Raw genomic sequence first — 110,637 nt, forward strand, 5'->3', positions numbered from 1 at the left:
GAAAGTATGAGGATCATTATGTCATATTGCTTGAACACTGCTTCCTAACACAGTTCTGTTGGCTGTGTCCCCTGCTAGAAGAATTGAAACCAGTATTCTCTGCTCTCCTGAAGGATGTGCTCAGATAGGGACCATCTCAGAGAATGCCTCTAGCTGCCACTTTTGTGAAGGTCACGCTGTGTTTTGAATGATCTGTTGTTGTTTTGTGTCTAAATAAGAGGCAGCATGGTCTCATGTAGAGGGTAGGTGAGGAAGTTGTTGGAGTTCTTGTGTTCTTCTCTTAGCTTTGTCAGGCAGCATGTAACACTAGAAAAGTGTCTCATATTCAATATTAAAATACATGCATTGGTTTCTGTCTGCTTGTGGAGATCCCATCTAAGCGTCTTCCTAATGCCCCACAGGCTGGTAATAAGAATTTATTGCATTTTTTTTTTGAAACATCAGGAAGGAGGTGGAAGCACTGCACTGAGATTTTAACAATGTCTCTTTTAAACTGGGTGTTAGAGAAAGGAAGATGCAGGGCTGCCTGGAATTGCTGTCTAGCAGTCCAGCACACAGATCTGTAATGCAATTAAAGTTGTGGTTTTGTTTGGGCAGCAAACAGGAGCTGTCATTCTTTCTGTTGGTAAAGTTCCCAGTGGAACATGGCAGGCAAGGTCGGCGTCTTGGATTCAGGAGGGTACCATGCCTGTTTTAGACTTGAAGGTCTTTCTTCAGGTGCCTGAGTCTTAGTAGAAAAGTAAGCAAGACCTGTTTGTGTACTGCTATGGCCGTGTCCTGCTGTGCCTCCTGCATGTTCCACTGAAGCAGTGTTGGAGTTGTTAGGTGATTGCTGCATTAGGAAGCTTCAGTTGCCTCTGGACCTGGTACAGCAATAAGGCACATGGTATAGGATTGATAAACTGGACTCTTCTGGATAAATGGGAATGGTGTTACAGACCAAGCCCAAGGGGGAAAAGAAAGTGAGGTACCATTTCAGGCTTAGTATGTTCCTTCCATTGTGAACTCTTGAAAGGCTTTGGGCTGAAGCTGTGAGCTCTCAGTGATCTGAGGGCTGTTAAGTTCTCCCATCAGCTGGACTGGCTGCCTGGCCAGAAACATGTGCTGGTTTTGTAACCACTGTCCCCATTCAGAAGTGCTTCTTGGAAGCCATCATGCCAGCAAAGAGGTTGTTCCTTTCACTGCCTTGCTGAGAAAGATTTACATCATTTTCTAGTACCCAGCTACTTGCAAAGAAAACAGTGCAGTGCTTGGGAGCAAGCTGGAGACCACACAAAGCCCATTGTCTTGGGCTTTGGTTTGAGACTTGAGCCTATGCAGAAGCTGAAAAAACCCTAAAGTTGGGCAGTGATCTGGAGTCTTTATGCCAGATTTTGAAATGGTGGATACCAGGGTGACAGAAGGATATGTGGAGCTTTTGTCAAACCACTGGACCAGACTCCAGTTTTTGTGTACATGGCATAAAGCTTTTAGAAATTTAAGTAAAATGAAAAACTGGTTACTATTGCTGCTCTGAAGTGTTGCTTTTGAAGTGGTGTTTTGCATATTTTTATTTGAGCTGGCACTTTACCAGCTCGATGAGTCCAAATAGTTTTATTTCCAAAACTGGGAGAGGTACCTGTCAGTTCTGTTCACAAAGTGCACTCAGAGGAGTGTTGAAAGGGTGATATTTTTGAGATGCACAGTTTTAAGCTTTGCCATCACCAAGCATACATCACAAACCTGGAATGCACGTTCTCCTTTTTGGTATCATTTAGTACATCCATGACCACAGGCATGTAATTGGGCAAGATTTTGGTTTGGTTCCCACCTGTGTGCCTGCTGGTGTGGCAAAGAACCAGAATTGTCATGGAAAATCTGTTCACTTACCTGCAGTAAAATTAAATATGGCTTGCACTGAGTGCTAATTAAGTGGACAAATCTGTGCAGTCCTGCTCTACCTGACTGACAGTGTCCTTCTGATCCTTTCCAGCCAGAGAATCTGATGACAGGTCATTGTATCACCTGAAGGTTGTGACTTCTGTGATGGGATTGACTACACAGCTTTTCTGATAGGTTACATCTCACTGTGGTACTCAGAAATGCAATTCATAGATGGAATTGCAGCAGCTAGTGAAGATTTACCCTGCATTTTTGTAGGGCTTTTAATTATTCAGCAATGCTGCTAATTTTTAGGGGTGCAACAAAATAATCTCCCTCTCACTCTGAGAAAGTTCACAAACTAATTTTGTTAAGCTGATGTGTCTCTTTTGGTTTTGGAGTCCCCAGGGCCAGTCAGCAGGGCAGTGCTGGGCAGTAACATTTTGAGCAGTCCTGACACTTCCAATCTACATTTCCTTCAAGATGAAGGTAAAAGAGGAAGGAAAATACTTCCCTTGGTTGCTGTGGGCTCTTCAACATGAATAGTGTGTGGCTGGGCTCAATGCCAGAAATAGCACTCTTGAGGCAGGTGATCTCTAAGTGGGCCTAGTATGATGAAAGCACAAATAACAATTTTAAAGAGCAAAAGAGCAAAATACATATAGATCTAAATGAGATTCATAAAGAAAGAGCGTAGTAGAGAGCAAGAATGCCTGATTGACTTTCTCATACTCATGTGCCTCTAAATAGTAAATCTGACAAGAGGTTGAAGCAGTTGTTCAGTATTCCTCAAAACAGTCATCTCTGTTTCTCATCTCATTGCCAGCTCTGCTGAGACCACTTTTAGGTGTCAGCTGCCACACTGTGGTTCTCTGGAATGCTGTTTCACTCTTCATCTCCTTCCTCATTTTCTTGAAGACAGACAGCTCTTCACAGGAAGTTACCCCTCACTTAAACAAATGCAGGCAGAATAACAGGACCTAGACCAAGGAATTAGGCTTTTTAATACCTTAGGATCATTTTGCTGATGTTAATGCAGGTCAGACAGTAAGTTTTGGCTCAAGGGCTCCCTTAATAATTGTTCTGTCTTGCACAAAGAGGAACATGTGGATTATTTGAAGTAGCCAGTACCATTACAGCATAAATACAGTTCCATTCTTGCTGAGGAAACCTGAAATAGTCAGTGATAGTGGATGGCTGGCTAGTGAAGGTATCTTGTTTGTGAAAGTGGAAATCAAATGGACCCTTCTTTTGTGTTAGTTAGGTAAGAACATGAGACTTGCTGCAGGGGATTGGTACCCAGAATGCAGGCACAGGTCCTGCAGTACTTTAAAAGATGCTCTGGTGCACAGCACGTGGGGAAACAATGACATTGCTTATCCACTGTGCTCATGTGTCCTGTCCCACTAACCATGAAGAAAAGAGTTTGGAAGAAAGGGGCAGTTATAAGGAAAAGCAAATAGGCATTTCTGGTTTTATTGACTACAGGAGAGCATATTCATTCTTTCTTGGACATGGGTGTACAGAACTAACATACAGGACAGATGTGATGGTATCCTCCCATCAGTGCTGAAAGGGACTTGGCTTTTCTACCCCAGTCCTTGATCTCCTCATTTCCTCCTCTATGGTTTAGCAGATGCACCTTCTTCTCTCAACTTGGCTTTCTTCTCCAGGTTTATGTTTAAAAGAGTTTCTTGTCTTTTCACAGCCTACAATGTAATAACATCATCAGTTACAACCTGAAGGACTACAGAGTTGAAACTTGAATCAATAACTTACCTGACCTATCCTTACCAAGGCACGATTCTGTCAGCTTTAATGCCAGGAAGCCAAGAGGGTTAAAGTAAAATATTGAGAGATTATTTTGGCTGAAAGTAATTACTTCTCTGGGTATAAATTAAGCCCTTTTTTCAAGGCACTAGCAGATACATTCTGTGCTTCTGGTCAGTATTTAATGCTGATCGGATTTTCATGAGACAGAGAAACAAATAAAAAGTTAAACATAATCACAGACACAGAATATTTTGATATGGAAGGGACCACATAGATCATCAATTCCAGCTCTTCACTGAATGGCCCACTGGGGGATCAAACTTCTAATCTTGGCGTTATTAGCACCATTCTCTGGCCAGCTGAGCTCATCTCAGGAAACATAAATAATTCCAGCTGCTTTGAAAACAAGGATTCCAAAGTAGCTGTCCCCTCTTCCTGGTACTTGCATTCATACTTCTCCAGTACAGAGGAAAATGCTCTGGGAATCATCAGTGTTTGATCTCTGCTGTTAAAGCCAGGAAAAATCCTTCCACTGTTTCATTTCAGAGTGCTGCATCCTTTTCATTGTAATAGACAAATTCTGATACAAAATGTCAGGTGACACTCAGTAGCTCACAGTGCTGGGGTAAGACTGTCACTACTTGCAAGGTTTCTCTAGAACACAGCAGTCCACAGAAACCAGACCTGAGCATTGGCATCAGAAGAGAGGCAGCATAACAAGTAAAGCTCTTCTGCCACGCAGAGGCTTTAGGCTCAGGGGGTTTTGTTTAAAGGAAGCATCTTAATGGTGACATCATCCTTTTCTGATGAGAATTAGTCAATGAGGGTCACTTCTGGGGAACCAGGAGGACTTGTTAAAATTTTGTTCAATGATAAAATGACAAAGAACCCCAAAACAAACAAAAACCCCCAAACCCCCAAAGCAAGACAGTATTAAAAATCCATAGAGGAACTAAGATGTTTAAATGAAGGTTTATTTGCCCTCATCAGCCCAAATTCTGTGCTTACCTGCTTCCCACTGATCACCATGGTGATGCATCCCACTATTGTCAAGGCAATCATGACATAGCTGAACCTCACACGCAGGGTGGACTGTGCTGCTCTCACTGCCTCAAGCCTCAGGAAAGAACAAAAGAACACATTTGTTATCAGAGACCCAAATAATTCACTTGGCTAATTATTTAATTTCTCCTAGTGTGCTGTCTTGGTAGTTTTTGCAATGCTAACAGCACTTGGCTCTTTTGTGCAAAGAGTTTTACAACAGGAAAGGCTGATCTCTAAGTACCTTGGGAGATAGATGGTAACAGAGGCATTCCTCTCAAAGCTGCAAACAAACCCAACTTTTTAATCTTAGCTTTTTCTGTTGTTAAATACTGCCTTTGCAGACCACTTGACTGCAATGCAAAGGAGGAAGGCTGCAGGATTTAAGTGTGTTTGTTCATTGTGGAAAGAACAGGGAAAAGAGAGGAATGGTTTAACCAATACTGTATTTTTCTTACTGTCAGCTCCCTCTGTGCTCACTACCACCTTCCAATATCTGCAAAGCCAGGGAGAACTCATCTGTATTACAATTGTGATGTATTTAACAGAGTAAAACATGCATTTTTCTCTCAATAGCAGAAGTCTGCTAAAACCCCAAATATGGTGTTTTAACAGTTGAGAGTTCATTGGGCAGAGGGAAGCATTAGCACAGCTTTGCAATTTCTTCTGCCTGAACTTCACAGTGGTTTCATTTATGATGCAGTCTTATTTCCCAGCAGGTGCTTCCTCTGCTACAGGACTTGAAAGTGCAATAAGTGACACACAGGCTGCTGAATGCAGCACTCAGAAATTCTGAACAGGACTTGGTAAAAGACTGGTGGTCCCCACTCATGCTGGAGTGAACAGTCCTAAAGGGATCTGCTTCCCTGAGAAACTAAGGAGGTGTGGAGGATTGTAAGCTTTCCTACATCAGCTCCAGACAGAGGAGCTCTTTAATTTTTTTTTTTTTTTTAAATTTTAGGGGACTTAACTAGCCACACCAGTACCTACACCATCCTTTTGGGAAACCCGTTGCCTACTCTGCTGTTATCTTTGAAAAATCAGAAGTCTTCCACCAGAAGAGTAGCAGTTATTGACACCTTCCAGCTATGTAGAGAGTAAAACCAAAAGATCGTATTTTCTTGAGTTAACTCTGAAGATCATTCTACCCAAATGGCATCTTGGTTACAGCAGGTTTTCAGTCTGTATTAGAACGATGCAAGAAGGGTTACAAGTGCTTTCCATAATAACCAAAGACATACACCCTGTATATTTAACTCTCCTTGCAGAATTTAGGGCAGATAACTCCCTTCTCAAGGAGGGCTGGTACTCTCACTGATTATATTTGGCACATGACAAAATTCCAGAAGACTGGAGAAGCACCAACACTGTGTAATGAAAAGAATAAATGCATCAAACTAGGTTAATTATACCCCAAAACTAATGTGGAGAATGGATTTAATGGAACTGGGAAGTTACATGGAATCTGTTACTACATTTTGACCCTTACATTTGGAAGAAAAAAAAGGTACTTCAGGATCCATGGTAGTTCAGCATGGTAAATCACACAGGACCTGAGAGCTGGGAAGTTTTGTTCTTGTTTTTGTCAGAGCATTGATTTGAGTACAAGATTTCTGATCATAGGGAACAAACACATCCATCTACAATGAAACTAATGTTAATTTTAGCGTCCAGGTTATTTGCTTCTGCTAATAATCTGCAGTGAAAGCAGAGTGCAGGCTGCAATTAAGCTGAAATGCACAGCAGTAGGATTTTAAAAGGTTTGGTAGTTAATTTTGGAAATACCTTAGATGTGTTAAGAATTTACAAGAGCAAAAGGTAGATATCTAAACACAACTTGCATTTTAAATCAGTTCAGTGGCTAAGTTTAACATTTGTTTAATAAATGGGTTGCTTTACCACATTTTACAAGATTACTGAGTTATAGCACAAGCCCTTACAACACATAATTAATCTCAGAACAGGAAAACAAGTTTTTGTGCTTTTATAGTTCTCAATTGTCTTCTCAGATTTGGCTGAATTATTTGTCTAAATAAAAAGAATTCCCTATGCACTTGCAGAAATGGTCAGCTTTTATCAGAAGTTGGTTTGTCCTTTCAATAAACTACTGAAATCAATCACTTTGCTAACTCTGTTTTCTTAAAAACACTCATAACAAGTGTTTGGTATGCAAAAAATATATGAAGTGATACTAAGTTTTAATAATTTACTCCTGTATGTATTTCAAATGTAGTTTTAAGAAAAATGATTCAATACAAAATGGAAGGCTTCCACTTCTAACAAAATTCATTCTTGTGATACATTTAGATACAGGGGTGGATTTTCAATTCCTACGTGGTGCATCCAAACAAACAAAAAATATGTAAGAGGGCAGCTACATAACTTTCTTACTCAAGTAGTGCAAGATTTACTGTTTCTTTTTAATTAAAATAAATACATGTACTTAAAAGCATTATGAGCATGTTTTAAAAGATAACTATACTAGGAATGTTTTTTAAACTAAAAGTTGTCTACTGTTGATAAGTTTGATCTTTATTTGTGGTGTGCAAACCAGAACATTTTATTTTCTACTTTTCACACGGGACAAAGCTTTTGACATTTGGACTCAGCAGCAACAGGGAAATTTTGACTATATATAGTTAGGGAGCCTTAACACTGTTTGTTAGTTTAAATTCCAACAGTAAAGGAAGTTGGCCCATGCCCTTTAGGTATTCATTAATAAATACTTAAATGAGTTTCAGTTATTTTATAGCCATATATGAAAGACTCCCACCGCAAGAGACTGACATATAATGAAAAACACTAGAAAAAGCTCACCCTAATGTTTGAAAAAAGCTTTCGAATTGTGAGAGAAGAGTAAAAATGAAATGATGTGACATGGTTTTCTAATGAAACAACTGATGAACGCTGGTCAAGCCTTTGCAAAAAAGGAAAAAAAAATCAAGAGGGATACATTATCTTAGCACAAGAGAATTGCTGAGGTAATTTAATCTACAAGGATGATAAACCATACACAGCAGGGTCAGGTTTTTCAGCCGTGAAGCCCATTCTTTTTTAGAAAAGTTACTCTGGAGTTGCATGCAAGTAACTTATTTCTGCACAAAGTCTTTTTCAGAGTTTCAAAAGCAACACTTACGAGACAGTGTCTGGAATATCCTCTGGCTTTTTGTAATGGCCTGCCCACAACAAAAACCTTCTCTCCCAGGGTGTAGGTCTGTATCCAGGCACTCCTGAAGCAGATCGACCTAAAAAATCCCCAGCAAAACACACAAAGACAAAACAACACCAAAAACAGCAGTCAGAGAGGCTGGATGGGCAGAGCTGTAACAAAACCAGTTAGGGTGAGCATGGCAGAACTCTAAATGTGATTGCTAGAAGTGGTTAATGGAAACTCTATCACAGATTAACAAATGTGTGAATATGGATGAAACTGAAGCCCTGTAAGGAAAGCCAAATCCTTCTCAAAACCTCTGTATCTGCAGGTCTAAATATGCAGAAGCTGCTCCAGCATCTAAGGTTCCTAAGGTACTGTTTTTCTATTTCATTTAAATAAGGTTAAAAAAAGAAATCAAATGGAACAGCTATAGAAAAGTCAACATGCTGCACAATAACAATAAAAGCCAATATAGCATCATAGAATGTTTACTTTTTCAGGCAGTGCAAGATTTTATCTGAAGGTATAAATAAACAGATGGCCATAGGCAAAGACTGGACACATAATTTTCAGGTCAGTCTTTCAAAGGCCACAAACAAAATATTCATAATGTAACAGGGGAAGCCTTTCATATATAAAACACCATTAAAATCTAAGAAACAAAGTGCAAAGATAGACAGCTTCTTCCTTTAAAACAATAGGCAGTATCCTGTATGGCCATGTTCTCCCTCATGGATTCATGAATTACCTAGGAAGTGGGGTGGATACGGTGTGCTGACAACACCAGCTTATTCAAAAACATAAAGAAGAGGGCTGAGCCCAAAATGCCACAGGGCTTTAGAACCCGGAGTCAGTGAATTGGCCTGGGAACTCCCTTGTCCATAAGCAGGAAGCAATTCCAGTTCACACACAAGTGACACACTCTGCCCTCACTTATAAATCATTACCCAGGCCTGGGCAAGGCCTAGCGGTGCCACGGTGGTTTTGGCAAGTGACAGAAAGGAAAACAGCACGACTGTCAATGATCAGGAACTCAGACCAACACAACAGCATTACTGTGCCTCTGTGTAAAACTGGGACTCCAGCTTTTTGAAAGGCACAGGTATGGAATGGTCACCATGTGAGAAACTGTGTCACAGACTGAGACCCCTCGGCCTGGAAAGCAGTGACTGAAGGACTGAAGCTCTCTTCAGCCCAGCAGAGCATTACAAGAGACACTGGAAGTGTGGATTATAATGAGGTCTTGGTTTGGAAGGGGTAGTGAATAAAGGAAAATCAGATTATAAAACAGTGCCCATTGGGTTAAAAAATAAACGCAAGTCTGTAGCTGAGGAATTTCTTAGAGAAGAAATTCTTAGGGAATTTTAGTATCCACATTCTTAGAAAATGTGGATGCTAAAAATACATCCAATCCAGCTTCAGGAAACTGGGCAAATTTGGATTTGGGGGGGGGGGGGGGGGGCCGGGAATCCAGTGAGGATTATTAAACACCAAGATGCCACCTCTGGGGCAGTGGTATAGAGGAACTCTCTTCCTACTCTTCCTATTCTCTTCCTTAGGTTCTTGCTGTAGGTCACCATTCCCACTTCACAAAAGCATAAGGGACTTCCTTTGCTGGCCCTGCTGGAGACATCACACTTTTAAGGAGACCTTTTGTCCTACCCAGAGCAGCTGATCCACGTTTTTAACACAGAGTCCTGCCAAATGCTTCACATCTGTGTGCTCCTTCTCTCCTGTATGGGTGTGCCATAAGGAACCTGTGGTACAGGGAGCACAGAAACTGTCCCAAATACAGTGAAAAAACGTTTCATGGCCTGAGCTTTCCCTGACCAGCTCCACCCTTGAACGTGAACAATTCAGACTCTTCCCTGCAGGGCACGTTCAGTTTTTGGAACAGCTGGAGCTGGCTGCACTCCGAAAAACTGCAAAAATCTTTTAGCTCACACAGCATTCCTAAACATGAACAGTTTACAGTGGGGCTGAACAGGCAGTTCCAGAGCAGAGCTGAGGAGCCTCAGTGTAGGAGTGTGCACCAGATAAGGCTCTGGTGATCTGCTACAAAGTGAATGCAGTGTGACCCTCACAAGTGGAAACATTGACCCCTGGCTTTTTGTTAGAAAACAAGACTTCACCAAATTTAATGCTCCATTTTTCAGTCTAGGGACCAGAACTCTCACAAAATCAGGGATATGACCACCTGTGTCAGCCTAATTCCTGTTCAGATGATTGCAGCATGGGTATGCGAGTATTCCATAGCATGAAACATTGCATGACTTTTATCAAAGACTCTTACTCTTTGTCTGAAGGTCTTGCTGGGGTTTAACGCACAGCCTTCTGCTTATCTTCGGGTCCACTCCCTCGGTCATCCTCAGAACCGAGGGAATATTTCTTCCCAGCAGTTTAACAGCCCTATCTGGAAGAGAAAACAGAGGAAGCAAAGAGGCCAAATTTAACTCAGAGCAGTAGAAACCAGCTTTGCAATGGAAGCATTTCAGTTTTTTTTTAACACAAGAGGAAAAAAAGAAAGAAAACCAATAGGTACAAATGAACCCAAAAAGTACCAGTTTTAGTTGTAACAGCCCACCAAAGAAATAAAAGCTTGTTTATAAGGTATGCCTTGAGCTTGCTCAGTAATCTTATGTAGAAAAATGTGAATGCAGTTAAACTAATTTAGGAAAAAAAACCCAAAAGCAAGATACTGTCCTGCCAGCAATTTCTAAAACACATTACAATTTCCAGAAACTAATCTATACATATGCTTTAGATACACTTAGGATGGTGCTATTTCGAGGACTGCACACCAGCATTCTACCAACACTGTCACATCCCAAAAGCATTGACAGAGTCAAGTCAAAAAGGCAGAATATTTACACTGAGAGGTAACTACTTTGTAGTGCATTAGAAAACGCCAGGGCACCTTATATACGAACACATACTCCAAAGAAGGCGCTTCTAATGCATTAATTAATATAATAAAAAAGTTCGGGGAAAAAACCTCAACCATACTAACTCAGAAAGGCAAAAGGGGCACTTTAAAAAATAAAAAAAAAATAGTTCTTTTTTTACTTTGTTATACTGTCGGAAGGTGTCTCTCCTACGGCCCTTTACTTTCGAGGAATAACACGCTCCCGCTCTGAAAAACCAGGAATTTACATTTAGGGGCGACACCCCCACCGGAGCCGGCCCCTCTTCAAGCTCTTTGGAGCACCCGGGCACGGCCCCACTCCCGTCCCTGTTTCTGACACCAGTCCCTCACGCACGGCCCCTCACGCTCGGCTCCGCTCCCGCCGCAGCGCCGGCCGGGGCCGCCCCTCCGCGCTCCGGGCCCGGCCGCTCGGGCTCCCGGGGAGGCGGCGAAGCGGCGGCAGCCCCGGCCCGGCCGCGGGCTCGGTCTCTCCCCGCCTCCCTCCCTCCCTCGCTGCCCGCCTCACTCACCGGCGCGGCCCCACATGGCGCTGCCTCGGCCCGCTGGGCGCCGCTCAATGTCACCGCTGGGCCCCGCCCCGGGCCCGCGATTGGAGGGAGCCGCGCCGCGGGGCGCCGGGGGCCGCCGGGGCCGGCGCCGCCTCCGGTGGGGGCGGCCGGAGCTCTGGCAGCGGCTGCGGGAGGCGAAGGGGCCGCGAGGCCGCTGCCGGTGGAGATGCCCGACTGGGGGCCGCTGCGCCGGGGGCCGCGCTCCGGCGGGTCCCGCCCCGCTCCGCCCCGCGCGTCATCCCGGCTCCCCGCCGGATTGGGCGCCGCGGCTCCCTCGGCCGATCCAGGATGGCGGCGCCCAGCGGAGCCGCGATCTGCGAGGACTTCGCCGAGTTCCAGGTGAGCCGCGCGGGGCGGGCGGGGCCGAGCCGGGCCGGGCTGGGCCGGGCCGGGCCGGGCGCTGCCGCCGCCGCCGCCGCCTCCCCCTCCCGCGCCCCGCGCGCTCCCGCCGCCTCCCGGCGAACGGCCCCGCGGGAGCACGCGCCCCGTGCGCGAGGTCACCCCGCTGCTGGCGGCCGGCGGGATGCGGCGGGAAGGGAGCAGCGTCCGCCTTCCCCCTTCCCTTCCTTCCCTCCGGCAGCAGCGGCGCCGCGCGCCTCCCCCTCCCCGCAGGTCCCGTTCCCGGGACAGCGCTCGCGGCGCGGGAGCCACGCGGGCGGCGGGAGCTCCGCGGGCGCCTCCGCGGCGTTCGAGGGAGCGGGGCTGCCACCCGTGTCCTCGGCGCTGCGAGCGGGGCCCAGGCCGGCCTGTGCCTTGAACACGGACTCTCAGAATATCCTGAGTAGCTCGGGACCCTCAGGAATACCGAGTCCGGCTCCTGGCCCTGCCCAGGACACCCCAAGGGTCGCACCATGATCCTGAGGGTGTTGCCCAAACACATCTTGAACTCTGTCGGGCTTGGTGCTGTGACCTCTGCCCTGAGGAGCTGTTCCAGTGCCCAAACACCCTCTGGATGAAAAACTTTTTCCCGAGACCCCACCTAAACCTCGCCCAGCTCAGCCTCACGCCCCCCGGAATGGTGGAGGTTTTATTCAAGTTTGCCGTTTTGGTGCAGGTTGTGCCCGGTTTCCTGTGTGGAAGTGGGGACGGGGACTTTTGCAGAGGCTCCTCAGCCTGTTCCTGCTGCCTGCAGGGCCAGGGGACTTCAGGGGGCATCAGTAACTCACCCCTGCTCTGGCCTTTGCTGCCAAGGATGCTGTGGTTTGCATCACATACTCCTGCATGTGGGATTGCTCCTTTGGTGTGCTTCTAACTCTTTGTAAGGAATCCTACTTAGTTTCTATTAAAATGCTCGACTATGCTAATTTTTTGTAATAGGCTTTTCTGAGGGATATAACCCAGTATCTCTCTCTTTCTTTTAATACAGGAGCTGCTCAGGGTGATGAGGACAATCGATGATAGAATTGTTCATGAGTTAAACACTACGATTCCAACAGCTTCCTTTGTGGGGAAAGTTGATCCTGGCCAGACGTGTAAAGAGCTGTACGAGTCTGTGAGTGTGCTCACCTTCACTTTCAGCTCCCTTCCCGCTGCTTTGTCGTGTGCAGTGGCCACTAAAACATCCTCAGTGTCTGAGGAAACACTGCCTTGGTAGACCCTGCTTTGTGCATCCCTAACTGTCCCGCTCAACATCTCCACACACTGCTTCAGTTTAAAACCATGCAGGGAAGTTCTTTGTTCTGCACTACTGATCCTTCAAGGATCTTTGAAAAAGGGTTCTTGCTTTTCCTGCTGCTCTGCAAGACTCCTCATGTTTGCCTTTGACTTTTGATCAACTTGGTAAGAGCAAGAATGATAGGATAGTCTAAGCTGAGAGTAGTTGCTGCTCCAAGCAGTGTTGTTTCCCACAATGTGGATTATGAATTCAAAGGCATTTCTGTAGACACAGCAATACCATGACTTTAGAAAGTGTCTCTTTAAAGTTACAACTAGGAAGTTTTTATTCTCTGATGAGTCACTGTGACTTTCCTTTTCTCCCCACTTAGTTGATGGATGCTCACACCAAGAGAGAAAGAATCATCAAAGACTGCATCTCTCAGACTTCCGCTGTAGTGAAAACCCTCAAAGAAGAGAGGGAAAAGGCCCATGAAGATGCAACATTATTAAAGCAACTCAGGAAAGAGCAGACAAAGGTGAGTGGTGGGTGCAGCCTTTGAGAGATCACTTATAGAGGAAGAAGTGGATATCTTTCCCAAATAGAAGGACCAGTGTGATGGAGAGAACCTGAAGTGGATCCTGAGTCAAGCAGTTTTTTCCAAGGTTCTCGTTGGCTCTTGTTGGGTCTTGTCAGAATTATTTTCCCAAGGTCTCCCCAAAGGCAGAGAGCTGCTTTTATCCTGCAACTGGAGCATTTCTGAGATTCTTTTACATGAATGCTGTAGAAAAGCACACATTCTTTCCCATGGTGGATTCTAACCTTCACTGACTGACACCACTGAGGCACAGCTTAACTTTTCCTACAAAATGCTTGTTCTCTACAAGATGCTCCCAGGCAACCTTGAATTCCACTTACACAACCTTTTTGCTGTTTGGTATTTCCAAATACTGGATTCTGGATATTGGATTAATATTTGGAGTACCTTGTCATGGTGTATGAGAGAGACTTCTGGGTTTGCATATGGAATTCTAATGTGCAAATGCCCTCTCAACCTTCTGGCCTGTGGATGGGAAGTACTTTAGCAGAGTGACCAGGGGGGATTGAGTATCACAAGTGGAGAAGGGAACCCCACTGAAGTTCTCACCTCACTTCCAGGGCCCCTTTTGTAAGGAAAAGGATACTGAGAGAACCATGTGGCAGACAAGCAGTTTTATTATTAAAGCCTCACTTACTGAACTGCTAACAAGCATGGATATTAGTTTGGAAAACTGGAGTGGTTGCTTAGTATTTTCTACAAATTTTGTTAGCAGAGCCAGTTCTTTAAGTCATTTAGTTACTGAGCCTGAAATCTCCCACTGAAAACACTGGGAGGATCACAATTAAAATGTGTAATGATTGGAGGTGGCTTCAACTGTTAAAAGCATTCCATGACTTAGAAACATTTCAGAATTTTTTTATGAGATCACCTCAGATTTGTACTTGGATCATATGAGGTGTGATCCCCCTGCTTTTTTTTTTTTTTTTTTTTGGCTTTCCAAAACACAGAGAGTTGTGTTTTTTCTACAAGTCAGAAAAGCTATCTTGACAGAACACATCCTAGTTTTAAGAGTGGGAATTTCAAATATCTCTTCACTTGCTTGCACTACAGATCTCTTTTTCCTTGTTCTGTGTTTCTCTCGTCCTTCTAGTTGTAAAACTTGGAGGAGTTTGTGCAAAATTATTACTTCTAGGTCCCTGAATGAGAAAACATGGAGTAGTAGTTTCTTTGAACTACTTAAGATCTTCTGAGTGTTTATTTTATAGACTTATCCATTTTATGGATAAGTCACTCTGGATGCTGGATTGTTATTTCAAACAGATTGAAGTCCTGTTGATTTGGGAGAAGTATATCCAACAGCTGTAGCTGTAGCAACTCTGTGTCCCTGGATATCTTACTTACTTGGAAGGTTTTTAGTGGGATTGTTGTCTTGGCTTGCACCTGTTCACCAGGCCTCTAATTGGAACCATGTATTGGAAATGGATAATCTCTGACTCTTTGTCTGTTGTGTTAAAGACTCCAACAAGAATGCATCTTAAATTTGGGCAAAATGGCAGATGGTTCTTAAATCCCCTAATATTGCCTCAGGACCAAATTACCCAAACACAATTGTCACACCTCGGGGTTAATAATCGGTGTGAAACAAAGAGATTCTTGACCTTCTCACAGGTCAAGTGAGTGGTGAAGAACTGTGTATTGGTGGTAGTTCTTGCCAGAGCTTTTGCATCTGTGTAGACCTGGTCTGTCCTGCCGTGATGACATGAAATATTAAGTGGTTCAGACAGCATAAACAACACGTGATCACTGCAGACCCTTTTTGGTCACTGCACTGAGTAGGTAGCAAATGAAGCAGAGAGGATCTGTTCATAACCTTACTTTTAAATCCAGAATCCTAGCTGGATTCCTGGCTTTGATGCCAGCTTCATATATGACTCTAATAATGCAAGAGTGGCAACTCAAGGCTGCAGAGCTAACCCCAGCCCTGGCATTCCCTGTGCTCAGTGCTTGCATTAGGTGCAGTTATTTGTGCCTGTGAAGCCACCAGTGTTAATCAGTTAATTGCTAGCAAATCTGGATGGGCATTATTTAGGAATAGAGCATAAGTAATGAGGATCTACTGCCAGGCTTGCTTTGTGAGTCTGCCTTCCCTGTGCCCTTGCAGACCTGTGTGTGCCCTGAGCACTGGCTGGATGGAAGGGCCGGGCTCCCAGGGTGATTACACATCGTGCCCTTTGGTTTGCACCATCACAGGAGGTGTGCACCTGCTGCTGGGGTTGGGTGCTGGAAAGTTGCACTTGTAATAAATACTGAAGGCTGCAGGGAGACCTGTTTGACAATAACCCTTGTGTCTGTTATTTTCTGCAGTTGAAATTGATGCAGTCGGAGCTCAATGTTGAAGAAGTGGTAAACGACAGAAGCTGGAAGGTACTCAGTCATTTAATAGTGATGATGTTCTATCCCAACAGACAGTCCTGCACTGGAGGGTGGGACTGGTGCCTTGTGAAGAAACTTAACTAGAAATAGATGAGGGCACTGCTGGGGGAAATGCTTCAAGTCAGTCATTTTCCCAGTTCTGGATGCAGAGATCAAAGCTTTTCAGTTGCACTGCCGGGGAAAGAAAAGCATCTGATTTAGCATGGACTGTGGATTATTCCCTGCGTCCCTTTTTCCTCCTTGCCAGCGACTGAGCACTTTGTAGGCTTTTCTGTGGTGACTTCTCTGAAAAGCTTTTTAGAGCCTCTAACAATGTCAGAGAGAAGGGTCTTTCACATTTACCTGTATCTGGCGCTGATCACAACTCAGCAGAGCCCAGGGAGGGTGAGGCTGTAGAAGCTGAACCTTTTCCTGGTGGAGTTTCTTCAGGCCTGAACAGACACTCCCTGGTGCAAAGGGCAGCCTTGCCGTTGCTCTCCTGTGTCAGCAGAGGGTGCAGATCACCCTCTGGACTGATGGCCCCGAAGTCTGTCTGGTGATTTTAACGCTGAGCTTCAGTTCTGAGGTGGCTGTATTGTGTCACTGCAGCATTTCACATCTGGCATCACCAGATGCTTTTCTGGTTTGATGAAGTTTTTCAGAGCTTTCAATACTGCAGAGAACCTCTCTCCCCCTCTAAATGCAAAAAGGAATTTTGCAAATAGCCAGTACTAGCTGCACCTTCCTTTGTAATCCCTACTTGATGATTTTAGCCCCTAGATTACACCAGTGTAAAACCAATGCAGCTTTATGTCCAGGGTGTTCATCAGTAACCTCAGTGCAGGCTGATGAAATGAGCATTTACACAGTTTCCTGCGTATGCTTTGCCATCAGCACACCTCTGTACTGTCCCAAAAAAGCAAAGCATGCACTTCAGTTTAATTTTAAACCCACTCAGATCTGACTAATCAATGCCACAGCCTTAGCAGCAACAGTCTGCAGGTCACCAGGGGCAAATATTTTACAGCTACTCTGCTGTAGGAGAACAGCCCCCACCCTACTCTTCATTCTGAAGCGCCAAATTTAGTAATGATCCCAGAGGTTTCTTGTAGCTGCATTAAGCTTTTACTGGTGGCAGAACTGTCTAATTTTTCCTGAAGATGGAGAGTTTATAAACAGTGAGGTATGCATGGTGCAGGGGTACTTTAGCCTGCTAGTGTATTCCTCAGCCAGTGTTCACAGTGGAGCTTGAAGAGATAAATATTTCTGGGTTTTATCTCCAGCTCTGCTGTACTGTGCTCTGAATATACACATAGATGTCTCCTTTAGCTGCCTGTTAAAATGTCAATTAGAGCCAGTCATGGTTGCAGACTGAATGCAATTTGTTAATTTGTTACATGGGAGTGAATATTGGTGTGCAGGCTGGTGTTTTACTGTTGTAGATTTTTGTTGGGAAGTACATTTGTGTATTTCCATTAATCCTGAACAACCGAAAACTATTTGGAAAAATCTGATTAGGAAACAGATTTTTAAACACTGGCTGACTGTAGCATAGTGGCATACAGACGGATGCTACTTTAGAGAAATGCACATGCAATTTCAACGATACCAAACAAGGAATTGACTTTCAAACAAGACACTTGCATTAGTCTCTGTCCAGCACTTCCAGATTGGACTTTATTGCTGGAGTGGTTTGTACAAATATGTAAAAGCCAGCAAAATTAAACTTTTGCCTAGTAACATGAATTTAACATTTCTCAGCCATTGCTTTTCCTGAAAAATGTCTGAAAATGAGAACAGCACTTCACAGGTAGACCAGTGGATTTAAGTGGCCCGAGTAACACCCTGAGATCTGTGAGCCAATGATGCTAAAAGTAGGAGGCAGTGTTAGTAAGACTGCAGTGTTGATCTTCCTGCCACAGGTTGTGGAGTTACTGTTGAAGATACTTTGAAAGTTAACATGATAGAAAGCAAGCTGGTGTGTTGTTTGATGCTATAGACCCTTGCAGTGCTTTAGAGAGTATTTCCAGCACTCTTTTAGACATACATGCCATTAAAATGTCATTAACAGACAATAGACAAAAAACGGTTTGATTTGTTTAGTGTAAAATGTTTCTGAATAGGACTTGATGCTCTTGCTCTTAATTTCTACAGTTTCCTCCTATCACTGATCTCAAACCTTTACCTCATCTGAACTCTTCCAGAGGTGTCCATTCCATGTGGTAACATAATGGCTGCACATTTCTGTGTGTGAAAGAAACTATATTACAGCTTTTGTCTTCTGCAGCATGAGGCAGTTTGAAATCCATGTCTATTTTTTTAAATAAAATTTGAAAGGTAGTTGAAAATTGCTTCAAAATTGTTGAGAAGCAATGCTGTAACTAATGTGTGCTCCAGGCTTCACTTTTGCTGAAGTTGCCATAGGTTCTGAACTGTGAGTAAGATCTGCTGTTGTAAATTCTAGGAAGATAGAGCTTGAAACTGTGTATTTATATAAAGTGTTGGATAACTTCCCCAAAATTACAAGATCACTCACTTTGCACATAACTTCCCCAAAATTACAAGATCCCTCACTTTGCACATAAAGCCCATGGGAGAGTCCATGAAACTTCATATCCTGATGATCACAGACACTTGGATCTGCCAAATCCCTGGACAGCAAAATATGCTCTTGTGGGAATGCTGGTGGGACAACCAACACCTGCCAGAGCCTCAGCTTGGTGTCAGGTGATGCTTGTGTTGCTTTCAGGACTTGTGCTGGACAAGTTGGGATAAAAACTGATAAATAACTAAATGGCTTGTGAAGAGCACTTGCAGCCTTGGTGGGAGCCTGTGTGTTTTGCTTTGCATTCAAGCTGCCTTTCTTTAAATAGTCACATTTCCTGGCCCTCCTTAGGGCAGGCTGGCAGTAGTTCAAGCTAAATATACACGATCCTCAGTATCCAGTTCTGGTGGCTAAATTTTACCCAGAGAAGGTGCCAGAGGTGAGTGAGGCAGGAGTGCTGTGCCCTTTGCAGGAAGTGCTGGCAGCGTTGGCACAGGCAGGCAGAGCACTGGAAGTGTGCATGTGGCTTTCAGGAGCCCTTGCCCCTCTTCTTGGCTGTCATGCCAATGTAAAATGTGCCTGCTCAGGAAAGACAGGAATACAGCACCCAAATTTGAATGCCAGAATGAACCCAACAGAACACAACCATTCAGGAGCCTTCCCATGATTATTTCCCTCTCTTTTAAAAACAAAAAGGCATCAGCATTTTTGATGATAACAGCCTACCAGGATTAAGAGTCTGCATTTTCTGAGGGAGAACATTTAGTGCTGTGCAGTCTCCCAACATCAGGCTGCAAACTTTGGATTTACTAAAGCCAGGAGTGAAGGTGAATGGAGATGGATGTCTTGGTAAGTATTATTTATTGATACCTCAGAGCTGGGCAGCTTGAGATGGGTGCCCAGGTAGTTGAGGTAATTGCCTGAACTGTCTGTGAAGTTCTGCTCATTTCCTGGATGGGGTTGATTCACTTTTGCTCTTCTGTTTTGGTGTCTCAGGTATTTAATGAGCGGTGCCGAATTCACTACAAGCCTCCAAAGAGTCAATGATGATGTGGGGCATTTTCCATCAAGGTGGTCCATAACTGTGAGAGCCAAACTGGAAAGAGACCTTGGGTGAGCTGAATTGGGACCCTCCAGAACCAGTAGAACCCAGTCTTGTTTTGTTTTGGACCTACTTAGCTGAATTCTCAAGCTTGAAATGATCCTCCTGTAATTAAGAGAAAACAACTAATCTTTTGTACAAAATATGTGAACAAATGAGTTTTATAGTATTAAAACAATTTTCAATTGGAATGCAAAACTGGCATCTTTCTTGAACTTCCACAGCTTCAGTGATCCCAGAGGGGAAGAAAGAGTAAAACCTATCCTGAGCAGGGAGGAGAAGGCTCTCCCTGAGCTGGTGCCTGCTAAAATATCAGTGAACATGGTCTTTTTGTGGAAATAATCTGCTGAAGTCTGAAAGGAAATAAAGATTGCAGACTGATCAGCAAGTGTAGTAGGTTCAGCATCTCTGAAAGTAAGAAGTTACCAGCCTTGTTCTGAACTGCTCAACACAAGCAGCAGTGGCTCAGAGCTGTGTGTGGGTACAGCTTTGCCATTGCTGCTGCAATGCAACAGGCAGCAGCTGTTGCTTTCTGCCCTTTGGTCTGTGTTTCCAAGTTCTGGAGTTTTCCTTGATATAGGGGATATGGTCGATTTAAACCACTTTGTGTTGGAGCTGAAGATGTGTCTCATTTGGGAATGAGACTGTGCAGGGACCTTTTTTTGTGCCTCCCTCTGAATATTGAAGAGTAGTTCTAAAGGTGAATTGTGTTTGAGCTGAGGAAACAGCTGTGCATACGTGATCCTGCTGATCCTGGCCATGGTGTTGTGTTTAGAAAGCTTGAATGCAGCACCCCAGCAGTAACACAGCATTTAAAGGCAGATGAGCAGGAGGAAAGCTGAATTGCTGCAATTACACCTGTATATTTTACTATTTACTTTTTATTTTGTATTTATCTCAGATAGGCTAACAAGTCTGTCAAGTGATGTCTGTGTGGTTGCCAGCTGATATGATCTTAAGAACCACTGAACTTAAACAGAGCACTAAAAATACAGTCCCTGTCTTGCAAACACTTTGGAATTCAGCAACAGCAGTGAAATTACTGGATATACTCTCACATCCCTAAAGCTTTGAATATATAGGGAATGGGAAATAAATGAAGGAATGTACCTGTGTTACTGAGAGCTGGCAAAGATCTGTGCAGCAGCATCTGTTTTATAGTTGTTTGTGCAGTAAAGACTCAAACTGCTTGGAGGCCTTTTATTTTTAGGCACCAGGGTCATTTCATCTCACCTTTTTTTGAGAATGAGGTAGAAATATATTTTAAGTCTTTGATGATATAAATCCTAATGTTCAAACTTCATTTTTCCCCCTCTTGTTTTCTCAAGGTACTGCAACTGCCTTATGCAGAACTTTGAGTTGGAGCGCTCATTCTTGAAGATTTCTCATTGTTTTTCTGCAATTCTGAAAGCAGAAAATGTGTTTGTTCTTCAGTTGTTAAATTCTTGTAATTGTTTATCATCAAAGTGTAAATCAAATACTTCTCATCAATCTGGTCTTGATTGGCACTAATGAAATTTCAACAGGAGATGATGGTCAATTAATGAGATGTTGAGAACAGTAAGTTTTGATTTCAAACTTGGCACTTTATTATTGACCTCTAGTATAGGTGTCTAAAATATTTGTTCTCTCCTGGGCTTGGATCAACTGCAAGGACAAATTCTCCTTTTAAGCCATTTGTACAATAGAAACTGATACGATTATGTATAGACTTGGATCAATAGTCTTAAAATATAATTTTTTATTTCTGTATAAACTAGAGACTGTAATGAGAATTAATAATTTTCTTCCTTTATCCATCCAGATGTTTGCTCAGCTGTTGTGGAAAGCTTCTTCACTTAAGCAGATGCTGTGATAAATGACCTGTGAAATGGATGTCATATGCAGATTTTTTTTTTTTGCATTACTTATGAGGAAACTATGTTAAAAAAGCCCAAAACCCACAATCCCAAAAAATCAGCCCTACGTAGAATTGTTTTCCGTTTGAATATAAGGCCAAACAAGTAGTCCTATACAAACCTGAGTATGGAAAATGGACACCTTAAGAAGACTCCTAAATCCCCAGCATCCCTTCTTGGGGTGTTTGCATACAGAGGGTTGCAGTAAGATGTTGAGTTGCTTGATTTGGTTTGCTCTGAGCACAGAGGGTGTCTCTCCCAGTACCCCAGCCAGTCAGGTGGCTCACAGGCCGTTCAGGTTGCTGTTGAACTCGCTGGAGCACACGGTGAGTAAATGGAATTGCATGCCAGGCTTGGGGCGTGGGGCAGGAGCACACGGCTCTGCTGTTCCTGGGAGCCTCAGACTGTGTGTGGAGTGGGGTGTGCAAATGGCATCAGTGTGAACTGTGTGCCACACTGGACACAGGCAGGTAAATTCTCTGTCTAGGCCCCCCTGAGGATTCCAGGATGGTGTTCAGTCAGGGATTGAACCTTGCTTCAACGTTACCATTGAAGTAGTTACAAAATTACTGGGCTGTTTGCTGTGATATGGGGGTCAAATAGCAGACCCTACAAACTGCAGGATTTCATCCTTTCCTTGGTTTTCACTTCTATTTCTGCAAGTCAGGGCATTTGAGCACAGCTGATGGCTGTGTCCAGAGTCCTGTGGGTGCCTTGCCTCCTCTCCTGGGGCTTTCCCATTGCTTGCAAGTGGTGAATAGATGTGGGCAGATCCTGCATGCTTGGAAAGTCCTCTCAAGCTTGTGCATCTTTCCTTCTGTGAAATGGAAAGAGGCATTTGAACTTTTTCTAGCATTCAGTGCTGTTGTCTTCTGCAGCCTGTAGGCGTGAAAGACTGATGAAACAGGTAGTTTCTTTATAGAATATTTTTAACAGTAGGTTTCAGTTGTCTTGAAGCAGACTGAGAGGAAGAGGCTCAGCATAGGCTGGACCATGATAACTTTGTGCTGCTGAAGGTCAGATTTCTGATGATCTTTTTTCATGTACAATGTCGGAAATCTTTCAAAATCAGGATGAGTAGCAGGAGGGGAAACCTTTTTTGCAGACCAGCACGTTGAAAATCAAGGCTGTTCCTGTGACAATGAAAACAGATCTTCAGCTGGTACATGGAGGGCTGCTTTCCTCTAGAAGCTCTTAAAGACATTCAGACCATGTGTCATGTCCAGCCACAGTTCCATGTCACTGTGAAACCAGAAGACTGACCTTACTGACTTGGCTTTCACAATAATTTCTACAGAGCTGACTTAATCCTGGTTTAAAAATGACTTGTAAATACATAACCCTGGGGTTTGGATTTTGGTGGAGGTTATTATGTTTGCTTTTTTTGTACTGGTGTTTTTATCAACAATAACTTGACACTCTTAAAATTGCTTAAACAGGACCAGGGAGTAGTGGCCTGCAAGTGGCAAAGATCTGTTTCTTCTGTGTTGGAATAGTACACGGTGCAAGGTGTTACTCAGCTTCAAACCTGTACAGAATGCCAGTGGTGGTGTCCCAGCAGATTCTCCAAGAAAACAGCAGCACAGTGACGTGAGGGGAAGCTGCCAGTTGTGCTGATGGAAAGTGTGAACTGGCCTGGGACGTGATAGCAGCCACGTCTCAATCACCACAGGGGGCACACTCACCTTGTTGTGCAAGAGACAGTGTGGGGGTGGCTGTTCTAGTCAAGGCAGTGTTCCAAATCCTGGTTCATTACATCCAAAACTTAGTGTAGAGAGGGGTGGGTGGAGGTGGGGATTGCCCCAGATAAGGTTGATCAATTGCCTCTGGTCATCTTTGATCACAGGTCTGTGAAATGTCAGCACTTCAAAGTGGTTTCATGAAATACTTGTGCAGGATGAGTACTGCATCCCAGACTTAGAAATATCACTGGATTTTGGGCTGTTGAGTGTAGGGCCCCTGCAGCCCCAGTTTCTCAGTCTCAGGGGCTGTGTACCAAAACCAGGCCTTGAAGTCAGATCTGAAGTACTTTTTACAGTGCCTTGCATAATTTGTTATCTGTGAGGAGGAGGTTCAGTAGTATGGGTAGGACACAGATAAGTTTGTTGCTATGGCCATAAACCCACCTCTTCCTAGCAAATTCCCTAATGCTGATCCCAGCAGGAATGCCCATTGCCTGTGTGCAGAATATATTCTCATTTCACCTGCTCCCATGTACCTGCCCCTACAGACTAAAAACTGTCTGGTCTGTTTCTGCTTCTCTGGTCCTTGCTCTGGAACAACATGCCTCTTATTTCCTGGAGAGGGGAGTGGCAGAAATATTGACAGGGACTAATTTTTTTCTGTGGTCTTGAAGTGTTAGTTCTCCCTTACCAGGGAGGCTGCTAGCAGTTTTTAGCCTTCCCCCAGTAGGATTTGAGCTTTGTACACTCACATTTGTGAGTGTGACTGTGCCATGTGACTGTAACTGCAGAATCAATACTTCTGACTATATATTCTCAGGTGATCTGTTTAAACAGCATACGTTGAAACTGGGACAGCTTTTGTGTTTTTTCATTGTACTTTGTCTTCCAGGAAATTGGCACTGGAGCTAAAAAGTAGATTTTATTGCACATTCAGTTGCTATTATGATTGCTTGAATGCAGCTCTTGGTTTGATGGGAAAGAAGCAGAAATGCCTTATTTGCAGTACTTACCTGAATCTGGGATTGAATTATTTTCTACTTCTGATGCTGGTGTTTACCTTGGCACCTTTTTGGTCAGGCAGAGGAAAGCCAAGTCACTGAGTGTAAGATGCCATCTGCTCTGGTTTCCCCACTTAGAAGGATATTGAGAGAATAAAATTTCAAGTTAAACGGGACCTGCGCTAAGGGAAGTGCTGCATCCTTTCTACTGATCAGTAAAGGTGTTGGGAAATACTGGGTGTGTCTTTGATCTGTTTCCCAAGAGCTCAGCCTAGTCATCTGCACATGGGTGGGGAGACAAGAGGTTCCAGCTGCAGCCCAAACTAACTCTCTTTAGGCTGAGGGTGACTGGAGGCTGATGTTTGCTTTTCTTTTGGATATGAAGACCATAAGCACTACTTTAAGTGCTTTTTACATTTATTAATAATACTGCCAGTGCTTTACATTGCTTTTTCCCCCCTTTTCCCTGTTAGTCTCCTCCAGTTCAGTAATGGTAGGCTCCGTGTGTTGCAGGTCACATGGTTCCATGACACATGTGTGTGTGTATATATGTGAGATGCCTGGGGACTCTGCTCAGACTGTGCTGAACTTCCCTCTTCAGAGCCACTCATCATTTCACAGAAGTCACCTGCCACCATGATGCCTGGGGGCTTATCTGACACCAAGCCAGCTACTCCAGAAGTTCAGCAGCTTGTTAACCAGGTGAGCTGCACCCTCTCTCTACATTAAGTTACTTGTGTGCAAAGAGGCCATTCCTGAAGCTTGTGTAAAGCCTGGGAGACTGAGCTAGGTTTTAAACTGCAGAGGCTAATGCTAAAAGTGGGAATCCCCTTGACTGGCAGTGTTTTCTCAGCATTCTATGTAGGAAATGCCTTGGTAAGACTGAGAAAAGCCACTTCTGTGTCTCCTCTTTGTCCATGGCCAGGCATGGTGCTGGCTACCTTCAGTTAATGTCTGTGTGAAGTTCCAAGCCCAGCTCTGCTATGCCAGCAGTGAGGTCACTTGTTTGAAATGAGAGGTGGCATATTGGAAGGGAAGAGGTTGTACCTGGTGGAGTTTATTCCTCAGTGAAGGACTGCATAGGACAAACCACATGCTAGTATGCAGTAAAGAATTGTGTACTCGGGACAAAGCTTTTAAATTGTGTGTTCCCTGCTGGCATTAGGTGTTTTCTAGAGTCACAGCTGTGATACAGGGGCTGCTGGTGGGGCAAGATGAGCTTGGCACAAGGCAGGCCACTAAGTGAGCCCAGTTGCCAGGCGGTTGGCTACAGGCAGTGGTCCTGAACTGGAGCAGCTGCGTGAGCAGCACTTCTGCAGATCCTCTAATGCCCTGCAGTGCAGCAGCTCTTTTTAAAGAAAGTATAAAATGCATCCTGAGGAATGAAAGGGATTCCCACCCATCCAGTCATCTCCACCCTTCTGCCTCTGAAAGATGAGCTCTTGTCCCTTTGGCAATTGCACTCGGGCACTCTTTGAGGAAGCAAAAATAGGAAGTAGCAGGGCTGAATGCATTGGCCAATACTGCAGCACACTTGCTATACCTGATGTGCAGGGTATCTCCTTTGCTGTGCCACTGAGGACAGAGTTTGCACCACCATCCTTCCCTCCTTCCACATCTTCTGCGACCTTGCAACTGAGACCAGGCAGCCCAGTACTCTGACAGGGCTCTTTTCTGTAGCGCACTGGGGGAGGGGATAACTTTAACATTCTGTTTACTGATTAGAAGACACTCCATGTTACAGGAGGTGTCTGATTTAGCAGAGTGATACAAATATGCTGGTAAATTGATACAGGTCTAAGTTACTCTTAGCAAAATGTAGCGACTGCAATCCCGATTCTCTGAGGATGCCAGGGTGTTCTGCACTCCTCTGTGTCACCACACTGGGCATCCTCAATGACTAGGAAGGGGGATGTGAGTTGAAGTCACCTCTAGCTAGCAGTTTTCTTCAAAATTCTTTTGCCCAACCATTTAGTTTTTATACTCAGGGTTGGGCAGAGCCATGTGCTCACTCCCACCCCGGGCTGGTCTGGCTAACTCAGGCGTTTGTCACTTTCTTTTACTGAACTCGGGGAGTTACACCATCACATGACCCCCTCCACTGACAGAGTATTTATCAAAAGCACCCTGTGGTCAGCCTCTGTGTTGAGATAAGTCACTTATTTGCAAAGGCTGTGGTCAGTCACACCCTGCATTGTTCTCCAGGTGGAATGTCAGGCTCTGCAGCTCCTCTGAGCCTTCTTCCACGATAGGGCTTTATTGGTCATTCACAGCTGGGCTCACCAGAGCTGGGGACATGTACATGAGGGAGGGCTGGAGTTCGGGGTAACAGGTTAGTCAGAGATGATTTACTGCAGAGCAGAAAGAGAAATGGATGATTTACAGTTGTTTGGGTGGCACTGACTGAGTTACTTGGAAGCAGTACCACTGTTTGTTCTATTTTGGCAGGAACGTTTGAAGGAGCAGCACTTGCAGAGATCAGAAATTCCCTTTTACCTATGGAGGGGAGACCCTAGCAAGGGACTTGCTGCACCTTTGTGTATTTGCCATTTTTGTTTCCTCATGTTTAAGATGGGGCCAGCTGAGGGCTGTGAAATTTAATTAATGAGTCTGTGAAATGCCTCAAGCACTATACCAGATACTGAGTTTCATTTTCAGTGCTGGGCTGTGTTATTTATGGGTCACCAGAAGTCCTGCAGTGTGTATTGGAGGTGAAACCACAGCACTTGAGTGTCTGTGAGCGAACAGGCACTTGAAAATGTGAATGCTGGTTACAGGCAATGCTAATGCTCCCAGAGTACAGGGCACACAGGGAATCTGAAATGTGGATAGTGCAAAGTTTCTGTTTGATTCCAGAAAAGGACTGATTCTAATTTTAGTGTTCTTTTGTTCTCAGTAGCTTCAGGAAAATGAAAACAGATTGTTCTTTGCTCTTTATTTTCTGCAAGGTGAAATTTCTGCCCTGTGCTGAGAGCAGGAGAGGGAAAGCTTCCTGATGCTTTCCCCTTTTGCAGAGGCTTTGGTATAGTTCTCTAAGGAAAATATTTTTATGGAAACCTTATGTTGGAGAAATCTGCTACCCTTCCAGCATAAGTATCACCTTTTCATGAAGCAATTTGGGGGGCTTTTATGCTCTGCTGAGCAGAGAAATAATTCCTATGATTTCAGTGAAGCTGTGAAGAGTGTTTGCAAAACTTGGGATGCTCAAGGTCTGTCTGCTTATGGGATTACATAATTGTTTACTTATACCTGTGCCTTGTCTCTAGCCATCATTAATGAGCTGAGGAATGTTATTTATTTGGTCTCCCTGTTTTACAGCTGTTGCCCAAAACTGAGGAATGTTTTGGGTTTAGGATGCTGTTAGATAAGAGCTTAGGAATGTTAATTTTTTCACCTGAGGATTAAGTAGCTGTTTGCCTTCTTGATTTTACTGAAGGCTCAGTCTGTAAATGAGAAATGGGGGATATATTGGCCAGTGGAGAGAGAGCAAAACTGGAGAGAAGTGGCTTTGTTTTGTTCTGAGAGAGGACTATCCTGCACCAAAAGTTGCCACTTAGGAGCATTCTAGGAGGCCCCTGCCCTGGTCAGCTGGAAGGTTGTTGGGAATTAAAATTTCCCTGGTTTGCCAGAGTTAGCAGCTCCTCAGCTGAAAGAATAGTTGTCTGTTCCTGGGGATAGAAACCCTGTGGAAGCTACTCAGCAGAAGAGCAGGGTCAGAGATCATGAGGAAGCTGAACAGGATGATTATTTCTGGCTCTTTGGAAATGATTTGGATGTTCCTTGGGTGCTTTCTGTGACCTTCCTGCTAGGAAGGAATGTCATGGGAGTGGCAGCCAGCTGCAGATGCTTATACTGGGAAAGTTAATGAATTCAGTGGGTTGCTGTGAAACAGGTGGGTGGTGAGAAGTGCTGAGGTGCTGCTGGCTTGGCCCAGGGCAGCCTGAGCAGGCTGGCACTGACACTGACACTGCTTCTCTGCCCAAACTCAGAAAAGCAGCCGGTCATCAGCGTGCCTGTCATGTGCAGAGGGGCACCATGTCACCCAGCTTCTGCTGGTCTCTGCTTTCTGTGTGGTGGTCATGCAGCCATCATGAATGGGAGAGTTATTATTTCTTGGAGAAGTAAGGAAGGGCAACAGCAAAACCAGTGCCTTGGACTTCTGGAGGGAAGACTTTGGCCTGTCTGGCAGACTGGTTGAAAGAGTCCCTTGGGAGGCAGTCCTGAAGGGCAAAGAGATCCAGAAGGCTGGGCATTCTTCAAGAAAAAAATCCTAAAGGTGCAAGAGCAGGGTGTCCCCATGTGCCAAAAGACAAGCTGGTGAGGAAGAAGACTGGCTGAACAGAGGGTTTTGGTTGGGAACCCAGGGTAAAAAATAGAGTTTATAAGCTTTGGGGAGAAGATGGGGCAGGCAATTCAGGAGGATTACAAAGGTATTGTGAGGTTATGCAGAAAGTCAGACAGGCAAAAGCCCTGTTAGAACTTAACCTGGTCACTGCCAAAAGCAATGACAAAAAGTGTTCTTATGGTTACATAAGCAACAAAATGAGGGCTAAGGAGAATCTCCATCATTTGCTGCATGTTGAGGAAATCATTGCTACAAAAAAATACAGAAAAGGATGAGGTACTTAAAGCCTTTTTAATCTCAATCATTAATAGTCAGACCAGTTTTCTTACCAGCTCCCTGAGCTGTAAGACAGAGACAAGGAACACAATGAAGCTCCCACAATCCAGCAGGAAACAGTGACCTGCTTCTCCACTTAAACTTGTGTAAATCTGTGGGGGTGGATGGAATCCACCTGAGGCTATTGAGGAAGCTCATGGAAGAGCTCTCCAAGCCACTGTCCGTGATTTACCAGTGGTCCTGGTGAACCAGGGAGGTCTCACACAACTGGAGTTTGGCTGATTTGATGCCCCTCTAAAAGAACATCTACAAGAATGGTAGGAAGGAGGATCCAGGGAACTACAGAGCTGTCAGGCTGACCTCAGTGCTAGGGAAGGTCATGGAACAGCTCATCCTGAGTGCCATCACACAGCATGTGCAGGGCAACCAGGGATTCGAGCCCAGCCAGGATGGGTTCATGCAAGGCAGGTTCTGCTTGACCAACCTGATCTCTTTCCATGACCTGCCTAGTGGATGAGGGAAAGGCTGTGGATGTTGTCTCCCTGCACCTCAGCAAAGCCTCTGACTCCAGTTCCTGCAGCATTCCACTGAAGAAACCTGGACAGGTGCACTGCTCACTGGGTGAAAAAACTGGCTGGATGGCTGGGCCCAGGGAGAGGTGGTTACATCAGGCTGCTCAGAGGTGGTGCACCTAGGGCTCAGTGTTGGGGCCAGTTCTGATTAATATCTTTATTGATGATTTGGACAAAGGGTTTGAGGGCACCCTCAGTCACTTTGTGGAGTTTCATTAAGGGAGTATGTGTGGAAGGATGAAAATTGGAGTGGTATATGTGAAAGAAATCCCTAAGTATCTACCTGCCAATCATTTTTCCCTTTCTTTTTACAGGTGAAGCCACAGTTTGAAAGCCGGGCAGGCATGAACTGTGGTGTCTTTACAGCCATAGTATATAGGACTCAAGTGGTTGCTGGGACAATGTACTTTATTAAGGTTTGTATATATTGTAGGAGGGAGTGTTTTGGAATTAAATGATACAGGTGACTTGCAGAGTGGCTTACAGCCAGAAAGAGAAGCAAATATCATAGAAAACTGTCTGATGTGAGTAACAGAAGTGGGGACTACCTCCAAATGCTTATAAAATTCCTCTGTTTGGCACTACTGTAAGCAGGAATATAAATATTATAAAGCAGGAATATAAAACATGCTCTATACTTATTCAGATGTGATTGGTAAGCTTCTTGGGATTATCCCCCTCAAGGACTATAGATTGCCTTCCCAACTCAAATTATTTCAACAAGTCATAACTGGTTTCCTGTTTCCTTTCAAGGCAAAATGGTATCTGAGTCCTTCAGTTGTGTTTGTTGGGTGAAATTGAAGTCAGCTTGAGGAACTGATGGAAAGATAGAGTCAATTTTGAAATGCAGTGCACACGTCTGCTGGCTAGTTTTGCATGCAGGCAGGTGTGTTGATGTTTTGGTTTTTGATGTGTCAGGTGCTGCAGAGGTACACAGCCTGCCTGCTGGTTCTTTGTATATTTTCAAAAGCACCCCTGCTGCTGCAGAGGAAAAATGGGTAATGCTTAATTTGGAGCCCTGTGATAGCACCATTCCTCCTCTACTGGAAGCCCTGCCCGATGGATGTGAGCAGCTTTCTGTGAAGTAGCACAGCAGAAATGTCTGGGGGTATTTTTCATCTGAAGGCCAGCAAGCACTGCTGAGCAGCAGGCTGCCCTTGTGGAGCAGAGCAGGCATGGCCTGTGACTGCTGAAACCCCACGTGTGTGTGGGCACATGCCTCACAGGGCATGCCATATTCCAAGGGAACTGGAATAATTCTTTTATTAGAGGAATTGGCCTGTAACGTTTGGGGGAGAGTAGTTCTGCAGAGAGACACTTTGAGCATTAGCTCCACACTTCTCATATTTAGTTGATCCCAGGAAGGACAGATCCTGCCAAACCTTCTTCTTTCCCAGGTGCTTCCTTAAAATAACTCTTAACTCAGAAACGAAGATTCATGTATTACTGAACTTGGAAGAAATCCATTTGTAACACTGGACATGGATGATTTGTCTCTTCTTTCCCAATTTTACCAGTGATGGAAAACATCACTGTTGGAATACACCCTCATTTTAGCATTAACTGGAACAAATTCATTCTTTTGTATTTCTGAATCTTCCACTTCACTGATGTTTTACCAGCAGACTTACAGCTGACATGCAACCCAGGCCAAGCATAGTGCCCCACTATGCATCTAAAAACCTCTTGGAGCCTAAGGCATTAAAGTTTCCATGTGCCTCACCAAGGGATAGTTTAGCACCCGTTGTGCTTGGCTCTTTAAGAATGAAATTTTACAGCTTCCTGCCAAGTCATTATGTGAGAACTTTCTAGGGGGAAAGGTGAATTTCTCTGGAAGAATATTTATTCCAGGCATTCCCATGCACTCCCAAAAGCACCAGGATATGTCAGGTTCCCTGATCAGGCACTGATGTGTTTGGAGTAACTCTGCAGACCAGGGATCCTGGCTTTCAGGTTGTCATTGCTTCTCAGGACCCTGTGCTGGTCTTTCTGTATTAGATCTTTCTGTACCTTTGGGAGCTGACATGGTGTCTGCACTGTGTCCCACCCCCAAGTCATGGAGGTGTCCTCATTGTCTCTTGTCTCCTACGAGCATGTCAGGAAGCTGTGGGCAAATATGCTGGCATCCTGGTGACTGAAACACTATCAAAACCTTTCACCTGTTGCATCTTCTGGTGCTTCCACACCCAAGCAGTTCTGCTCATTTTCCCTTCACCTGAGGTTGAGAGTTTTTAATACAGTTTTCTACAGGCGTAGACAGTTTCTGCCACCACTTACTATCCAGACTTGGATAAGAGCTGTTGAAGTAAAAATGAAGATGCATCTAAAATTAAGATCCTGAGAAAAGATGTTCTTTCAAGAATGTAAAGAACAGCCTTTTGTTTGAATCTGCTTTGAGCCCATGATCCTTACTTACCTGCTCTTTTGGTTTCCAGGTCCAAGTTTCCGATGCCGTATATGTCCACTTAAAGGTGTTTCAGAGTCTTCCTCATGAGAACCTGGGTCCCAGCCTTGTCAGCTTTGAGACTGGCAAAACCAGAGATGACCCTCTGACCTACTTCTAAGACACGATGTGTTGCAGTGCCTCACCTCTGCAAATCCTAAGGCCATTCTGCCCACGACAGTGAATAAAATAAGTTTGGAAAGCTATTGTCCATACTTTCCTTTTGCTGCTGATATACCTGCAGAGGTCGTTCTTGTTACCTTTCATGTCTGCCACAAGACTAAAATATTTTTAATTAAGATATAGAATAAACATAAAGTTATCTGGAATATTAAAAAAAATTAAGGAAAAAAAGCTGAGCAAGATAATAATCAGTTGTGAAAACCAGTGAAGAGAACACTAACACACAGTCAAAGATGCCATCTCAAGTCAAAAGAAATGTTTATTGTTATAAATGCATTTGTCCAGCTCAAGTTCCTTTCCAGGACTTTTCCATAGGACTGAGAACCCAAGCAAGCTGGTTTGGTATTTTAAACTCACACACCCTCTACGGGACATTGCACGCTACTGCTGCAAGAGGATGAGCATGATTACCAAGGGAATGTTTGTTTCAAGCTACTGTAAGCCTCTTTCTCTTCCTTGCAAAACTGCTTCAGCTCGTCTCTCATCAGGTCATTGCCCATAAAATACAAAGTACAATTCGAATCCACACATATATTTACAGTTGCAAAACAGCACAGAAAAGACTGAGGCTTTCCTCTTGTTCCTTGCTGCAAATATATGAATGCTGGTGTCATTCCCCTTCTGATTTCCAGACCAAGGAAGTCCACAAACAGGACTCAGCCACAGTATTCTTGTTAAGTTGCACTAAAGCCTAAGTTAAGTTGCAATAAAAGTAGGGTTTACATTAGTGCAGGTAAGAGGAGAGCCCTGTGACTCTCAGGTTTGGAGATTGCACAGGAAGGGAATGGCATAAAAGAAATTGATTTTTTACACCATGACTTTAAAAAAAAAGACACTTTTTTCTGCCTTTGTTGGTGCAGGAATCAACATTTGCAGCCTGTAGAAAATGCACATAAGAACCAGCCAGGGGAACACAGCAGAGAAGGTTGCTAGAAATAAGCCAGTTCATCGTGCTTAGTCTTGCTGCCCTGGTAACTGTGGAGGCTCAGCTGCTCATTCTCGTGGGGGAGGCTCTTGAACACCCTCAGGTGCACGAACTCCTCATTCCCAACATGGACCTGCAAAGCATGAGACCCAGTGAGATCCCTGCAGGAGGAGCACGCTGCAGCAGGAGGGGTGGCAGAGGTTGGGCTGGTTTGAGGATGGAGCAGCAGACAGGCAGTAAGAATAACCATTGATTTGTTTTAAACCAGACTAGGAGCTGTGACTTTCCAGAAATACCACCTAATTTCCCATGAAAATGAAGATAGGGAGGGGGCTGGGAGGTGGATATTTGTGGTTTTTTAATGCAGAATTCTTTTTCTTGTTAAGGTTAAATCATAAGCATTCTCCTCTAGTTAAGAAAGGAAAAAAACCCACCATTCCAAAGATTATGCACATTCACATAAAAGAAACAACCCAGTGTCCTCTACCTTGATGAAGTAGTTTGTTCCAGCAACCAGCTGAGTTTTAAACTCCACTGCAGTGAAGACATCAAAGGTTTTTCCTTCTTTTTCTTCTATCTGAGCTTTTACCTTAAGGAAACAATAGGTTCTTTAGGAATCATGCAAGATTCAAGTATTTAGGACTTCAGGATTACAGTTCACTGCTGCTGAATTCCCCAACAGAGTTCCTGCTTTTCCAAGACATTAAAAGATCCAAATGAATCATGTTAAGTTTTGTGTGAAAGCAGGACCAGGAATCTAGAGAGGTGGCAAAGCTGAGTCAGAGGTGGGAGTCAGTCACTACAGGCTGACACCAAGTCTGGAAAACACTTGGCAGTTCTTTCAGCATGTCTGCTGGAATCTGTGTTTTCAAACTGCAAAACAGTGTTCAAAAAATCAAAATAACCTGTCCAGTACCCAAGAGGGAGCCATGAACTCCTGAGATGCAGCTCTTCTCTCCTGCACTGGGCACTCTAGCACATTATGGCTATATGGAAAATTCTTGGTCAAGAAAGCAGAAAATTTCAGCCTTTGTTTTGCAGGGCAAGATGAGTTAGTCCTGGAGTCCTTGCTTGCAAAGTCCTTGCCTGCTCCAGGCTGCACCTCCTGCACTGCATCATTGCACAGCCCTCCCTTCACTCCCAAGGCAGTAGTACCAGCAGTGAATAGATCCTCCAGCTATATGGTGCACTTCTCCTTCTTCCTGAATTCAAGGAAAATAGATAGATCTGCACTCCTGCCTAAATCCCACAGGCTTCCTTGGCAAAAGACAAGTGTCAGCTTTCCACTGGTCAGGTGCACTAGGTGAAACAGGAACAGAACCATTCCTGCAACAGAGTTATGCTCTCCCACCTCTCCAACTACCAGAACTCTGGTGCCTTTTCAGTGACCATCCTGTCCCTGTGTCCATGCTTTTTACCTTCTCTCAGAGGCCATACCTCTACACTCCTTCCAGGTTATCATCAGTATGTCACAAGCAAGATAATGATGTTTGGACACTCTCCTGTTTGTTTTTTGCCATAGGGAAATCCAAGCTGCATTCTGAGATGCACTGAAGGGCACAGCCCCAGAAAGCGCCATGATTCAGTCCTGCCTCCTCCCCTTCTCCTGAGTCAGAGGCTGGAGCAAGTGGCTTCAGTTTTCATCACACTTTTACAAATTTTAAGCAGCAGGGCAGACATAAGTCTCCCACTGACCCTATCCTGTCCTGTGCTCCGTCAGCAATCCTAGGCACTGGGCAGCTTTGGTTTCTGAGGTCAATAAATCAGCCCAGCTCAGCACATTTTGTATTTCCAGCAGCGAGCTGAACACGGGGCCCTGGGTGCAGAGAGCTCAGAGTCCTGCAGCTGCAGGCCTGTCAGGGTGTTTGTGGCAGTGAGTCACCACAGCATGTGACAAACCAGCACCCTGACTCAGTGTGGAGAGGGAGATCCCAGACAGAAATACTCTCCCAAAGACCTGATCTCAGTCTGGATTTGGGAGTCCTGGAGGACAGGAGCCAGCACGGTGTCCTGCTGGTACCAAAGTTAATGGCATACTGGGCTGCATCAGCAGGAGCCTAGCCAGAAGACAGGCGAGTGATTATTGCCCTTTACTTGGCCTTTGTTAGACAATGTGGAATCCTGTGCCCAGTTCTGGGCCCCCAGTGCAAGCCAGACACCAATAAACTGCAGTGAGCGCAGTGAAGGGTGACCAGGAGCACTCCATGAGCACACCAGGATGTCTGGAGCACTTGTGCTGTGAGGAGAGGAAGAAAATGAGCTTGCTCAGCCCAGAGAAGAGACGAAGGCTTTGAAGAAAACTTTCCAGTACCTACAAGAAGCCAGGGTCTTTCCAGGGATGAAACTTTCCAGATGCCAGAAGAATGAGACACAATGGTCATAAACTAAAACTGGAGGCTTAGACTGGATATAAAGAGAAACATTTCCCCTGAGGACATCCCTGCAGTACAGCAGGAGTGTTCAGAGAAGCTGTGCAGTTTCCATCCTTGGAAGTTTTCAAGACCCGACAGGAGAAAGCTCTGAGCAGCCTGAGGATGCTGATCCTGGGCTCAGGCAAGAAGTGCAGTCCCTTCCCACCCAAGCAATCCATGATTCAGTCACAGGGCTGGAAATGATCATGCTCTGAAGGCTCTCCACTGCCCTGCACGGCCTGTTTGCCCTGCACTCCCAGAGCAGTTAAAAGCAGATGGTTCACAATCACCCTGGATGAGCTCTGCCACAGTTACCAGTGAGGAGCCAAGGCTGAACAGGCCTGGGTGGAAATCCTGGCTGTGAGGAGGCTGTTCCTACGGGATTCCTAAGCCAGACACTGCCAAAGGAAGCCTTCCTGCCCCGTGTGACACTACACCCACTGTGGGTCACAAAACTGAGCAACATTCGGCCATCACAAGGATTCTTACGAAACTGTAAAATGAAGGCAAGAACTGGAAAAGCAGGAACAGGGAATATGTTTATGGCAAGCAAACTGGCAGGCTGTAATAAATCTCCACAAAGACCTCCCTTTAAGCAAACAAAATGATTTGAGAAGGCTACCTTGTTTAACAAAATTAATGTTTTCTCCAGCAGTGTCCAGGTGAGGATATGAGTGCATGGCTAAGTTTCAAGTTTGGGTTTTCCCACCTGTTTTTAATTTAAAGAAGTAATCTAAACTGGCAGTCAAAACTCTAAAGTGTTTAGGTTATTTAAATGAAAACATGAGATATTTGGTTAATTCTGGTAACTTCTTAATCCAACAGATTCAGGACTTCAAACCTAATTTTAAGCCATGTTAATTGTATATCTGCATCACCTTTAACAAGACATGTAGGCCTCAAAGCAATAATTATGACTCTCAATCATGTGCTCATTACCGCAAACTCAGGCTGGTGCTTAGGAGATGCACATATCTCCCCCTTTTCCTAAAACACAGAATCCTCAGACTGTACAGGCTAAATGTTAATTTCAGTGGCTGCTGTGCCTTTGGGTGCTCTGTATGTGTTTGGGAACTCCTCCTGCCTGGGGAACAGGCCCAGGCAATGACAAAGAGTGTCAGAAGCTGGAGCGCATCCTTCATCTTTGCTCTCCAGCTTACCACATCCTACGCGACAAAGGCAAAAAGCAGAAGGAACTTGAGTTTCCATAACAAAAAGAAGAACATGTGCTTTGAGAAGACTTCGTTGCACGACAGCATTTTTAGAATAAAAGCGTGTGGTCCAATAACATGAGCGGTAATCTCAGGTACTGTAAGTAGCATCAGGATTTGGAACTAGCTGTGGTTGGAGCTGAATTCTGTGTTGGGGAAAAGCAGAACCAGCAAAGATGCTATCTTGCTTTATTCCACGTTTCACTCCCTCAAAAAATCAAACAATCCCCCCCCTCCCAGACAAACAACAAAGAACCAAAATCCCACGCGTAAGCACAAGGTTCGGATTCTGTAGGAAGCACGGGAGCTCGCTCCCCGAGCTCAAGGCAATGGCTCTGTGAGGTTTCCCCGCGCACCGCGGTCCCTCTGGAGTCAACAGGGCCACGCCAGGCGGGCACAGGGAAGGAGAGCTCCGGGAGCCGGCGACTGCTCCGTGCATTCCCCATTCCTCCCACCTTTTACACTGGGGGCGGTGTCTCGGCTCAGCCGCGCAGGGCAATGGCCAAGCCCACGCTGGGCCCCGCATAGGCCCCGCACGGGCCCTTCCCCGCCGGCGGGACCCGCCCGGCCCCTCACCTGCTCCGCGATCCGCTGCGTCTCCTCGGTGGCGGGCCGGGCCGCCGAGGCACCCCCGCACAACATGGTGGCACCGCTCCGCTCCGGGCCGCTCCTGCCCCTCGGCAGGGCCGGGGCGGTGTCGGGGGCGGCGCCGGGCCCGGGGCTGGAGCCCGCGGGCGGGGGCTCGGCGGCGGCAGCGGGCGGGAGCGGCCGGGCCTGGCTCCGGCTCCGCCCAGCCGGGGCGGGATAAGCGCGGCCCAGCGGGACCAGCCCTGCCCGCGCTCGGCGGGAGCATCGCGGCCCGATCGGAGACAAAACCAGCGACACTTGCAGTGCAAGCTGCCGGCAGGATTTATTCTGTGCCCGGGACTGAAGGGCTGCGGCCGCTCCTCAGCGAGCGGCGCCTCCGTGGCAGCCCCGCGGGAGGACAGGGCCGCCCTCAGCCGCCGTTTTCCCTTCCCCTGTGGCACCTCCCCCAGCAGCGGCCCCTTCCCTTAGCCGCATGGAAAGGTCCATCTCCAGGCTCCTGTCGGAACACAAGAAATTCCTCTGGCTGCCCTGGAGGACTCGAGCCCCTGCCCAGGGGGCTCAGAGACCTTGGCACAGAGCCCAAGACCCCTGTGCCTTTGATTTAGCCCTTAGAAAAAACAATTACCAACCTTACATGTAGAATTACAAGCCCCGAAAGTTTAAGTAGAATGATAGCGAATTTATCACAGGGTGAAAAATAGATTTTTGGAGTTTTTAGAATGGGAGTTCAGGGGGCAAGATGGAGGAATCTGGGCATGTCCAGCCTTTCTCCTTCTTCTCCTTGGCCTCCATCTTCTATTGTGATGTTGGTACTTTTAGATTGGTTTAGAGTAGAAGTTCACTGTCTAACATAGGTGATAGGTATTGGAAAGTTATTGTAAACATTGTACATGTAGTTTTTAGTATAAAAAGATAACACCGCCCTGGGGGCAGGCAGAGTGCCTCTGACTGTCCTACAGAGCAGACCTCAGCAGGTCAGGAGAAAGAATTTTATAGATAAGGTACAATAAACAACCTTGAGACCGAGAACTGAAGAGTTCTGACTCCTTCTTCGACCCCCGGGCTGGGAAAAGAGACTTTCTAACGCATCTCGGGGTCACTCTGACCAGCTAGAGTCCCAAGAGGCGCCCTTGTACACCACGTTCACCATTCCCTCTCCCAGGCTGATTTTGCCACTCCTCAGCCAGCAAGCTGAAGGCGGTGGTGAATTATACTGCCTCTGGGAAATCCCTGACGAGATTTCAGTCTGAATGTTTAGGTCTTTACCTAAACATCCCCACAATTTAAACATCCAGACTCTTGCAAAACCAACAACAAACACCTACCTTCCTCCTCTTGCTTTGCAGCACCCCTTGGTAAAGTTGGTCAATAAAAATCTAAATTTAACAATAGCGGGTATTGCAAACTGAACAGAGCACATGGACTGACAAGGAGGACACGGTGACCAGCATGAAACATAATGGGGGAATTTTCTTTCCTCTGCTATAATCTATAAATAAATTCTTTCCTGGGGCTTTGGGTAGGCAGAGTTCTGCCAGGTTTGTCTGGGGATGAAGGGTTGGGCTCTTCATTGGGCTCCTTCCCAAGTTTTCCAGTGGAAATCCCACCAGAGAGCTGATACACTGCTGTTGCTTCACTACTGGACAGTTCAGGAAACCCCACACTGAGGCAAGCTTTCCAGTGGATTTTTGAGCCATGGTGGGTGGGAGGACGCATTCTCATGGGCATCTCCTGGTAGGAAATGTCTGTGGAGGTTCTCAGGCTCGTGCTTTCAACAGAAGAATGTTCCCCAGCGTGGCTTCATCAGTGTGTCATATGTGATACACTGACAGGCTTTTGCACAGGTGCCTGACCAAGCCTTCTCCTCTCCTGGACTTGACAGGATGAGAACATATCCCCCTCTCCGTGCATGGGAAAAGGGGTTTGGTTACAAAGCACCTTCCCAAAGGGGTCTTTCATTAGTGAACTTCCTTTGTGTCCAGTATGTGTGTGTGTCACTGCTATCAGCTGCAGCAGCAGCTCTCATGCAGCATTGGAGCTGGAGGCTTAGGGCTCCACGTATGAGAGCAGGGAGGGTGGAAGGACCTTCCCCAGCAAATACAGCACAGATGGCCATGCCAAAAAATGACTGCAGCTCTTGGAGACTCATTGTGTGCCAGGGTATAAATTCCTTTTAAGTAAATGTAAAGAATGGAAAACACCCAAGGAATGAAAAGCACCCAAATGTCAATATCATCTGCTGTATACATAGCTAGTGAATATTGCTCTCCAGACAAGGCAGCTGATGGTGACCTTCTGTTTCTTACACTGTCTGTGTTCCTAAACAGTCTTTGGTTTGTACATTGTGTTGTTTTCATTTCACTCATTGAACTCTTACATGTTTCAGTGCTGTCATCTTTATTTCGGAGGTTGCTGAGCTGGGTTTGCTCCGGTAGGAATGATTCACTTAGCACTAAAATCACAGCAATTGGAATTTTTTTGAACTGCAGGCCGTAACCAAAATGACTTTTTTAGGCCTCTCTGCCATCTAGTGCTCATCCTGGTTCGTGCAGTTAGACTCAGGAGCCCCCGGGGCTCAATTCCGTACCCTAAACTGAGCCCACAGGCCACAGTCAGCAGCCTGGGGAAGGGACCTAGGTTTCAGAAGCAGTAAGCAGCTCTTAGCTGAGTCCAGGGGTAGAATGTGGTTTCCAAAATTTGGACTAGAAGGATTTGTGCTTTCAAACTCAACTTTTTTTTTCTCCCTCAATCATCTAAGCCAGTTTTAATCAAATATTGTCATTTGCAAGCCTTACAATTATAGTTGGGTTGGTTCTTATGTAGCGTAGTTAAAATTTGAGCCCATTCTAAGGGGGATGTAACAGATCAACAAAAGGGTTAAAACAACTTGTTTGGATGGCCTGCTTCTTGGGATTCTGGATTTCCACTTTGCTCCTGTAAGTCAAAACTCCTCTTCCTTGTCAACAAGTGGAGGTGGCAAAACAAAGTTTTTATACAGTAATGTCACCTGTAAGTTTTATTTGCCTGCCCTGGCAGAAGAACAACCAAGCAAAAACAGTAACAAGAGAATTGTGGTGTTTCCCCCAATGCATTCGAACACAGTCCTTTTGTCTCTGCTCACACTGAGCTGCAGGCCCACCTACCTTTCTAGAAGAGGTCTAGACTACCTTCATGCCTAATGAGGGAGGGCACTGACATCTTCCTGACAGATGCCTGTTCTTCCATGGGGAATCTGGGAAGAGGGAATTAAATTCTGCAATGTAGCCCTAGCCCCTCCCACCAGGCTGTCCAGGGATGTTTTTTCTCTTATCAGACCACAACAAATCTCTCTATTAATGACTCTTTTCAACTTTTCCAGCATGAATCCAAAAGAATGAGGCATGCCTTGAAAAACCAGAGGCACTTATGTCTGCTTTAGGAAGAGTGGGACAAGAGTAATCAAGTTCTGCTATGATCTCTGCTGACATCCTTAGTGATTTTCTTTAGGTACAGTCCACCATTCTTGTGCTAGGTGCCCTCTCTTCAAAATGGGAAATAACCTAGTAGGTGGCTTTTAGGAGCAAAACTGTATCCAGTTAATCCATTTGTCCCTATATGTGTCCCAGAACCTAGGCCTGAATGTCTTTCTCACCCAGACATCTACCAGCACGCACACTTCAGATATTCACCTGCTTGGGTGATCCTATTACCACAGCTGGGGGCTCCCCCTCCATCCCTAACTCCTCCATTTCTCCTTGTTCCATCTGCTGTGTCAGGCCCACCAGTACCGCCAGGACTGTCGCAATGCTCCGTGTAGGTGTGAGGCAGGTTAATACGGCAAAGCACAACGCTGACTATGGTGTGAAGGGTTAGCCATGTATGCCTTGTGGGATAGTACAGCAGCAACACTTGGTTAAGCACGCAACTACTAGCGACATAATCAATCAGGGATACATCTCATTGTGCTTTTGCAGCATTCTCTGCGAGGGATTTACAAGCTCTTCTCCCCCTCCACCAAAGCAGGCAGGCTGGAGGTAAAGCTATTCCAGCTGGAGGAAACCAGTAGGAACCTAAGTAGCTTGGTCTAGTGCAATGGAGTCTACAGAGAGTATTGTCCAGTATTTCCTGTTGGGCAGAAAGGAGAGACTGGGACATTACTAAATATAAATTAGCAGGGCGCTCTGTCACATTAAATACTTTACATGTTCACAGCCTTGGCTGTACACAGCATGCAGGATGTTGGGGGCTTTTTTATTTTCCCCATGACTGTGCTTTCCCGTGTACCTTGCTTTTGTAGAGCTGAGAGTCCTGATGCACATGGTTACAGATCACATATACTGGATAAAGAGGGAATATCATACATATTGGGAAAGAGGAATATTATACATAAATGTAAAAGCAGGGTATAGTGGAATTGCCTAGTGCCTCCCATAGTCAGCTGAGTTGCAGTCTGGCAGGAAAAGCTTACGGAGGCGAGGCAGCGTGCAGACTTCTGCTTAAGCCCCACCAGAGGCGATCTTCACTTGTCCTTCTGAGATGTCCTGGTTTCAATAAAGCAAATGCAAATTCAATCCCAGGCTCTCCAGACACAGTCCTTCCTCTGGAGGCACATGTGCTACCCTGCCGGCGCTAACATTAAGGCGTGGTGGGGCTGTGTCACACCAGTGTGTCTTTGTTGCCTTTCCCGTTCAGAAGCAAGAGGTGAGCAAGTTCCTCTTGGGGGCTGGTGTACTTTTCGCAATCTTCTTTCGTTAGGAATGTACCGTGTTCTCTGTGACAGAGCCACCTCCAGTGCCTATAAAATTTCGGGAGTTAACCGACGGCAGGGAAGGCTCCGCCTCAGGGCTTGGTCCCTCTTCTTTGTTGTCTCCCACCACCGACTCCTGCGAGCTGGTCTCCGGGCTGGAAGCTGCCTGGAAGCCGGGCTCAGCCCCGAGGGGCTCATTGATCTGCAGGGGAAGCAGGGCCCGGTGCCGCATCAGGCTGTCGTCGCTGTTCTGGGCCTCCAGCGAGTTCCGGCGCTTGGCGTTCCTGTTGGCCATGGCGTTCTTCTGCGGCTCCTCGAAGCTCAGCGACAGCGTCACCGTTCCGCTCCCAAAGCTGACTTTCTGCTTGCACCCGCGCTGCTGCTGGCGCTGCCGCTCGGCGCAGGCCGGCAGAGGAAAAGGGTCCTCGTGGTTGCTCTTGCTGCTGATGGAGGAGGAAGGGGTGGAGCCGGTGGAGCCGCCCAGGCTGTTGGAGCGCTTGCGGGACACGTTGCTCCGTCTCAGGGTGGCCCTGGCTGCCACCTTGAAAGCGTGGGCAGCTGTGCTGCAGCGCACCTCCTCGATTGTGTTGCGGGAGGGCTTGAAGAGGATGATGTAGACTTTGTTGAAGAAGATGCAGGCCAGAAGCCCAAAGCTGGCAGCCAGTATTGCTATCACCTCCACAGCAGACACGAACTTGCCGTACGTGCTGGCATAAGCAGGGATGAAGGAGATCCACACGATGAAGAATATCAGCATGCTGAAGGTGATGAACTTGGCCTCGTTAAAATTCTCAGGCAGCTTTCGAGACTTGAAGGCGAAGAAGAAACAGATGGCTGCCAGTAGGCAGGTGTAGCCAATGAGGAAGCCGAGGGCCATCAGGGAGCCTTCGTGGCAGGTGATGAAGATGATCTCATCCTCCAGTTCATGGTTTCGGTAACTGGATGGTGGGGCCGTGTAGAGCCAAATCACACAGATGACAATCTGCACAAACGTGCACAAGAAGACCAGGAGGAACTGAAGGTTGAGGCCCCACCACTTTCGGTGGAGACTCGTGGGGATCTTTGCCTCGAAGACAAGAAGGACACGGTTGGTTTTCACCAGGATGCAGGAGATGCAGAGGACAAAGCTGATGCCAAAAGCTGGCTGCCGCAGACGGCAAGTCCAATTCTGGGGCTCACCAATGAAGAACAATGAGCTGGAGAAGCAGCATAGCAAGGAAAAGAGGAGGAGGTAGGATAGCTCCCGGTTTGTGGCCTTGACGATGGGTGTGTTGCGAAATTTGGTGAAGACTCCCAGAACAAAAGAAGTCAGGAAAATTCCAAGCACAGCAAAGAGAGTCAGAGCAATCCCAAAGGGCTCAGTCCAGGCCAGAAACTCTATCTGCTTGGGGATGCAGGACGTGTGGTTCTCATTGGACCAGTAATCCTCAGGGCACTTGTCACAAGCACTTGCATCTGAAAAAGAAGTGATAAGGAGAGGGAAGTTTGTCAGAATGAGAGGCTGAAGTGTGGGATGACATATATGGCAGCTACACACCAGCCTTGATCTTAAACACACAGAGTGTTCCGCTCCTGTGAGCAGATCCCCAGAGTCATATATTGATGTCTTGGAGTTTCTTACTCTGAAACAACCAGCCTCCCAGGGGCTATATAGGAAAACACAAAGCATGCTTGGTTCTGGCTTAAAAGAAGTCCTGCCTCTGCCCTCATGTTTTTTGTAATACATTTCTTGGCAAAACTTTGCAAACTTCGACTGCTATCAGCTCTTACACAGGCTCTGGTTTTCCCTCTTCCTTGTTTCTTCACTTTTATCTTCTACTTCTGTCTGTCTTCATACCTCTCAGACTTTTATCAGCATTTGAATATCCTGCCTTTTTCTATTATAGAGAAAATTAAAAACGTGCTTGCCTCCTTAAATGCTTTGAGAGCCTATTTCATATTCCATGGAGGCAAGTCTTACCGTCTAAATTGCTCTTCCCTGAGGGCAGGCAATGCCCTTGACTTGCAGCACATTCTCATTTCACGTTGGAATGCCAGGGAAAGATGTGTCTTAGTAGTATCACTCTCCCTACACCTAGCAAATGCCCCACTAATACTTGCAAAGGGAAAATTGGTGCCTCCATCTCCTTCATGAAAGTAGTTGGGCCTGCTGTGATAGCGTGGCCATGCCAATGGCTTGCATGATCAAAAAGCAAGGACCTGTTGCTTCTGCTCTTCTTCATTGACTCAAATGGGTCATGTGCTCTAGCAGGGAGGGTGACAACTCTTTTGATGGTAGTAGAAAGGAGTGGCGAGCAGAGAGCTGGAGGTCTCAGCTTACCTCTGCTTTTGGGATCCCAGCAGGACAGCAAGGGGCTGCAGAGAGTCCACAAACTCCTTTAACAGCAATCACCCTCTGAGTTTTGCACCTGAGCACAGACACAGACTCTGACCACAGCTTCCAGAGCAGAGATTGATGCTAATGGGAAAGTCAGGAATGCCCAGGTAACGAGACCAAAATTTTCAGGCTCTCTTGTTCTTGAGGTGTGGTTGGAGAGACCATCCATGACCTGATATGACACCACTTTCCTAAGGACTTTTTGCCTCACCTAAGGTGTTTATTTGAAAATCTGGCACTAGGTGCAAAAGCTCAGGCAGAAACTGTTCATCACCATGTAATTTCATTTACATCCATTCAGCTAATAATTCTTATTCTTCTTGTGCCTTTTACCTGGAAGTTCATTATAAATTACAAGCTGCAGACAAAGCAAAGTTAATTTTGTGTAGCAGGGAATCCAGTAGCCTCTGCCAGAGACAGCTATTCAGCACTGCACCCTAAAGACACGCTTTCACTGCTGTCTTGTGGTGGCTTAGAGACTGTGCTGCCTCTGAAGGGAGTCAACCAAGTCTCCCTCCTCCTGCAAGGCTGCTCATTCTTTCCTCCTCCTTTGTGTTGTTAACACTTGAGGGCACGCAGCTTCTCATTCCAGTTGGAAACTCAACCTCCCAAGAGCTTGTTTTCAGGAAGACCAAAGACCTGATCCAATTCACTCCATGGTCGCACAAGTGCCAGCACTGCTCCCAGACAAAGTGTGGGAGCAAACAGCTGGGAAGGGACAGATTGTTTCCTCTGCTAGCATCACTGTCTCAGCTGGATGGAACTGGTTGTAAAGCTGCTCTCTATGCCTATAAAACTGGCAAGCATGGGAAATAAAGACTGTTACTGTTAGCTCAAATTGCAGCAGGAAACTGTAGAGTCAGAAGACAGTCGCCACCTCAGCCCCATAAATTCCAACTCCACACCAGAGCTAGCTCCCAAAATTATGTGAAAAACACCAGAAGACCCCTATTACATATGACCAGAATTGCTTCTATTTAATCTGAAAATCCTGCTTCCAAGCATCCTGTAGTACTGTATCGTCATGCTAAAAAAATATCATTCCTGTCTGATAGGACACAAATTAGATTCACCCAAAGAACACTTGTTCAGTTTTGCAAGGAGTTTACTGAATTTTTCCTCTCTTGAGAGGTCTGCAGTGTTTGCTGGGACCAGCGCACCGGAGAGGGTGTGGGGAGGTCCCAAGTACCTGACAGTGTAGAGAGGACTGATATCCTGAAATCATTTACTTGCCTTCATTACCCTGGGATGCCCAAAACTGAGGGAGCATTAGTGGTGTTGGAAAATCAAAATTTTTCAACCATTTTGAAACCTGAGTTTACATTTTCTGTCTCTTTCAGAGCTTGGGTAGCTTGATCCAAGCTCCCAACGAAGCAAAAAACATGTCCATGGGAGCTCAGTAGGATCCACAGATTCTGATTTTTTGTGCTATCAGTGATCAAGAGAACCTGTAGTTGGTGAGTTCATAAAGGGAAATACTTCTCTCTGCTTGTGAAATCTGGGATGTAATGGATTTTATTTCTTTGTAAAGCATGAAATAAAACCCTGACAGTTTGAGGAAAACATGGGGGCAGACAGATAACTGCAGAATTTAGGATGGGAAATCTCTCTCCTCTCCAGGTTTTTGGAGGAAAAACTACTGCTACAGTGCAATAGAGTTTGTTTGTGGCTGCTTGAGAGGCTTTCTATATGTAAGTTGTTTTTCAAGTTCTCTGCCTTAATTTTCCTGATGCAGAGCAGAAGGCACAAGCAGGCTTAGCAGCAGACAGGACCTGAGGACCACAGGACTCAACTCCTGTAAGCTTTTCAGAAGTGCCTCAGACTTTCTGTGAAGCCTCCTGGCAAGGCAGGCAGCAGGCCAGCCCTGCAGGGAAGTGATTTCAGCACAACTTCAGGTGATGATCAGGCCCAGAGCAGCTGTGTGGGCGTTACCTGTCTCATCACTGTACTCCCCGTCGGGGCAGTCCACGCACTCAAAGCAGCAGGTGGGCTCCCCCTCAATGATGCCCTTCCTCGTGCCTGGCAGGCAGTCCCTGCTGCAGTTGGAGAAAGGCACCTGCAAGAAAAGAGCCCGAGCAGGTTAATGGTGCCAGTGCCTTACTGTGGCAAGATCTTGGCTTCCACCAAGCGAATTATTGCTTGGTTGGCATGCTGGATGAAGAGCCTCAAATGCTCACCTCTTCCGCCCACAGAACAGACACATTTTGCACAATAGTCCTTCCCCAACCCACTGCAGCGAGATTTCTCTGAAGGAACACATCAATGGATAGTAAGGAAGATCAGCAGACCTTTGTAATCTCTACTGTGTTGTGGGCATTGCAAACTGGAATGTGACCATGATACACATACCTCAAAACAGTCATTAGATGATTAGAAGAAAAGACAGTCAATCTCTACTGGCAGGAATTTGAGTCAGCCTTGGAGATTACGGCCCTGACATCTGATCCCCAATCCAATATATTGCATAATGTCTGCTAATAATTTGTGGGGATTATTTTAAAACAACTTTTCTGAAACACTTCTTTAAGAACACTGAACACCTAAAGATGCAAATCAGTGGCGCTTTACAGATCCAAAGGTTTCCAGACCTCTGCTGCTGTAGATGATGTCACCTGCTGGCTGTGCATTTCTGCTGTGCCTGAGCCCACCTGAGCACTGTCGTGTCCTGGCAGCAAGTGGTTGCATGGGCTCACTGCATGCCTGAAGTACACTGACACAAAGACTTCAGCCTGATGAATGGAAGCCTGGGCCTTTGTCACACAGTCATGACCTGAGGTTGAGCTCACCTCTTTCCAACTAAATTAAAGAAAGGGAGTTGACAAAGAACATGACTTTCTCAGCTCAGGAGAGTTAAACCTACAATTTCCACTGCTAGCAAAGTTCCATGATCCTTACATAGTCAATGGCTGTTCTGTTTGGAAGCCTCCATTCACATTTTTGGAAGTTTGGTGCTAGTTTAGCCAAGTGCTGCCAACCTGCTGATCTCCAGGAACCTCCTGCATTGATGCATTTGCACAAGGAGTCCTAGCTATGGTTTGGAAGTTACCTATGTGCAGGTATCAACCTTAGCCACAGGGGAAGCAAAGCCTTCACTAATGACAACTGCTATGCAGAGATGACCACTCTGTGGCTCTGGTGAGGGCAGTCTCTGTGTCCTATCACTGAGAAGTGCAGCTGCAGCTGAGTTTGGGGAATGCTGTTCCTAAGCTGTTCATTTATGGGACAGACATATACACAGGGTAACTCCCTGCAGCTCCCAGCTTGAAGCGCTCTGCTGTTAGTGCCTACTGCTATAAACACAGTGATCCTGTTCCTTGGGACAGTCTTGGAGCAGGCAGTGCATCCATCAAGGACTTCATCAGTCTAGGCTGTCTTTCCCTAGGCTGCCACCAGTGATTTTGAACAGAGCTGAATCAAAGGCTGGCTGAAGTTACACGCTGCTTCCCCATTATCTACAAAGTTCATTGAGCTTCCAAGGAGAAAAATTAAATTGGTTTGGCATGATTTTATCTTGACAAATACATGTTGGCTTGGTCTTATCAGTTGATTGTCTTTTAAGTGTTTATAAACAGTTTAATTTTTTTTTATCAAGTCTTTTAGGTTACTGAAGCTCAAGTCAATTGTGTATAATTCCCTTGGTTCTCCTATAACTGCTTTAAAACCAGGTATTACGATTGCTCTCTGATCCTTTGAGACATCATGCATCCTCCACATTTCTGGAAGATGAATTGCCAGTACTTTTGTGATTGCTTTGGCTGAATTCTTAAGTATTCTGTGGGGAATTTCATCAGGCCCTGACAAAATGAATCTATCTATCTATCTATCTATCTATCTATCTATCTATCTATCTATCTATCTATCTATCTATCTATCTATCTATCTATCTATCTTACCTACTCTTTAACTCATTCTTTTGCAAGTCTGCCTAATGCTGAAGTTCCTGAATGTTAAAATTACCCACATTCAAACTTTTGTTGGGGATGATAAGAGGCACAGTGAGTGAAGTACTGGCTACTCTTTTTGAACAGAGCCTTTTATTTGCAAGAAATTGGAAGTATATAAACTGAAAAAAAAAAGAGGCTGCAGCAGACAGAGAGATTGCAAACCCCTTCACTGCACAAAATTTACACACCCTGGCACTACACTCAGCAACATCCTGTCACATTTTTAACAGTTTAGGACAGAGAATGAAGTTAAATATTGCACTGCCAGAGAAATTTAGACCAAGAGAACACAATCACTCAGTTTAAGTAAAAACCAATAAATCCTAACTGTTGGGATAAGTACAAGATGCATTTGCAACAATCTGAAGGAGGGATTATAATATCAGAGTTTTCTAAGTTCCACTTGTAGCTTGTGCTTACAGACTCCAGGTGGACACAGAAAAGCTCTGAGGTCAGTATTTCTGTGGTAGTATGCTCTGTTCAATTCATGCCTCCTTCAGAGTGCTCTGGACTTGAACCAGAAGTGTAGTTGGAGTAAAGAAAGGCTGAACTCATGCTGTAACTGTTCTGGACAAGTAGCTAAGGCAGGAGCATTACCTGATCTGCCAGCCAGTGTGAATAATCCTCTGGAAGGGAATTCCCTCTTTCATTAATCAGGTGCTGGCTTAACACATTGAAACATCCCAGCAGGGCCTGGCAGTGACATTGCTGAGCTAATACTCTACTCCCTGTGTCAATTCCCAGACCACAAACCATGTACCCACTCAGTATTCCCTCTGGGAGTCAGAGTTTCTGCCTAGCTGGCTGCTGCCGGCTATGACAGCAGTTCATTTGGCTCTGGTGTGGAGATGTCTGCACCACGTTTCCATCATGTGAAAATAGCCTGGCTGCTAGTGACAACAATTATGCTGAAAAAACATTAAACATATGCAAGACAGTGGAGAAGGACTTAGGCCTGACTGAAGTCAATTGATACCTCTTGAGATCACTACTTCTGAGGCTGCAGAAGCATCCTCAAGGAAAATACAAGGAGAAAAAAAAGGTAGCAGGTGCTGGCATCTTCCACTATTTGAGCACCATGTCCAAGTTAACCCAGGCAGATTGACAGGGCTTTTTCTGTTGGTTTGCAAGACAAGGGTGTGAGGAAGGCTCTGGGACTTGGTGGGTGAAGCCAGCAGAAAGAGCTGTGAATATAACTAAGAGCAAGAAGAGGCACTTCTTGATACAGAAACAATTGGAGTGAAAGAGATGGCTCTTTTCAGCAATGAAACTACCGAGATCAGGAAATATTGATTTAGTCAACAACCAGACTTGGGTAATGAATTTTTCATCCTTTTGAAACACTGCTATAAAATTCTACTGTATCTGCTTGGGCCAGGAAAAAAGGATATCATTTAAAACGTTAATACCCAGGGTAGGTAAACAAATATACAGAAGGAGAGGAGACATTGTGTGTTATTTCAGTGTATAAGAAGGGTAAGAAAGGCTATGGCAGAGACTGTGTATACAGTAAGGTGAATGGATCTATATCATGGAGCCATAATAGGAGGAGTGTGCAGGGCTAGTTCAAATTTCAGCTTGTGGATCTGGAAAACATTGCTGTGAGGATTTAAGCACTTACCTCCTTAGAGAATCCACCCCACAGGATCTTGTTTTCATTGATAAAAAGCCTCTCCCCTTTCTTGGCATAAACATTGTAGTGCCCAACCTCTTCAAAGACGACTGAGCCATCCTCCGGAGAGAGATGCCAATTGATTATTGAGTAATTTCCTACCAGGTCCCCAAACTCATCAAAATCCACTTGCTCCCCCATGTTATTGGTGAAATTTAAGTGTCGCAGATGCTTGAGAACCTAGAGAGAGACAGAGAGACACTGTGAATGCCTGTGTGTTACAACCCTACCACAGCACACATCTGCCATGGGGGCAGACCTGAGAAGAATCACTTTACTACAAACCTTAATCTCTTCAAATCTTTTAATTGCAGCAGTAGGAGGTTTTCTATCCCATGAACACACAGAGCCTGTACAAACCTTGTAGACAACACAAGGTATTGTGGCCCTCTGGGTGGTTGGCCACCCATCTGTAACACTTACTGATGCTCCTCCATCCTCCATTTAGCATTCCTCTTTGCTCCTCTGGGTCACCTCTGCAAGCCCAGAGCTCTTTGTCAGGGCCAGGGAAGTGGCAGCAGCCTCTCATGTGTTTCAGTCACCCATGCATTGCTCTCACCCTGCTCTTGCAACCACTGCATGAATACTTTCAGTTGGTATCTCTAGTCTCTGAATGATTGATCACTCAGAAACAGGAGTTCTTGACAAACAACTCGGACTTGACTCTGGATTGAGAAACCCAAGCCAAATGCAGTTCAGTAAGAAAACACCAACAAATCAAGCTCATTTACCATATGACAGACCTGGAAAATTCCTACCACTTTTTTTGGCTGGCTTCTGTCTCATAGTCACATAATTGAAAGTAATCACATTCTGCCTGTTCCCAGGAGTTCTTCACTGTAATTTTCACCTCATGCCTTTAAGTGTTATATAGAATCATAAAATCATTAAGGCTGAAAATACCTCCAAGATCATCAAGTCCAGCTATTAATCCAGCACTGCTCAATTCCCCACCAAACCATGTCCCCAGGTACCATCTCCACACATTTTTTGAACCTTTCCAGGAATGGTGATTTCCCCACTTGCCTTGACAGCCTATTCCAGTGCCTGACCACCCTTTCAGTGAAGAAATTTTTCTTAATATTCAATCTAAGCCTTCACAGGCACAACTTAAGGCCATTTCCTCTCATCATGTCACTTGTTACCTGTGAAAAAAGGTACCAAGCTCCTCCTTGCCACAACCAACTTTTAGGGAGTTCTGAAGAGTCCTAAGGTTCCTCTAACCCTCCTTTTCTCCAGCTCAACAGGCCCTTCCTTCCCTCAGCTGTTCCTCATCAGATTTGTTTTCCAGACCCTTCACCTGCTCTGTTGCCCTTCTCTGGATGTGCTCCAGCACCTCATTGTCTGTCTTGTATAGCAGGGCCCAAAACTGGACACAACACTGGAGGTGTGGCCTCAGCTGTGCTGTATATGGGGGACAATCCCTGCCCTGCTCCAGCTGGCCACACCATTGCTGATAGTGCCAGGTGCCATGGGCCTTCTTGAACACCTGGGCACAGCTGGCTCATGTGCAGCTGGCTCTCAACCAGTGTGCTGCATGTCCCTAATCCCAGGCACAACTGTAGTTGTAAAATTCATGATCTAGATAGCCTGACAAGTAGACCCAAGAAACTGCAGCATGAAAGAAAGCCTGTTCTGGCAACTGTGATACAATTCAGCCATATTGTATTTCTGTTCAAAAAATAATTGCTGGTTGAGGCACTGCTCAGATTTCTCCCCAAGCTCATCTATGGAAAGATAAGGTGACTCAGAGGGTTCCTGGCTGTCAACTGCCCCTAGACCCCAGCAGCATAGTTGCTGCTGTGCTTCTATTGCCTGTGACAGCTTGTAAGCCCAGTCTCTCTCCCTCTCTCTCCCTCTCCCCCTCTCTGTCCCCCACCTGTGAGTGCCCAAACATACAACTCTGGATGGCAAAATGTAAGAGAAGCCAAAACTAAATCAATTTGTCTGGGCAGGCAGAGTCCTCTTCACCCCCCAGACAGAACAGACAACATTGTTTTGATGAATCCTTCTCACCTGGAAACACAGGGACAGGAACAGAATCACTTCATTAATTCCTGTCAGTTGTGCTAAATTGTCTCATTTTTCGCTGTTTCCTTTTGGGATCCTCCTAGCTCAAGCTAAAATCTCCAGAGCCACAGATACCCTCCTCCCACTGCCTGTTTCAATGCCAGCCTGAGAGACTTTGGAAAAAATCATTGTAGTACTACAAAGGATGTGGCTAACAATACCTTTTCAGCTTGTACGATGTTGATGGAAGGATATCAAAATATTGCCACAGTACTCAGTCTTTGAGTAATGGGTGAGACACAGCAGGCAGGATTTTTTTCTGTCTTTCTCATCCCTGTTACCCCTCTTCTGGAGACCAGCTCACCCATAAGGTGTGCAGCTGGAATGATCTCACCAAAGAACCAGGACCTGTCCCTGGAAGATCTCACCCTCTGATGGACACAGCAAAAGAAGGCGCTCAGTGCTGGCACTGCTGTGGAGAGCTGGGGCATTGCCTGCAGGGTAAGGAAATAGGAGCCTGCTCCCCTCTCATTCCCCTCATTCCTGAGGGGTACCCAGGAGGGTGCTGCTTGCCCAGCTCCACTGGGGGACAGTGAGAATGGAGCAGAAACAGCTTGAGGTCAGACAGGGTCTGCAGATCCCCAGTGATCTGTTGTACTGCCTCACCTCACTCTGGCCTCATCTGCACAGGGGCTTCAATCTTGGTCTGGTTGGTACCAGAAGCTGTGTCTGTCAGCAATGCAGGTTCTCAGCAGGCAGCTCACATTCCTCTGCAGGCTCTGGCACCTACCACAGGCTGACAGCTGCAGCTTTGATGTCCAGATCAGGTTTTCCTTTATGCTGAGCCTAATGCCATGTTTCTCCTCACTCCAACCCAGTATGACACTCATGCAGCACTACTGCATCCTTCTGAAGGACACCAGGATATCCTGAGTATCACTGCTGCCTTGGTTTACGGTTACCTGCACAGACAGGAGACCTTGCCCTTGCTTTGACTGCAGTTGCTACACACACTAGGAGACAATCTTGCAAGAGCCATATCGAGGATTCTTCGGTTCAAGTCCTGCCTCTCCTGGTCAGCTGCAGCAGCACTGGCCTTAGGATCAGCAAGATGAATGGTGGAGAAACTTCTGGATTCCCTGAATGCAATTTTTTGTTTGTTTAATTTCATAACATTCATATAAATTAGTCTGTTCCTTGGCCTTCCCTCCTGTCATTAGCTTTCTTAAAAATAATACATACTCCTGGCTTTTAGTGGGATTTTGTAGGATAGTTTGATAGGACCTTTCCCTTGGTCACACACACTACATCTGAGGATTAAGGTTATAAATGAGTTCATGTATGACTTGATATGCCTGTCTGACTGTTAATTCATATAGAACTGCTGATCTGCAAATTATGTTGTCTTTCCCCAGGCAGATTGTACCAGTTTCAGCTCTGCAACTGTAGCTAGTGGGTACAAAATGTGTAGTAGTTCCTGCACGAAAGGCACATGACCTGATTAAAATTCCAAATGGAAAGGCAACAGGAACAACAGAAATAACAAAACCTGGGGTTTTTTCTTTTCAGAAAACAAAAGCTTTTCTTCAAATCTAAATTTCTGAGAGGCAGCTTGTAAAATGAACCAGCAGAACATGTTCCTTTTTTAGAGGGCAAGAAAGTCCCAGGATCCTATCTCTGTATCTCACAAGTTCAGCTCTTCACAGGGTGAAAATACAGTTTAAACAGACAAGGAATATATAAACACTAACCTTTCAAAGAGGAAGTTGTAGACTCTGAATAACCCCAGAACTATTATATATTCATTGGTCTATCAAAGATTAGCTAAAGGCTTACAGTTAAAAATGTGTCACTGTGTTTTGTAACTAAAGATAGAAACACACATAACCAGGACTAAATCCACAAAGACCTAAAAGACCCTGCTTCAGCCAGGCCAACAGCATGTGTCAGGGGTAGGTGTATCATATCCTGGAACCAAGAGTTTATGAGGGAAGTGTTGACCTTGTGGCTTGGATACACTGTCAGCAGCTGGTGGAAGCCTGTGGGGAGAGCATTGTGCAAACTGCTGTCTTCAGATATTTCTTTCTGTAATTTTCCCTTCTTTTCTTTTTTCTCTGTCACAGACTTCATGCTGAATTGCATTGCCTTTTATTTAAAACACCTATTATTGGAAAGGACTTGCAAGCTACCCTCTAGTTCACCCTCCTATTATTCCTGGTAAGGCCATTCCCAGCCATGCAGCATCCTATACTTTATCCAAGCTAAATATTCTGGGTCATGTGGTTTCCACCTTAATGGGAGGGTCACAGAGCTGTAACATAAACACAGTTGTCATTAGACCAGGCTGGCAGCTCACCTGCCCAGGACCTGCTTCAGACTGTGGCCAGGAGCAAATACCCACAACAGGAGCACAGGGGCTGTGGCACTCCCCCTGGACACTCTCACCCATTTTGCAGCTCAGTGACTTCCCAGGCCAGAGCTTTTGTACCTGATAACCTCTGGGTGGATTTTTCTTCCATGATGTTGCACATTTGTGTTTTGCACCTGTGTGAACTTTTCACATCCACAGCCTCCTACAGCACAGAGACCTATATTTTGTGAGACAAGCACTTCTTCATCCCTTTTGGAAGAGCAGCTACAAAACTCTTTTGATTTTTATGCTTAAATTGGTAAAGAACTGTCATTGGCTGCTCATCTTTTCCATGCCTCTCAGGACTTCACAATCTTCAGACACCTCTTTCTCAGGCTGCTGAGCCCTATCTGGTGTTGCTACAGCTTGTACAGCAGCTGTTTCACTGACCCCTCTCCAAGCATTCCCAGTCTTCTTCATCAGATCTGAGTCCTGCACATGATACTGAAGAGAGATGCACCAAAGGGTTGAGAAAGTGGCCCCAGGGCACCCTGTTTACCTCTGTGTCCCTTTTCCAGGGTGACTTCCAGTTCTTAAAAGTGCATTTGCTTTTTTTCACTCCTATTCAGATAAACCTGAGGAGTCCACCACAGACACATTTGTGATGTCAGGTTTCATAATTGATTTTTATTCTCTGCTGACTGTCTTTAAACCAACACACACATAAGTTCTGAATTTGCTGACAGACTACCAGAAGATGCCTTCAAGAAGCCAGAGCATACTCTATGAATAGAAGTTCCCTTACCCATACACATCCCAAAGCCTTCAAAGCACTTCAGGATATTTGTGAGGTAGGGCTTCTCTTTAGAGAAGTCATGGTCACTCTTCCTCAGTATATTCTATTTTTCCTTCCTAAATTTTTGAACCCCAATTTCTAATAATAGGCTCAACCAGGCTCTGCTAGTTCCTTGGCTGTCCTCCAGAACCCTTTCAGAAATTTGATGTCTCTTCTGTCAGCTTTCTAGACATCAAGGCCTAGGATTTTTTCAAGCGAGGAGATGGGCACTGCAGCCAGCTCTTCTGCTGCTTCATCTGTGAGCTCTGGTATATCCCTTGGGTGAATATTGTTCACTTGCCCTGAAGTATCAAGGTTCATTTTGCTCTTGTATTCCATAGTTTCTTCTATAGTCAGTTCAATTAGATAGATCCTCTAAAAGTCCCTCGTAAATAACTAAACCTTCTTAAGTTTGTCCATGAGAAGCACACTTTTCTTCTGTCATGGCCTTACCTTGTCTTTTGCAGTGATAATCTATGGCTCAACAAACAATCCTACTTCTGAAATGTTTACAGTATGATTTATGAGCTTTTACCCCATTCCAGGATATTGCTTATTCATTTTTCTGGCCTGCCTTATTTTATTTGTACATTTAATCTGCCAGAGTTTATGGATCTTCCTATTTTACTCACTGAACATAACTCAGTTATTTGAAGGATGCTGTCTCACTTTTAACAAACACCATCTAATACCTTTATTTTGCTTTGCCAGCTTTCTTTCTCCTCCTTTTCTTGATCTGGAGAATACATTCACTTTCTGTCACTAGTACTGAGGCTGGTGCCAGGCAAAAACATCCATTCTAAACTTTGGATGCTGTCAGATAGCAGAGAATTTTGTGTGGGCATGCATGTCCAAAGCTGAACTTTGAGCTGTGTTCTGAAGCACAAGCCACAGACTAGTTGAATATTTTGATAGCAGCTGGACTAAACAATAGTGGCATGTCCTAAACACTCCAGTTAGTAACGAGATAGGAGACAGATCCACCAGTTAGGAGGCTGATTGCAACAAAAACCTAGGGCTCAGGGCTAGAAATAAGAAAGTGAAGATGATATTTGGATGAAACGCACTGGGTGTAGGGCAAGGTCCTGCAGATGAAGGATATACGTGGAGAAAAATGTTGGGGTATGCTCAGTAACCTTGGCCAGTAATGCTTGAGAAAGGTAACTGAGAGGAGCTGCACAGCATAAAGTGAGACTTTCCACCTTGACAGACCTCCACCATGTCCCTACCAGGAGGGGAAGGTGAGACCAGGTGATGTAACACTGTGGGGAAAGCAAGAGTGTGTGAGATATCAAGCAGTTAAAAGTTGCAGTCTTGTTAATTCTTAAATAAATGTAAATAAACATCAGTATGCAGGTGTGCTATGAGCTGTCCTTTACTCTGTCTCAACTGTGACAGGTCCTTAACTAGTTTCCATGTACTGTCAAAGGTTTAATATCCTTGGCTTCTTTCTGCAGTTTCTTTCTGATTGTTTCGTCCCTAGGTCAAATGGTCCTGCAATGGAAGAGAACCTGGGCACATTATAGGTGTCTGTCACCACATAAAAGACAATTACCCCACCTAACACACAGTTGCAAGCAGTCCTGTCTTGATAATTAACATACATTTTCCCATGCTTAAGTTTTAATTTCTGTCTACCTATCTCTCTTCAAGCCTGTAAAACAGTTCTGGACTAATAGGTACCAAATGTTTTTCTCTTTGGTTTGGTAGAGTGCCCGTGCTGAGAGCAGCCAACAATAGCACATCATGGCTCAGTGTGAATGAAGATGAAAAGTTGGCAACTGACCTCAAGATGGCAAGCCCTGACTTTCACTTTGCATTGCAGAAGGCCCAATCTCCTCTCTTGTTTCGGATCTCTCATCAAGCACATGGAGAAGATGCTTTCATAATGGTGTAACAGGTGTAAGGCCTTGAGAGATCAGCTGTTGCATTAGGCCACGGGTTATGGTGCACAGGACCTGGGTTTTGCCAGTGGTCAAGTATCATGAAGAAATACGCCCAGGCCAGTTCTGAAAGAGCCACTCATAAAATACTTTAAGAGAAAAGTTGTTTGAAGCAATAGTTTTTTTGGTGCTTTTTTTCTTCCTTTCAACTACCTATGTGTCAATCTTCGTTTACAGGTTAGCAAAACTCAAGTTTTTTCTTTCTGTATCAAATCCTTGATTCCTGCTGCATTCTCTAATTTGGAATATGTTGTTCCGCCCTTTTTTATGTAGGGCCAACACTTGGGCTCTCTGAAAGGCAGTGCTGTCATCACAACATCAACAAGTTCTGACACACGGGAAGTGAGCAGGCAGGAAGGTGCTGGCCCTGACCCCTGTGTCAGTAATACCTGTTTCCAGAAGCCTGAGGCAGGGCAAGATGAATTTCACCCTTCTGTCCAAAGCATTCTTCTTGTCAGCAGGAGCTGAACTTTCCTTCTCCTCCATAACCTCTCCTCCTTCTTTGCTGCCCGTTGTACACCAAGAGGGACAGCATCAGTAGTAGTGCTGATGTTGTTTTTCAAACCAAGGTTCCAGAATATGCCAACAGCATTAATCTCACCTTTTTCCAAAAGCCATTCAGAAAATAATGGAATTCTTCAGCCAGTGAAGGATGTGATTCATTGCCTCTCACCACTTGCTATATTCACAGAATCATAGAATATTCTGAGTTGGAAGGGACCCACAAGGATCATCAAGTCCAACTCCTGGGCCTGCACAGGACATCCCAAGAATCACACATATGCCTGAGAGCATTGTCCTAATGGTTCCTGAACTCTTGTCAGGCTTGGTGCTTTCCTGGGGAGCCTGTTCCAGTGCTCAGCCACCCTCTGGGTGAAGAACCTTATCTCAATATCTGATCTAAACCTCCCCTGACACAGCTTCAGGCCATTCCCTTAGGTCCTATCTCTGGTGACCAGATTCCACCTAAGCTGCCTGGTGTCTATTGGTTTACTGCTCTGAAGAGGTGACTGTTAATACTTTTTATCACTATAAAAGTATCTTGGGTGGAGAAGCTGAAAGGCACCCAGGAACAGAGCTGTGATTCTCACTGTAAATACCTCAAAAAAGAATTGGATGTCTTCTGGTTACACACATCCAGCTCCATGCACAAGGAGTGCCGGGTGTGTAGTTGGGATGCTGAGCACTTCATGCCAAAATAATGAAAACCAGTCAGCACCTACTGTGCAAGGCCTGGGCTGTACTCCTGGATTAAACTGTCAGGTTGGCAACAGGGCAGATGAACAAAAGGGGATAGACCCTGGAAGAAAGGCTGGTGTCAAAGAGACAGGAATTGATGGTCAGCCAGAGACACACAGACAATACTCCCAAGGGAAATTCGACAAGACAGGATGGACATCCCAGCTCTGGTGGAACACTAGAACTGCACTGAATTGAAAAACAGAACAAAAGCAAGAGTTCATTCAATACTCAAGAATAGCTGTGTGAAGCCTGAGAATACCTCAAAAACATTCAATGTTGTTATGCTTTGATAAGAACGAAATTATTTCCTTGTAAAGCTGGGAAGGTCATTGGATAAGACAATTAGATGTGTATGACAAAAACAATGTGCCATATATTAGAAGTAATAATTTAAGCTATTCATAGTCTTTATTGAAGAAAATTAACTAACCGCTCAAGACAAAGACCTGTTCATTATTGTAGGCAGCTTAGTAAAATCACTCTGTGTCTTGTGCAGCAGGAAGAGCAAACTAAATATTAGGATATGAAAGTAAGAAAAAATTATACTGAAAATATAGCACCAATAGTACAAGTGTCCTCTGGAAAAAGCTGTTAGTTCAAGAAATTTGATCAGAAAAGAAGAATTAAATTAAGATAAAAGATGTCCACAGTTGGTGATGATAGCTCTTGGACAGTTAATCTTCATTTCAAGAGAAATGAAAGCATGGAATTATGTAATTGTTTATAATATATGTAGTGATTTGTGGGAAAGAGGTGGTATATTCTCACAGAAGCAGAGACCCCTGTCCCTGCAAAGGCAACTGACCTTATTCATGTCTCTGGAGAAATACAGCACATCCAGCTGACACGACAAGACGTGCTGATTGTCATATTGTTACTGATAATTGGTTCTGCTCTGCTTCTGTGAAGGATATGCTCCCTGGGCAGACGGGGGCTGGATCTCTCTCTGCCTCTCCCATTGACCAGTGCCCCTGGGGAGGAACAGCACTGGTGCTGACATGGGAACCCATGCATACATTCTGTCCTTTCTTTGTGTGAGAGATGCAGCATCTCCAATAGAAACTTGCAGAAATTGGGAGAACAAGGAACTCATGTGGACTGTGTTGGAAGTACCTTCAGTTGCTGCTCAGAGGAAGGTGCTTGGTGCTTTCCTGTCTCATTCTATGCTATGAGCGCTTGGAAACTGGTGAAGCCTGGAGGTTCCTAAGACAAGGATCAGTTCTAGTGCCTGTAACTGGGCTTGATGGGTCAGCTTATGTGGTGTTCTCACTAGCAACCAAGTGACCCTGCTCTGCTGCTTAAAAACTGCAGCAGCTTTGGTGCTTTATTGACAATAAAAGGTGACAAAACGAACAAATTGATAGTTACTACTACAGCAGTAGAAGCAAGTAACTTAAACCAAAAATGTCAAAGGCAAGCTTTTCTAAATGGGACTTGATAGAAAATGGGACTAATCTGATTTAGGATCAGTACCATATTTACAAGGATGTCCAGAGATAAATCAAAAGACCAAGCCTAGTGGATTTTATAACAGAGGCTGCACAAGTCAGGTCTGACTGTGATACTTCAGAAAAACCCATTTGGTGTTTACTGGTGGCTGCAGATGCTTCGATTCCATTGCAAACCTGAGTCTGAAATGCTTCTGAAAGACTTGTCTGATGACTCACAGAGGTTCCCAAAGGAATCAAGAAATGATCTTGCAACATTTTGGCATTGCATGGCTTTTCCAGACTGATTTAATCACCAGTAGGAGGTTGTAAGATGCAGTAAGGATGGGACCAGGATATTTTGTTCCCCTAAGGTCCTCCACAACTCCTACTGGCCCTGTGCACAGTGACAGTTCTAAATGCAATTGTCCATAGAACACCAGTCCTGAGCCTGTACTGTGTAATCCTTAGCTGATAGTAAACAGCACCTCACACAGGTGTGCTCTGGTAAAGAATCATGATTTCACCCAGTGTGACCAAAGATTTACACAGGGAAACGTGAAATCCTCTCAAATGAAATTCAGTACAAACATATTTTTTAAAGTCAAACTCAAAAGTGTGACCTTCAAGTGACAGTTCTTTTTTTAGCTGTAATTACTTTTTTTTTTAGTGAGAAAAAGAAGAAACAATTCACTTTGAGTCTGTCAAAATGTTGGTTTGGACAGTGATGTTTCCATTAAGTGTAATTAGTGAATTTGACTAGCTCAAGAGTAGAAATGAGATGACAAAATACTTTTTTACGTCTAAAATTTTCCTTTTTTTCTGTTTTAAATTAAGATTCAGCTGTATGATGATACTGCAATATATTTGTATGGCCCAAAGCATGAAAGTGTAGTATTACTTCCCTAGAGTCCAAAAAAATCCTTCTTACAAGCAATTTCAGGAGTTAGGGCATCTGGAGTAGCCTCAATCCCAGTTCAGTGCCATCCCAAAGAGACTTAATCTGATCTACTGACTGCAGGTTCCTTCTGGGGAGAAACGGCTGAAAGTGACTGCACCTCTCCCCTCCTTAAATTCTGTGAGCATTAATTCTTTTCCTAGGAATCAGGACAAAAATTATGGCAGCAAAATCAAAAATAATGTCCGTGGAAAACCCCTAGATGCAGGATATAATGCTATATAAAATCAAGGAGACTTCTGACTAGTGTTTACTCTGGGGTTGTACAAGCATAGGACAGTGATGATGGAACTCCACAGAATGGAAAAAAATCCATGGACAAGCTAGAGGAAAGGACTGACTGACTGTACCCTATGCATGATAAACCCATTTTCAGTTAAAAATTTTGCCTGTGCGCATTAAAATAAAAGCTCATTAATTGGAGAGTGACGATATGTTGCCATCCTCATCATACAAAGAGAGCTCAAAGAGCAGTATTTGTTATGGTGGCTCTAAAAGCACTAATCCAACATGGAACATCCAAGTAAGACAGAAAAAGACAGGTGTTGTAAGAAAAGAACAGAAAGATGAACATAAAAATTCCTGGAGAACAAAGAAGAAAAAATTCACCAGGCAATATATAAGAAGTTCCTTGAACATACTAAAATTGAAAGGTGTCATGTATGCCAGATCCTCACGACATTAAGTAAGCTGTAAGGGACAGCTGAAGAGGATGGAATGCTAAAGAGAGAGCTGAGGAGGGGCAGGAAAGCTAAATCAATGATGTGTTAGTACCCTTGCTATCAGAAAAAATCACAGACATTCTTATCTCAAGGGCACTTGTTTTGGAGCTATAATGTGACATTAACTGAGGTAGAAAGTCCTTAAAGAGAGATTAGAGGGCAGCCTGAGCAATTTAAATTGGATTTAAAAGGCTGACAGAACCAGGCAGTTGATCACAGCAGTCCATGAGCAATAAAGAGAGCACTAATACAGTAGGTTTATGATATACACATAAAAATGCCACTGCCTTTGAATGACAAAGTCAATATGCTATCTAATCTTATTCCACAGCAACCCAAATTCACCTTTCTGCTACACCTGCAAGAGTAATGCATTCCCAGCACTGTGCCCAAAGTTCTGCTCAGTGTCAGCCTCTGGTGGGCTGCAACAGCTGCCAAGAAATGACAATTCTGTAAAAGGCAGAGGGAGGTCCTCTGAAGCCAAAGGCTGGTTAGCCTGACATGAATCACAGGAACAACAATGGAAAACAAGAGTTTAGGGCTGAGGAGAGATTGATAAAAAACTGTAGGATGGAAACATAATTGCTGCCACCTAGTAACATTTGAAGAATAGAGATCTTCTTAAATTCAAGTTGGATTGACAGACATACCCCTTCAGAAGTGAAATAACTGAGCTTTATACTTCATGTAACGGGGATCAGGACTTGCCCAACAGATATCAACAGAGGCAGATCATCAGCTCATGGGGAATTTCTCCAGCTTCAGTAAACTGATTTGGGATCAGTACCATGTTTTCAAGGATGTCCAGAGAGAAATCAAAAGCCCAAGCCTAGTGGATTTTATAACAGAGGTGAAGCTTAGGGTTTCCTAAGACAAGGACCAGTTTTAATGCCTGTAACTGGACTTGATGGGTCAGCTTATGCGATGTTCTTACCAGCAACCAAGTGATATACACATATAAAGGTGTAGCTCACCATTTCCAAATATGTTCATTAGTACCCTGGCAGCAGCTACAAAAGTACTGCTGGAAAAAATTGCTGAAAATTCATGGATTAAGGTAATGGTAAATAATATTCAAGAAAAACCTTTCCCCTTAGATTGCTTTCAAATATCTGTGTTTAATACAGAGAAATTCAGGCTTGTGCATCAAGGCATGAGGAATTCACACCAGGCACAGAAAGGGTACCACCTGCTGCAAAAGATTACTGGCAACTAAATGTGACCTTTCCGTTGTGACACGGAAGGCTCAGGTACCTTGTGCTTCTACAAATGAGGAAGTAATAGGAATATGCAAATGTGGGATTTTTTTCACTGTCTTGCTGTGCTGAGTCTGTTGAAGGAATACTGAATACATGCCAAAAAGAGGGAGGAGTGAATGGACAAGGTACAGAACTAAAGGAGAAAACATACCTTATGACTAAAAGACCACTCTGTTTAAATTATCAAGGTAAGATCGAGGAACAATTTCATCAATGTGCATAAATATTATATGGAGAAAAATTATGCCTACTTTATATGGACTTTTAAATCTAATAAAGCAAGCCCAAGTAAGGACCAATGAAACTAAAGGTCAGTAAATCCCAACAGGAAATCAGAGATGATCTGTGACAAGAGACGTGGCCTGCTATGGATCATACTAATTAAAAAAAAGGTCTACCAGTCAGCATGTCTTTGGGGAAAATAAATCTTGTTAAACACAAGTTTGGCTGTCAAACACAGCCTTTCAGAAATGAAATACCTAAGTTTTACATTTGATGTGAAGCAGCCTTTAGCTGGATCAAGATTACTTACTTTCCTGAACATGGCATAAATTTACATAATTAATTATACAAAGGATTTCACACTGCATGATCATTTGGGAAGTGACTCTGTTTAAACATGTTTTAGGTTTCTGCTGAGGTTTTGTGGAGAGAGGTAGTCTCTGGACAGAAAAAGGCAATTGTACAGCTACAATTGAAACCTAATTGTCAGTGCTGCTAGATGGTATTTTGTGCTATGTGCTCCTGTCCTTACCAGCCATGGCATGAAAAAAAATCAGATCCACTTAGTCCAGACTTGATGCCACTATTGCTTTGGTTTTCACTTGCAGTAAATACAATATGGAGAAATCTATCTGGTACAATAGCCCAGGATGCTGTGTACTAAGGGTGAAGGATCTACAGGCAGGAGTCCTAACTGAGTAAATGATGCTTTAACGCTCTTGGGACATCACCATAGTGCACAATAACTGTTATGGTGAAGTACCTAACAGCTTAAGACAGGGTTTTTATAATTAAATAAGTTTTCATATTAAATATGTAAAAATTTTTCCTATTATTAAAGCTACTAGTAGACCCAAACGTTCAACTGCTGTGTTTTCAAGTAGTATAATTCACATATGTGGTCTTGTGTAAACAAAGTCTGATTGAAATGTTTTTTTTCTGGGAGGTGTTTAATGCCATCCCTGCCCAGCTGTGCAGAGAACAACTGTGTAGATGTGTCCCTTTACAGCCCTTTGCAGTCACTTTCTTCAAACAGCCCTTTATGGAGCAGTCTTTTCAAAGCTCCACTGAGGTCTGAAATGCATCCTGCACAGAGCACTGCTGACACTGCTCTGAAGAACTGTGCTGCTGCCTAGGCCAGGAGAAAGTCACTGCTTTTGACTGTAAATCCATTCCTATTTGGAGCTATAGGATGAATTCCTTCAGTGCTTGGGTAAGCTCTTTGTTAGAATGAGAACCAACAGATTCTGCACGCTAAGTGTCATTTCTTTTAACAGAACCATGGTAATCCATGAAACCCGAGTTCAATGCTTATTTATAATCTATTCAAGAAGTACTATCCATGGGGGTAAAAAAAAAAAAAAAAGGATCCCCGAAGTTTTCTATAGACACAGTGAGTTACTGAACTCATGGAAGTGTTTCAGACATTCAGAGTGGGCAAGCACAGTCATGGGTCCCATCAATGGCCAGCTAATATTCCAGGGGATTCAGTTACTGTGTCTGGGCACATGTTCTACTTGGCTACTGGCTTAAATCTGTTTTTTTTTTCCATTTCCTCTATCAATGTAAGTCTTGGCTAACAAAGAAATCTCATGTCAAGACTTTGATTTCTTCAGTCTTTCATGTCATTCTTCCTACAGACACTGGTGAAAGTCCTTTCAGAGAAAAGTATTGCTTCTAGTCCAGTTGGAAGATCACTCTTATAATTCTACAAGGCAAAAGGGTCACCATAAAGAGTAATTTGTTCTCATATTTGTTCTCATTCCTCCTAACTTCTGTGTGGAACAACACCAGTCCTTCATAGTGCATAAAAGTTCACTTTGGGGATAACTAACTGTGACTGGCTAGTAAAGCACTTGTGAAGATAGCTAACTACTCAGAAAGAAACGAAATAATAATCTATGCTATGGTTATAATGACTTTGAAGTTAGCTTCAACCCCATCTTGAGATAAATGGAAATTTTTTATATATCCACTTCTTTCCTCATCTCACTTTGTGAGTGCCTTTAGGAAGCTCTCAAGGTGCTCTTTGTCACCAGCTCCATTAGTGAGAAGTATCAGGAAAGGTCAGTTCTGGAAGAAATTTGACATCCTTTTGTGCAACAAAGACATGCTGTGTCTTTGTAACAGATACTGGTGTCTGAGGTCTTGGTAATTCAAGGGATAATTGTTATCTGAAGCTGTTACAGAGAGACATTGTATGAGCATTTCATGGAGCCTTCCCCAAATTCCCACTATACACTGAAAAACTGACTTTTCCCCAACTGACAGAAGTACTTATTAAATGGGCTTCATAAATATAAAAAGTTCTTTTAAAATACAGCTTTTGTTGTAAAGCAGCACATAAATGACTATATTAAATGTGACTTTTATGAAAAATTCAACGTGTTTGGGAGCAGACAAGAATACTGTGAGTTTGGTTATAAGGCACTGTGTACTTCTCCAATTCAGAAGAATCTCAGCCATTCTTTACTTAGTAATTAATAACCATAACTCCTTTGTTGTATTTGCTGCATGCAGTTCATTCACCCTTCCTCTAGCAGCCTTGTCAGGGCAATCATTTCCTAGCACATTCTCTACTGGTGAGTCCAGTTAATTCTTTCTCCTTTTAGCTGTAGAGACATCTAAATAATACTCCATCTATTGTCTGCTTGGTTGGTGCTCTCAGCTGATGGCAAGTTGTTATCTTCAAACTGATGAATAAGCAATTGTTTGTTATTGGCCTTGCGGGGAAATAGCTGTGTTTGCTCTGTTGACCCCCATATTTCTGTGTGTGGCTCAAGTAGTGTCCCTCTCAATCCTGTCTCCCACAACAAAGGCACACCTCTTGCCTTCTCTTCACAACAAATATATCTCCAGTGCATTTGTAATGCAGAGTAGGCAAGGTTTTGCAGTTGCCTGACATTCAACAGCTTCCTCTGCTTTCTTTCTGATTCCCCCCAAATGACTAATTTTCTCACCAGCCATAGCTAATAGCTGTTCTGATACTGTTTAATTCTGGATACCACAAAGCAGCTGGTTTTGAATTGTTCAGACAGGCCTCTAGTTTAATAGACACTAAAATTGATTAGATAAGCCATTAGGCTCAAAGGTCTTTGTCATCTAAGGCATTATTTACTTCTTTAAAGCCTTCCATAATCAATCCACAATTTCCAGCCAGGAAGACACACCTAAATGTAAAGCTGGAGAAGGTGCCAGTCCATTTTTACCTGGTCACAATGAGCATCACTAGCCCTGAGGAAGGAACTGTTGGCTGGGAGGTGCCCAAGTGTAATAAAAGAATTTAGATGTTGCTAGGTGAAGCCAATTTGTATTTGTTTTGATTTTGTGGAATAGCATATGGCAACTTTTCACTGTGTCTGAGGTCAGTCAGATTTCCAGGCATAGAATAATACACACAAGCATGCCTCTAACCTGCAAATCATTAGCACAACACATTTTTCAGCCCTTGCACTGTGCTTTGCCTTGGTGCCTAAGAGAGCTCTTGTTTTTCACTCATGCCAAAGTTCAAAGCCTCCAGTGCCACAGCAACCTGCAAATTTTCTGGGAGTCAACCCAAAGATGCTCTCTGCTCAGTGACCCTGTGGCTGCACACCTTTGCCTTCTCACATCCTTGGGAGCCTGTCTTCCCCATTTAATCACAATGCTTTTACTGCAAGACGAAGAGACATCCAGCAGCTGCTCATTGAGAATCCAAATGTATGGGCAGAAACTGAGTGACCTCAGTCAGAAAAAAAGACAGGTCTTTCATCTTCTCACACAAAAATAATATGAAGCAGGAAATATTTGCTCTGAAAGACAGATTCCTCATTAGTTTTCTTCCTATTTTTTTGCAGGACCACAGGGTGCTTGTAGTGAGAGAGAGACACCAGAGAGGCTCCTGTAAATGCTCAGAGGGGAACTGAAAAAAGAACAGAGGGACTTTTTCCTAGAAGTGACCGTAGAAATAGCCTCATGAGATATTTGACTAAGAAAATGAAGGAACTTGAGGGAATTGAGAAATCTTATCAGCGAAGATATTAAGAAAAAAGGGCTTCAAAACAAGACTGTTAAAGCAGTTATGGAGAAACAGGCCAAAAAAGCAGGTAATTTTGACAAAGAGTCAGCATCAGTACAGCAGTTCTCAGACTGTTTTCCACCCCCTGCCACAACTTCCCACTTTCATTCTGTAGCTTATGGGAGAGCCTGTGTTTGGCGTAGGCAAGGCCACAAACCAGAGCAACACACAGAATTAGCTCTACTTGATAGCTCTCATAAAAAGTCACAATCCTCCCAGCAAAAGAGAGTGGTCTTCTGATAGCCAGAGGTATTGGAAGCCTTTATGAGGATTTTTTCTGTTCTACTATTTGCACCAATGCACTTGAATTCTCAGTGCTTTTTATAAAATTTTGCCTTGCCCGGAAGTGACAGAATTTATACATTTTGTTCAGGATTGCCCTGCACCTTTTTGTTACCTGAACAAAACAGTGCAAAAAGAAGCAATTGATCTGATCTTGTTCAATATTGTGCAGGACACAACAATGGCACATGCAGACAATACTGTCTGCCCTTTGCAGCAGGCATCTTGCAAAGGTGTGCACCTCGATTATCTTCTGCCTTACAGCAGTGTAGATTCTTAAAACAAGACAGCTGAGATCGCTCAGAATAAGGGCAGCACAGGCATCCTAATAAAGTCTGCAATATTCTACAGAGTTCTGAAGTGCCAGCTGCCCCATTTTCAGATACAGGATTCTGAATTCCCTGGCCAGCGCTCTGCATGTGGAATGAGTGGCACGGGTTCCTCTGGGCACAGCCTGGAAGCTGTCCTGCCTGCTCACCAGCTCTGCCTGCATCTCTGCATCTCTGCTCATGCTGGGCAGCCAGACAGCTTGGGCTGGCCAGTCCCATCTCCACTGGCAATGCCCATAGCCAGCCTCAGAGGCATTGGTCAAACAAAAGGAAGCAACACTGGGTTTATGGACAGGATCTGTCACAGATCACTGACCCAGTTGGAGAAAATGAGCAAACAGTTTCTTAAACAAGTAAATATGTAAAAATAAGTAAACATGAAAGTTGGTAGTATCCAATATTTCACCTTAGGAGACAAAAATCCTGCTCTCCCCATGCTGAAACATACCTAGAGCCTTCTTAAACTATAGATGGTAAATTCTTAATAGGAGAACCTTGCTGAGTTTAACCAACTCATAGTTATTTGTGCTAGGCTCTCCATTTCAAATGAACTGATCACTGAGGCAAAAATCCTGGGTTTATTTATGGATCCACAGAAGCACTGTCCACAAATGATACAGAACACATCCCCCAGAAGATATGTGTTAGAAATACATTAAATTTGCAATTAGCAAACAACAATAAAAACTCATATGTGTTAAAAGGATAATGCCATCGAAAGGCAACAAAATAAATAGTACATAATTAAATTGTGAAATGCATGATTTTTGCTCCCCAGCCACCAACCCTGCTGGCAAGGGCAGCTCCAGACAGGAGCTCAGGCTAATGGAGGCACAAGTTCAGCAGGTTCACCTTATCTGTACCACACAGCGCCTGGCCAGTAATTGCACACACTGTGAGCAGCTGCCCTCCAGTCACAGGTATGGGAGCCTCCTAGCACTGTCCTTGCTCTCTTGGGTCACTTCCCATCAAGAAAAGCCTGACCTGACTGTGAGAAAGGGAGCAGGCAGTGAACACTGGCAGAAGTACCACTGCAAATGAGATTGACTTTAGTAGAAAGATTTTTTTTCCTGTGTGGTTCTCAGAAAATTACTCTGGAAATGCTGGAGGCTGCATGTTTGTGAGGTGAACTCATTACTCCCAGGGCTGAGGAAAGCTTCCTGAAGGTAATGAGCTGCAATGCCTGGCATGAAGTAGGTGTGCACACAAATTTGGCATTTACCTGCTATTCATGTGTTTGATTTTGAAACAAAGTGAAAAAAAAGCACAAGAAGGCTTCATATGACGGCGGTGGTTATAAGTATAACCTGTTCCTTTTTAGTGCTCCCTGCTCCTGCCCACTGGGGTTATTCTCTACATACTCCTAGCTGATTCCCTCCTCTCAGGCAGGTATGTACACCAGGATGCCTAGATCAGCAGGATGCTTTACATTTTGATGTGTATATCCTTCAGCCCCTGACAAGCAACACAGAAATGAGAGGTCGTTCTTCTCAAGCATAGAACCTTCAACAAGCACATTCTTTTACTTAGCAATGGCATGAATATCCAGCTTTACTTTCCAAGCTGACACGGCATAAAGGAATGAATTAAACTACATTTATTCTGGATCATTTTTACTGACAACAGTGAAAGCTACATCTGTCTGCGACTTGCTCATTTCTGCCAAAATTTTCCTGAAAAGCAGAATAGCTTTGAAAGACAGAAACTTCAGACAGCCAGCAATTTCTGGATTGCTCTAAATCAGGGTCAAACATTGCACTCATCCACTCCGAGTAAAGTGGTTTGATAAACCTGTTCAGGCACCTAGAGCAGTGCAAGTTTCCCATAAATGCCAAGACAAAGCCTTTTACTTTGATCTGGATATGTTTTTGAGTTAAAGGAGACTAGACAGGAACCAAACTTATGTGAGTTTGTTCCCTTATGTGAGTGTTACCTGACATCTGCAGTTTGTGGCAAGGGCAGCCTTTGTTTTGGTTAGACTATCCCAAAGAGAGGAAAACACCAATGAAAATCGGGAGGTGATCCTCCATTTATTCACCTGTGTTCTGATTTCAGGCATGTTTGGGCTCAAGTGTTTTGTGATAACCAGTATTTGCTACATATTTGAAATATCATCATCAGTCCATACTAATTGTGTTAAGAATGCAGTAGATATTAAAACCACAAAGTGAATACCACATTGGATAGTATGATCAAACACATAGTAAGGTAGAAAGTATTCATAAAGGATCAGAAGACAAAATGTGATCCATGTGCCAGTGGGCAGAATGCATTGAATGAATGGGTAAGTGGGACTAAGTCATTAATATAATTTCATCAGTTCAAAAATACCACTGCCAAATCAAAGCAGCTATCTATTTTCTGCCCAAGAGCCACACATAATTTTCCTCCATTACTCAATCTTCTTTGTTTTGATCCTATATAAGCTTAAAACTGTGAGGAAAGAAATCCAGCCTGTATGGAAAATTGCTGTGGGATTGCAAAAGATTTAAAGCTTGCCAAAGAAAATGAACTCTAAAAACTGTTTGCCTTGTTTATGTGTTCTCCTCAGGCCCTCTTGTTTATTAAGGCTCAATATATGATCAGGTTACCTTGCGTCAGCCAGGCTGTGGTAATTGTCTGTGTGCACACTTTTGGCCCACAGCAAATGCAAGAAAATGTAACCTGGTTTAAGCCCCTTTCACTGCAGGCCTAGCCCAACTTACCTTACATTCCCTGCGGGTGGGAGCATGCACCTACCTCAGACACAGTAACACACTGCATCCCAGGGGCCTTGTGCTGTGTCTGAGACCCAGGATTAGGAGAGGCACCCTAAAGGGCATTTGGGACAGCTTGTCTTTCCTTCTGCAGGTATATTGCACAGGCACACGAACGAAGGGCTTACCTGCCATGCCTCCACCTTCTTTATGTCTGCACAGGACCCGTTGGTGAAGAGGCCCTTCCCAGGGGTACAGGTATAAATATCCTGCAAGGCATGGGCGATGGAATACACTGCCAAGTACACGTTATAGGATATCCGCAAGTGTGTGTAGTCCATGTACGGCGTCTCCACGCTGGTGATGTTCTCATCCCCTGTGCATGGAGGTCGGAAGGCAGACGTTCCATTTCCAGCTCCCAGCCCCTCTTCGTGCCCCTTGTGAAAGGAAGTGGAAGCAGGAGAATTTTTGGATCCATCAGGGAGATAGCAGTTAAATGTCTCCTCCCAAAACTCCTTGGCAAAGCCGTTGTTGGTGGACTTGGGATGCACCTTCTGCAGGAACTCACGAAATCCTGGGATCTGTCCTGCCTTCAGCGCAAACCCGATGGTGCTGCCGATGACACGGAAGAACTCCGGCATGGCTATGAGGGAAGAGCTGGCCCAGGCCTCGCTTGCCAGCCAGATCTTGCCAGTGATGTTTCTCCTGACAATCTCTTTGATGAGAGGCTCCAGATCTGGGCCACTGGAAAAAACAACAATCACTCTTGCTGTGGAGTTCTGGATAACCTCCACCACCTGCTGGATCTCCTCTTCGTCTGAGTACTGGGAGATGAGCTCGCTAAAATCAATGCAGATATCTCTCTCCTCTGCCTCTTCCCGAAATTTTTCAATCCCTGGCCGGCCATAGTCATCGTCAGCTGCGATTGTTCCCACCCAGTTCCAGCGAAAGTACTCGATGATGTCTGCCATGGCCGTGGCCTGATGCTCATCGTTGGGGATTGTGCGCAGGAAGGACTTGAACTGGTTCTTATTGCTCAGGAGACGACTGGATGAGGCATAGCTGACCTGTCAGAGCACAGCAAACAAGCAAAACACACCATAAAGTGAAATGCCTGAAATAAACTGCCTCCATTTACCTAGCATCCCTACCAGCCTGGGAAGCACATTTTCTTAGCCTGCGTTTGCAGGTGATCCACTCTGAGGTTTCTCCTTGCTGTGCCTGTCCTACAGAGGCACTCATACAGGAGCAGCTGCTCAGACCTGAGAGGCTGGAGCCAGCTTGTGCCCACCTGCAAGGTCAAAGATCTGAGGGAGAGAGAAATGGACACTAGACTGGAGGAATAGCAAAGATTTCTGTCAAATCCAGAAATAAAAAGAACATGCCACCTAGAAAAATGAGGGCGATGCACTGAATTAAGACAAAACAGAGGCTTTCTCTGTCCTGAACCAGACATGAGACAGCAGGATGGTATTGCCATTCCAAAGCTACTCTGTCTTTCTCTCCTTGCCTTTGACATCCATCCCCATCCTTAAACAGGCTCATTTTGCCTTTTATATACAATCCCTGTCAGCTGACATAAGAAGAATGTGATGTATATCAGCTTCCTTGATCCTGCAGCGTGTTATGGTAATGCTACTTTAGCAGCGTTTCCTGACTGCTGGCCAAAATCAGCAAAGAAGCCAGTCCATCTTTCATTAGCCACCATGTTTTATGGTTAAAACTGGATTTTATTTCCTCTTCTAAAGCTATCAAGAAATGCTTTAGTTTCCTAATCAGAATAAGTGCCACATGCTCTTAAGATATAATTTGAATTATCTCCAAGTAGGAAGAAAACCTTAAAACCCAGATAATAACTGTTTAAAGATCTGGAGAACTTCTAAAACACATTTTGAGATTGGTATCTGAATTCTTTGGGACTGACTCTCATTTGAAAAAGTCTTCTATAAACAGTTCATTTTGTACAAAGTGGAATTTTACAGAAAACCTTATCTTCTCCTTAAACTCTGTTATTTAATGTTTCTGCAAGAAGAAAGAAAAGGAGGTCTCATAGGGCAGTTTCAAGGGCTGCAGGTGTAAACCCTCCTTTCACAGAACTGTACTCTCCCCTGGACAGGCTCTTGCCCAGTGCTACTCTCACCCCCATCAACCTCTTTCCAGGAGTACAGGCAATGTGTTCCACTGCCACGTGTGCTGTAAGGGGACACTGACCTGAGGTCCTGAGACACAGAACAGAACTTGTAACATTTTCAGTGTCTACGTCAACAGAACGAGCAATGAGCCGTACATTAATTGTAAAATACATCTCCAATTCCTACTGAAATGCAGGGCCTAATAAGCCTGGATTTGCTAATGGCCTTGCTATAAATGGCTGTGACAATTCTACCCAACATCTGCCAGTCTAAAAGCCTGCTTTCAGTTGTCATGCTTCAACTACCTGGCTGAGACTTCGTTCCAGAAGTGAACCTCCTGACATCTACCCTTTTCTGCAGCCTCTAGATAAGGTACTGCCTCATGGGACAAATGTCATTCTCTGTTTAAAGAGAAAGTCTGAGAACTGCAAACATCTCTTATGTTCAGTTGAACTCACCAACCCTTCTCAGCTGCCCCTGTTCACTTGGTAATGGGATGTGTAAATCAACAATGCCCATAAGATGTCATCAGGATGTTTATTTACACACCAACTTCCAATGCCACTCTGGGCAATACCCAGATAGCACAGCTTAAACCACTCCTGCCCTGCTCAGAGACCAAATGTCCAGTTTTTCAGACTCCTGCAAAGGAGGCAGACTGATAAGGCTCAACAGACAAGATATATTACTGTGCACAGGGCAATCAAGAATCCTTCTTCATTCGTGGTGCAGATGGGAATTGCAGCCCTGGCTGAAGCAAAGATACATTTCTCAGGACAGACTGAGAGCACATTCTGACACAGTCTTGTTATAAGGGCTCTTGTGAGCTCTGGCACCTCTATTAATTTTGGAAGAGGGATTGGAAGTGTTAGGCTGTGCAAGGTAACACTTAAATGGATAAGGCCAAGCATATTTTCCAAAGCTGACTTCAGTGTAGAAAAGTAAAATCAAGAGCAAAAATATTAAGGCAGCCTTGTACTTTACTTAGGGTTGTGGCAGATCAACCAGCCTCTTAAACAAAAGGATGGGGCTGTGGATGCTGGCACTGGCTCTAGCAGAGCCAGAATGTTTACAGTTACTGCTGCATTCACAGACTAAACCACTCTAGAGGACTCTCCAGTCCTCCTAGGCTAGGCTGCTGTTGGCCAAATGTTGTTATGGCTGCTCAGTAACCTTTATATTTGGAGACTGCAAAGGGCTAGCAGGACATATTTCTATCATAACAATGACATCCACCCCCTCCCGCCCCCTATTTTATTACTTCTCTCCTATAAATTCTATTGGAAATGGCAAAGATTAAGCAATCTCTGCTTAATCTCTGCAGAGTAGAGGAGCAGGCCACTTCTGCAACCTAAACAAGTGAGGTGGAAACGTACCTGAGGTATGTAAAAGAGTCCCAGCAGATTTGCCACAGCAGTGGAGATGCCAGAGCCAGTTGCTCCCACGACTGCAATGGTGGAAGGGATATGTTCTGAGCAGTTACAGAATTCATCCAGGTTCAAGGAGTCTATCTTGTTCTGGGCCACAAAACTCAGTGTGGCCTCCAGGGCTTTCGAGACTGTATTGCAAGTGTCAAATATCCTATATCCCAGGGTCATGTTGGGAAGGAGAGTTGGGCTACTGTTTATTTCTTCTATGGCAAAGATCATAGCCTGGAGCCAGCGGAAGCCTCGGAAATTATACCTGGGGGAGCAAAGATAAAAACGAAATAGAGTGAGAAGGAGGAAAAAAGAGCAGAGGAGACCAGGAATGAGGCAAAGACAGAGTGAAAAATTCCAGATACAAAAGGCAAAAGCAATTTATGTGATTTCTTGCACTCTACTAAATTTGGAACATTTTGCTTTTGTCTGCTACAGAAAAGGTGTTTTTGCTACAAGGTTTAGTTCTGGCTCTCAACTTTTCAGTTTGGGAGCTCACTCCAGAGGTAACCTTTTCTAAGTCCCCTAAAACCTGGGAAATTAAAAGACAGCCTGTCTGGAGTGATAACTGGCCTGTCCCTTGTGCTCAGGACCCTAAACCTGATCTCATGATCCCTGAGGAAATGGATGTTGTGATCCTCTGACTGAAAGCTGCACCTACCAGGTTTGCTTCCAGGCTCCTCTGACATGTTTCTGAATGCAGATGGCAGTGTCTGCTAAGCCTGTGCTGATGCTGCCTGGGACTTAGGCTTGGGATACTCCTGGAGTGTGTCAGCTCCTCCTGGCTTTGGGCAGGCAGAGCAGGCTGAGCCACAGCACTGGCACGCTGCTGGATGCAGAGGTGCCTCAGAGCTCTGCTCAGGGAAATTCAGCCTCACATGGCACCCTTCAGTTTGTGAGAGAGAGCACAGTCAGACTGTTCATGCCAGAGATCCGAGACGCTCTAAATATAGGTCCTAGTGCAAACTGATAACTTGTTAATTAGATACTTCAGTGCCTTCATTCAAGGAATAACTTTTCTCATTATTTTGGTTCTCTCACACAATTTGCTTTAGACACGAACTCAGAAGATGCCCTCAGAGCTGGTCTGTGAAACTGAAACTGAAACTGGTTTTTGAAGCCTCCTCTCTTCTCTAAGCTGGAGAAGCTGAGTTTTCTGATTATCTTGCCTGTAGCTAAGGCAGAGCTGCAGATTGGTGGCAACTGTCCTGCAGGAGCTGGGAGTCCTTGTTTATGGACATCAGTAGCCTGGCAGTGGAATAAGCTGCAGTACGATGAATTGCTTTTCCACAAAGTAGAGAAACTTTGTGGAAAGCAGCAGCAAGAAAGTACCTTTGATACACACTATCCTGAAGTTTCACTGTGTTTCCCCTGTAAAGTTTCCCTGGCAACCATTTGTGTGCCTGTGAGGCTGCCGAGTTTTAGGGCAATGCAGCTGGAATGGCAGAATCTTTCATCAGCAGAAACCTGCCCTTCCTTGGAATGCACTGTGAGTCAGGATAGCAGCTAGTTTGCAGTTCTGTGCTGAGTTGCAGGGGAAAACAGGAAAGTGTCAGTGCTGTTATGCTTGAGATACACCAGGAAAAGTGACGGACCCCAAAACTGGAAAAGCCTGGGGAACAGCCTGGCCAAGAACAGATCCTATATGAAATGGTAAATTGTAGGTTTCACATGAGTTACATTTTGAAGTGCTTAGAGAAATGTTTCTATTACTAAGGTGAAGATTTCTAAAAATAAGCTTAATGAAATCACAACCCTTCAATCTCTGAGATATATGACCTAAACATTTTTAATGGCTGGATTAAATTAATTGCTTCCAAAGTTGATGCTAGCTATGTCTGACTTTTTCAAAGCTGAATGAACAAAGCCACATTACTTCCATTCCAGGAGTTTTATCTGATTCATCTGGGGTCAAAATTTCTAATGATATCACATCTAAGGTTTATAAGTCTTAAAAACTTCATTTATTCAACTTGATTTCACCTCTCCAGATATCTTTGGCCAAATTCCAAATGAGGTTCAGCTCTGAGGTTATGCCTCAAAGCCCAGACAGCACAATTTCAGTACAGATCACTTCAAGTACGAAAGTTTGAGTCCTAGTTATAACTTATTACCAAAGGGACAGTTAGCTTTGTTAAGATTATTCTTTAGAAGCACACGAGTGTGGGTTACTGATAGAAGTAATTTGGTCATTTGGAATATTTTTTGCTCTAGTTCCAAACCATTAAGGAATGAGGTGCAACAAGAGAGCTCTGAGATAAAAGGGCAAGGCTCAGAGGGATTGAGTCAGTGAGTGCTGTGTACAGGAAAAGACGTCTTGGGCACACCATATTGCTTCACGTGGTCAGTAATGCACACTGGGATAAATGGAAACAAGGAAGGGGTTTTTTCTTTCTCTTTTTCAAAAACTGCACGTGTTTACAGATATTTTTAATATGAATAGGATTTGAAGCAAGGAGCCATATTCAGGCTCCTCATGTAAAAGAGAAAAATTGGATTGCATCTTCTATATTTAAAGGGAAGGCTACTGAGAACCTGGGAAGTTCAAAGATGCCACTATACTGCTGGGATAAGCTTCACATATTTGAGTGAAGCAAAATTAAAAAGCAAATTTAAAGCCTGCTCACTTTAAATTATACAGGCTAAGTATGACAGAAAATTATTTTGCCTGCTTGAAGGAATTTGGCTTTATTTTTTAAAATGCCACAAGGTGGTATCTTCAGATGGTATCTTCGAAAGCAGTGAACTGGATCATCTGACCCTTCTCTTCAAAGAAATATTTGGCATTTAATTCAGTAAATGCAGACTAAGGTCCACAATACACAGTTGATTTTATTTTCCTTTCTGACATATGCTCCTGATTAGTGTATATTTACAGTATAAGGCTCTAGCTCAGGTACTTGCATTTGGAATTATTTTATTTTTGGAGGGAAAGGAGAGTGGGGCTGTTTTCTGGGAGCTACAATCCAAAATATCTTTGAAATACTTTCAATAATTTATCTTAAACTAACCTAGGCGAGAGACCTGCTGTTCTCTTCACTTGCACCTCTGCTGACAGCAGCATCAGCAGCTCAGGAGGAGAGGATCAGATGGGATGAAGACAGCACTCCTCATTCTGTCTTCTCTAACACCTGATACATCTTCAGACAAGCTGTCATTGTGTCACCTGAGACAGCGTTGTATCGGTTCCATAACACAGATATGGTCAGACAAAGGCAGTGCTGCCAAACTGCTCTAAATAAAGCAAGATCCTTCCAATTTCTATGAATGGATATTTTGTAGACAATTTCTCTCCCACTATACTGTCAGATCCCAGCAAGGGGCTGCAGATAGGTTCCTCTTGGCTTGGTGTGTACATGAGGGATTGCTAAGAGCAGCTTTGAACCTGGCAGCAGGTCCCACCGATGCAGCTGACCTCCTGTGCCATGCTGCTGCTGTGATTAATATCATCAGTCACTGGAATGCTCTGCCAACCATGCAGCAATTTGACTGGTAATTTCCATGAAGGAACTGTTCAGTATTTACTATCAGAAGCACAGTTTCATTAGATTTCCAGAATATTTAAATAGCCACTGGTATTTTCTTGATGGAAAAGAAGCAGCCTCCAAGGCTTATTTTCTGCCATATTACTTTTACAGGTATGTTCACATAGTCTTGCATTTTGTGAGATGTGGTGCTATGAAAAGTGGCCATTAAGCTCTCAATGAGAGTTTAATGTAAATAATTCAGAGCCCACAGGTGTAAAGGGGGATTTTTATTTACACTCCTTCCTTAAAGGTTTCCCTTCTGATACTTGTTCTCCCACCCCTCAGAATATTCAACCCACTGATCTTTCTATTCCCAAGGAGGGGCACAAACTGGAAGAGAGACATTGGGAACAACACCTGGCTGTGACTGTCACCTCTGCAGAGGACAGCAGTGCAGCAGACCAGTTTGTTAGAAATGAAACATGTCTGTCAAACGCTGCTCAGGATGGCTGAAATGTCCCAGCCAACGCTTCAAAGAAAGACTATGCAAATGAAGGGGCACGAGCTGTCTGCATGGTTTAAGTTTCCCATAGCTCCATCCCCTGTTTGTTTGTGGGGTTTGGTTTTAACAGCTCTTACTGTCTGGATCCAGCAGGGAAATTGGTCCTGATCCTTGCTAGTCTCCATAAAGAAATAATTCACAGCCTCATGTGTATTCATGACCTTCATTTATCACACTTGCAAGGTACTAAGCAATGGAATATGATGCAAAAAAAGGAGAAAGTGATGTGAAACCTCTGAATAAAGCTTTCACTTACCCCCCCATATCTGACAGGTAGTTATACTCAGAAATGCTGGCAAAGCCTGCATATACCTTTCGATCACGCCAGCACTCCTCTTTCTCTGGTGGTTGTATGCACATACTAATTTCTCTGTCCTCTCTAGATTTCCAGTACATTGGTTGCATGTTATTGCTGCTACTGTTATTTCTGAGCTATGCAAGGGGGAGACCTTCAATCATTTGTTGGATTCCTGCAGTCATAGGTATAATGAGTTGCTTACCACTCTTACGATCAAGGACTGTGGGTGAGGGGAATTATGCAGAACAAAGAAAATCAGAAATTAAAAAATTACAATTCAGATGGTGAATGGAAGAGAGACCAAGTGACATAATTACATCTCAGGGAAGAGAAATTCCAAATATCTTTTTGTACATTCAGGTCTGCAATGGGATTAGCAAATCCATCTGCAAGGGCTAGAATTAAAATTCTGTTCTCTCAGATGGACAGAGAAGCTCAGTGGGCTACAGAGTCCTGGAGCTATGCTCTGTGAAGTCCTGCACTATGACGTGGGGACAATGTCTCACCACAGTTTCACAGCTTGAAAGCTTTGTGTCACAGTGTGGGACCTTAGCTAGACTGATGATCAGAATACAAGAAAACTGCTAATCTCCCTGAAATCAAGAAGGGGCAGAAAAATCAGGTTATGAATAGGCCTAGGGGTGCTGACAGCGAATGGAATGGGGGTCAGGGCTTGCTGGTGCTGTGCTCAGTCTCTGCCTCCCCTGCACACATCAGATATGCACCAGCAAATGTTATGAGGGAAGTTGCTGCAGCAGCCCCTGAGGCATACAAAGACAGGAGGTGTATTCATACCAAATGCAGGATCCTTGATTGCCAAAACAACAAACAGGAAACAAAACTCCTTTCGCTTGGTGTATTCCTATCTGACATTTAATGTGACACAATCATGGGTACGTTTTCATTTTGGACTCTACAGTTCAGTGTTTAGAGCACAGGGATGCATTTTCAGTAGCAACAGCACAAAAAGAATGGGGAACCAATTGTTACTGTTCCCTTTTCCTTTCACTGCTGAGTTATCTACATAGTTTCTAAATAATCATGTGCCTGGTATGCATGGTAGGTTCAGGCCAGTATGTTTGCTGAGCCACAAGAGCATGAAGAACATAAAAGCTGAGGAAGTAGAGAGAAAACTGTCCTATCCTTTTTGAGAAGCCCCAGATGCCCTATCCATTGCTAAGCCCAGTTTGGGAGCATAGGTATGGCACTGAACACAGCTAAATGTCCAAACAGCACTGATCAGCTTGAACAGTCCTCAAAATAGAGGAAAACCACATTATCTGAAGTTATTTGATTCTAAACTCTAAAATGGACCACCCACAGGGTTTCAGTGGGGCCCTTAGGTCTTGTTGTGGAGCTTTTCACATGGTCTGATGACTTGCTGCAGCAAGAGAGCCTGAGGAGAGAGAGGATGCTCATTATCCCAGAATGACCTGGGTCTAATTTTCTTATGTGATATGAGACACATTTTTCTATGTAATAAAAGAGATCAAAATCTGTATGCAGCCATCTGAAAAGGGCGTGGGTATAAAACTTATTAGCCTCAGCTTTGAAAAGATACACCAGTGCTGGAGAAGGCTCAGAGAAGGGCAACAAGGGCAGGTAAAGGTAAGGGACAGATTCAGCACCTTTGGTTTGACCATGTACAGTCACATTTGTGTTTCTCTATGGATTTCTATCTGATTTGCTAATCTGTGGATTTTCCACCCTACAGAAGTTTTTGACACTACAAGATCAGGGAGACTTACTTTGTGAAGAAACTAGAACCTGTATTTTTTTTTCTGCCCCCAAAAATACAAGTTTGATAATTCCAGACCAGTCAGTTGCCTGGAACCTAGGAAAGTCACATATGATAATGTAAGATTTTAGCAAAACACTTGAAGAATGTATTGAACTCCTAGAGTCAGCATGCACAACCCTGCCACAGGCTGATCACGGGGTCCAAAACAAAAAAATGGCTACCATGGTTGTGTTGAGAGATTTCTGTACAACTTGAGCAGGAGGGATTTTCTGACTTCAGTACTGCTTAAAATAGAAAATTCTTTCAGAAAAAATATCTGCTCTCAATTGTACATGTACCAATAACAAGGAATACACACAAACACTCCCATGTATTAATTACCTCCATCATTAAAACCTGATGACCAATCTCAAAAAGTCTTCTCAATACAACCTCTTTTGAATTAAACATTTCCTGCAAATGGATATTTTCTGGTAAAGATGTGTGCAATGAAGCAACTTGCAGTTATTTGTGGTCCAATCATCCCCTTGTTCCTTTTGTGGTTTCTACTACCTCTGCAGCTAATCTCTGACCTTCATTCTTTCTCCAACAGCATTATACTATCAACTCACAATTTACCCAACTCCCTGAAGGATATGTGCCACAAATGCCTGCCTCTGCAGACATCTTTTTTCTCTTTTGCACCTATACCTTCTATCTTCATCACCTGCTTACAAGGGTAAAAAGAACAGGGATTTTATCCAGGCAAATTTCAGCTGGAGGATACCTTTTAGCAGATTGAAAGCCACCCAGAAGGATCTCCCATTGTGTCCTTAAAACAGCTAGTCTGGCTTTTCAGGATTTGTCTGTCATTGGCAGTGCTACCTCATTAACATGCCTTTTGGCAACCACACACTTGTGGTACTTGTGGCAGAACATTTTCCAGCCATCTCTTCCAATAATGTGACCATGTCAAGACAGCCACTGATGCTGACCCAGAGTCGATAGAAGTAAAAGCTGTTTAGTTTGCAAATATGTGCATTGTCCTGCCTGCCAGCTGGAGCAGGAGAAGAAAATAGAGCTGAAAACATCCATTGCTTTCCAGCATTCAGCTTTTAAAATAATGCATATGAGAGAGAAAAAAAATGCTGAAAGGCTGGCAGAGATTCTTGCTCCGTGAAACAGACATTGCACATACATTTAGTTCATGACTGTCCTGTGCACACACTGAAGAGGCCAAAATAATCCCTGATTATTGAGACCTGCGTGTGCTCCTCGCGACAGGAGATGGTTCTGGGGATGATATCATAACCTAGATGGACGTGTCTTGCTCAGGGTTTCAGTGGGAAACCACACCTGAAATCTGTGAGTGTAACAGGAATGCTCTCTGCCATCCTTCATTGCCATCTGCAACAAAACTGAGCTAAATCCCCAGCCTAGGATGAGAGGTCCAAATAATTCCAGATACACAGTTCTTCACACATGGTAACAGGAAGTCCCATAATAATGAAATGTTTTGTCATGCATCGTCATGACAGAAATCCACATGAATTCCTAATATTTTGTTTATATGATGTTCCAGTTGCAATCAGTTTCTGTCATGCTTTCCACTTGTTCTATGTATTATGTTCAGGCTTGTAATGTTAAAAATGCCTCACATTTCATCATGCCTGCACTTCCATAATAAGAGAAATTGTTTTCATGTGCATTTCTCAGTCCAAAGTTAACTCCCAAACACTTAAGACAAAACACAGATGTGTTGTTTACACAAAAGAGAAGAACTCTGGGTGAAGGAAGCCTGCTCTAAAGTTTAGGACTTTTACAAAGTCCTGAAGAGACATTTATGTGTCATTCACTGAGATTTTTCAAAAGCCCTGACCTACCTCACTTTAACATTTTCACTTGTTTAGGCAACTTAACAGTTTTTAAAGTCTTAGAAAATGACAGGCAGAACTGGACAAAAAATTGATTTCTAAACTATTTGGCCATGAATTACTTTAATCAAATGAACTAAAAGGCACTATTGGGAATTTTCTGTCCTGCTAGGGAAGCTAATTTTCAGATGCTATTCAAATATTCCCTGTGAATGGCCCGATAGATCAGTATATTAATGTTTTGGCAGCTTCAGGTAGTACAAAGATTGCCCTCTTTCAGTGTCCAAACAGTATTTATGTTACTGTTTAACATACACACTTGTTTTTTCTATTATTTACATCATACCTTCCAATTGCAAGCATCAGATTACAGACCATATTTACGCAACACAAAGTCAAGAAATGTGAAGACTTCCCCATCAAAACTTTTTTATTTTCCCTTTTACCAGCTTACCTTATACACTCCACTGATTCTGGCCTTGATTTTAGATCCTGGTCTTTAGCAGCCACTCCAAAATGAATGGGGAACAATCCTCCAAGAATAATGTCTCCCTTCTTCTGTGCCCGTTGGTTTGGCCCATAGGCAGCAGTGCTCCAGGTAAACAGCAAAAGAATCAAGCAGCAGCTATATGAAGTCATTGTTCCTCTTTTCACCAGGGGGTTATTGGGTGCAAAATTGGAAAAGATGATGTAAAAAAGGAGATGTCAAAGCTTTTTCTTTCCTTAATACAGCACAGAGAGGATTTGGGGCACATGTTGGCAGGGAGATAAGCAACAAGGTGGGAGCCACAGTGCTGGTGTTTCTCCCTCTGTCTTCTCCATTGCAAAAAAGCAATTCAGCTTCCCTTCTTCCTTCATAACTGAAGCATTATGGAGAGCCCATCTCTGAGAACTGTAAAAAAAAGATTAGAAAAGTGATTCCAGCTATACACCAGGACCCCACATTGCCATGATGGTTCTGCTTTGTCAAGCCAAGCCCTCAATACGCCCCTGAAGCTCAACAACCCACCTGGGACACATCACAACCTTGGCAATGTCATCCAGGCACCCTGGTGACACAGCCACACCTCCTCAAACAATGTCAGATGCCTGATTCTCTGCCTCATACCTAAGGTGGGTGGCTTAATCTTCCTATGGTTCTGTGTGGCTCTGGTCATAGCAGGTGCTGTAAAACCTGTGATCTGATTGGTGTCTATGAGCAGAGCACACTGTGAGACCTGGGTGGGCAAGTGGGGAATAAGGAAGCATCAAACACAGTAAGAATCAAGTCTTTCTCTTAAGCAAATAACCACAATAATCTTTTGGTGTTGGTCCATCATCTCCTGTCTATTGAATCATTTTAACCCTCTGTCTTTGAACTTATCCTTGATAAAAATAAAACAAGCTCTTTCAGGCTCAGAAAGAGTTCTTTAGCATTGAAAGGGAGAATGAACTCCAGGGAAGCATTTGAAACCAAGATACTTCTCCATAATGAGTCATGAAGCCTTGAAAGGTTCGGCCGTTGAAAGCATAGCTATAGCAGCCTTTGAAGCCTGTTTCCTGGGGATGAAAAATTCTGCAGCTTCTCCATGCTCAATACAATTTCCCTGCAGCACGTCTACAGGCTTCCCAAACAAAGAACTAACTTAATTATGGCATATGAAAATGGCTGTGGCTACAGGAGAGGAGATAGCACAGAAAATTCACAAAGAACAGCTCTTCAGCCTATTTGAAACAGGTCTAAAAGCTGGTAGTAAAAATCTGAAGTTAGCGAAATTTAGAGTAGAAGCTAGGCATACATTGCTAATCCTGAGGACAATTAATTTCTGAAGCAAGTCATCAAGAGTTTTTAAGTGCTGAGAACCTTTTTATGAGGCTGACTTATTATCACTAAATGCAGCTATATGGATTTGATCTTCACCTAGGTCAAATAAAGAGCTATGCAGGGAAAAATTGTGATCGTGAGACTTCTTCTGGTAGCCAGTCTGGATGATCCTGCATGCTGTATGACCACCAGGAATGTGGAACTATTTCATACATTTTCATTACCATGAAGGTTTGGATGCAGCAGTCAATGAGAGAGGAGAGACAAAGCTCCTGCTGTTCTCGTGCCTCTGTGGTCACTGCACTTAGTTGGGCAGACACTGCAATTCTCTGTGGCAGGTCCACTCTAAACTGTTCTTTGGCCCTGGCTTGAACAAGTGCATTTTTATTGGCAAGGGCAATCAAATCTTTGGCTAGATATCAAGATATGTCTAGGTATTGGCAAGCGGCCCTTTGACAGCTGGATGATAGAATTTTTAACCAGAACCAGGATTAGGAGGGGACAGAGCAATGCAATGAGTAAGTGTCATGAAGGTGTTTGGGTTTTGATCTTTTCTGGCAGATGGATGGGGGTTTTGGCTTCTTCAGTGGCCCAACAGAATAAAGAACAAAACACTTTTCCATATTTCAGTCAGAGAAATGTCATTTTCCTCCCATCACCTGTGGTTTCAGGAGAAGTACAAACACTGGTGAAGTGCTGATACAGTGTCCTGAGGTGAGGACCAGCACAGGCAGGGCCAGCACTTAGAGATGAGAGGTTGGAAACAGGGCAAGCAATTTCTGAAGGGACACTGCAAAGACATGGGATGGTCTGACTAATGCTCTTTAGCTCAGCTCATTCCCTCCCCCAGCTGCCTGTGGGATGGCAGGGACTGGGGACTGCATGATCCGATAGCTGCAGGGATGGCGTTCCTGGAGTCTGGGCAAGGAACCACGCGTGGGACTCAACCAAGGTGGGATGAGGTCAGTGACTTCCCCATCTGCTGTGGAAGACCACAGCCTGCTGATTTACTACTCAGTTTTTCTGCTTTTACTTTAATAAGGTTTTCTTTTGCCTTTGGGGTTATTGGCTTATGAGAAAGGAAATTGTTTCCATCAGAAGCAGACAGACAATATAATTTTGTTTGCTGGGCTGCTGTGTAAGGTTTGGGCTGATGCTACTGAATATTTAGGAACTCTTCACCACAAGACAGTACATAGCTGAAGTATGAAATGTAGAAAAAGTAAATTCACATTCTTATTTCTCTTTTCTCACAGTAGACAAAGTAAAAGCATCCAAACTGGCAAAATACAGCAAATTTTAAAACAGCACTTACAGCAGTTGGTAGTCCCAGTTGTCATTCAAGAGCATGACAATGGAATAGACAATGAAAACAAAATCATTCATTCATGGTATAGGGAATCAGTTGGTATCTGTCTGAGTAATTTGGAGCTAGCAGTTCTCAGAGACAGGACACAGAACTGAAGTAACATCAGAGTCTGGGAACGAGATGGGCTGTGTATATATAAAGAACACCCCTGAGGCATAAAACTGAAGGATAAATGTCCAAAGATGCACCGGTACAGAAAAAGAAAACAAAGTGTATGCTCAGCTCCTCATAAATCTCAGTGTCCAAATTTACAACTCTCCATACCAAAATTTCAGCTATAGCTGGAAAACCAAACTCATTTAATGGGAGACAGAGGACTCACAGGTTTTCAAGTGCCCTGCACACCTGAAGATGAGAATATTTGAAGGCACCGATTTCCTGATGAACGGTTGTGATCTTGTTGCCAGTGCCCCAGATAATATCCTCTAGTATCAACTTCTGTTGTGGCAAATTTTCCTACAGTTCTCTTTTCTTTTATTAGATTAAGATTATGAGCCTCTTCCTTATTAAAGAAAGCATTACACAGCTAATGATTGAATTACCTGCTGATGTATGCTTCCAGACATAAAACTCAGCATACTACAAGTGGAAATTGTACTACTAATAGAACAAATTACTGTGGTCCTGCAGTTTCAGCTAATAAAGAAAAAAAAAGATTAAATTAACAAGCAACTGAATTAAGATGGAATCCGTTGATATTTTTTCCTTTGCAAATGTTTTTACATGTAGAGCATTATATGAGCTCTTCAATGCAGAACACCTTTTCCCTGTACATATATTCAGACGATAAAATCCCATAAGATTACTTTTGCAAGAAAATACAAAAACTAAATGGTAATTTTTTTTCCTTTTTTTTTGACATGGCCTGATTTTTAATCCCCCTCCCCTTAAAAAAATAATCCTCAGTAGTTTTTTCACCCTGTGTCATTAACTATCAGACATTTTGACTCTGAGCTGTCTTGGAAGAGAGCTTCTAAGCTTCCATGGAGGAATTTGAACTGATTCCAGGGACAGGATGAGCTACCAGGCAACTATTGCCATGGCAGGAGCAGTAGCTGAGGTGGGGAGGGAGGGTAGCCAGGTACAGCTGTGGGTACTTGGAAAGCTTGCAGCAATCAGTATAATTTTGCCAGCTGAATGAAAGTTTTAGTTGTCAGACTAAATCAGGCAGAAAAGCCAGAAATGCTCAATAAATCTATGGATTTTTTGGGGTGAAAGGAAGCTGAATGCCACACTCATGGCATGCATTACTGATGAAGTAACTAACCACAACTCTCAACAGCAGCTGCTCAGGTACGTCGAAGAGCTGGCATGGCAAGGATCTCAAAGGATCTCCATGAAGCTGCCCCTCAGCCCAAGAAGGGCTCAGCAACAGTAGTGCACCTCCTGGCATATTTTCTCTAAAACCTTGTCAGGAAGAAAACCAATCAGACACTCAGGGCAGCTTATTTCAATGCTTCTCTACTCTTACCAAAGAAAATGTTTTCTCACATCTAATTTCAGTGTTTTTTGTTACAACTTATGCCTGTCGTCTTCTCCCATCTACCACATGAAGGCCAGTGCCTCCCTGCCCATAATCACCTTATTTGGGATTTGATTCACCTCCCCTTTTACTCTTTTTCTTAGACCAAGCAAAATAAATTAACTTTTTTTTTTTTTTTTTTTTTTTTTTTTCATAAAGATGCTTTCCTGAGCTCAGATTATTCTTATTTCATTCCTCTGGCCTCTCTCCAGCATTCTCCACATTTGGTGCAGACCAGTGCCCAGAAATGGACACAGTGCCCTTGTTTGGCCCTTATAAGTACTGAGCAAAGTAGTAGAATTACTTTGTGTGTCTTGCAGGCTAGAGCCCTGTTTGTACATCTCAGCATGGCATTTGTCTTTTTTTGGAACAGCATGATATTGTTAACTGATGGTAACTCATCAGCTAAACACAAAGCAAAGTTCAGCATGCTTATATTCACAAGGCCGTGAAACCTCACAAAAATTATCATTTTCCAAAAGCTTTACAGTTCAGTTCAAAGGTAGACCCTGCTAAATTTCACATGATCATCCCTGACACCAACAAGGAACCAGCATGGACAAGCTCAGCTGAGTCTCCTGGGCTTTCAGGACCTTTTCACAGCAGAGAACTGGGGAAGATTGCTGCTTACAGCCATGGAAAAACGGCTGTCCCACACCCTAGAAGAGCCTGGGCTCACACACATCAGGTTTGTTCTCTTCTGGGAGGCCTGGATGCCCCAAAGGAATTGAAGAATGACATTTTAGTGGACAATGGACACAGAATATAAGTTGTCATACTTCTAAGACCAGATCTAGTGATGAGGTAGCGTGACAATATGAGAAAAAGTAAATTGTTCACATTTGTCACCAGAGCAAGCATTAGCTCAACCTTCCTGCACCTCTTTGGTCAAAATGAGGGACAAGGGCATCAAAGATGCAATCAGAACCAGAGTGTTGGGGTGCTCAAACAGAGGAGCTGTGCTTGCATTTTGTGGAACTAAACTGCTCCATCTTTAAACAAGGCAAGTGTAAACTGAAAATTTACTACAAAGAACATTTTGCCTATGGAGAAAAAGACAATTCTTACACAACACACTGCCTAAGATAAGGAGATTTTTACCTGGACAAATAGCATGATTGAGAGATGGAATGTCAGCCTTGGAAAAATTTGGAGATTTCAGATGAGTGTAGACAAAAATTCAGATCTAGATCGATGATTCTGTTCTAAAAACACTACCCCCACACTTAGTTTTGAATGAAATACAAAATGTGTATTCAAGAGCTTTAACCAATAAAAAAGATTTCTAAAATCATCAAGACCATCAGGGTCACCAGGACAGCATTTCCATGCCCTGCTATTAGCTTAAGGGCATGTTACCTGTTATAGATCCTATTTTTCTGGCAGAAGTCAAGAAGGTAATATACTATTACACTACAGCAAACGTATGTTGAAAATGATACATTACAGTCTCACCTAGCATTATAAAAGCCAAGAGGAGGCCAAAACCACAGCTCACAAATCAGCCACAGTACTGAAGAAGCTGCTGAAGCTCATATATAACAAGACTTGGCCAGTTCAAATGAAAAAAGCCATGTACTTAGCACTGGGAGGAAGAGACTGCAGGAAGAAATGTGGGTCTAAGAACCTAGACTGGTCATGAAAAATCTGACCATTTGTTCTGGAGTAACATTCTCAATTCTCCAGGATAAACTTAATATTGAAAACAGTACTGTAAAACAGGCAATTGTAACATTCAATCCTTCTATGTCTGACATACCCAACATTGTCAAGTTTGTCTGACAGTTTCCCTTTAGGTTTCCAGAGTTTTCATATCTAAATCATTTTTTTTTAATGTAGTAGCCAGATCATTAGCTTTCCTTTACTCCTAAGGTCATATACTGGTGTCCATATAATACAAAATCTATAAGAAATTAAGGAGTCCCACCGTGATCTGTTTAGCACTACAAAATGCCAGAGTGGCAGAAACATGCCTAGGATATCATTGCTGATACTCTGCTCAACACAGAAACTTGACACCAAGGAAGCCTGAAATGTTAGAGGCTGATGTCCCAGACTCTTGGGAACTGCAGGTATGGACGGAAAATGGAACCAGGAATAAGCAGAACACTTTTTTTCACAGAGCCTCAAACAAATCTGGTTGTAGCAACAGCAGTCAAAAGAGCATCAGCTCCTGACAGTTGAATAACCCAGTAAAAACCCAAACCTGCCCACAGGCAGCATTTTCTGTGGATTTAATGTGGCATTACAAAGCCTCTGATCTCCCTCCCACTTCAGCACAGGCTCACAAAGTGCACACAATCCCATGCCAAGCCACGTAGCTGTGATTGCACAGCTTTGCAGCAACCATCTTTCCATTAGGACTGTACCTGGCTTTGGGATTCACTGAACATTGCATCAGTATCATGTTTAATATCCCTGATCAGTGTGATCTGGGATGTGATATCCCTTTGTGGAAATAATTCTGTTTGCTGATGGCAGGAAGCAAAAAACCAGAAGTGGCAATAGAAAATACCTTAGAGACTCATTGGATGCACTCAGCGAGCACCATTAGCAAACACAGAGCTGTAAGTGGTTTTTGAGTGGAAATCTGTGTGGAGGGTGACTTCTGTCTTTGGAGTCATTTCTTCACAGGTGTGGCTGTAAGTCAGGCTGAGAAGCAGCTCCAGGGACCTCACAGATGTGACTGCTTTTGCTTCTGTGAAAGCCTTAAGTGTTTTCTGCAATAAGAGCTAAGGCCCATTTCTACAAGCCATATCACAAACCTCTGAAACAAACACTGGAAGGGAATAAGACAATTCTACAACTCCTCATCTTTCCACTCCTGTGCCTTCTTCAGTACAAGTGTGAAAAGTGCATATGTGCACACATCCAAGGGAGCACTGGAATGCATGAGTTTATCAAGGCATCTTGGACAAGAAACCTGTGACAAATTCATTATAACTGCTAAGAAATGCTTAAGAGCTACAGCACCAAAGAGGATCCATGCAGAACAAGTGGGCTTGGAGGGATTTCCAAGTCCTAGGGAGTTCCAGAGCCACAGCAGCCCTTTTGGGAAACTGCCATAAACTCACTGGTTATTGATTACTCTAATTTATGCTGGGAGATGCAGTGAACCCTTGAGCAATCTCAGATTTAGAGAATTCAGGTACCAGGGAATCCATCTTGCCTACATCTTAGAGGTGTCCTGTTTTGCCTCTCTGTGTTCCATATTCTGACCTTCTGTTGTTCTGCCATGGTTTGCTAACTTGGTTGTTTCCTACCTTGCATCTTAAAAAGCCCATTATTTTATCAATTTACAGTGGATGAAAAGATGCCTTTGATATAATACCAGTCTAAAGGCTTCTTGGTAGTTTGAATGATTTTTGTCTTTATCTATGGAGGATATCAAGGGAGACCCAGAAGAGCTGCAATAAAATAGGAAGTGAAATACTTTGCTAAGGTAACTTTTTATTAACTTGATTTCTCTGGATTTCCTTGCTCCTAAAGAAATTCTCAACCATGCTAACCATGCTAATGACTGTGTTTTCAGTCAGAGATACTTTACCCCATCCTATAGTTTTGGGATGTGACTAGACCCTCCTGGACAGATAGAGAAACGATGCCTGGGGGATACCCTGAAGGATGAAGACAATCGCCCCCCTTGTGGCACGGTGCATCCACGTGGCACTGGGATGTGGTTTGTGAAACTTGAGTTGTTCAGGTTTTACCTGCAGGTGAAACAGCCATGCACTCACCCCGCGTGCCTTTCAGGGCACCTTATGTTCCTGCACATTATATGTACACTCCTGCATCTCAAGCAAGTCTTTCCTGGACATCCAGTGCAGGAGCTTTGCCAGCAAGCGTCACCCAACTGAATTGCTCTTAGTTCCTGACTTGCAGGATTTATCTTTCCTGTGTCTCTGGCCTTAGGACACACAGAAATGGCCTTAGGACACACAGAATTCTAATCTATCTTCTTCCTCTCTTACAAGAAACATCTCTGGGGCTGACAAAAGGACTGAATCCCCCTAGCAAAGTCCTTTTTCCTTGCTCAGCACGCCCATTGGAACAACATGATTGTGTTATGCTCTTTGCATAAACCAAATTTTTTAAAAGATGAGCTTTTCTACAAGAAAATGAAAAGACTCTTCAGCTTAGTTCTTTAACATAAAAAAAAATGCCAGTCAAAGAACACGGTTTATGGAACTGCATTGCTGTAGTCTGTCTGGAAAGAATAAGGAGGAACTATTGCTGTTATCAACTCCTGGATGCTCTATACCTTACATTTCTCTCTAATTTTTGTCTCTCTTTCTTCTCTTTAAAAAATAATAGGTTAGAAGGTCTGGTCACCAGGGTAGGACATCTTGAATTGCTTTTTCTTTCTGTTCTACATTGTGAGGCAGAAAAGAACAGAGGAGAGGTCAGGGGGATGCCAAAGCAGTCAGTCATTTGTGAGTAGTTAGAATTAAAATTACACAATTTAGTGAAGTGTTATTCAAAAGAGATGTCACACTTTTTGACTGGCCAATGTTAGATCTGTGGTGAGCAAACCAAAAGGTCAGGGAAGATGAAATAACAGAAAAAGAATTCTCAAATAAGGCAATGCATAATTATCTTTCTGTAGTTCTCTCAGTTAATCAACCAATTTTTGATTATTCCTCTACAAAACAGCAAGAGAAAATAAGCCCATATCATGTAAATAAACATGAGAAGAATCTGATTTGTATCAGCAAAATTATTTCCAAAGGCATCTTTGATCAATCAGGATTAGGTGCAAGCCCCTAGGAAAGTCAATCTGTCTGTTAAGTGCAGTTTTTAAATAAACTGGGATAACGTGTTTCTGATTACAGTTTGGTATGGGTTTGCTGGAACTGGTGCTCTCCCACAGCTGTTGTGGGGAAGGACCCTTGACATGATACCTGTTTCTTTATCCTGCCTGGCTTGGCAGCCATATGTCAATTAATTTGAGACTTTGCTTCCCAACTTGTAATAGTGTACAGAAATAATATTAGAAACGTATTGCAACTATGCTTCATCTACGTCAACAAATGTCAAACTGAGTATCAGCTGAATCAAGGCTGATTCAGGCTTTTCACTAGCAAAGATATAAAATACAGATCTGAGAGCTGAACACTTTTTCAAGTCCAGCTTTGTCAAATTGCTTACAGAGGAAAACATATTTTGCTTAGGAATTTATTTTAATTTTACTTGATTTTGTTTTTAAAAACATCTGTGCTTGAAGTAAAATGCTTTATTCATATTTTTCCCCCTGCAGAATCCTCAGTGAACCAAACAATAAGGACAACTGTAATTCTGAGCCAGTTTCAACACAAATCCAATTCAGAAAAAACACTTAAGTATGTGCTCAACTCTAGTGAGACTTGTCTTTAATGAAATTTAGCAGATTCTAAAAGCTTAGCATGTACTTATTGGTTTGCTGCATCAGAAGCTAAAGTGGCCTCTGGCTGATTGCTCTGTTCTCATTTATACTATTATTAAAAACAAATAAACACTTCCTTTTTGTTGGATAATTTCTTTTCTACTGACTCCAGTATGATTTATTAATGAATTCTTATGGATTTTTGTGGCTTTTTTATTCCTAATCCTTTTCGTTTATATTTCTAGTTCTCTACTGTCACAGGCTGCCTTTTTATTTTTCTCTTTTTCTTTTTTTCTTTTTCTTTTTCTTTTTCTTTTTCTTTTTCTTTTTCTTTTTCTTTTTCTTTTTCTTTTTCTCTATTTCCTTTTTTTTTTCCTTTTTAAAATTTTCCCATTACTTATTTTCTCTTCATTATGATTTTCTGAAGGGAATAATTATTGTTCCTTCTCCAGTTTTCTTCTCTCTCCTTCTTTCATTCTAATACCAAAACATTCTAGTCTATTTTTGTATTTCTTTTGCCTGTACACGACCTGTAACCTCTTCCTGCTAGAGAAGGCAGGAGTGAACAGGGTCCCCAGGAAAAGGAAACAGATTCAGTGTAAAAGGAGTCTTGGAAAGGTCATAGAAATATTGAACTCTAGCAAGGACAGAAGCTCTGCAAAACCCATAAATCATTAAAATAGGTCAGTGAAAGGCACAGAAGAAATTCAAGAGTAGAACTGCAAGAGTGAGGGGAGGTGAGTTATGGGCACAGACAAGCACATGTCCCACTCTAGCCCTACAGTGAGAGAAGGCAAGTTTTGCTGAGTTTTCTTTGCAGATCTGGCTTGTGCTAGCATGTCCCATGGAATGGGGCACAGGGAGGAATACAATACTGTACACTATACACTGACCCCTGGAACAGCAACAGTGACCCTCATCTGCCTTTAAAATACGCTGGAAGATCAATGTGATATGCAGGAATTTGTTTATCAGTTATGATTATTTACTTTATTCACCCAAGAAATGCTGCCTGGGCTTGTGGGGCTGCACTTTGTGGCTGCAGACATCAGTAAGATGATACCACAGATCCATGACATGCAGCCAGCACTGGCAAGTAGCAACACCAATGCAAACAGCCAGTGTTGCTCTCCCCTATTGCACTCCCTGCCCTCTCCAGGGATACTTCATATTATTTACAAGTTTGTAGGAAGTAAACTTTCCACAATGATTTGTAAAAGATGAAGTGGACAAGCGTAAACACTTTACTAAAGTTTTTACAGAATTAATCTTGAACCCTACAGATGCATGTTATCTGCGCTATAATATAAGAGGATGCTGGAAGTTCCCATCCAGGTTCAAATCACAGTCCATTCAGTATAAGAACCAGCGTCCAGCAGTACCCAGTGATGCCTGCTTTAAAAATGTGTTAGAAAATTATATAGCTAGTGTCTAATAAAGGGCATGTCTAGCTCCACTAGCTAGCAGTTGATTAATGTCCCAAGCAAATAGGACAAAATTTTATGAAAACCAGACTTAATTTTACAAAAGAAAAAAAAAAAAAAACCAAACAAAAAAACAAATCAAAATCAAACACTCACATGAACAAGATATTCTCCTATTGAAATTTCCCTGTCACTCTCCTCAGCTGATACAATCACCAAAGATATCACAATGTCACTGTGATTTTTTATTGCATCACTATTGGAGGTCATCAGGAGTTGACAAAACAGATCTTGAACCCTCACCTTAGCTTTCTCCTGAAAATTCTGGCAGTTTAACTTAAATTGTTGTGATGATGCAATTAAGCAACTCAGCTGGATTTGAAATTGAGGAAGACACTTGCTGGAGCATGACAGGAGCATGACACTTGCTGGGGAGACTGCCCAGATGAAGAGCATGCTCTTTTTAGATTAGCACCTCAAATAACTAAATCCAAAAGAACACATCTAATGATGCTCAAGTGTGGGCTCCTTTTTACTACAGCTATCTCAACAGGTCCACTATCATGCTTTTAAATGAGAAAAAGGCTAGGAATTGTATCTTTCTCTCTTCTAGATTTATTTAGTTTGTGAATTTAGTATTACTACTACCACATTCTTCAGGAGTTTTCATATGATTTAGCTGGTAACTAAGGTATTGCTCAGTGTGAGTAAAAACAGCAGAACTCAAGTGAAAATAGGGACAAGCAAAGCTATTTAACTTCCAAAATAATCTGTATTCACAGCAAAGGACTTCATCCATTATCTTCATTGTACAAAAAAAAAAATTCATAAGAGTGCATGTATTATTTTTGTTTCAGCATACAACACCTTATGTTCTTGAAACAGCATATTATGGAAAATTAGCCTCTTTTCTGGCACAGCTCCTCTCTGAAAAAAAGCAGGGGATCCCAGGCTTTAATGAACGGAATTGCTAGGCTTTGTGTTCTCTGCCTTTCTAAATAGGGCCTGCTCCCATTGTGTTAGATATTACAACCTAATTTTTCCCAGTTGATAATTTAAGCATGATTGGTGAGGAATACCAGAGCTTCAGGGCAGGAGAGACGACGTCCTCCTCTGCATCATTTCCACATCCAACAGAGTTCCCAGCAGCTTGGGAACAGAATCAAATACAGAGTTTGTGCCACGGAAAGAATTGAACAGTACCCTGCTTTACTGCACAGGCTGGCATGATATGAATGATTGAAGGCTCCCAGCTGGATAGGGAGCTTGGATGCTGGAATACCATCTGTCTGTCAGGAGAGTGGGATTGCCCACTACAAACCTAAGGGCAGGGAGGGAGCTCTTGACCAGCAAGTAAAAACTAATACCAGAACTACTGGAAGATACTTTAAAGTTTTCATGGTCTTCATGGCCCGTTCTGCCACATGGTCCAGAAATCAGAAGACACCGTGGCCACCCACTTCCTCTGTGCATCCCCGAGAAACACATCTGTGTTAATTGACCACAATGTGGCCACTTCTCGTTAACACAGCACTTTAAAAAATAATGTTCTTTGATTGACTTCCCCCTCACTCCTTTTTGAAGGTGATCTTTCTGGAGCAGAAAAACACCTGGGGTCACACTTAGCCACCTTGCCTGCCTGCCTGCCAGCTCTGCAGCTCTACACGCTTCATCTCCGGGACGACGGTGTGACTTTTGGAGGCTCTATGCCTCATTTAGCCCTGGTAATGGCCTAATTGGGCTGGAAAAATGCAGGAGCAGGAGCATGATAAAGAAACAACTCTGCTGTGCTTGTTTCAGCAGGTGGAAAGAAAGAAGAGGAAGAGGAAGAGGAAGAGGAAGAGGAAGAGGAAGAGGAAGAGGAAGAGGAAGAGGAAGAGGAAGAGAAGAGAAGAGAAGAGAAGAGAAGAGAAGAGAAGAGAAGAGAAGAGAAGAGAAGAGAAGAGAAGAGAAGAGAAGAGAAGGCAAAGGAAAGGCAAACCACCAAACCCATATTTTCTACCTTGACTAGATATTTATGTCTGTAGTTTTATTTATAATGGGGCATTATGCTGACTAGTTCTGCGGTAGCAGGATTAATGTGTCAAATGAAGGAGTACCAGAAGAGGGCCAGATTTGGATAAGCATTTCCACTTCCAGGAATTTTCTACAGCAGTCAGCCCCCTACCCATAGGGCTTCACTCCATCCCCACTTAATTCTTAGTAAAGGGCTGAGAGAATGGGTGCTCTCATTATCTAAGTGGGAGGGGAAAGGTGAATGGGAGACAAGGTGAGAGGAAAGGCAGGTGACAAGAGTGACTATTTCAGGAACAGCAAAGGAAGAAGCTGATACCACCAGCCAAATGTCCATTCACCATTTCTCAGCCATACTTTCTCCTCTCCTAGGAGGAATCTTGCCACCTAATCAAAGAAAATCATGCTATCCTCTTCTGAATTGTTCCAGTTTTCTTTCCTGCATCCCATAAATCACTCAAAGAATGAAATGGTATACCCCTTGCCTCAGAAATAGAGAAAGAAATATAGACCCTTGTAAGTTTCCAAAGGTGAGGATCCTCTTTCCATAGGGATCTGTTCTTCAGCAACAACAAAAGTGGAAGACCAGAGGATGAACCATATTCCCCTTCACTTTAAGTGGCAAACCAAAAAATTCATTTCACAGCGGAAAGGACAGCCTTCCCTTTGGATGGTCTTTTTTTTAACAGCTCCCAACAAGATCCCAGCTATATACTTGACTTTGTTTCTTCCCTTTCCTCTCTCAGTGGGAATCCTGTATCACCTCAGAGTACAGTCTCCTTAAGCTGGAGCCAAAACTGCTCATACAGCATTGGAGTCACAGAAGCACTCCATACTTGATGCTGTGTAAAGGACAACCTACATCTATTTTAGTTCTCTGCCTTGGGGACTGGTACAAAATATCCTGTTTTATTCACGTCTCGTATTTAAACTTTCAAGAATAGATATTTGGCTGATAGAAGTTCCAGACGATCCTGCTGTAAATCAGAACACAACTTGCTGGTAACATTTAAAAAATCTGATTGAGTCTTGGTGCTCTTATTTACATCACAGCCCTATAAACATTTCTATCAACACAACAGCAGGGGCAGCAAACAGCATGGAGCAAGCACAAACAGCCAGTGGGAGGAAAAAAAACTCAAGGATTTTCAGGCAACCTCTCATGCTTCCTTTGGGAAACTCACTGGAATTGTTCCTAATAACCTTTTTTCTTGTTTCTTGTCTGCTTCTTATTGCAATTTCCTTGCTAACTTGAAAAAAATGTGTTGAGGAGGAATTGCTGTACCCATGAAGTGGCCAGCAATAAGATGATTTTTAAGTTTCCTGGGGCTCTAGTGGTAACATAAAAATTTCCCTGTGGGAGCTCAATCAGCTCAGCCACAGGATTGTTTTTGATGGACTAGAAATTTTTAGTGCTTGCCTTCATCTGGTAATTGCCTGGGTACCAGTAATGGTGATGTGGTTACAATTACGATATTCAAGCAAAATGCGGCATCAACCAGTAAGAGGGAGCTGTTTTCAACCAGGCTTGGAGTTTTAAACAGGACAAACTTCAACAATCATCATTCCCATTGGCTGATAGTGTAAAATCAATTTGAAATGTAAATTAAGTGTTAAGCCTATCCAGTCATGGACCAAAAATGCACTTCCAGGCACAAAAATATTTACACTAAACCAGAAGCTGTCTGAAAAAAAAGGTTGGCAATAAAAATACTAAAACCACTTATTTGTAGTATTGAAGAAAGGGGAAAGTAAAAACCATTAATAAATGCTAAGATTCTAAACATGCAGGGAATTTATGAGGGAGTTTTACAAGATCAAGGAAGTACTGAATAGTTAACAGAGGTAAAGAGGCAAAAATGATATTTTTATAAATATAAATGTGCCTGAGACTGGCCATGAGCCCATTGCTTGATGCGGGTGATAAAACTGTAAATGACAATCCAAAGAAGGCGGAAATATCGAATAAACATTTTGTCCTTCGCACATTGTTTTGTCCTTGGAATGAAGCTGTAGAAAGTATCATCCCATATTACGTCAGCCCAACAAAATTCACCGTAGGTAATAAAAGGAGATGTGAGACGAGATCTGCTAAAATTAAATGTTTTCAAATCAACAGGCCTGGAGTCTAACATAAACTAAATAAGGAGTTCTCCGAATCACTAGTGTTGATACTGAACTACTCATGGAAAAATGGGAAAATTTCAAAGGGTCAGAGAACTGCAAGTGTATGCAGTTATTAAATATCTACTAAAGAAGGAAGACCCGGGAAATTATAGGCACCATACCCCAATATCTGTCTGGGTACAATAATGAAATTATTTGAGCCAGCAGTCTTTCTAAAAATCAATGAGGATAAAATATTATTAATTCAAACCATACTTTTAAAAACCCCCACTGTTCTTTTAATGAAATTATGAACTAGATAAAGACAACTATATAGACTACAACATGGATATGTCCAAGGCATATGATTGACCAGATTAAAAATTGCAAGTAATAGATTCAAAACTAGTTTATAGATAGATCTTAAAGGTTTTGTTTAAGGGATGGTATCAATGAGAGGAGTCTTTTCTAAAGACACTATCCAGAGATCAATCTCATTGTGAACCTATTCCATATTTTTTAATCAGTCCTCTAGATTGTAAAATGGAGCAATGTTAGTTAAAATCCAATACAAACACAAAAACTAGCAGTGAAGAAGGCAGTTTAAATGTATGATTGATCACTAATGTTGGCATGTACAAAACTAAATTCTCCCCTGGGCACCAGAGATTTTCTGTGCTCAACATACTCATCTTCCTCATGGCTCTGCACTGAAATGACTCCATAACACTTTTTTCTGATGCCCAATTTACCAGGATGCTCTAGGATGCTTGAATGAAGACAAAGCTTCACTGATTGGCAGCAGCTAGACTGAGACCCTGAAAAAGTTGCACCAGTGTCCTGCTAGGACACGAAGGATCTATTTTTTCTTAAGTGCGTATGTTGGTCTAACTTGCTCACACGCTGAGGGTCAAATTTAAAGTCAGATATGGAATTAGGAAGGAATTTTCCATCTCACAAAGACTGGCGAGAATCCCAAGTGCAACTAACTCACTGTTTTTTCTTCTTATCTCCCTAGACTTGTACAGGGAGATGCAAATAACAAACTTAAACCCAGAGATTTAATAGACTTACAAGATCTTAAAATAAAAAAGGGACATATCTCTTCAGGGGTTGCAATCACCGCATGACTCAGAGGCTTGATTCTCCTGAGTCAATGAGGGGCAGAAGGCATGCACAGTGTTTTGGTAAGGGAAGGGTATCTGTGATGTTGCATGTGTCACAACAGTTGTATTGAGAGCTCCTCAGGATGAAACACAAGCCTCAGGGCATAAGGAGAGACTGTGTGTATAGTGGGTGCTGTGGGTGTGCCACTGTTATAAAATGAGAACAACGTGATACTGAATTCTGCTGCAGATCATCTAAACTTTGGTTGTGGAGGAATTCCTCTACTTAGGCATTTCAGCTGTTTAAGGCAACACTCCTAGAGCCCATCTAACCAAAGTGACCAGAAAATCAGCCAAAAAGTAGCCACTAGCTAGAACTACTTCTGGTGTTGACAGATCAGCTTACTGACAAGGAAAGTGTTTCCTGTAGTGTCAGCACAGTAAAAGTTGAAGTCTAGGTCACATGTATACTTGTCTCAAGCACAAACAAAAAACCCTGATAAGTTCCAGATCTAGAGTCACTTTCCTGTGGGTGCCACTTTAGTGAAGCAGAACAAGCCTGGCTAGATGTTCAGATAGCAGGCTAAACCTGCAGTGTTAGCAATGGTGTGATGCCTTGTTTTGACTTAGACACTGATGAGAGCAAAGACAAGGCCTCAAAAGGAGAATAAATAGAGATGAGAAAGAGGTTATTTCATTGATATCTCACTTTTAGAGAGCTGCCCACAATTACAAACGGAATAGCAAATGCTGAACTGGAAATACATCCTCAAACCTTCACTAAAGTGATGTCTGATTTTCTCTTGCTTTTAACAGATTCAATACTCAAAATATACCCTTGCTAAGGCCAAACCTACCAGATCTGTAGCCATCTGAAGAGCAATATGTTGCAAAGTGAAAGGAAATACTCTTAAAACTAACCTATCCATGGATCTCACTTCCCCCTATTGAAAAGACAGACTTAAGGTGTACCACAGGAATGCACTTGGATTTCTGTAAACAAGAAAACTCTACTAAAACAGCAGATTGGCAGTGAAAAAGCACCACCACAACAGTCAAGGCAACAAACATTACAAAGTGACTGGGAACAGCAAATTTTAATCAAATCATTCAACCCTTTGGTTGTTGCTTACCTTGATTAGGTCCGACAATATTGTTAAAGAGTCTTGCTTTTGTTAAAGAGACTCCATGATATTACCTTTCCAAATTACAAAGGATCAAGGCAGACTGCTCCTAAAATTTCAGAAGACAGCTTATTCACCTCTTTCACTATCTACAAAGCTAAAGGCAACAATTTCAAACAAACAAAGCACCCCCCTCTGGGTCCTTCTGCAAGGAATCAAGGAGAGCACAAAACTACCATTAGCATATGTAACCTCTTTCTGAGCTAAACCCATTAGCTAAAGAAACACTGCTAAGAAAACAGGAATAGGAGGCACTTCAGTGAACAACTACATCAGCAAGATTTCAAGTGTTCACTGTATATGCCTAATTTCTTGCCAGCTTCATTTCTTGCTCATTTATTTCTTGTGCAACGTTGAATGCAGCAGAAAAATCTCAGCTTCCCTAGCCAATAAATAGATAACAATTAGCTGTGACCACTTTTGTGGAGGGTGGAGGATGTTGAGATTGAATAATTGTTCCTCAGCAAAATGAAAGCAAAATGAAAGTAACATTATTATATATAAAATTATCATAATGATCTGTGGACACTTCTCACAGCTTCTCTCCATGGATCTAAGACTTCCTAACAAACATTAAATTAATCCTTGCCTCCACACTCTTGGAAGACAAATGATACTTTGCTACAATTTGTTTGCAAGTGGGAGAATGTAATGAACAGCTAATGCTAACATATCTAATTTTAAAAAATGCTTTCATGATTTTATTTCTAAATGTTTATTTAATTTCCCAAAAGTGGAACTGAGAAAAGTGTACTATTTCGTGCCAGTCTTCTCTCCACCCCTTTGGCTCTTTGAAGCCTTACAACATCAAGCCTGTAAATTCAATTTCTCTGTCTGGAGGCTCAGATATAATAGCTCTGTCTGGAACATCAGTATCAAGGGATCTTGTCTTCAGAGTTTAGAGGAAAACAGCAAAGAGCTTTCTGGAGAGACAGAGAGAAAAATTCTATTATTTCTTTTGGAGAGAGATTATTAAGACGTGACAACTACAGGAACCTATTACTTTTATTAGTAGCTTCTCAGTATTACCGTGTACATCAAAATTTATGTACAGACACAGAAAAAAAAGAATGTAGTCTCACCTATGTATACCTTGTCCAGGTTCTCTCTCCAGCAGAAATCATTAATGCTTATTTCAGAACAAGTCACAATGAGCTGGGATAGTTAACCTCCCACCTCAGACCCCACCAGCAATTTTAAGTTTTTTAAGCACTGAGGCAAAAGGGCTTCATGTTTCTATCAGTAAGTGTCATCATTAGCAATGAATACTCTGACTGCTAAGACTTACATCATGTAGTCTTAGATGATCACTTTTTAAAAACCCATTTTTGCAAGCCTGCTGTATTCTTGGGCCAGTTAATTTTCACTGGTGTTTAAATTTTCTGACATACTTACTGACATACATATGAAGGGTATTTTTAAAAACCTACACTGATTTTTTCTATCTTCAGTCTGTCCTGACTGAGTGATGCAGCTGGGTAAGTTTCCCAACCACATTACTGTGCACATGGTAAGACCATCAGGAAGAGTCAATGCTCAAACTGTACTCAGGAGACAAAAATGAGGACTGTTGTACTGAGATCCAGGAGCCCAAGTTCAACTCTTCCTTTTTCAAAGGTGAGCAATTTTTCAGCCAACTGTCCTTACCACAGGTGTTTGTCATCATACCTTCCTACTGAGAACTATGAATCAGACACCACCATTGCTCATATTTTTGTATTTCAGTGATTAATATTTCTGAATTTATAAACACATGTTTATACTCAGGTATTTAATGCATTTATGTGTTTAGAGACACATAAACCCATCAGTGTGTCTTTGTGTGTTTGTCAGCCTGTACTCTATCAGCCTAGCTGTTCCTATCAACTTTGCTGTAACTTGTGGGATCTAGTCATGTTCAATAAAGTTTACATCATAGCAGCCCAGCAAAACTTGCAAGTTTAGGACAACACAGTTTTTATGGGAAAAAAACAAACAACCCAATGTCTCATTTGCAAGGGCAGAGATTCCAAACCAGTATGGTTACACATGTCCATAACCTTAAGAGGTTCAGGTTGAGACAGGTTTCTGTTTAAGCACCATTTACTGTTAATGCATTTGACACTTGTTGAAATGGATCAATCCTTGCAGTTAGATCAGCTTTCTCTAAGCCAGAGGGTTTTATATGGACCCATACATATGTAGACCTATAAATATTTCCAATAGAGCTCCAGCAAAACACATTGCTACAATGATTGATAACAGGAAATGAAGAAATTATCTGAAAGTAAGAAATTCCCTATGTAAGTCTTATATGCTTCCATGATTTGATTTAAATAATTTCAGTTTCTCTGTCAAATCCTATCCTCACTTCTTCTTTGGAGCAGTATAATCCACAACATCCTCAGTCTCTTCTTCCCTATTCAGAGAGAACCACAAGCATCTGCTGTTTTGTTTGTGAACACGCTGGCAGTTGGCTCAGATGCCTGGCTCAGGTCTCAAAAACTGATGTTTTAACCTGGGCTGAAGAACATGTATCTCACCTGTAGAGCATGAACCTCCAAACATGCTTTGCCAATGGTCAGACCACACAGCAAGAGGATCAGATCAAACTTGCCATGTGGGGAAGGTGTGACAAGAGGAAATGTAGGGAAAATACACAACCTCCAATGCCAAGAGCTGGATTAAAAGAGGACATAACTTTGAACAAATGTTCAAACTCTGCTCTAATTTTTGAGTGCAAAAGAGATGTCCAGGCAAACAACACTTTAAACAATACTTGACGAGCTTCCATTCTCTTGATATTGTGTGATCTTAAAGGACCCAACAGTCATGCACAAGCTTTCTGATTTCCAAACTAATAACAATTTAGGATGATTGACCAGCTAATATTACTTGAAGAGCTGCAAACTAAATTGATTTCCAATACAAATTTCTAAACAAATAGTAAAATCTGTGTAAAGCTAATTAAAATTTCAGAATCTGCTTTCAATTTTACCTATATTTCCTTTGTAATTACCTGATTACTTATGCATGATTTAATCACACTGTAGCCAGAGAGCAGGAGTTTTTCCTCAAATCACAACTAAACCTGAAATATTATTTTGCTATTTTATATAAATTAATTGAAATAACTTTTGTCATGGAAACACGTGACTTAGGACAGAGCTGAAGAAATAACTAGCTAAGCCTCACAAGATGAGTTCAAGTCTGTACTGCTCTATCCATCCATATTTTTCATCCTTCATCTCACTATAGAACGAACGAGAATGACCTTTTGATTTTTCAATTGAGATTCTCTTTATCACACAATCTGTGTTTACAAAGTCATAGAGTATTCCTAGAATAATATCATATCAAGCAGCTGTTACTGTAGGTTTAAATGTATTCATGTAGAGTCTTGGAAGATGCAGAATACTTCTAAAGAAATGGTCCAAGAAGATAGTGTAAGAAGGACAGCTCAGTTCTCAATCTGCAGAGGAACCACAAGATCCTCTTTCTTTATGCATTTAGGAAAAAAGGAGGTATAGTAAATAAGAATTGGGATAAGGTTTGCAATCTTACATAGTCATGAATTTTGTTCAGAATGAGAACATCTGTATGGTTTTAAATGTAATTATTACTCTTAACTATTTAAGTTGTACTGTAAACATACACTATGTTAAACAGATGTCAGGCCTGCAGAGGGCTTTACAAATGAAATAAACTTGGGAGAGAGGTTTATTTTTTTCCTCTTTACAATTTACACAATCCATGCAGATAAGGATTTTATTGCTGTATTAATAAAAAATAAAGACAGCAGAAGGCAATGAATCCAATCATCTGTGACCACCCATAGTTTAAACAGTTGACTGAGAAGAGACTTTGTGCTGCAGCAAACAATTACACAGAAATAATCATTGCTGTACAAGTCATGCCAAGGTTCTCCAAGCTGTTCTTGGCATAAGACCAGCAAAGGTGAAACAAAAATAGCTTCATGTCATCCTTGCAATTGCCCAAATCAAGTAACACAGAGAGAGGCCAGCCCCAGCCCTGCATGCCACAGTGTAGCTACAGGACTGCTTTGCCTACCAGCCACTTGCCTGTGGTTCCAGCAGGGTATTTGATAACTGAGGACCACAGGGAGAAGGTGAACTTTAATTCTCACAGGTGTTTTCCCGAGGCACAGGAAACATTAAGTGAGCTGGCTGGTACCAAGGCAGAAGCTCTCTGGCTTTTAGAAACAGCTCAACTGAAAAACTCTCCTCTGTGAACTTTTTGGATGAAACAATGGTATAATATTAACTTCAAGCACTTTAATTTACACTGGGCTAAGTATACAGGCAAGACAGGCAGAGAGTATAGGCAAGGCAACTGAGAGCAGTTCAAAGAAGCCTTGGGGGTGTTGGTGGATGGAAAGACCGACATGACCCAGCAATGTGCACTTCCAGCCCAGAAAACCAACAACATCCAGGCTGGCCACCAGGGCAAGGAAGGGGATTCTCTCTCTCTACTCCACTTTCATGAGACCCCACCTGGAAAGCTGCATCCAGCTCTGGGGCCGATGAAATAAGAGGCATGGAAAAGAGAAATCTGAGGGACAGCATATGGCAGCCTTCCAGTAAAAAAAAGGACTACAAGACATCTGGAGGGACTTTTTACAAGGGGATGTGGTGACCATATGAGAGGTGATGGTCTTAAACTGAAAGAGATTTAGATTCTATATTAGGGAAAAGTTCTTTCCTGTGAGGGTGGTGAGACACTGGAACAGGTTTCCCAGAAAAGCTGTGGATGCCCCATCACTGGAAGTGTTTGAGGTCAGGCTGGATGGGACATCTGATCTGATGGAAGGTGTCCCTGTCCATGGCAGGGAGGTTGGAATGGAATGATCTTGATGCCTTCTTCCAACCCAAACCATTCTATGATCCCACAGGTCACTATGTTCAATTTCTATCAGCCCACAGTGCTGAAAGAAAAAGATGAGAGCCATGAGTTATCTAACCCTACTGCCAGCTCTTTTGGTGAAATCACGTTCTCTCAATTAAGAGATAAAAGTCTCATAATCCCTTTCCCCAACAGGATGTGAGCTGCGTTGCTCATCTGAAATACTTAACCGAGGAAGGACATGAGCATTGTTAGGTACACAGCAGCACTGCTGCATTACATGCTAAATTAAGAAGTATGAACTCTTTTTGCTTCCTAGTTGTAAGGTTATTAGATACCTGAATAATTTTAAGTGCTTTGCTTCTGAAGAAGATGCTGTAATATTAGTGTAAGCATAACAGAGATACATTAACTGGCAATTACCATCTAAAGCCAGAGACAAATAATGAAAAGAAAAGAAAAAAGAAAAGAAAAGAAAAGAAAAGAAAAGAAAAGAAAAGAAAAGAAAAGAAAAGAAAAGAAAAGAAAAGAAAAGAAAAGAAAAGAAAAGAAAAGAAAAGAAAAGAAAAGAAAAGAAAAGAAAAGAAAAGAAAAGAAAAGAAAAGAAAAGAAAAGAGGACGAATCCTAGAGAGGAACAAAATATTCAGGCTTTTACGTGTTTCAAATGCTTATCAAAATTTCCTCCTTTCAATCTCTGGGCCTGGAAATCAGATAATTTTTCAAAATTGAATGCAACTTGCCATCTAAACCTATATTTAGATCAAGGACATGAATATGAATGTAAGCATCCAACAATAGAAATCTGAACCTGAAAATTATAGTTATGCATTTTTTCTACTTTAATAATCCTTGCTACAAGATGGGAACTCATTACACTACAATTAGACATTTTTAAAAGTTCTTTCAGATCTCTGGATGAAACACAATATCTGGATGCCAAGCTGTTGTCAACATTTTTACTGTCTGGAATTGTATGTTTAAAACTATATCACATCAACCTTTTGTATTTCTGAGACAGCTATTTCAATGTGTTTTGATTTACTACACAAGACCTTTCAAACAAGGCCATGTAATGTAGGGTTGTTTCAAAGTACCTATAATAACAAAATCTTAATAGTCCACATGTGTTGCGTGCAAGTGTTCTCCTTATAATTTACAAGATGTCATTGTTTTTAATGGACATCCCTCCAAGCCTACCTGCCAGTTTGCAAATTGCTAACAGCAACAGGAAATTGTGAGGACAAACTGCACTCTTGGTGTCACATACAGTCTTCTGCATGGCCCAGGTTGTTGGCACAACTGTCAACAATTCTCAGCTACAAGTCAGTAATTCTTTGGGCAAGGTACACAAAGAGAGAGGATACAAATTGTTGTGCCACCTCTGCCAGTTTTGCAATGTTCATAGAAATTACAGCACCAAGACTTGTTTTAGACACTAGTAACTGCAGCTATTGCCTTGATAAATATCACACAAGACATATTGAGTAAGAAAATGAGACTGCTACAAATCCCCTCCCAGAATAAGATTTTCACTTTAAAAATTGCAAATATGAACAATGTCATGGCATTGCTTGTAGGAAAGACATTTTGGTAAAACTCTACAGCTTTCAGGAAAAATAAGAAATTTCAGAGTAAGTAATTTACACTGCTTTGCTACAGAGGCATTAAAATAATCTGTTCCTCTATAATAATCTTTGTCAATGGTCTCTTCTCATAGGATGTCGTTTGTATTTTCAGTATCATCTGCCAGCCTACCTAAAGGTTCCTAGAGATACAATCATCTGCAGCTATAACTAGCTAATATTCAAGGAAAATAAAGTGCTATGCCTCAGTGCCAGTATCAGGCAATAAGTCTATTTGTACAAACACATTTTGATGTACAATGCAAGAAATTAGTAATTAGGAGAGAAAGAAAACAGACATTATATAGGGAAAGCATCTCATCCTCATACAAACAACAAATGGGGAGCACTCAGCCTCACAGTCCCTTGTTTCACCTTGTTGATCCTGTTCACTCCAACAGGGATGATGTTCTTCCCACATTTCCCTTAGGCAGGTCTCTAAGCTGGCATTATGCACTCTGGCACAGTGCCAGCTCTCTGCCTGCCTCAATTCCCACCCCACTGCTGCCTCTTGTCAGGTCTCCCCATGTGCTCCAGCCCTCTCACTGCTGCTGGTTTCAGTGCTAACCCTGCACTCTCCCACTCTCTGCACTGTGCTGCCAGCTGTGGTGCTGATGATAAAACATCAGACATGTCTCACTTCAGCTAGAGCACTTCCAGTTTGACAAGTAGGGGAAAATGGCTGGATCCAGGCTCCTACATTCATACCTTCAGCTCTGTCACTGCACACAGGAAGTCCAACAGCACAGAGAGCCACTGCACTTCTCTCCATATTGTTCACCTATGACAACGACCAGAATGTATGGATATTTCTGATTGTACTGAGTTCCTTTCCATTAAGTGTCCAATATTTCTTGTCCTTCATAAAATGCCTCAGTTTACCAACTGAAAACTGAAATAGACTCTATGGAAGGAATGAAAATACCTAAAGGAAATCAACTGCCAAATACTTAACCTACTTCATTCTGGCTATTTCCAACATACGGTGACTGATCATGCCTGTGTCAGATTCCAGCCACAGAGTTCCTGATGTACCCACAGTTAGAGCATAATCTCAGTAAGAATGTATCTGTGACTTTGGTGATGAGACACCACGTGGTTTCATTTGAACTTCAGTTTTCAACTTAAACTAAACACCTCTGCCTTTCATGGCTGTGAACCAAAACTTGAGTGCTTAAGTAAAACAAATAGAGCAAGAGTTGCAGAAGCTCCAGAGGAGAAGAGGTTGCAGTTACTAACACTGAGGAGCTAAAGCTCAGATCCTTGAAAGTTCTTGAGATACTCATCACCCTCTTTAGGCACTAAGAATTTTCCACCCACATAAGTGTCATCCAGCTGCTACTTAAGCCTGGAGGACTGGGATCTCATCTCTGCAAGCCAGTACACTGACACTGCATCCTGCACCACTTCACGGAGAGACACTGCTCAAATCTCCCAGCTGAAAGCTCCCAGGCAGAGTATTGAAAATATGTGATCTAACTGTGGAGGAGGAAGGGTAAAGGCCTGTTTAAGATTAAGCTCAGCTTTCTGATTGACTGATGCTTTTGAAGGCTTTGCTATGAAAACGGACATGACACATCAGAGACCATTAACTATGTAAACACTGTTTCCTAAGAAATGAAAGCAGCAGTAATTGTACCCTAGCTAGCTGCTGAAATTACTCAACTCAGAACTATCCTGGTAAGTAAAAGAAGCACAATATGCTATCAATGTCTTTGTTAAAGACAAAAGTTTAAATGTTATGAAGAATTCATGTTTATACATGCATATATATATATATATATATATTCACACATCAATGATGATATTTATGTTTGTAACCTCATTACAATGCTTTAGACGAGGATATCATATGGAGTAATGTACTGAAAAGACATCGTGGCACAAAAAGTAGAACCTATTTCTGTTGTTTAGAAACCAGACTTTCATACTCAGTTTGTCACTCACTAACTGGATCCAGCCCCTTCAATCTCTAACACATGAACCAGGACAATCACAGATGACTCCCTAAGGTGAGATAAAGACTATAGGCAGTTTCCTTGAAATAATAAACACAGGCATCAGAAGATTTAGTATTACAGCTTGGTTTATAAATCTATGTGTTTTTCCCATACTGAAGGCCACTAAATGGAGGAAATTCATCAGCAGGGTGTGACATTTTCTAATTTGTGCAAGAATATGACAGTCTTGCAAAATATATGGCTATGCAGAAGGCATAAAATATCTGTGGGATTTATATGTGACATAGATTAGTTGTCCTTTGAGCAGACTGTTGTCTTTCCAACATAAAGTTCCTGAAAGGAACTACCTCTACAATTCAAAATACTTACAGAACACTCATATAGAAAGAATGGCATCTGGTGTAGAGTGTACTTCTTGGTGTTGACGGGGCATAGCTTAGTTAAGTTTCTCCTCAAAGGTTAAATGTAGAAAATGTTCTCAGAGAGAGGTGAAAACTGGCTCTTTATTGTAGGGTTTGGACAGCTGGCTTGCCTAGGGTTAGTCAAAAGGTCCTGGTGAGTACCAATTATGAAAGGTTCAAAATATTTTAAAACATATAGAGCTAAACTGGTCATCCTGGAAGCAACTACTATAGCAGACAGAGTGTGGTACATGTGGACCCGTGCCATCATGGATTCCCAAGACGGGGTTTCAAGCAGTGTCAAAGAACTGAGCAGAAATGTGCGTTGTGTGTGGCAAAGACAGCAGTGAGGTAAAAGGTGGAGGAAGATGGGAATAAGGAAAATATCCCTGCCACAAGCCCCTACTATTGAGGCACTAGTCCAGACCTTTAAACTTGCCTGTACTGTGCCTTGTAGAATATCAGAGATAACTGCAGCATCTGGCAGAGGTGACACAGGACCTGCAAAAGATCTACTCTGTGCACCTGAAATGGTACTAAAGGTACCAGTCTTTCTGAGAAGATTAAAGGGTGCAAAGAAAACTGTGTGACACTCAGGTCCCTAATCTGTAAATTCACTGATGAACTCCATCACCACCAGATCTCAACCCCACTTTTCCCTTGTCATTGTGGAGTTTTGTGCAATGGCCCAAGTGAACACAGCCATGGCGGATGGTTCCATGGGGCTCCTGAGTTTTGTGGACACTTTGACACTAATAATGATGTGAGTGACATGTATCTGCTGCATTCACTGGAACAACCAGTCTGCTCCCAACTCTTATGCTTCCATGTCCAGCTGCTACTAGAGGAGCCAGGAAAAATGGGGCTAGAGGAAATCCCCCCACAGTACTACATTCATTCAGCAGCTTGTCTTTAGTAATGTTCCTTTACACAGGCAGTTCCTAAACAAACTTCACAAGTAAAAGCTTAATTAATGCTGCCAGGCCATGGGTGAGCCGGAGGGAGGAAAAACAGGAATGGGGAATGAATGTCCTCACTTTCAGGAAGATTAGGGATACAAGGTAAAAAGAAAGCAGAGAGGACAGAAAGCAGAAAATACAGGTTAGATAGTACTTCTTGGAGGAAAGGACAACATCTGTTAAGCTCTCTCTCGAGGAGATGGCATGAAATTGAAAGATGGAGTCTTTCATCTCCTTAACCACGTCTGCCTAAGACAACTTCAGCACTCTGTGCCAGGGACCAGTTCTCTTTCTGTTTGCAGAGCACACTGTAGACCACTATTCTGGTTTGTAACATGCTCTCCTAAGTGAAGACGAGTATCAGGTCAGGAGCCACATTGCTTGCAAAACCCAGCAGACTGAACAATGAAGTGGTGCTGGAAGGACTTGCTGACTGAAGGCAGAAAGTCAGTAGAGCTTCTTACAGCAGGAATGATTTTTAAGGACACTTCAATATTAGATTTTACTTTGAGTTGCTACTAAATGTTCTGCTTCTCATAGTATGTATGTAAAGAACCTCCAAACCCCTAGTTTCTCAATGTTTTAATTCAAGATAGCAAGTGTCCAAGAATATCAGCAGCCTAATAGGCAAAGAGAAGCATCAAAGGTCAAATTCTTTCAAGTAAAAATGATATTTCTGTAGATTAGTAGACCTATATATATGTTGATTATTCATGTTAATTATCTGGAAAAAAATCCTGACATCATCTATCTTAAGTTTCATTATTTCCTGTGCCAACTCTGGCAGGTTGATGCACCTGTTATCTATCTTTTAAAGCTCTCAATTGCTATTTTCAAGTAGAAAGTTTAATTAGGAAAAGTTACTAAACAGATTCCATAATTTAAGGAAGTGTTGTAGTGAATTTATTGGTACTCATGAGAGGTCTCAATGTGTTTCTAACTTATTAAGATGAAATATCTGGTTTTAGATGCTGAATACTGTCACAAGTCTCAAAAATAGTGTATTTGTGCAAAGTATTACTGAAAAAAAAGTCCATCAAGGAATTCCTGTAGATACTAGCATAAACGCCAAGATAATTTTTTTAAACAGATGCCAACAGTTTAGCTGCAACAATCAGAGTGTTCACATAACTTACCTACTATTTTGGTTGTGAGATGTCTTTGTGTTGACTGACTTTTATCATTTATTTCAGAACCTGAGTGTACCTTCTGGCTGACTCACAGCTATGTAATCATTTTTTGAAAGGACTAAATTCCATTTCATGACTGGCTACAGGCTGCATCATAAATTCAAGACTCCTCACTCTCCCCTGATCTCCCACAGATGCCAAAAGGAAGCTTGTACAGAGATCAAAGGAAGAATTTGGGCTCTGTGTAGTAAAATAAAACTTTCAGTTGTTATTTTTTA

At 43.1% G+C, this 110,637-nt stretch overlaps 5 protein-coding genes across 5 annotated transcripts; 2 read left to right on the plus strand and 3 right to left on the minus strand.

Moving 5' to 3' along the window:
* Nucleotides 1-3,320: 3,320 nt before the first annotated feature.
* FAM162A (family with sequence similarity 162 member A) lies at nucleotides 3,321-11,372 on the minus strand. Its single transcript, XM_058019296.1, has 5 exons — nucleotides 11,264-11,372; nucleotides 10,122-10,241; nucleotides 7,811-7,919; nucleotides 4,642-4,750; nucleotides 3,321-3,569 (listed from the first exon to the last, which is right to left on the minus strand). Exons 1-5 carry the CDS (start codon nucleotides 11,277-11,279, stop codon nucleotides 3,483-3,485), a joined length of 441 nt encoding a protein of 146 aa, XP_057875279.1. The 5' UTR covers nucleotides 11,280-11,372; the 3' UTR covers nucleotides 3,321-3,482.
* A 198-nt stretch (nucleotides 11,373-11,570) lies between these two features.
* Nucleotides 11,571-19,687, plus strand: MIX23 (mitochondrial matrix import factor 23). Its single transcript, XM_058043428.1, has 5 exons — nucleotides 11,571-11,641; nucleotides 12,669-12,794; nucleotides 13,288-13,434; nucleotides 15,802-15,861; nucleotides 19,391-19,687. The coding sequence occupies exons 1-5, from the start codon at nucleotides 11,591-11,593 to the stop codon at nucleotides 19,439-19,441; spliced, it is 435 nt and encodes a 144-aa protein (XP_057899411.1). The 5' UTR covers nucleotides 11,571-11,590; the 3' UTR covers nucleotides 19,442-19,687.
* Nucleotides 19,688-23,341: 3,654 nt separating this feature from the next.
* LOC131095547 (cystatin-A-like) lies at nucleotides 23,342-31,915 on the plus strand. Its single transcript, XM_058043451.1, has 3 exons — nucleotides 23,342-24,779; nucleotides 29,585-29,686; nucleotides 31,706-31,915. The coding sequence occupies exons 1-3, from the start codon at nucleotides 24,714-24,716 to the stop codon at nucleotides 31,832-31,834; spliced, it is 297 nt and encodes a 98-aa protein (XP_057899434.1). The 5' UTR covers nucleotides 23,342-24,713; the 3' UTR covers nucleotides 31,835-31,915.
* A 222-nt stretch (nucleotides 31,916-32,137) lies between these two features.
* LOC131095540 (cystatin-B-like) lies at nucleotides 32,138-37,177 on the minus strand. Its single transcript, XM_058043440.1, has 3 exons — nucleotides 37,020-37,177; nucleotides 33,309-33,410; nucleotides 32,138-32,954 (listed from the first exon to the last, which is right to left on the minus strand). Exons 1-3 carry the CDS (start codon nucleotides 37,083-37,085, stop codon nucleotides 32,826-32,828), a joined length of 297 nt encoding a protein of 98 aa, XP_057899423.1. The 5' UTR covers nucleotides 37,086-37,177; the 3' UTR covers nucleotides 32,138-32,825.
* Nucleotides 37,178-41,761: 4,584 nt separating this feature from the next.
* On the minus strand, nucleotides 41,762-82,192 carry CASR (calcium sensing receptor). The gene is made up of 6 exons (XM_058018418.1): nucleotides 82,008-82,192; nucleotides 73,591-73,897; nucleotides 70,271-71,149; nucleotides 49,700-49,930; nucleotides 46,067-46,190; nucleotides 41,762-43,212 (listed from the first exon to the last, which is right to left on the minus strand). The coding sequence occupies exons 1-6, from the start codon at nucleotides 82,190-82,192 to the stop codon at nucleotides 41,762-41,764; spliced, it is 3,177 nt and encodes a 1,058-aa protein (XP_057874401.1).
* Between the last annotated feature and the right edge of the window lie 28,445 nt (nucleotides 82,193-110,637).

Source organism: Melospiza georgiana, chromosome 2 (assembly GCF_028018845.1).
Source record: "Melospiza georgiana isolate bMelGeo1 chromosome 2, bMelGeo1.pri, whole genome shotgun sequence".
NCBI classification, from domain to species: domain Eukaryota; kingdom Metazoa; phylum Chordata; class Aves; order Passeriformes; family Passerellidae; genus Melospiza; species Melospiza georgiana.

Coding starts and splice junctions, on each gene's coding strand:
- FAM162A (XM_058019296.1), bottom strand. Junction 4,751..7,810: donor GATATTCCAGACACTGTCTC/GTAAGTGTTGCT, acceptor TTCTTTCCTGAG/GCTTGAGGCAGTGAGAGCAG. Junction 3,570..4,641: donor TGGTGATCAGTGGGAAGCAG/GTAAGCACAGAA, acceptor ATTACATTGTAG/GCTGTGAAAAGACAAGAAAC.
- MIX23 (XM_058043428.1), top strand. CDS start 11,591: ATGGCGGCGCCCAGCGGAGCCGCGATCTGCGAGGACTTCGCCGAGTTC. Junction 11,642..12,668: donor AGGACTTCGCCGAGTTCCAG/GTGAGCCGCGCG, acceptor CTTTTAATACAG/GAGCTGCTCAGGGTGATGAG. Junction 15,862..19,390: donor TAAACGACAGAAGCTGGAAG/GTACTCAGTCAT, acceptor TTGGTGTCTCAG/GTATTTAATGAGCGGTGCCG.
- LOC131095547 (XM_058043451.1), top strand. CDS start 24,714: ATGATGCCTGGGGGCTTATCTGACACCAAGCCAGCTACTCCAGAAGTT. Junction 24,780..29,584: donor TTCAGCAGCTTGTTAACCAG/GTGAGCTGCACC, acceptor TTCTTTTTACAG/GTGAAGCCACAGTTTGAAAG. Junction 29,687..31,705: donor GGACAATGTACTTTATTAAG/GTTTGTATATAT, acceptor TTTGGTTTCCAG/GTCCAAGTTTCCGATGCCGT.
- LOC131095540 (XM_058043440.1), bottom strand. CDS start 37,085: ATGTTGTGCGGGGGTGCCTCGGCGGCCCGGCCCGCCACCGAGGAGACG. Junction 33,411..37,019: donor CGCAGCGGATCGCGGAGCAG/GTGAGGGGCCGG, acceptor TGTTTCCTTAAG/GTAAAAGCTCAGATAGAAGA. Junction 32,955..33,308: donor GAACAAACTACTTCATCAAG/GTAGAGGACACT, acceptor CATGCTTTGCAG/GTCCATGTTGGGAATGAGGA.
- CASR (XM_058018418.1), bottom strand. CDS start 82,192: ATGACTTCATATAGCTGCTGCTTGATTCTTTTGCTGTTTACCTGGAGC. Junction 73,898..82,007: donor GAATCAGTGGAGTGTATAAG/GTAAGCTGGTAA, acceptor TTGCTCCCCCAG/GTATAATTTCCGAGGCTTCC. Junction 49,931..70,270: donor AGAAGGTGGAGGCATGGCAG/GTAAGCCCTTCG, acceptor GTCTCTCTCTAG/GTTCTCAAGCATCTGCGACA.